At 42.2% G+C, this 112,547-nt stretch overlaps 5 protein-coding genes across 7 annotated transcripts; 4 read left to right on the top strand and 1 right to left on the bottom strand.

The window, feature by feature from the left end:
• The first annotated feature begins 8,087 nt into the window (after nt 1–8,087).
• Nucleotides 8,088–16,935, top strand: nr1d2b (nuclear receptor subfamily 1, group D, member 2b). The gene is given in 9 exon segments (XM_048229434.1): nt 8,088–8,726; nt 10,767–10,997; nt 11,145–11,233; nt 12,313–12,457; nt 12,753–13,513; nt 13,650–13,835; nt 14,195–14,405; nt 14,685–14,714; nt 14,717–16,935. Coding segments are annotated over 9 exon segments (1,836 nt in total). The 5' UTR covers nt 8,088–8,707; the 3' UTR covers nt 14,881–16,935.
• Nucleotides 16,936–18,071: 1,136 nt separating this feature from the next.
• LOC125284787 (tissue alpha-L-fucosidase-like) lies at nt 18,072–28,137 on the bottom strand. The gene is made up of 8 exons (XM_048228906.1): nt 27,656–28,137; nt 27,408–27,542; nt 27,180–27,317; nt 26,874–26,979; nt 20,864–21,064; nt 20,404–20,594; nt 18,683–18,782; nt 18,072–18,508 (listed from the first exon to the last, which is right to left on the bottom strand). Exons 1-8 carry the CDS (start codon nt 28,003–28,005, stop codon nt 18,377–18,379), a joined length of 1,353 nt encoding a protein of 450 aa, XP_048084863.1. The 5' UTR covers nt 28,006–28,137; the 3' UTR covers nt 18,072–18,376.
• Nucleotides 28,138–28,943: 806 nt separating this feature from the next.
• On the top strand, nt 28,944–57,629 carry prrc2a (proline-rich coiled-coil 2A). The gene is given in 20 exon segments (XM_048229278.1): nt 28,944–29,046; nt 29,299–29,333; nt 31,779–31,930; nt 33,259–33,436; nt 34,297–34,405; nt 36,101–36,176; nt 36,360–36,503; nt 37,117–37,361; nt 38,833–38,915; nt 39,256–39,410; nt 44,517–44,619; nt 45,945–46,140; nt 46,576–46,668; nt 46,857–47,406; nt 48,722–49,014; nt 50,090–50,399; nt 50,854–50,930; nt 50,933–51,090; nt 51,488–53,735; nt 53,737–57,629. Coding segments are annotated over 18 exon segments (5,994 nt in total). The 5' UTR covers nt 28,944–29,046; nt 29,299–29,333; nt 31,779–31,815; the 3' UTR covers nt 54,598–57,629.
• A 1,400-nt stretch (nt 57,630–59,029) lies between these two features.
• Nucleotides 59,030–64,447, top strand: csnk2b (casein kinase 2, beta polypeptide). Of its 3 annotated transcripts, none has more exons than XM_048230489.1 (7): nt 59,030–59,129; nt 59,791–59,871; nt 60,113–60,215; nt 60,542–60,657; nt 60,964–61,039; nt 61,398–61,587; nt 62,898–64,447. In XM_048230489.1, exons 2-7 carry the CDS (start codon nt 59,800–59,802, stop codon nt 62,986–62,988), a joined length of 648 nt encoding a protein of 215 aa, XP_048086446.1. In that variant the 5' UTR covers nt 59,030–59,129; nt 59,791–59,799; the 3' UTR covers nt 62,989–64,447. The 3 variants fall into 3 exon arrangements, with proteins under 3 accessions (XP_048086446.1, XP_048086444.1, XP_048086445.1); XM_048230487.1 differs by having other exon boundaries at nt 60,113–60,227; XM_048230488.1 differs by lacking the exon at nt 59,030–59,129 and adding an exon at nt 59,334–59,462 and having other exon boundaries at nt 60,113–60,227.
• A 14,493-nt stretch (nt 64,448–78,940) lies between these two features.
• spaca4l (sperm acrosome associated 4 like) lies at nt 78,941–86,312 on the top strand. Its single transcript, XM_048230490.1, has 3 exons — nt 78,941–79,085; nt 85,555–85,665; nt 86,029–86,312. Exons 1-3 carry the CDS (start codon nt 79,034–79,036, stop codon nt 86,253–86,255), a joined length of 390 nt encoding a protein of 129 aa, XP_048086447.1. The 5' UTR covers nt 78,941–79,033; the 3' UTR covers nt 86,256–86,312.
• The last annotated feature ends 26,235 nt before the right edge of the window (nt 86,313–112,547 follow it).

Raw genomic sequence — 112,547 nt, 5'->3', positions numbered from 1 at the left:
AGAACAAATTCAAGAAGGAAAGGATTCCACTTGTGCACAACTCCACAGTCCTCCAAATGAAAAAAAAGTATGGAACCAAAAAACGAATGGTGGAGCAAACATCCTATGTGGACACTACCATCGAACCTGAGGTACATTAGGCTATTTGTTTTTCTGATCTTTATTCTTTTAAAAGTGTCAGGTACCAAAGAATGTTATCTTTACTCATCCTATGTGACATGAATTACTGTCCATTTCAGCTGGCAAAAAAGGAGAGCAGAATTACTGGATTATTCAGCATCACACAGTAACTCCAGTTCCTCGCTTGAGGTATTTTTTGTTTTCCTTTTCATACTTCATTATTGTTGAGATACAAATAACAAGTGCCACACACATGCAAAAGAGTAACAATGAGTTTGTGGAGAATCAGCCACTCTACTGATTTGATTACACTTGTTTTATAAAATTGTGTTGTGTTTTCAGGTTTTAGAGCTGGAAGCAGTTGGAAGGATGACACCAGTTATCAAGAGCACCTGAATTTCATCTTAAGGGAGTTGGCCAAGAAGCAACCAAATTTGGCAGAAATTAAAATCAGGATGAGGAGGGCTATTTAAGCCGCGATTGAAGCAATGACTCTCCCAACAAAGAAAGTCATGGAGATTTTTCCATTTCTTGGCATCCCACAGCTAGTGAGTAAATTGTGCACAAGACAGTTAACACAATACCAACAGTGGGTATATTCTATTTATCATTCACTCTTAATTTGTTATCCTTAAAGATGCATCATGAGATGCAAAATGAAATTTGGGATAGACATGGACAGGAGCTTGCAAACTGCAATACACGAAGTTGGCCCCCCAAGAATCATCAGGGTGGTGAAGGAGGGCAGCCAGAAAAGGTTTTCACCCTCCCTCCTTGAGCCAACAAATGAGAGATTAGAAGGTAGGTGTCTTATGTGATCAAAAGTTTGAAAACATTCTTTTGGTTATGTAAACTAAAGCACATTGAATGACCTCTGTGTATGAAATGCGCTATATAAATAAAGTTGACTTGACCTGACTTGAGTTGACTCTCACACAAATTTAAGTTTGAAGAATCACTGAGAAAGAGAATCACAGAAGGAATGGAAAGATATTACTATGTATTATGTATTTTTCTTGCTGGAATGTTGAGGGATAATTGGTGTTTATGGTACATTTAGTTTTTTTATGATGATGACCTCTGTGAATGATAATCTAAGCATGATGATTCATTTGGGTAAATGTCTCTTAACAGATGCTGCACTGCTGTTGCTGCCGGAACTCTTCAAGGAGAAAAAAGAGTTTTTATACTCTGTTGAAGATGTAAGTGTGGTCTGTTCCAGTTCCATGATTTCAATTCATACCAAAGTTTAAAATGACCATGCCCTGATGTTTCCCCTACTTGTTTCCTCTACAGGAAGTCCACCCTGCCCAACTGTCGTTTTCCATGGCTCCCTCAATGTGCTCAAGGCAGACACCATCAGCATCAGGCTCGATGGACTAACATTAACCACTGGGAAAATGACCATAGCCGAGGCACTCGAGTACCTCTTCAGCACTTATTTCCTGTTCAATGTATCATATCCCCGCCCCTCTTGTAAAATACTTTAACATTCATTCAGATATGTTTATTCCAACTCTGTCCTAACAAGAAAAAAAATCCCCATCCCTGTTCTTAAAATGTACAACCATTTTATGTCATTTGATTAAATATCCCTTTATTCCCTCGATAAATTATATCTTTCTATCTTTCTTTCTTTTTTTCTTATACTGTAGCTTGTTACAATAAACACATTTGTTACTTTTAAAACCTTTGTCTTGTTTCATAATTTTCATGGCATTAAAGTTGCTGATAGAGCACATCAATTAAGCTATACTTTAAAATAAATATAATTTCTTAAAATATTAATTAAGTCATGGATTAACCTAACAATTAATTGATTAATTAATATTATTAAAAACATATTCAAAGAACCTCTTATCGGTTTTATATAGAACCATTTTGTTTAGGGCTTTAAAGAACCCTTAGGGGTTCCTTTGATGAAACCCTTCAAAAAGGTTCTATATAGAACCATTTAGGGGTGCCATATATGAAGCATGCAATAGAACCATTTTTGGTTCTATATAGTACCTTTTTTTCTTAGAGTATACCTGCGTTAGCCAAATAAAGGACGGGACTGCATCCTTCACAAAACTTAAAATAAAGTTTATTAGTTTTACTGTTGACTACAGTTGACAGTTCACCATCAGTCCACACAAACAATTCTGGTTTCCTTGCACTAGCCATTTTGTCATAGCCTATTCTGTCTGATTGTAAAGCACAAACTTTGGTCAATTTCTGTAAAGAAACAGTGCCACCTATAGGCCTGGGGTATGAAGTAACGTGTTGAGTCGTGTTGAGATGGATCCGTTTGGACGCAAATATTCTTGATGCGGTTTCAGGGAAGACGGAGGAAAAAAAGATCGGTTTCGTACGTGTGGACTAGCCCTAATAGAGAGTGGGGAGGCTCTCCGTAGACGGGCTCTGGTATTCTCCTGCCAGTAATCTATCTTGCTCTGTTCTAGAATCTTTGGTAAGAGTTACTATTCCTAAGCTACAAAGTAGCACCGTATCCAAGACTTTACTGCATTCTAAATAATGCCTTTGCCGTAGTGACAATAACAAGCGTGCAGCCAAAGCCTTAGAATGCACCTTGTGGAATGTCTTATGTAGGCTACTGTACCAATGGAATTAAGTCAAATATAAATGATACATATGAATTGAAATTAAACAAAAACAAATAAACAACAGGTATATTTAAACAAAAACAAATAAACAAGACATGTTTATTTACACATACCATAGCCTAAAATGTCAAATAATACACAGATATGGCCTTATTATGGCTTCTATGCAAGACCTGCTCAATAAAACAAGCGCCCTCTGTTTCATTTGTAGGTGACTATATCTAATTTAATTGTTGTTATGAACTGGATATGTGATGATTCTGTGAATACTGGATACGGCCCCGTTGTACAATGCCTGCATTCCACAAATAGTGCAATCATACAATCAATGACTAAATGTATGCATAGTAGAAGAAGAAATATTCACAAAAATCCATGACATGACCTCTCTTCTTGATAGCTGACAGGGATTGTTTTGTTTAATAATAAAATAAATAAATAAATACATTATGCTGCTACCTTCTGCTTTTCCCAAATACAATGTAGCCTACAGGTGTACCTTTCATCAATCCAGTTGGAATGGATGGACTGTGATGAACTGCCCTACTTGTGCATTGTTTAGAGATTTTAAAGGTTTTATAACAATGCTACACATTTTTTGGCAAGTGTTACAAATCTATTCACCTTTGTAGCGCCAGTAGGCTACTTTGTGTGTGGCCCGCAAACACACATTCCAAACAAGCATACACAATGGATGGAATGGATGTACAGGACTGAGCGGCGGTCATATTTTGTACCGCTATGCGGTACATCTTGTTAGATCCACAATGAGAGATATTGCTCCCAAAGTGTTGGATTTAGCCTACTCTCCCACTGCTAAACGAAGCTGTGAGGGGATTTGAATTTGCCCTGCAGTTCCGTCTGGTCATCCTCTAATTCACAATGATTTCCAAAATCACCATCAACCAATCACAACAACTTATCCAGCATGTATTTAATTTAAAAATGGTTTGATTCTGTAAAAAACAGCCCCTGCTACAAGCCATCTTGTTCTAACTTAAAGGGGAACTTGGCAACTATTTCAACGTAATAAACCCGTTTAGAAATCATTTGGATGGTTAAATGACCTGTTCCGGTGAAAATGGTGACTTTCCCCGCTGCCCCTAGCGTCCCCTAACCTGACCCTAGCCAGATGAATTTCGTTCCGCTTAGCTCCGCCTAGCTTTACTCACATCCATCTGGGACCTCTTCCATTGAGAGTGATTTCTGCAACCGATTTTATGGTACAGCCAATCAGGACGAGGGCGGAGTTTCATAGATGTGACATAGCGTAGAAGTTGACTGTGAGACTGTTATCAGCGCCACGGGTTGGCTTCGATGTGAGTGGTTGAAGTAGCACGTCAATAGATGACGGACAAGTGGCTTATTCAATCATATGCAAGCATTTTTTGATTAGGCCCAGCCTTCTGAAGCAACACTTCAATGGATCGGTTCCAGATGGATGAGTGAAGCTAAGCGGAGCGAAATTCATCTGGCTAGGGTCAGGTTAAGCGTCCCCAGGCGGAAACCCAACCTTGCAACATTGAGACTACCGTCCCGGAAAGAGAAGTGAGAAACAAGAAACCGTGTTTAAATCCTGTTTCTTACCTTGTAACATCCACATTGTCTGCCGAACTTATGCTAACCGTTTTGCTAGCTTGTAAACAAATCCATGTGCTTTATCGTTTACCTTTTTCCACAGTTAGAAATAGCATAATGCACAATTTCTCCAGCAGAGGGGGAAATCCTGCCAAGTTTCCCTTTAATCCATTTTAGAGTATTTATCTATGGTTTGTTTTAAATATTTATGTTGCAGAGAAATGAGGAGATGAGGCTTTGCAGCTGCCGCCCATGTTGATCCCCAAGTGTAGAAAGTTGGAAGGAGAGTCAGGCCTACCACCGTTGATGAGCAGCCTGTGAGTTAAGACGATTGTTACAAATAGAACGAGCACCAACTATTGGCACCCCTGGTAAAATTGAGTAAAAAGTGCTATACCAAATCAAATTGCCATATTTACTAGTAGGCCATCAGTATCAGAGGCGAAAGAAAGTGGTGACCCTACCTTTGGTGGTCATAAAGTTTGAATGTGTTTCTTGTACTTGTGTATCCAGGATATTATGCATTCTGATAAAGTTCCCTTGGCTTTTGAAATTAAAATAGCCCCACATCATCACATACCCTTCACCATACCTAGAGATTGGCATGGTTTTATTTCAGTTAGCTTAATAGCTGGTTTGATTGGCATTGAGAGATGATCTTATGGAAAGTACTCCATGCATGCATCCTTCCCAGAATGCACCGCAGACGCAGGAGGCCCTGGTGCATTGTGCAACTGTGCCGGTGGATAAGAACATCAGAATCTCTCATTTAAGACTTGGACGCATCACATATTTTCAGCTAGCAGTTTTTTTTGTTTATTTAAACCCAAACACCAGTCTGACCATCAGCAGGGAAGAACCTTGGAATGCTGGCCTTGTAGGCAGAAAAACATGTCCAAGACTGTGTTATGAGAGGGGGGAAAATGTAAATGGTTAAAAGAAGTCACACAATGATTGATGATGACTGGTAAAGATTGAAAGCATGTTAAGTGTAAGTTGATCCCACAAGATAGAGTAGTAATTAGTCCATCAAAGTTTGTAAATGCACAACTGTGCAAGGTTTGATGAACATCACACAAACACTGTATATAACATGCAGGATGTCCTTTGACCTTGACCTTTGACCCCACAACTTTGATTTCCAAAACCAGTCCATGTAGCCGTTGAAAGGATTAATGGTGCGATGTTTGAGGAAGATCCTTCAACCCCCTATAGGGTGATATCATCCATACTGTGCCATTACAGGTCATGGAACCACGCATACACGAATGCACACACAAACAAACAGCTGAAAAACAGTTTGCCTGCCAGTTCGCTATAGTGCAGGAGTAAATGTTTTATATAAAAAGGTTGTAGCTCCATTCTACCCTAACTTCCTCGCTATGCCATATACAGCACTTGACTTATAATACAGTATGGATCCAAATTATTGCTCCAAATTATGGAAGACTTTTGTGGAAAAAGCAGTATGGATGTGTTAAAAAATGTGGTGACTTTTTCTTCTGACTTCTTTTATGCATGGTTACCTTTATAAATTGTTGCATTTACTTCATGACTGAACACTTTCAGTAAGTAACAACTAGGTCAGATAGATGTCTTGGATGTCAACCAAGGATCTTGTTTTGTTGCTTCATACTTTATTTGTCAAACTTGATTGCAGATAAGGAAATCATTGATGTTGCAGACTGTGAGTCTGCATTGTGCACACATGAGCACACACGGAAGATGTTCTGATCTGGGTCAAAGAAGTGACGCAGCACTCATTTAAAAAAGAGTCCTTAAAGTCAGTCTCAGGGACCAATTGGCCTATATATCTGGATAGCCACGCAGCTTGTTTTGGCCATTCTGAAATGAGTCCAATGATGGGTGGTGCAACCCTATAAATGCCTTATGTTTCACATGACTTTTAGCTTGAGCCAAATTTGACCATGCCCAGGGATTGTTTTATATTTGTTGAAACGGTATTCTTTGTGAATTTAGTCATAGTATTTGTCTGCATGCAGCATTGTCCTGGGAAGTTAATTTGAAATACATAGTGTCTATCAAGCCTTCTCTAAGCAAACTCTATGCCAAAACTGCTTTGTGTAACTTCACCTTGGGCTCTTCTTCTATCACTGATATCTGCCATGGAGAGGGACAAAAAGACAAACAAAAAAATTATTTGGCCTTGACTCTTTTTGCATCGCTGTGGAGATGGAGATGTGGCGAGACAAAGACACCTATACATCCAGCCATTTATACAAGAAATAAAGAATGACATTGACCTTGCAGCTTGTCTTTAATGATCTAGCTTATGGTCAATTGGTCATTATAGGAAATATTTTATTTAACGTTATGATGTATCAGGTGCAGGGATGTAGTGGAGGCTAAACGTAAGTAAAAACAGTTTATCCACCTCTGAAATTTTAGAAATAGTTTATCCACCTCTTATTAGAGTTTATCCACCTCTTATTAGAGTTTATCCACCTCTCAAAAGAGTTTATTCACCACTTGCAAAAATCACAATTATCCACATTCACAATATGTACACTCATCAACACTCTAGGAACCATTTAATACCACAGTTATAAACATTGGACAATAACCTCAACCATCATCAAACATGTTCTGAATGCCTTTTTCAAAAAAATGGCACAGTCCACCTCACCGAGATCACATAATTCATAGTTTACCCACCTTTTATTTTACCACTAAATCTCTGATCAGATGGTACTGTTTTTGTGACAATACAATATGGGCTCTCTGTTCAATTTCAGTGGGGTAGGCTATAACCTTTCTCCCTTAGTGTAATAAACCATTGCCAGGGTGCACCTATTTTTTCACCAAATTCCTTCACTTGTGTTCTTATCCATAGTTTCCCTTTATTTCCTTTTATCTCCATAATAACCATTACCATAACCACCAATAATGTCCAATCACCATCCAACAGCCTTCCCTGAGGGAACTCTGCCATTTGGCTTGGAAAACAGTTTATATAACAGATCCTTGTGGATGTACTAAAGCCAATCTGTATACTGTGGTTGGTTTTGGCACCACTGCTGTCAGAGCAGTCTCTCTTCTTCAGCATTCATTTCATTTCAGCATGACTCAGAAACCCTCATACGGTTTCTCTCGACAGAGTTGTCCTTCACCTGTTGCTGGGTGTGTTGGTGAAAGCTCTTCCAAAGCCAGGATCACTGGGGCATGCCCCCCCACCCCCCACACACACACACACTATAATAAACATTTTCTTTACCAGGTCCACCCAACATGGTTCACACAGAACACGTTTTTAGACTTTTCCCTTCCACTCCCTCAAACCCCCTTTTCCACCCATCTCTCTGCTATGTCATGATGACCCTCTTAGTGAGAATGTGTCCACCTCTTTAAAATAGTCCCAGTTACAATACCTTATTATCTCCTCCACACTGCACTCTTTTGAGCACAAAATATTTTTAGCAGTGGGATTGAAATTGGAGGCCAAGCAGAATGACCACCAACCTTGGAGAATTACCGGCATGGTCAAGTGGAAGTGGGAGAGAAGAGGGTTGGTCTGTTTGAGCCCTTGGGCCATCCTGATTAAACCTGTATGGGACAATAGGCAACGAGGAGTGGGGGTCATCTTGACCCTAAGCTAAAGGCTGTCCTGACCATCACTGATTCAGTCATGCCCAAACAATTTTGTTGATGCATCATAGACTAGGCTATGAGGGGGCAATTTTGATAGCAGACCAGAGCACTAATGGGCAAATTTGCATAAACACAGTTTTCAAACGCCCTTCTCATATTGGTGATATCGTAGGGACTTTACAAGACAGGTGAAACTTTCCCTAAATTCTTAGTGCTGATGCCAAAGATGCCCTTCGAGGGTCATGAGTTAAAGTGTGTCAGTGGGTTACATTGACATACGCAAAGGTAGGTTGCGGAAGGAGGAGCCGAATGAAGTGGGTCACATGGTAGCGAGTGTGCTTTACTGTAGGCTAGTCAGTACAAGCGAGCTGTGGTCAGCGGAGTTGTCTTGCCACTCTGGGCTATAGAAAATTATTCTTCTTTCACCGTCTTTTCTTGGACAACAGCCGTTTTTAGTAGACAGTGCGAACAGCTTCAAAGAGAATAGCCTATAATTTCGTCTGTGGAAGGGCTGAATACATTAGGCTAGTATTGTAATTACCTGGCATTCATTGGGTTGCTCAGAAAACTGATAAGCTGAACTCTTCGTTGATAAATCGTTACGGGACTTCACTGTTCATATTATCGGAGACGGAACTCTGCAAATCAAATAGATGCGATTTCACGGGTTTAAGTGACAGTGGGCTATAGAGCATTTCCATTCAAAGTATCGCAGCGACTTTTTAGGTTGCTGAGAACTCAAGAAAGACGGCACTAACTACAGGTGACCAAGAAGGTATCGGTCGTTGGAGGACATGGATTCCACAAAAGCAGGTAGGTTCCTTTTAATTTGTACACATGCACAGAGTAAGCTACTGGTGGATGAAAGAGACCAAGGCTTCCCTAAATCATAGCCTTAGCTACAGGTTGATAGCCAGTGTACGGTGAGCTTGCAAACAAATATCATATTCTGGTCAACAGTTTAGTCACGGAATTTAATAGCAACCTTGCTTGGTTGGCATGTTTTCATGCGGGGCAAAATTTGGGCAGTTTTCGTTGTATCTCAGACCTTTTAAATATAACTAGGTTAAGAGTGTCAATGCCACTGTTGTCATTGCAACAGCGTTTGGCTCTAGCGGCACTGCAGATCCCTCACTCACATGGACTGGTCAACTTAGCCATGTGCATCTCTGTTTTTACGCTTGCCTTGCGTCGGCCCTGATTGGCTGAGAGGCGCTATGACGTATAAGTTGCATAAATTCTCATGACTAGCTGGTGTGGTGCCGGGGTGGTGATACACGTGAGGCGTCCATTGGCTATGCCGTGGCTGACCTAGTTTTTCATTCTGGCAGTCGAGAAAACGCACCGGGTCCACGTGGGGGCGTGTTTTAAAAAGGACTGGTAATTGATGGGGAGTGCGTCTACCAACCGCGTTTCAGTGCCTTTATAATAGGCATGTAGCTTATGTGTATTACGTGGGACTAGAAGCAACTTGAATGAAAGAAATAAGAAAAAAAATCAGTTATTTCGATATAGCAGATGTTAATTTTATTTTCATAGAAATAAGAGTAATATCCACATAATTGATTGACTTTGATGAGATAGGGTACTGTCGTTCCCTGTACCGTAGACTCGAGATGCCCTATTGAAATGCTAATTTTTAAATGCATATGTATAAGCTATCTTCTCTCAGATATGTAGGCCTACCACATATTACCCAGTACACGAATGAACCTAGTTGGATTTTTAACTATTTTAATGAAGCTTTTGATTTGGCACCTCTTTATTATAACTTTGATAGACCTGGATTTATGTTTCTTTGCACACTGCCCCAACAAAAGCCCACAATCCAGTCTTGAGATTGTTCTGAAAACAACTTTCAGTGTCACACAGACAGTACTTGAGAAGACTCACTTTATGATTATGTAATACTCAAACAACTCTGTCCAACAAACACCAGCAGACAGTGTGACGTCAGTAGCGCACACTAACCCAACTGTTGGTCTTTGTCTGAGTTTGTTGGCCATTGTTGAGGCAGTGTGCAAGCTCCTTTTAGCCATTTTTCATCTCAAGAAATTGTTTATTTCCACAGTGGCAGACATTATAGGTGTTGTTAACTTTTGGTTTTGTGAAGGTGTAATTTTAAGATCATTACATAAATCTGTATATATATCAGACTGAACATGTACACATTATACATTTTACATCAAACATCACTTACATCATTTTACATTATACATCAAACACATTTTCATTTCAAGATTGTCATTTTAATGCTCATTAAGCCACTGTTACTTATGATACTTAGAAGAACTTCAGGCACCCATGCAAATAATATGGTGACCTTTATTATATATCCTGATAAGCTTAAGTTTGACGTACCTCTTACAGTCATCAGCTTTTTGGGGTTTGTTTGTTTGTTGAGTGGCTCTCATTCAAGGCAGCCTACACCCTCTCTGAGAGGGGCATTATGTAATGGCGTTATCTAACCATTGAGAAGGGAGCGGAGGAAAATCAGGTCAGGCAGTGCTGGAAAAAAAAGAAGCAGTCTGTCTGGTCCACTTTCTCCAGCTAGGTAGTAACTGCACGGCATTGTGGGAAATCACTATTATTGGAGACATCTTGTCTTTATGGAAGTCAGAGATTTTGTCTCCACAGTGAAAATGTAGTGCATAAATGCTATTAGGCTTTTTTATTTACTTATATAGAAATAGTATAAATGTATTTGTTTTTAACCCTTGTGACTTGTATGAATAATTAGCAAACCTAGATACCTCACATATCACAGTCACCTTAGATGTCACATACCTCCACCTCCCTCCCTCTCCCTGAACTACTAACCCAGGTGACGTTCCTCTTGTTTTTCTCCAGCAGGGGGTGTGATAGCGTACATCAGCTCCTCCAGCACAGCCTCCAGCCCGGAGTCATGTCACAGCGACAGTTCCAATGGCAGCTACCAGTCCTCCTCCCCGCCTCGAGCCCCCTCGCCAGGACACCGGCAGGCCCAACAAAAACACGCCGCCACGGACACAACCACATCACGATCGGCCAATCACGGCACCGGGAAGACGCGCTCCCCTTCCACTGCAAAATGCGGCATTACTAGTGAGTGTAGAAAATTTGGTGGATGTCATTTTTCCGGTTTATTCATTTAGCAGATGCTAATCACAAAGTTGTTGTATTATTCCTGTTACTGTGTTTTTGTTCTATTGATTTAAATGGATTTTGCTGTTGTGTTTGTAACCCCTCCAGAAATCAATGGCCTGGTGCTTTTGTGTAAAGTCTGTGGAGATGTGGCCTCAGGGTTCCATTACGGGGTTCACGCCTGCGAAGGCTGCAAGGTGAGACCAGGTCTCACTAGTCTGAGACTCGAGAGGTTTTACTGCACCAACACAACAGATCGCCTGAGCAGATAGTCCGAATCGTGCTTTTGTGATGGTCTGTGATGCAAAACGCTCTCGTTTGAAATCATGTGCACCAGAAAGGGGACAATATTAGTTAAGTATAGTAAGTATATATACTCGTTTGATCCCGTGAGGGAAATTTGGTCTCTGCATTTATCCCAATCCGTGAATTAGTGAAACACACTCAGCAAACAGTGAACACGCAGTGAGGTGAAGCACACACTAATCCCGGTGCAGTGAGCTGCCTGTAACCACAGCGGCGATCGGGGAGCAGTGAGGGGTTAGGTGCCTTGCTCAAGGGCACTTCAGCCGTGCCTACTGGTCGGGGTTCGAACCGGCAACCCTCCGGTTACAAGTCCGGAACGCTAACCACTAGGCCACGGCTGCCCTTATAAACAATTATAAAGATGCATACAACAGAGCACCCTAAACAGCCCTCACTTCACTACCAACACAAGCATAGCTAGAGCTTCATAATATATTGAAGTCACAATCCAATCCATTTATGATGGTCGATCGGGTTAGTTGCTCAGTGTATTCAGAAGCTAAACTCATACTTTAAATCCCTTCTTGCATTGTGACGACGACATGTCATCATTCTAAGGAAACCATTCTGGAGCAGGTCTACTGCAGTGGCAGGATTCCTGCCCTAAGTGGGCCACTTCCACCTGGATCATGTTGCGTGTTCCCAGGGCGGTCCCCTCGGGAGCTGATCGCTTGTGTCTAAGTAGTTCAGTTTTATTTATATAATTCGGCCAACCCTGCTGCTTGCTGGCCTAGTTGGTTACTGGCACATAGCCCCCAATGAAACAGACTCTGTGGGAGTGAGACTCTTAAAGCACTCCCACCTGTTCTCTGAATTTCCCCCAAGGCACATGCTAGGGCCTGGTTATTTTCAAGTGACCATCTGCACCCTTTCAAGTGACCAACACAAACAAATAAACACACACAGACAAACACACACACGCACACACACACACTAATGTTCTAATGTTTTCCAATTGTATGTTCTCCAGGGCTTTTTCAGGAGGAGCATCCAACAGAACATCCAGTACAAGAAGTGCCTTAAAAACGAGAGCTGCCCCATCATGCGCATCAACCGCAACCGCTGTCAGCAGTGCCGCTTTAAGAAATGCCTGCTGGTGGGCATGTCCAGAGATGGTGAGTTCACATGACATCTCTCTGTCTCTCTCTCTTACCCCCACTCTCTCTCTTTTACCCCCTCTGTCTCTGTCTCTTACCCCCCCCTCACAGGAATTGGAACTTGTGTTACGTTCATTGGAAATGGAAATGGATTTTGTAGTTCAGCAAAGTGAAAGTGTAGTAGTTTAGCAAACAGCTAGTAGAGTACCAAGCATTGGTAAGCAGTGGTAAAGATCAGGCGTGCCCATTGTGATGCACAGAAATGCTGAATAACTCAAATGGTGATTTTTTTCCCCCTTCTTTTTGCCCCTAGCTGTGCGTTTCGGCCGTATCCCTAAGCGGGAGAAGCAACGGATGCTTCTGGAAATGCAGAGTGCCATGAACAACATGATGAACAATAGCCAGCTCCACGACCAGCTCCACGGCACCCAGACGCCTTCTCCGCCGCTTGGCAACCCGTCGCCCCCTTGCCCCGTGGAGGTCCCTGCCGAAGACCCGTCGCCCACTCCCATGTCCTCCTCTTCCTCCTCGCCAGGCTCCTCCCCCCGCAGCAGCCAATTGGAGTCCAGCGCCAACGCCGAGCCGTCCATGCCCATGGACACCAGCCCGAGCTCGTCCTCCTCATCCAGCGGGACGGAGAGCGGCGAGGAGGAGGTCATCGGCACGGTGACGCGCGCCCACCAGGAGACCTTCATGTACAACCAGGAGCAGGGCAGCCCGTCGTCGGCCGAGCAGCAGCGGCGGTCGCCGAGCGCGACCGAGCGCGCCCACAGCGACAGCAAGACGATGGAGGAGCGGCAGGACACCTGGAACAACTACAGGAACAACGTTGCCACGGTAACGGGCCACAGCAATAACAGACTGGCCTCCAGCTCTCAGGCCAATACCTCAGAGGGACATCCATCCATCCATGTGATGGACAACGCTCCCAGGCACTGCCCAGTGCAGATGCCCAACACTGCCCCTAGTGGCCGTTGTCCTGTCACAGGACACAGTATGCCTCATAGAGCTGTGAACAACAGGGAGAACGGCTTCAGTGGACCAGCTTGGAGAGGGGGCAACAGAATGTATCTAGTAAGTGCAGTAACTCCAGAAAAGAGTGTGTGTGTGTGTGTGTGTGTGTGTATGACTGTCTGACTTCCTGCCTGATCTCATCACTGTATTTGCTTTCCTCCGCCTCTCCTCCTGGTTCTCCTTGCGTCCACCCAAGGTGTGTCCCATGAACACCACCCCCTACGTGAACCCGCAGAAGTCAGGCCACAGCATCTGGGAGGATTTTTCCATGAGCTTCACCCCAGCGGTCCGAGAGGTGGTTGAGTTTGCCAAACGCATCCCGGGCTTCCAGGACCTCTCTCAGCACGACCAAGTCAGCCTCCTGAAAGCTGGCACATTCGAGGTAACAATAACATTTGGATATCAATAGGTGTTTTGTACTGAGCCATTCCATAAGATTGAACATGATAAATAAAACTCTTGGGATGTGGATGAAGTGCCATATGTGACAAATGGCTTTTTTTTTTTTAAATGTATCGACTTTGAACCTTAGAGTTTATAAATGTATCACGCGATGAATGGCCCATAAACCTCACATGCTCTATGGTCACATATTAAACCATCACAAGGAACAAACAAATGAGTTATGATAGTGTTTTACAACATGCCATGCCTATCAAACACATCACAAACAGTATCATCACTGTGGCCATGGCCTTGACCTAATTGATTTTTAACCATTGGCTTGTTTGTTGCGTCCAGGTGCTGGTGGTCCGCTTCGTGTCGCTGTTCGACGTGAAGGAGCGCACGGTGACCTTTCTGAGCGGTAAGAAGTACAGCGTGGAGGCCCTGCGCTCCATGGGTGCCGGAGACCTGCTCAACTCCATGTTCGACTTCAGCGAGAAGCTGCTGGCGCTCAACCTGAGCGAGGAGGAGATGAGTCTCTTCACCGCCGTGGTGCTTGTCTCCGCAGGTACACACACGCGCGCACACACACAAAACACACATACAACTTACAAAGCACACCTGGCATGAGATTGATGGGGTAGTGGTGGTCTAGTTGATAAGGATCGGGGCCTCCAAATGAAACACTCGAAGGTCGTGAGACCGATCTCAGGGGCTGTCACCATTCTGGTCCTGAGCCATAGTTAATATATGGAACGTAGAATGTCAAATCTTCATTATCATTAATATAATTTCAAAAGAAGAAAAAATAACATTTTAGGGCTTGTGTGTGTGTGTTTTTTTTTAGATCGATCTGGCATTGAGAACGTGAACTCCGTGGGAAGCTTCAGGAGACCCTGATCCGCGCGCTTCGCAGCCTTATCACCAAGAACCACCCCAACGAGGCCACCATCTTCACCAAGCTGCTGCTCAAGCTGCCTGACCTGCGTTCCCTCAACAACATACACTCAGAGCAGCTGCTCGCCTTCAAGGTCCACCCGTGAGGCCCACTGCGCCATGGAGGATGCTCGCTCCTCCGTCCTCCATCCCAAGCGGCCGCGAGAGGAGCAGGGGACCACGCCACTTTCCCCTTCCTTTGGAGATGAACCCCCTCCTGGCCTCCCTCCTCGTCTGGCCCTGAGATGATGGAGGACCCAGGGAGGTGTACTCTGTTGTTGTTATTTTAGGAGGAACGTGGTTTCGTTTCTTCCTTGATAGAAGACCTAGACTTGCCAGGGTAAATGTTAGGGTAAGGTTGAAGTGGGGGGTGGGACTTTAAAAATGAAATCTATTGTACGGTAAGGCACTGATGCCTCTTGTTGTAGTATTGTACAGATTCTTAGACATAAGCTTGAAGGTTAATGATGTATATGTTTGTAAACATTTTTGTGTATGTGTGGGAGGATGGGGTAGGGACTGCAAGTTTGCACTTGGCCTCTATAGAAACACCTTTTTAAATTGTTATGAATTTATGTTGCTGCATTGTTCGTGCAATATTTGACACACGACTTCAGAAAACTGAAAAGAAGAACACTTCTACAGTTTGTCTCACAGTTGTCTGCTGCTTTGGCAGCAGGCCTGAGCAGAAATATAAGAAAACTTAATGCGTTTATAAATTAATGCTATGAATAAATAGGTTTAACAGAGGGTTAGATGGAAAACACTATACCTTCTACTTGTGAATAACGAAGAAATGTAACAATCTGGCCATATTGAGGTGCATGGTTACAGCTCCTCTAAAATAAAAAGTAATTGAACAGTGAAGATTGTGGTTGAAAGCTGCTAAATCACGGCTTGTTTTTCAGGTATTTTGAGGTCCTAGATCTCCGTACCTGTCTAAGAAAAAGCTGAGAATGTTTATTAGATGTATTCTCTCGTTGTCGTTGACAACAGCCAAATTAATCAATCAGCAACTAAGGCACTCGCATTTCAAGCCAGAGCTCACGGTGCAACTGCATGTATGTCCTAGAATATTTGGCTACTTCATACACTCGTTCTGAAGTTTTGCATGGACAGACATACTGGCAATGACTCAAAATGTCCTGTGAACACAGAAAGTGGCGTCAAGGACGAGCCTAAAGGCCTGGCACTCTAGGACTGGACACTCGACTGACCTGTGTACTGTCCGTTACTCGCTGGTGGTACCCAATCCAAATGATTGACCACATTTGTCTTGCATTTACAACAAAATTGCTGTCCAGTTAAAACAAAGCATGAATTTGGTCACTCACCACCACCTCATTTGTATACTTTTTTCACAGAGAAGCAGAGAGAATGTTTGGTCTCCTGTATGATGGAGGGGGATATGTATTTAGGAATGTGTGAAGCTCTAATATTCTGAGAGAGGCGTGTAAACTTGTTCCCCCTTTGTTTTAGTATTGACTTCTTTAGCTTTCTTTTTTAATGTACATTTTTTTCTCCTTTTCTTTTTCTAGTTTAGAGTTTTGTCAAGTGAGAGTCGATGCAGGTTTTTAGTTAATGTTATCATACTACATTACAATTATGTTTGTCATCATGATCCAAAAGTGCAGTCAGACAGAAGGGGGTTTGTTTGTGGGACTTCCTGTGAGCCCCAGGAAAACTGATGGAATGGGGCGGGGCAATGAGGAAGTCTGAATAAAACCCATTTGAGCAAAGCATCTGAACCATACCTAGGTGGTGTCGGACTCTTGATCGAACCAGAATCAAGTCTTCTCGACTGTTGGCTCCTGTTTTGAAACCAAGCCCTAATCAGAAGAAAGAGTTGTCTTTAACTTTGTAGTTTGACTTTACTATGAAAGAACAGCATGATTGTAACATTGACAATTATGTGATTGTAGATGAGATCTGGTTTACAGAGGAGGTACGAAGAGTTGAGATGAAACCTTTTCCATTGAATATGCTCCCAATCTTTTCGGTATTCTCTCTCAAAGCTTCTGTTAATGTGAGCATTGTGTTGATATGCTGTGGTCTATCTCTGTTTTCTTCTGTGAAACCATTGCAAAATACATAGATTTCTATATGTATAAATATATATAAATAATATAAATATATCCATATAAATAAAGATATAAATGTGGGACCTTGTGATGAAGTTGTTACTTCACTTGCAAAATTTGCATATCACCTGGAACCTGTACCAAAAAGCACACATACACACACACACAAAACAAACAAATAAGAAAGAAAGCAAAAACAAACAAAAATAGTGCTTCCTTGTTCAAGTAACTCGTGCCAATACAAGTTATTAAAATATGCCATTTTCCCTTTCTGCCTGATTTCTAATACAGGTAATACTTGAATAGGACCTCTAGTTATTAGCTTAAATTGCTGGGTATGCATCTTAAGACTAATAAGTATAGGATTGTATTTGTGTGTATTGATTGTATGTATTGATTTTTTTTTTTACCTGCACTCGACAGTCTATTCACACGCAAGTGAGTAGTGTTGATGATAAACTTGATTACTATGCTTTTATATAAGGATATTAAAAAGAAGTAAACTAACTGAAACATGTTTCTAAACATAATTAACACGATCACCCATACAAATTCCTCCTACAAGTCAGGTTATGGAGTACATTTCAATTGAAGAAATTATGAAAATACTGAATAGAAATCAGTCAGTGTAATGGAATTCAACTACAAAAGCAGGAGGAAGGCATTTTCACTCGCTCCTCACCCAAATAGATAGACAGACAGACAGATAGATCAATATAGAGAAACTTTAATAATCAGAAAGGGAAATTCAGACTTCTAGTCGCTTGGTACCACTATGGTACATATAACAGTAGGAAAGCACACGAGAAGATAGAGGTTAAAAAGTATAAAATCCGTACCACATCTTCCCCATGTTTCCATTGGTCCAGGAGCCCTGAACCCTGATTAACAAGTGTTAGCCTCTTACTGATAGCAGCCCACTAATAGTTCTCTAGTTTTAACTAGTTCTCTATTCCACTACTGGCCCATAGGGGATTTAAATGTACAACTGCTTGGAGCTCTGAGACAACTACTTGTTAAACACGCCTCTTGCCGCTGTTCACATACACACCTACCTGATTCCTCCAGCTGTTGTTCACACACTCACATCTTTCCAAAAAGTCCTATTACTAACAATGACCAGTCTTACCTGTACTATGTGTATAGGTATTGTGCTTTACATCCTAAACAAACAAAACACACACACACACACACACACAAATGCATATGAAACCACATAAGAATGGCAAATTGTGTTTATTACAAAAAGGGATAAAATCAAATGTGCAGTGCAAAAACATCCTGTACAAACAGAATATCATATATTTGTTGTATAGAGAGACAGAGAGAGAGAAAGAGAGTAAAAACAGCTGATTTAATTGAGGCTGGACGAGGTCGGATCATAACGAGTCATCAGCAGCAGCCTGCCCTTAACCATCATTAAGAGCAGATGATTTTAGAAAACTCCCGTCATATAAAATTCCCTTGGAGTCCACATTCAATTCCACAGAATTGACGGCCACCTTCACCGCTTGTGTGGACCTCATGAAGCCCCCTGCAGCTTCAGGGTCCAGGCTCGGCCGGGTGAGTCAGGGATTTCAGGTAGGAGTACGGTCAGTCCGGTGGGGTGCGAAGGACTCCACCGAAGCACAGCAGAGACACCCAACATAGTCACCTGAACAACACCAGAGAACTACTTAGAAAATGTCAGAGAGCTAAGGTATCATGAATACAAAATAAAATGAGATTTGAACTTTACAGAAAGGTACACTCTGAAAATACACATTGCACCACTTTGAAATAAGTCAAAAAGTCAGTTTTGCTATTAAATTAGAAATACTGAACTTACCACCATTTTGTCTGTAGTCTTTGGTGTAGTGAGTTGGAACATGTACTCTGTGGGTTTCCCAATAATGATGGCATACACACTGGAGTCTTTAGAAGTGTACCTGCAAACAGAAAAATAACTGACAATGGCTGCTAGACATCCTGCATCCTGATATTATGAACAACTAGATACTGTTCAGGTCAGAATAGCAGAGTATGAACTAACACGACCAGTGGGCACGGCTGAAGTGGCACCTAACCCCTCACTGCTCCCCTAGCGCCGCTGTTGTTGCAGGCAGCTCACTGCGCCGGGATTAGTGTGTGCTTCACCTCACTGTGTGTTCACTGTGTGCTGAGTGTGTTTCACTAATTCACGGATTGGGATAAATGCAGAGACCAAATTTCCTTCACAGGATCAAAAGAGTATATATACTTACTTATCCGCATAAACAAGAGTTAAAATGGCCTCTAAAAGCACTGTTTCCATGCTGGGCCTAGGGCTGGGCTAGGCCCAGCAGTGAGTACAGGTCAGTTATTATTAATCCTTTCCTAGAAATGGAGACTAACAGGCCTGGTGCTCACGTCCAGTTTCTGTAGTGCTGAGTGGATGAGAGGTATAGACCAAAGTCTTTACAGGCAGGTCCCCCCTCTCGGTACTACACATTGGGGAGTTATCAGGCAGCTATGTTCCTATTCAAGTGAATGGAAGGCAATGGAATGGATGATTCTTTGAGTGCTATGTCTCCTCATTAAAAAGTCTCTGTGTAGACTCCCAGGATGGGAAGCTAGTCCATGGTAGGTAATCCCCATTTGAAGCCAGTACCCATTTTACATAACTGGGTACCAATTCTGGTAATTCTGCTTGGAGAATCAACAGCATAAACCAGACTACAATTTTCCACGTACTTTCTTCAAAGCACCTCACATAGCTTGCAGTATAGGTAAAGGGTCATTCCATGTCAATTCAACCAGGGCCCACGCACTTAGGTCTCAAAACAAAATTCTGAAAAAATTACCAGGTGTACCTATGTTACCCAGGAGGCACACTGTAAAATTAATTTTATGTAAGATCAATACTTTCCAAGACACAGCCAGTTTTACAGGGGGAGGGGGGTGTCGATTTTGTTTAGTTGTTTAGTTACCACAGGTTACTCTACACAACCACAGGTGGCACTGTGGTAACTCTATATAAAACATATTGACCTCAATGGTACATTTTGCCCATGTTCAGGGTGAAAAATAAAAAAGAAAGATTTGCATAAGACAAGTCAAATTGGTGTTTTTAAAAAGAAGGGATCATGGAGAATAAAGAAAAAAATATGTTAAAAAATCTTTGTATATTCCCACAAGGTGTTTGGGTGCTCTGAAAATGAGAACCAAAATGATTTTTCAGACTAAAACATGTTTTCTCTGAATGTGTGCTAAGTGTAAACTGAACCCATAACCATGTTGTTCTTAAAACCTAATCAACAGGTGCATGCTAAAAGGTATGTTTTCCCACACATAAAGATTATGATTATGCTATTATTATGTTAGTACAGTGCCATTGCTCTCGAAAGTGTATAGAAAGTGCATATTTTGGCTCTCAAACAGCCTACTTGCACACTTCAAATACTTAGTTTAAGTATATAGTGCAGATAACACAAAAACTGCAGTAAAAATACCTGGATGATGCCCTTATAACAGTCAAAAAGGAAGTATGTGGTTTGAGATACAGCCATTTTTACTTATTGCGATGCTCACCACACAGGTAGGGTGGCAGTCTCGTTCTGTACCCGCCAGGGTTTGCTGGCGTAAATGGCCTCCCCGTTGACCTTCAGCCATTCCCCCATGCCCGTGAGCCTGTCCTGGAACACTGCAGGGATCATGCCATCGGGAGTGGGGCCCACATTTAGCAGGTAGTTCCCTCCTAGAGCCACAGTCTCAACCAGGTCCTTCATTATCAACACAAACAGCAAGACAGGGCGGGACAGGGCAGGACAGGGCAGTGGGAAACACTGGTTAAAAAGTTGGACTGGATTGTTGTTAGTGTTTGTGTGTGCGTGTTGCTCTCTAAGCATTTGTTTTTTTTGTGTGATTTAAAATTGTGTGATTACAATCCAAGGCCAAATAACTGTTGTTAAAACATCTCTGTTACAGCAGCCTAAAAGCAGTATGTGAAGACACTACACTTTTAGGACGCACTGCATTTTTCCAAGGTCACCTGAATGATAGCTGGCAGGTTCATGAGCTCATGCAGCCTCATGTTCCGTCTGTAGCCCCAGGAGTGAGTGTCCACCGACTGGCACTTCTCCCATTTGTGCGTTGGTAACGTTCCGGGGGTGAATTTGTCGGCGCAGTTGAAGTAACCTCCATGCTTGCATGCGCACCCTGCGCCCCATCGGTCATTAGTTACCACAACATCCTATGACAGGAATATAATAGAAATGTATGGGGTTAGTTCGTAACACAAACATGGCAGTCGTCTACACATATTCCGCCCATTCCACAGCCAAAAGTTGACAGGTGAATACATCGTGCCAATCATGTGGTATGTTGTGAATCCATCGTGCCAATCAGGGGCGGAGCTATTGGTTCACTATAGAGGGGGCGACGACCTGTAGTGGGCCCTATATACTGTCGGCTTTTATCCCAATATCATGTTTTTATTTAGTCCACTTCATATTGTGCTTATTCGAGGCTGATGCATTTTGTTTTCTTGCTTTTTTTTTTTTATTTGCAAACATCATTGACATTACAGAAAATGCAACACTACGACATGCACATGAATACTACATACGACAAACAGACGTACATTACATAAACACATACTGTAACTTAACAAGACATCACATTGACTTGGCTTCCACAAACATAACACAACATAACATTAATAACAGAAAGGCTAAGGATGATTTGGCCCAGGATGATTACAGATATGATTATCAGGGATGAAATTGATGACCGGAATGAAAAGAAGGGGGATGGGATGGTAGCTCTACGAGTGTGAATGAGGTGGTGTTGGGATGGGGGGGGGATGGGGGTGAGGGGTAGTGAGTATGTGAGGATGTATGTGTGTGTGTGTGTGTGCGATATGTATAAGGCTGGCTTGCTGTTGGGCCAGGAGGAGAGAAGCTGGAACATAGAGAGGGAGGGTTTCAGAGGAGAGGAGTTATAAGTATAATAATAGGAATAACTGATTGCCTGGTTGATTGCCTGACTGATTGCCAACCTGGGCACCCTCTAATGGCCACAGTTCCACCCCCCTGCAGTTATACTGCGACGAAGCTGACAGACAGGGGGAGGACCTGTGTGCCACGGACCCCCAGGCCCCCAGCATATGCACACATCCCCCACCACTACCACCAACCACACCTCTCGCCCCCAGACCTTCACCCAACACGCCACTCTTGACCTAAATATGTACAGTATGTGAATGGCTAGGTTGAGGGGTCTATCTAGAGTGTAGCATTAAAAGAAGTGGGCATGCATGGTGAATATCTGTCAGGATTTCCCCATGCACACCACACTTACCCTGTGTAAGATGTATGCCTCCTCAATGTGTGCATTAAAATAAGTGAGGCATGCAGATAGACACCTGATGAGGCATCTACCTGCACTCCACTCTTACCTAGCCTGTTTTGTAGTTTTTTTGTTTATGTATGTCACCTAACATGTAGTGCGATTAAAGAGAGTAAAAGCGTGCTGTGTGCTTCCAGGACAAGGCGTGTGCATGAGCGTATGAGGAGGGTGCACACCGGGGGCCCAGGGCCAATAGATAACCCACAGGACCCAACCAATGCCAAAACCACACAGCGACCCGCCAGGACCGAAGTCTCCCAAGCCATCCAATGGGGCCTCGCAGAATAACGATGGGAGAGGCAGAGAAAGAGTGAAATTAGTAAAGTTATCAGAGAATGTAAATAAAAGGGGAGGGAAGAAGGGGATGCTATTTATATTACTAATAATAATAATAATAATAATAATAATAATAATAATAACAACAACAATAATAGTTCCAGCTACCCTCCCCTGCCTAGTGTTCATGATATGTGTATCTGTTGATGAAGTGTGTTATGATCGTGTGGAGATGGAACTCAGGCAAAGAGGGTCAGGACTGTAAGTAGGTGATAAAGGGGTACCAAGGAGAGGTTGTATCCTGAGTATTGATTAAGTTTGTAGTTGATAGGTTTTCTAATGATATATAGTCTGTTAACAAGTTTTTCCAATGAGTGATGTGAGCTTTTTCTTAGATTTCCAGTTCATGAGGATTGTTTTCTTGGCGATAGTCAGCTACCAGCAGTGTTTTATTGCAGGAGTTGCTTAAATTGACTGTGGATGTATCACCAAGTATGCATAAGGAAGGGATGCTGGGATGTGACAGCCAAAGATGGAAGAGAGAGATTTTGTGACACTCACCCAGAAGTGGTTGATTGGAGTGCAATGCCAAACCGCATGAATGTATGTATCTGGGTTATTTTTTGTGCAGTGAGTGCAAAGATCCGAGCCAAACCTCATTTTAGCCAATTTATGTGCAGTGAAGTGGAATCTGTGAAGACCCTTGTATTGTATTAGTTGTAGATTACTATTCTTTGTCATGAGGCAGATGTTTTGCACATTTTGGTCCAGAAGTCGGCACCGGGAGTAATTGATAAGTCTGATTCCCATTTGTGATATGGCAGGCCAATTGTTTTTTTCTGAACGAGATATAATTTTGTAAATTTGGGAGAGTATTTTTTTGGGAGAGGGAATATTAAGCAGCTCTGAGATTGGTGGGGAATGTCAAGGTTAGCTGTCTGGATGTTAATTTTTCCTAGGATAGATGATTTAATTTGCAGGTATTGTAAGAAGTGTTTACTCTCGATGCCGTGCTTCTGGACCAAACAGGAAAACATTTTGTTTTCTTTATCTGGGTTGAAAGAAGACTGTCCATGCATGCTAGACTTTCTTTTATTTATTTTTTACAAGATTTGGCAACACACTGAGGCAGCAACTCCGCTGACACTAACAGTGTTCGTACTAGGCAATGTCCTGTCGACCTAGCCTATCTTCTTGTCTCTTGAAGTTGTGTTTCGCGTGTTGTGTTTGGATAAGGTAGAGGCTTTTTTACCGTTTAGTCTGTGCATCGGGGCAGCCAAGGTCTGCGACGATGCAAACTTTATTGATCAGGCGCGCCTGCAGGTGTAGGGCATACGAACTGTGCATACCATCAGGCAACTCAACAACGAGAGAGAAGAGAGAGAATTTCCCCTGTGTATTCAGACCAAGTTAGCCCACCATAACTTCCCAACTGCGCAGTATCCCATTAACTGCTCAACAATAGGCTATTTACAATTTTCTGTAAAGTTTGTAAACACATTATCAAAATCTCCTTAATGCACACACCTTTTGTTTGAGCAGGAGAGAGAATAATAGCCCAACAAACTGCTGATAGTGATTGCTGTTGTTGCGGTAAGCTTATGCTCCTGTCTCGGCAGAGTGTAGACCAGTGTTTCTCAAAGTGTGGTCCGGGGACCACTGGTGGTCCTCAAGCTATCCCAAGTGGTCCGCGAGCAGACGTGGTAAAATATAATATAGAAGAGTTGTTTGCAATATTGAACCAACTTGTATGTAAATCCAAACAGTTCTGCAACACTGTCTATGTAAGATATGCCAGTTTAAATCATATGAATCCTCTGACACAATAAGCAAAGTGCAAAGACAATAAGCAAGGTGGTTCAGTGAGTAGAAGTTTAGGCCTATTGTGTAGGCTAATATACTGTTGAAGTAGGTCTAATCTTTTTTTTAGCTAGGTGGTCCGTGCGTTTCTTTTTATTGGTTAAGTGGTCCTTCGTCTGAAAAAGTTTGAGAAACACTGTAGACCTACTTGCTATGTTGCTTGATTTTCTGTATTAAAGAAACCATATGTAAAATTGTGGCCAAAACTACATTTCTTACATATGGTTCCTTTAAATGCAGCCTGTAGCCTAGGCTACTTCGGCAAACCCAGACCAGTTGTGGCATCAGTTTCGCTTTTAAAACGCAACAGTGTAGCGAGAGGGAGAGTGCGGGCTATTTAATTTGCAGCATGACAGTCGAACTCCCATTGTGAGCGCACTCTACATTACGGACCAGTGGCATCTTTAGAAGCATTTTGTTATTATTATTTTCCCCAGCAATCAGTACAAATAAGAATCGTAAATACAAAAAAATAATCAAAATGAATTGGCCAAAAGTGGGCCCCCTTTGCGGTCGTGGGCCCGGCGCGACTGCCCCCCCTGCCCTCCCGCTCCCTCCGCTTATGGTGCCAATCATGTGTTGTGATCTCGCAGCTGGAGCGAGGTTGGTGTCGTGAAACCTTGTGCATGCGCAGTTCTACCTGATGATAAGTGCCAAAAATGTGTTGAAGTACGGCCGCCGAGTGGAGGGACTTGCCTAAAAGGACTATACTTCCTCTTCTCCCATAGTTCTTTGTTATTGGGTCATTCCACGTCAATTCAACCAGGGCCCACGCACTTAGGTCTCAAAAAATTCTGAAAAAATTACCAGGTGTACCTATGTTACCCAGGAGACACACTGTAAAATTACTCTTATGTAAGATCAATACTTTCCAAGATACAGCCAGTTTTACAGGGGGAGGGGTGTCGATTTTGTTAGGCCTCTTTTTTTTTGTCAAAGTTCACAAGCCCACAGCGCAAGAACTAAACCATGTAGGAGGCTCAAATTTTGCATGCTGGTACATAAATAGGAATAGTATGTAGCAAAATAGTCACGTTTGGTCTGGATAATCCTGCATGGTCATAGCTGTCCCTCAAAGTTGATAAAAATGTGAGTTGATGCAAAGTGAGTTTTTGGCTGGGCTCTGTTTAAGCCTTCAGAAGACATATTTGTACTCAACATAGGCTCTTGATTTATTTTCCTTACTGAGATAAGTAGAAACACTCTCACAAAAGCAATGGACAGAAAACAAATCCCTTCAGGGGTCTGAACAGCAGAACTCACAAGTCTGAAAAATCATTTTGGTTATCATTTTCCAGAGCACCCAAACACCTTGTGGGAATATACAAAGATTTTTTAAATATGTTTTTCTTTATTCTCCATGATCCCTTCTTTTTGAAAAAAACTTGTCTTATGCAAATCTTTCTTTTTATTTTCCACCCTGAACATGGGCAAAATGCCCCATTGACATCAATATGTTTTTATAGAGTCACCACACTGCCACCTGTGGTTGTATAGAGTAACCTGTGGTAGCTCTATACAAAACATATTGATGTCAATGGTGCATTTTGCCCATGTTCAGGGTGGAAAGTGAAAAGAAAGATTTGCATAAGACAAGTCAAATTGGTGTCTTTGAAAAGAAAAGATCATGGAGAATAAAGAAAAAATATTTAAAAATCTTTTGTATATTCCCACAAGGTGTGTTGGGTGCTCTGAAAATGAGAACAAAATGATTTTTTTAGACTTGTAAAGTCTGATGTTCAGACCCTGAAGGAATTATTTTCTGTTCATTGTTTTTGTGAGAGTGTTTCTACTTATCTCAGTAAGGAAAATAAATCAAGAGCCTATGTTGAGTACAAATATGTCTTCTGAAGGCTTTAAACAGAGCCCAGCCAAAAACTCCAATAAAATTTGTATCAACTTTGAGGGACAGCTATGACCATGCAGGATTATCCAGACCAAACGTGACGCATTTTGCTACATACTATTCCTATTTATGTACCAGCATGCAAAATTTGAGCCATCTACATGGTTTAGTTCTTATGCTGTGGGCTTGTGAACTTTGAAAAAAAAAAGAGGCCTAACAAAATCGACACCCTCCCCCTGTAAAACTGTCTGTATCTTGGAAAGTATTGATCTTACATAAGAGTAATTTTACAGTGTGTCTCCTGGGTAACATAGGTACACCTGGTAATTTTTTCAGAATTTTTTGAGACCTAAGTGCGTGGGCCCTGGTTGAATTGACGTGGAATGACCCTATTGTGTTATCAAAGCTACACATAAATAAGAGAGGGAATGATATTCTGTGTGATATTTGTCCTGTGTAAAGATGTGCCTCCTGATGCATATCAATTCTAGATTGTAGATAGGACTTAAGTGCTATACTAGCCAGTGCCAACCAATGAAACTGACACATAGCATGACACTTTTATTTTACTTTTATCCTCATCAGCTACTACTTGTGTCCTAATCTACTGTTTTACATGTGCTCTATTGATAGCATTGACTAGACATTGAAATGACAGTACTGCGTTCACCTTGACTGGGCTTTCATTGTAGAGCCAGGCCAAGAATTCAGTGGAGTTCCAGTAAGTGTCTGGAGCCTCCCAATCTCCATCTGACCAAATCAAGTCAGGTTTATACCTGATTTGCACACATAAGCAAAACATGAACTTCGAGAAGTACCAGATAGACAACAACAAAACCTTTACTTTACAATGAGTATGATAAAAGTTCATAAGAATTATATGAGCAATGTGTTATGTCTATAACTCACATTGCACTTTATTTTCATATTTTCTGGACAATAAGCCCACATAATGATCAACCTCACGTAGCCTTACCTTACAACAAGGTTGTAGAGCTCTGGCAGAAGTTTGTTGTGGGGAAACTCCTGAGTTTTAAAGCCATTCTTCTTGTCACTTAAGTACATGGGATTGAACCACTCATACAAGGAGTTGTAGACACCATAGTGAAGAGACCTGTGAGGAAGTAATCACATGATCGATCTTGCACCAAACAGGCAAACTCTGAAACAGTAAAAGCGTAGGTGTGTTCAGCTTTAGACTAACTTGTTCCGAATTGCATCCATCAATTCCCCAGTAAGGTCCATGTGTGGCCCTGTGTCAACAGAATTCCAATTCCAAGAGAACGGGGATCCCCAGTTTGTGAAGCCCTCATGATGTTTTGTGGTCAGCACAACATATCTGGGGAGGGGGCATAAGATGGTAGAACATTATGGAAATCAAACAGAATTGAGAAGACACATCACTTATTCCAACCTACATTGGGAATTAAAAGAACATGACCAATCACTCACTTTGCACCTGCGGACTCAAAGAGGGCAGCCCATTCGTTTGGGTCGAAGAATGTTGCACGAAAGTCGGGAGCGAAATCCGGATATGTGAATCCAGGAGGATAGTTCTTCTCCATGAAAGACACAAGAGCAGGGTCTTTCCCACCTTGCCAATTCCACCAAAACCACTCGCTGCCGAACCCTGGAACTGAAAATACGCCCCAGTGCACGAAAATCCCGACTTTCGCCTCATCGTACCACTTAGGAAGTGGTCTTGAGTCGAGACTCTTCCAGTCCGGAGTGTACTGGGCTGTAGTTTCTGACATGCACAGCCATGAACTCAAAATGCTCAGTATCCAAATACAACGACTCATCTTTTCGAAAAAGGTCGAAGATGAACGACAGAATGATGGAGCTGCAAGGTGGTGTTAGTGCCAGTTACCAGACCTTCCTTGACATAACATGACTGAATCAATCATATGACTGGGGACAGGTCATGAAAACAGGTTTTGTTTTCTTCTTCTACTAGTAGTAGTAGCCTATAGCAGATTATACACCATTTAGCGCAATACCGCCACCCACAGTAATAGAATCCTGCAGTCTATGGAAAAAAGGAGAATGTGTATACCGCCATCTTCTGGACATTTTGGGGTAGACTGGTTTGGATGGACAGACCAAAGTTACAGATCCTTCTATGAAGGAAGGAAGATATTTCAGTATCAAAAAGCAATATCTAATGGTTTTAGTTTTCTGATGATAGAATTAGATTTTCAGATTAAGATTTTCTCTAATTTGTAATTAAAAAGCTACAGAAACAGGGATTGTTTGTTCTTACTTATTTGAGATGTGTCATAATCAATGACAGCAAGGTGATTATTAATATAGTTAAGAATGATTAAGTAGACTTGGCAAACTGGGGGTGGAGGTCACAAAGCCAAAATTTCACATGGCTAATGCAGCAGGTAGGCTACAGAATACAGATATGGCAAAAGTACAGAAAATGACTACTAAGAAAATGTTGCCTATTTTAGTTCATGGGGAGGGGGAGAACCACCTATCAGGTCAAGATTAGGCAAAAATATTGTATTTAAACAATTTTGTATTTCATTAGTTTATCAGAAATCTCAGTCAAAAACATTTTAACGGATAAATGACATGAAATCTTAGTTTACTGTGGGGCGTGATTTAAATCCATGCTAATAAAACATTTTTTTTTTGCCCTCTGATAGGCCAAGACTGGGTTTTGGAATTTATTATGTTAAATTGACCCCGCCCCCAAAATCTGTAGCCCACCCCCTTCTGCGCTACCGTCTCTAGTAGCCGTTGACGGCTCTTGTAGTGACGGATCAACCCCGCTCTGTAACATTTTCTTTTTCTTTTTCATTTGTTTTGTGGAAAAAGAAAAAGGAGTACAAGTAAGCGCATCACAAACATCCGTCTAAAGCCCTTTTTTTTTATAATTTAATCAAAAATAGATTTTCTGTCTTAATTTGGGGTTTCCTTAGCTACGGCTATTGAGTCGATAACTGTTCAGAATTGGGAACGTTAGCTTGCTAGCATAGCTAACGTCAAATAGCTAGCTAGCTCGAGGTTTATGCTAACGTGTGTCATTGCTGTTTGATTACGTTAGGTAGCCGGCCAGCTAACGCTAACTGTTTTTTATTCAGCGATACAACCTCGAGACAAGTCGGGACAAGACCAGGTTAGTAACCATAATTTATCATTCGGTTTCTTGCGTGGGATATTGTAGCTTCCTGTTGAGTAACATTAATGGTTAAGTGTATCCAATGTAGAAATAGGCTAAAATATCGTTACCGTTTACAGACTTAGCAAGTCTACAAGAGTTAATTAGCAGTGGGCCAGCATCCACTGCCTGCTCAAATTACTTGATTTCGATGCTATCTGTTTGCATAACTAAACACTATATTGTTAGCAGTTGTTATTTGATAAGGCCTATTTGGCAAGTGTGCATGCTAACGTTAAGTTTATTGCTGGATAACTGTTGTAAGAGGCTGTCGTTGGTTTGCTAGCTAATGTTGCCAAGCTTGTTGGGTGAAATGTAGCTAACGTTACGCATTGGGTGGAGTGACCCAAATACAATTGTCAGAGATATATTTGAAACACTTTTGCGTAATATGGTGATCAGATAATTACATGCATGTTGTATTTGTTAGTTATTTCGTGCAATTTGCAATCATCTGATACCTCCTAGGCATTGGGTTAACATTAGGTCAGTAAACCAACTGCTGAACCGGTTTGTTGTTACAAACACCGTTTCGGCCTAGCTAACGTTGCCATATAACGTTAATGCCGCCATTTTGTTTTGTTCTCTCTAATAAAAACGATTTGGTCTATGATCAAAATATGGTGTTGAATATTTTGATAACCCTAATTGTAACTCACATTTTAGCGATGTAACGAATATCTAGATGATTACATATTGTTTATAATCTGTGAACACCAAATATGCTTGATATGTATTATGAAACGTATCGCAGCCCCCGTCCTCCACACGAAATATGGAGGCCATAGACGAGTAGAGCTATTTAGCAGCGTTGCTAAATTGTTATAGTGGATCCCAACATTAGCTAACGTATGATTGGTTTACGTTCACAGTCACGCAGTTGATGTAACGTTAACCTACCTTTAGAACTAAACGATACATGTTAACTTAAATGTTATGGTTTATAAATGGCAATATATAAAATTACTAATTATTGTAGAAGTATGATTGAATTCATGATAACTTAGCTAATGTTAACCCTTGTCAGTTAGGCTTACATTGGAGCTAGCTAGTTGTATGGCTAAACTAGAACCATTAGCCAATTTACCTCGCTAGCTGTTTCATATACAACATTTTTGCCATAAAGGAATAGACGCGTTTGAATTCGTGCTTAGATTAATTATTTTATGTATTTTGATTTCGAGTAATACATATCACTAAGGCAGTGTAACTTAATGTTCGGGAACATGTGGGCCTTCGGAAAGGTGATGGCTTGCTAATGTTAGTTAGCTAATCTCTACGTAATATGTAACGTTAGCGCTGCTTGCCGGCCATCCCACGACCTAATTTCCTAATCTCTTTGGTTAGCCCATGTTCTCTAAGAATAAGGCGTGAGGACATTTTAATTGATTGTACCGTCGTTTATATTGTTCACAAGTATTTGTGCTGGTAGGCGACAATTTTCAACAAGGCGTTTTGGTAATCTGTAAACCTAGCAGGTCTTTGAGTATTTTTCACACATCTAGAGACCGAATCGCACATCTCACTCAGAACAAATGTAGATTTTGTACCATCGGATAATCTGTGCCATGCAGTCAGGTACTTGCATAATGCAGTATCTTTGGACTAATTATAGTCTATAACATGATTTTGTTTTGATTCACTTATGGCAGTTCTACTTATGGGGTAGCTGTAATATACAAGTCAGACTCTTTTATTCGTAATATGGTCATACAAGGCACCCCATCAGACTCTATTCAACCACGAAAGATTGCAAATTGATTGTCAAAAATTACTTAATTGCATTGCCATTATGATGCATCTGAAATATATATTAAACTAAAAATATTATAGGGAGAAAGCACAACATTCAACTTGCAAACATATTTTCCACTGGGAATGTATTTACCGGCAATACTTGTTTATTGTCTTGTGATTTGATTAATGTTAGCATCTTGCTCAGTTCATTGGATAAAACTGATTCACTTGAAATAATCATAACCATAGGTTAATGCTCCCTGTAACAAATTCCTGTGTCACTTGACTCAGGAAAAAGACTCTGTTGTTGTAAATCTGCAAGATGTCGGGTCCATTGATTTTTATTGGCAAGCAGTAAAACATACTTAGTCCTGTTGTTGCCATGGAGGCAACTCAGCTGAAGGCAGGCACAGAGGAACATCATTTATAATGCATTGCCATGGCAACACCACTTGTACCATTTCCCTTGAACTGTTAGCCTTAAACATTGCATAATTCTGTATATATATATTTTATTAGGACTCCAAATAATGAAATGGAGGTAGTTCTTAGCATTTTTAGTTGTACTGTTGTCAGGGTATCATTAAAGTGTTGTTTGTTATACTCCTGGGTTATATCAGAATGCCTCTGTTGTGTTATCACTGCTCCCTTCCGCTCTCATTTCAGTCTCAAGGCTCACCATACTCAATGAGCGGACAGCGCAATGTCAGAGCGCTCTGGGCAAACGGCAAAGGGGAAGGATGGCAAAACCAAGTATGCATCTCTCAACCTGTTTGAAACCTACAAAGGAAAGAGCCTTGAAACACAGAAGCCAGTTGGTGAGTCCTTAGGAGTCCACATGAGAACTTTTAGCTGGTCTGCCATGGCCACTCCATTGTTTTTAAGTTAAAAGGAAATGACAAGGGAAGTAGACGCCAGCTTCCTCCTTCCACATTTTTTTCCCTCCATTTCTCTTCCTTTCTTTCCATTTATGTACCCACTATACTTCAGCACTGGACCAAAGGTTACAGTTGGACAACATGGTAATTTAGTCATATTGTATTACGTCATGGCATAGGTCCATGTGTGAAAGTGACGGCGCAACTGTCAGTTTTGCTATAGGTTTACTGAGGTCCTCAGGCCTTTAGTATAATCTCTTGAGGGGAAGTAGCTGTGGGGTAGGCCTATGCCTTGATTTTCAGCATTGTGGCTTCCTGGTAATGCAGAATTAAGAGATACAAGATGATTGTTTTGTAATAATGTAACATTGTTCTTGTAAATACTAGACTATGTCATATCTAGGATAATATTTGTTTAATGATGTGTAGTTTACTGTGTTTCTTGTAGTATGTGTTGTGAGGATTTTTTAAGCTAGAACATTATGTACCACTGTAAAATGCACAACACTGCCTCCCATTTACATGACGTGTTCTACATCCTTAGGTCCTTGTATCACAGTTGTACTCAACAGGATTCCTCTACTGCATACCTGATACTGTGGTTTCAATTTTAGGCTATGTAACAAAAGGCAGTACAAGGCAGTGTAATTGAGCAGAACAAGCTTTTTTAGGGGGTGGGTTTGTTTTCTCCAGGAGGCCAGACATTATCCTGAGTAGGATTTCATGTACTTCACTGGGCTGTCAGCTGAACCCTCTTATTGCGCTTATGATAATGACTGATTTAATCGGCTGGTGCAGTGTGCATGCGAAAAGATGAATTCTGATACGGTAGGCAGACTTAATAAAGCGCAGACTCAATTACACTTCATAGGAGAAGAAGACTCTGGTAACAGAGGATGGGTCAGCAGCAGAATTGATCATTTGAAGTCATTAAGTCAGACTGGGAAAAGATGGGGTTGTAAATGAGCAATCTTGCTTCAACTGTGCCCTCAATGTTCAATGTTTATACATAAGCCATAGTGAGCCATGTTAAAAAATCCAAACAGTTGGCGACTACAGAAGCGAATGTACCAAAATATCCATGTCTACTCCTGCTATTTTGTCCTGTGCCTCTCTTGGTTTCCTGCTCCCTCCTTGGTCTTGTACACGCTTGCTCCTCCTTGCCTAGCAGTATCATATTACAGCACTCTCTGTGCTATTGGGACTCTCTCTTTCTTGTCCTCTCTCTAATGCTCTCCATCTCTTTATCTTTCCCTCTCTGCCATTAGTTGCCCCTCGTCATGGCTTGCAGTCTCTTGGTAAAGTGTCCTCTGCGCGGCGCATGCCCCCCCCTGCCAACCTGCCCAGTCTGAAGGCGGAGAACAAAGGCAACGACCCCAACGTCACGCTCGTTCCCAAAGACGGCACAGGATGGGCAAGCAAGCAGGAACAAGCAGACCCAAAGAGGTGAGCATTCTCTCTGCCCACTCTACAACATAACAGGGCTTCAGGTTCCCAGGCACTGAGCCTGATTGTTGGTGTGGGGTTGGCAAGGCAGTGCAAGACTTGATAATAGATAATTATGTTTAATGACTTTTGAAAGTTCCTGGTAATTGCAGGCACAAAAAAATGTTTCTTACTTTATGCCCTGAGACACGGTTTTGGATTCCCTGTCCTCAATACAGTATGGTTGCTGGCATTAAAATGTACATAAAACTGCTTATGCTTTATGACGGGCAGAGCTTCATGAGTTCTGTTCACTGATAACCCCCCTGCCCTGTCTTGTTATGCTCTGCCCAGCGTGAGTGATCTGCTCCATCACAGTAAACTGCTTATACTTTTCCCTGTGGGGAGTGCATTTTACAGTAATGCAGTTGGTTCTGCCCCATAGGCATAGCTTTATGTGCTGATGCAGTAAAGTGAGACCGATGGTGTATTTCAAGCCCTTAAATCTGTATCTTTAGAACGGGGCTTTGTGAATGATGTTGGTATTGATCACAAGGATGCCAAATATCTCCCCATTTGTTGCTATAGCAACCGCCTTAAATCTCTCTGATCAATGGTTCCTTAATTAGTGCTGAATCATCTGAAAAGAGAGAGAGAGAGAGAGAGGGCTTGCAGGTGTTCTGAGGCAACTCACTGATCTGTGGTGTATTGCCTGCCAGGGTCCAACGATAATAGCTTTCATTTGGAACTGTGGTGTTGAACGTGAAGGCCTTCAATGGGCTTGTTTGTTAGGGCTTGCCTGGTATCTGTGTTCGTATTTCCTGTGTCTGATAGGAACACTGCTCTCTCTCTCTCCCTCCCCCCTCCGTCTCTCTCCTCAGTACCGATGCATTGTCAGCACCGCAGCCGGAGTTGCAGCAGCCTGTGGCTTCACAGACGCCTGCACCGACCCAGTCGAGAACCCCGCCAGCTCAACCGGTAGTGCAAGAGGTCACTATCTTTATTTCTATCTATCACCTTTTAACCACTGTAAAAATATATATAATAAATAGCCAATGAAGATGTCTTGTGCATTTCATTTTGCAATTTGCTTAGACTTCGGTATCATTGCTTACACTTAATATTCAATTTTGAATAAGGCTGTCACTTTACGTTCGAAAATCGATTGCACAATCGATTGGACCAACCAACACAAGTTTCGAAAACTAAAATAGGGAATCGATTTTAACCAAATATGTATACTATTCATTTTAAACGAATTAAACAAATAAAAATCTAAATGTAACAAAACTCACAAACAAGCAGAAAAATAACAAAGAATTCCGAAGTGCAGTAAGCATTGCGAAAGCTAAAAAGAAAATTCCCACCAATTTTACGCACCGGAAACAGCTGTTTCAATCGGCTGCTGTGCTGCTGGTGTTTTGCCAAAAAATTGAGGACCACGTGATCAACCTGTGCGACATGAGAGAGACGAGTGATGGGCCCTAATAACTTGAGGAGTTCGATATGGAAGCACTTCGGGGTTTGGGTATATCAAACTATGGAGAAGGACAAAGTGGTATGCAAACTGTGCAGTCGTGAGTTCTATGTAGGCGAAATTTGTTTGACATTTCTAATTGTAAACGCAGCCACGTTGAAGCCTGCAGTAATGTTTTTCACTGATGTTACGGTAGTCCACTCATGTTTTTCGAGAATTTTGCACTCCTGTTTGTCATTGTGCACGAAACTTCACGCCAAGAAATCATCAGAAATATTGCTGGCTTGTGCGTCTTCAAGCGCCCCCTCCGTGGATTGGCCTATATTTGGCGTTAAAAATTAAAAACGTCTTTAGACATGAAAAATCGATTTTACAATCGATTCAATGAATTATTATGTCTCAAGAATCGAACAGGATTTTTTCACAAAAGTGACAGCCCTAATTTTGAATAGTGATTGTTAATAGAATGTTTTTAACTAGAGAACTCTTGACTAGATAAATCAATCAGTTACTGAATGGATGTTCAGAATGGATGTAACTGGTGGGTCGGGACCCAAAAGTGGGTCGCGGACCCGTTCTGGGTGGGTCGTGGGGCTTGTTTTAAAAAAGAAGAAATCACTCATTTGAAATGCTACCTTATTAGGTCTAATATTGGACCTTTATTTTGATAGACTTTCTTATTCTTATGTCAGTCATTGCCATGGACATGTTTATAGGCAATGTTTATGTGACAGGTCATGTTAGACATCTTTTTAGCGGTAAACACAATTAGGCTACGGCCCTGAATATTTGAAGTAGGATATGGATTCACTTAAATTGAGGACAAAATGGGACAGTGTGTGGTGTGCAGTGAATTGCTGGCACATGTGAGCATGCAACCATCAAAACTAAAATGCCACATGGAAACAAAGCACCCCTGTCAAAGACAAACCTGTCGAGTAGAGTACTTTGAAAGGTGACATCAGGAGTTGAAGACTTCACAATTGTGATGCCAAACATCAGCATGTTCTAAACAAACAGGCCTACAGGCACTTTGCGTGTAGCTCACCTTATCCGTTGTCTTCTCATAAAATATATGGGTAGCAACTTGATGAACATGGGAAATTTTGGGTCCCAAAGCCAGACCAGTTAAGATCCACTGGATTACAGAGCTGCAGAGCTTGGACTGGTTGTGACTGTGTGTGTGTGTGTGTGTGTGTGTGTTCCAGGCCCCAGTTACAGCTTCGGCCGCAGGGGCAAGGTCCTGGGCTCAGGCCAGTGTTACACATGGAGCACAAGGGGATGGTGAGTCACTGTCGTAGTCACAATTCAAGCGTGCACGTGTGTGTCCTGTGTGTGTGTAAACTTTCTATGCACATAATATGAATTCATACATTAATTTCTACATCTGAACACTGTCCAGGCCAGCGTTCATTGTTTTCCACTGAGGCACCACTGAGTGACCCCTGTGTCTTGTGCCTTGTGCAGGTGGAAAGGGATCAAACCAACTGTCGCCATTCTCTCGCGAGGAATTTCCCACCCTGCAAGCGGCTGGCGACCAGGACAGAGTTGGCAGAGAACAGGCCACTGCCGATCAGTGGTATGGGCCCGGACCAAGCCTCCGCCCCCAGAGTGAGTGACCACAACACACACACACACGCTCTGAGTGTCACACACATTCACTGTCAGACTCAGAAACACGCATATACACTGTCACAACAACTGCCAATTCTGAATTTCTTGTGTGTATAAATACATTTGGCCATTAAAGCATGAATATGATTCTGATTTAGTCACACACATACACCCCTTCTCACTCATTTTCTCTGTGCATACAAACACACACACACACTGGCATGCTCTTTCACAGACACAGCATTGACACCTTCTGAAGTGGGCCCAGGAAGGCATAGTCATCTGTTTAAAAGAGCTGTTTGTGGTGATGTTCATGTGAGAATTTATTAAAATCTCATAATGAGCTAAAGCGGTGTATATTTAGACCCCTTCCTCTGGCCTATGATTCAGCTGCTGCCTAGAGTGGTAGGGGGTTGGCGCAAAGGATGCTGGGAATAGGATAGTCATTAGTGTTTAAATAAATAAATAAATAAATAAATAAGGATTAACCACTGAGATTCTATAAGGTTGCCACTTATTGTGAAGAGTATAGAGACCATAAAATGGATGCTGAGTTGGTCACTCAATGACACTGCTGCTCACTGTACCTGTGTGTCTCTGTGTCCTGCAGACGTGACGAGTTGGCGGGACGGTGGGGGCCGAGGACTGGCGCCCACCCCGGCTGGGGAGGGGGTGGCGGAGGCTGGTGCTGGGGGAGCCCTGGTGATGGAGGGGGCCGCCGGGGCCCCTCCCCTTCAGCAGCCGAACCCCTCGTCCCACGGGCCGCCTAGGAACCCCCCGGCCGGCAGCCCCGCCCTGCCACAGCCTCCTGTCGGACCCCAGTTCCCTGCCTACCGTGGAATCATGCCTCCCTTCGTAAGTGGCACACGCTTACCTCAACACTGTTTAAATCACATCTTAACTGGTTTAAAGAAGCACTACAGAGTTTTGTTCTAAAAATAGTGAGCTGCCAACATAAAAATCATGCAAAGACATTCAAATGCCACCAATAGTCCAATGGGCACTGATAAACAGGGTTCCCACGGTTCATGGAATTTTTGAATATCATGGAAATTTTAGGAAGTCTATTCCAGACATGGAAAGTCAGGGAATTGTATCATTTGTGGGGCAAAGTCATGAAATATCAGGGAATTTTGTTAGCAGTTTAAAATGTACTTGCCAAAATGCATTAATGCAAATATATGTCCAGGCAGAATTTGTATATCTGATAATTAGATTTACTGCTGGTTTAAGTGGTTGTGGTTGGCCCAACGTTGTTTATTCAAAGCCCATATATTAATTTCTCATTCTAAAAAAAAGTCAAAGATTCTTGAATGTTACGCAGCTACTCTGAAATCTTTGGTCGCTATATTGTATGATTCGTTCTATAGTAGGTAATGGAAATTCAGGTTTTTGTCAGGGAAAAGTCATGGAATTTTACATCTGACTTGGGGAACCTTGGATAAAGCCTTGTTCATGTGTACTGGTGAGAGGTGAAATTCCTTCGCCTCTGATTTGCCATTTATATGAATGTTCCAGTGTTTCCCACAGAATTGAATTGTATTTGTGGTGGTAGGTGAGGGGTAGGGGGGTTCTGTGTCGGAGTCAATAAAATGAATAGCCTATAGTTATGCTTGCTTTGCATGAGAAGTCGATATTGACAAGTAGCTGTGACGTTATAGTGTGCTAACCTCAACAACCCAACAGTGTTCTATTCTACATGACTTCATCCCATCTCAATAGTATAACATGGAAAATCATTGTGTGGTGGTCAGTTTTGATATTGTGGTGGGCCGCCACAAATTAGTCAATGTATGGGAAACACTGTGTTCACAATTTGCATGTGCTGTGCACAGAGACAAGATTAGGTACGTAGTACATGATACCGACTGGTAGTGTTGACATGGTCAGTGACATTTTTTTTAATGTGATGTCATGACTGAAGGATGTTGCATTGACTAAATGTTGTGTCTCAGACAGCTCTTGGCTGACGGACTTTCAGCTGGCTAAGATATTTGCCATTTTCATTAGGCCACCTTAGCCAGTCAATGTCATCCTGTCCTGTTGGAAATAAGCCCTGCAGATGGTTGAAGCATCTGTCTGCAGTATCAACAGTGATATGTCCGTCAGCTGTGCTTTCGAGCGAGTTACGATTGCTCCTAACATTTCTGCCTCTATTCGTCCTGTATTATCTAAATGACTTTCTAAGACTGAATCCGCTTACTATGCTTAGAACATATAACATTGCAACAATAAAATGTTGCTAGTGACATGTGTAGAACACAATGTTTCAGATGTTGATGCATGCGTGCACCCTTGTTGATGAGGAGATCTTTGGTGTTTACAGATGTATCCGCCGTACCTGCCCTTCCCACCACCGTACGGCCCCCAGGGGCCCTACAGATACCCACCGCCCAACGAGGCGCCCAGGTATGCCACGTCTCAAGAGTTAAACACAATAAATCTTCAGCACCAATAAACTGCAATTGAAAACACTCAGAGCTTCAAGTTGCAGATGCTACTAGAAAATCAATCTGTGCCATGGATGATTTACCAGCTTAGCATCAGTGACCTTATTTCAAATGTTTTTTATAGTGAAGCCTACAGATGAGGTGTTTGTAACTACATACTGATGCTAAAGATTTTGTGGATTGTGCTACAAAACTGTCAAAAACCTCTGTACAGAAAAACACAGTTAACATACAGCCCTGCCAATCACCAACCATTCTTTCTCTGTGCTCACTGGGACTGCTGTGTTTTTCCCCCACAGATTCGCTCGTGGTCAGGGTGGGCCAGGCCCTGATGGGCGGCCCCCTGGAGGTCCCCGGGGCAGTGGGGAAGTGGTGAAGCGGCCCTCCATCCTCAAGCAGGACGACCTGAAGGAGCTGGACGAGTTGGACCATGATGGAGACGAGGGCTGGGCAGGTGAGCACAACGCCCTTCTGGTGTGTGGTTGATGGGGCTGTAGCAATAACTATTCATCCTAAACCACCACGGCACGGAACTCAAGGCTCAGTATACTTTTATATACAGTCATTCGTGTGGTGCATCGGCTGTGCACGTCCTCAAACATAAACGTGAAGCGTGTACGCCAACGGATGTGACTGGTTGGTCAAAAAGCCTATCCCTAGCCCGTACATCCCTGGCATATTTTGCTATTTGTAGCATTATGCTATTGCACTCAGTGATGCTTATTGCTATGGATGCCATTTTGCGCTTTGAATCCATACTAGGCACACAGGGATCAAATTCAGCAAACAAAACAAGTGTCTCTCACAAGAGGTCCACATGAGTTGTCTTCCGTGTTTAGCACAGAACTTTCTGTCCAGAAATGTGTTGTGTGTTTTCTATTTCTAGGCTCTAGACTCCTCAGTCTAAACATGGTTCTTGGAATACCTCAGGAAGCTGCAGCTATTTTGTACAGACCAGTTGTGTATCTTGTTTTTCCTCCCAACCCCTATAAGCTCAGCTTTCCACATGGTGGAGGCTTTCTGAGGCGTTTTTTTGTTGTTGTTGTTGTTGTAGCAAGCGAGGGGAAATCAAGTGGTTTGATGAATTAGCGGAAAAATGCCTGCAAGCCTGGCTGCCTAACTCCCTGAGGTGATCATCTATGCAGAGAGTGGAAGGGAGGCCAACTAAAAGAGTGCAGTGCACACTGTATTAGAGAACACACTGTGAGAATGGTAGGGGGTTGGGTTGAAAGAGTCATTGTGTTGAAATCACAACAAATTGCAACGGCTGATAATTAATTGTGCTGCTAGCGACTCTGAACCAGTGGTCAATAATGTTTAATAATATGTTTTTTAGTCATGTAGTCATTTTTTAGTCATGTTGTCCTTGTGTGAAAGTCATACTCATCAGTCAGAGGTACGGTGCTCCGCACGCTAACAAATCACATATGGCATCTTATAGCAATATTTGGAGGTAGTTGGTATATGTAATGCGTGTGCATTGTTTTTGTCCTTGGATTAGTAGATAGAGCAGTTTATGTTTTGATATCTTAATGGGTTTGTAAACTAAGTTTGTAATCCTGACTTGAAAGCCTGAAATCCCAACATCTGTCAGACAAATTGAAATTAGATATTATTTCCTAATCGTTCAGCCCTAGTAGGGGGAGAGTAGAGGGCAGTGGCTCAATCCCTAAGTGAGCCCTAAGGACAAAAGACTGATCTCAGGAGCTAAGTGAGTGAGTGTGTGAGGCCACATGGGCTCAGATAGATATAAATTGGATTGGGACAGCACTTCACAAGATCATTTGTTACCTTGGCAACGTTTAATAACAAAGATGTTGATGACACTTGCCGGTTCCATTCCATGGTCGTGTGCCCTGCTGTTAATTTCCGGATTTCCCTATGGTCTCCGTGGTAAACGCTATAATGCTTTGATCTGTAGGTAAGTGAAGTCTGCACTGATGCAGACTCACAAAAGGGCTCGGTAAGTGTGTACTCAAACCCTCAAGCCCTTTGAAATGCAGCATTGGGATAGCCGTAAGCCCTTACAAGTTTTACGAGAACGCGCAGCAAAGTCCGTGAGTCTGAGTCCGGACTTTGGGATTGAGCCAGAGCGTCTCAATGAGCCCAAGGATTAAAGTTCTCCATCGTACGACGGATTTCCGTCAATTTGATTTTAGAAATGTCATATTTGAGATTGATGCAGATCCAATGAGAAAAAAATAATAGGAGGGGGGGGGCTATCACCTTTTTTCTTTTCCTTTTTTTATTGCAACTACAAATATTAGGTCCTATGAATTAATGTGTGTGATGGTAAATGTTTAAAGACCTAATAGTGTTCTTGAGAACTTTCTGTGTCTCAATCAGTGACCTCTCAAGAAGATACGTCAGCCATGAGTTTCGCTTTGTTTATGTTGTAGCTGCACGCTTGTCTCATTGCCCTGGGGCGTTTGCTTAAAAAAAAGAACACGTCTGGAGGACTAACGGTCTAAAAGTTGGATTATAGTGACACGATGGAGACAGCTGATGAGGTTGCCCAATCTGTTTAACGTTTTTGGATATGATATTGTGAGCTCTATGTGCGAATTCAGAGAAGCGTAGGCTCTTTCCGTGCATCAATGTAGACAATTTCTTACTATCGCGAACTCTTGTCAGGGGAGGTCATTCATTTTGGGTGTCACCTATGACTTGAACAGATAGCCTGCTATGTCACCCGATGTAGGCCTACTATTATTGTTACAGTTTTTAATCAATGCAACCAACATTATGTGTAAAGCTACGCAATATAAAACGTAGCCTATGCAATTTATTATCCCGTCTGTTATGAAATGTACAACAATGTTTATCACAATTTGCGACGGAAGGTATATATAATATTGTCATCATCGCGAACTGTTGAGTAAGGGGGTCAGTAGTGTTTGTGACGCACAGACAGCCTTGTAGCCTATTTTGCTTAGGCCTCACTTTTAACAACAGCAGGTTGTGAGTGTATGTTGACAAAAAATAACCATGCAATTAAAATAGTCAACTTAAAAAACTTTGCTATTATTAATCTATAGCACAAAACCATAACCAGTAGGCCTACCAGAACCTCGCATATTAGCGTCATGATTTGTGTCGTCTATTTGGCAAGGCCACTAGCTGTCATTGATGCGTTGTTGATAAAGGAAGGCAGGTGCCAAAAGTTAAAAAAAAATTAATGAGATGATAGGCTGTTGGAAACAGGGAGAACTAAGCCATGGTGTAAAGAAATTAAAGTGCCAGGGGGTTTGCTTTTGCGCGGTTTGCTGCAAGAAAATTGTTTATGGATGCAATAGGAAAGCGTTTTATGCACGTAAACAATCAGAAGACCGCCAAAAGGTAAACGCTCAGTGCACTTCAGGACATCTCACCTACCTGGTGCAACTATAGCCACCACGACAGAGGTAGGCTACGTTTATCTTAGGCTGACCGTTTTTTGCGCTCAGAAAGTAGGCTACGATGTTCTTTCATAGCCAACACAACCTGTCCCCTCACCATATCGCAACCAATTGTCAACCTTATACAATCTGTTGCTGAAGACAAAAGCGCCAGACCTCCTGCATGAGCACACACAGTATTGCTGCTCATTGGAAAACTGAGTTGTCTGTAAATGAGGCAACAAATGGAAATATAAACAATATCTAGAATGTTCTGATTCGTTACTTTGATGAGGAAATGGGAAGTCTTGCAAACTTGATTTTATAGATTTTACTTGGTGATGAATTGCATATTAACAAGAAAAAAAATCTCCCCTTTAAACACTTTTGGCCTGAATTAATTAAATAAGAGTGTAAGTTTCTACAATATTGCTGCAGTAGAAAACAACAGCAATGGTTAATCAGCAATGGTCAGGGACAGGGTAGGCCATGGCCGTCGGAGCCCCTTGCATTGGCCGGGAGGCCCCTTTGAAAATCAGAGGTTTACAGGCCACGGTGGCCTTGGTGCCCCGTGCTTTCAATATTCTGCTTTGGCGTCCGACTAATAGCGATTTTTATTTAGCCTATGGCCTGTCAAAATAATAATTAATTCACAGCAAATTAATTTAGTCTTTTACGCCAGTGGAGAAAGTGACAGCGCAAGAAAGAAAGTGCGTTCAAATTCACCCATTCTTCTCAGTTGAACAACTCGCTTAAGTAGCCTATTCATCACACAGACATCACAAGTATCACATGAAAGAGCTTTTCTCAGATTTTAAAACGATGTTAGCTGATAATTGCTGTGTTGAACGGTTCTTGAGAAAAAAGTAAATAATATAATTCAATTTAATCATACATTCTACTGAAGGTTTTAAGGCCCCATGATCTCCCTACCCATTCATCTCGTGGAATACTTCCACCTAACCCTTCTTTTTAACACATGACAAACCATATATCAGAATAAACAGCAGACCTTACCGAACACAAAAGTGTAAAGCAGTCCCCTGTACAGTTAGCCATTCCAGAGTAATCTAGTTTTGAATTTGCAGTACATTTTCGACATGCATGGATGTCTCCAAATTTGGGCTTTAAGTTTTACAATGTGTTTAAATTGTTCCACATGATTTCATAACGGGCCAAATACAAAATAAATGTTACAAATATCGCCTATATTGGTAAATCATAGGACAGCTGACTAAGAGTTTGTGAAAGTAGCCTTAATGATCACAAAATGCTAAGCATGCATCTAGGCTATTCGAGTTTCTTAAAGCTGAGCTGTGCTTAAATTGTTCAATACATGATTTCATAACAGGCCAAATATAAAATAAATGTTATAGTATATAGCCTAGATATCTGCAAATATTAGATGATCAGATGATTTACAGTTCTATGTAATATGTCATGTTTCATGTTTTTGTAATGTTTCATACAGTGATGCAGGTCTACTGCAGTGAATAGGCTAAATACAACTTTGATCCTTTTTATAGCCTACTACTGTATAGTTAACTTTTGGCCTTGGTGCCCTGACATGTGGCCTTTGTGCCCCCCACCAAATATGCCCAACTGAAGGCCAAGTGGCCTTGCCCCCAGAATGGTGAAATTCCAAGCCTGGTCAGGGATGGTACTGAAATATTGTTTTGTTCATCAGGAAAACTCAATCTCAATTCGCCTTATTCACATGGCGGCTAAAATGAGGCTACAGGGTACACAAACCATAGGATTGTTATGTTCTATGCATTCAACTGTAGGTGGCATTAGTAAGTGTACCCTGTAGCCTCGTTTTGGTTTAAACAATGGCCGCCGTGTGAATAAGGCGAATACTCCCTTTACTTTGCTGTTTGCATCTTTTTGTACATTATAAACCAATAGGTCGCGACCGCAAAAGGGGTGCTATCTCTATAGGTAGGTATAAACAACGGATGACTAATGGCCTAAAAAAGTTCAGTCAAACGATTTCTTTTCACTTTAATCCCTGTGAGCCGGAGATAGACTAGCCAAATATCCGCAGACAGATGATCAGATAAGGGTTGTTCTGGGATGTGGTTGAGAAGCAGTGTGTCTGTCAGCCCAGTTTCAGCGTTTGCTCATTTTTTTTTTTTTTTTTTTACTTTCTCCTGAACGCCTGCGTGTGCTTCTGTCCGTAGGGGCTCATGAGGAGATTGACTACTCCGCCAAGCTGAAGTTCAGCGATGACGAAGGAGAGGAGGATGGTGAAGAGGAGAGAAGCGAGAGCAGGAATGGCACTCGGTAAGAAGACTGCAGTGTGTTTCTGTGCTTCAGCTGGTGGAACAATATGGTGACCATGACATTCCCATTTTCAATTCCCATGACTACACATGGGCCTGGCGATTAAATATTTACCCATACTGGTTACCCGCTAGCATAAATATTTACTTTACCCAAATGATTACCTGCTGGTATAAATAATTACCTTACCCATACTGATTACCTGCTGGTATAAATAACTACCTTACCCATACTGATTTATCCGCTAGCATAAATATTTACCTTACCCATACTGATTATCCGCTAGCATAAATATTTACATTACCCATACTGGTTACCCGCTAGCATAAATATTTACCTTACCCATACTGATTATCCGCTAGCATAAATATTTACCTTACCCAACTGATTACCTGCTGGTATAAATAATTACCTTACCCATACTGATTACCTGCTGGTATAAATATTTACCTTACCCATACTGATTACCCGCTGCTATAAATATTTACCTTACCCATACTGATTACCCGCTGGTATAAAACTCTGTTTGTAATTGTAAACGGAAATATTGTAATGTAGCTCTCGAGCTTAGTCAGTCTATGTCAGTCAAAAAGCTTTGACAAACTTGTAATTTACAGTAACATGGACTAAATGTAACCTGGATTAAATGATTTTGACATGCTGCATTCTGTAATGATATTGCAATGGTAGTGCTGTCACTTTCATATTAAAGCTAAAATGAACTCTGTGATCATGCAAAAGTAAGACAAATTTCTACCATGACCAGATGGGCCTGATGGTCTTAATCAGTCTTAATCAGTGCCATCCCAACTAAACCTCTTCAAGACCAAACTGCTGGTCTTCCCAGCCAAATAAGCTATACATCACATCATCATAATCATCATCAAATTTGACTCATCTCTTGCTCCTATGAGATTTGCGAGAAAGTTGGGTGTCATGATGGCGACCACGTTGCCGGTCTTCCAGTCGTGCTGCATCGTACTATTCAGTAAAAAAAAAACCGAGTGTACCGAACCTAACAGGCCACCCAGCTCTTGGTACAGACCATGGTCATCTCTCGCCTCGACTACTGTAACGCCCTTCTAACAGGCCTCCTGGATTGTGTGTTGAAACCACTACAGGTGGTCCAGAACATGACTGTGTGAAAGTGTCATGGCACATTTGTTTTTTTAATCAACCAAAAACGGCATGTTACCTTGCTGTTCATTGAGCTCCACTGGCTACTCGTAGCCGCCTGCATCAAATTCAAGTCACTAATGCTTTGAAAGCATCTGCTAAATGAATACATAGAAACGTAATGGCCTCCGTTTGTCCACTCCCCACAGAGAGCCACAGCAGCAGCGTGCTCAGGACGGCTCTGCCCCGACCTCACGCTCCCGAGCGTCCGACAGTGGAGGGGACTCCCACCGCACACCCCCAGCCTCTGCTGCAGACAGCCCCACACCCCCCTCCAGCAAGCCAGCCTGGGCCGAGGAGGGAGGTGGCAGCTGGGCCGGACAGGGCAACACCGGACCCTACCAGGTACACCATGTGTGTGTGTGTGTGTGTGTGTGTGTGTGTGTGCGCGTGCGCGCATGGGAGTTTGTATCTGTGTGTGTGAGCACTTTTGTGTGTGTCTGTGTACGTAAAGACTTCCTTCTCTTGAAGCTTAACACGTTTGAAAGGCAGTTGAACTGTACTGACTGGTCTTGGTGTGTTTACTCACGTTGTGCAGTGCTATAAAGACTGATGCAATGCTATAAAGACTGGTGGAGGCCTTCACCGTTCAGTCACCTCCTTCCCTCCAGTACCGCCTCTGCAGATATATATATATATCAGTGGTCTAGGTGGTTGGGTAGTGCATGAGGTCCATGCAGGCAGGACTCCAGGTGTTCTCTACTGGTACAACAGCAGAGCAGCGCAGCAGAGCAGAGCGCCCCCTGACTGCGGCTGACGGTACTGTGTACCTGTGTGCAGGGCCGTAGGTCTGGACTGGGTGGCCCTCGGGAGCAGCCCTCCCCCCCACCAGGGCCTCTCCTCGGACAGGGGCCTTACTCCTACTACCGACAGGTACATGGGGGAACTTGGCGCCCAGACTCGCACGGCATTGGCTCCCATTGACTCATTTGACTCAAAGCATGCCCCATCTTATCCAGCCACTCTTCCCATCCAGCATGACCGCCAGAACAAAATGCTGTTTGACTTTGGTTGTCATGGAGAGAATGTTACCCTGACTGTGTCCTCTTTGTCACACGCAGGACCGCTCGTCCAATCAGACAGGCCCTCCAGGTCCTGTCCCCCTGGTGGCCCAGAAGTCCCCAGGTGCTCATCAAGGCAGCGGTAGTAGCGGCGGTGGCCCCACTCCTCCGCCCCCCTCTGGCGGGCTCCTGCCCCAGCCGGGGGCGGGTGAAGACGAGGACGAGACGTGGCGCCAGCGGCGGAAACAGTCCTCCTCGGAGATCTCAGCCGCCGTGGAGCGCGCCCGTCGCCGCCGCGAGGAAGAGGAGAGGCGCATGGAGGAAGAGCGCCGGGCGGCGTGCGCCGAGAAGCTCAAGCGGCTCGACCAGAAGCAGCAGCAGCAACAGCAGCAGACTGTCAAGCCGGACGGCTCAGTTGCGGCCCCCGCTGCCCCTGCCAGTAGCCCCAGCCCCAGCCCCTCACTCTCTGCCTCCTCGCCCAATGTCAGTCAGCCCCCCTCGCCCTGCGTGGACCCCGAGGAGCCCCCGCTGTCCTCTGTACAGGCCGGCTCCACTGCCGGCAGTAACCGACAGAGGGCCGGCAGCAGCAGCAGCTACGACTCCAACACAGGTTAGGCGACACACCACAGCACAGTAAAATGCTATCAGATCAGCTGTAAACCGAATGCTTTTAGAGTGTATACCTACCTGATTTTAGAGTTGATTTTGCTCTTCAGCTGGTGGAACAATATGGTTATCGCTCAAAACAGGGCTTAAAATTCATTTTTCAAAATGGGGGGGAATTCTCCCCTTAGGTTATTCATGTAGGGGGGATTTACACAATTTGGGGGGGGGTCGATTCTGGGGTCGATTCACGGTGTTTGATTTTGGGGCCCCCACCACCCTGACGTCATCAGTAATATATACTGTAGTGGGATCATTCACAACAGTGGACATCCTAGATTCTGCTTGACTCTCTCCACACACACAAACACACACTGAAAATGATAGCTTATGTGATATGTTTCTATCATATATTTTTTAATTCATATAGAGTGTATTTATTTAATAATGCATTTTTTTAAAGTATAGCATTTTACTAGTAATTACTATAGTAGCTAAACATATTTAGTAATTTGAATGCCTCATATTGACGCGTTTAACCTATAACACTTAGGCATATCTTTAATGTGGGTGTGTAGGTCCAATTGAGTGCACATTGGTGATGAGTAGGTGTAATTCAGTGCCTGTCACTTTAAGAAAATACCTGAGAGTAATTCTATGGAGTAATTAGCCCCTTCAACCTGACGGTTTTAGGCTGTATTCGCTAGTGAATAAAAGTTGTGCATAGTGCGGTATGTGTATGCAAATCATTATGTTTTCTATGTCATTAGATACAATAAAATGTTCAAAAACTAACATGTCGAAGACAATCTTTCTGGGATCAAGTGTTGACGGACCTGAGCTAGCAGGATAGTTACCAAGGAGCTCTTTCCAGATGAAAAAGTTTGCCATGGTAGCAGAGCCTATTTGCGTAAAGCATAAAGTGGTTCTCTCTCTCTCTCTCTGTCTGTCTGTGTGTGTGCTGCGTCTGCATGAGGCTATGTTCAATTCAACTCGGTAGTTGATCAGTCCGGTCAATAGCACGCATTCACGCCAATTTAATGATTAGGCTATATTAACGCCATCAGACAGGCTGTAAAAGTGTATGGAATTTCTCGCATTATGATGGCTAGAGTTGCGGGACTTGAACAAATTATCGCCAATACCGCCAATCCAAGAGTGAAATTTAAGCCCTGCAAAAGTAGTGGACATAAGACGTAAGAACATAAACTATTTGTCTATAAATATATGTTTTTTGAAAGGAAGGAGTTTATATAAAGAATATATGGTTATAATATTTCAATGCCTCAATATCATAATGATGCCACTTGTGTCTTCTCCAGAGAGCCAGCCGGGTCCTCCACCACCAGTGTCCCAGCAGCAGCAACAACCGCAGCAACAACCACAGCTGCCTCCACAGAAGCTTCTGGAGGTCGCTGGGCCTGTGGACAGCAAAGAGGACTCCCAGGGTGTACCTCACGTCCGCAGTGGAAGAAGTGGAGGAGGAGGAGGAGAGGATTCTGGGAAGGTGGAAAGCATGGGGGGTGGTGCAGGTCGGCAGCCCAGCGGTCCGCCTGGTCAGGGCTACTCTAAATACCAGAAGTCGCTGCCACCTCGCTTCCAGAGGCAGCAGCAGGTACGTCCACGGCACAATTGCAGCAGCACTTCTGCTTTTTATCCTTTATTCAGACAGGACAATAAAGGCAGATGAGGGGGTTAGACACCAAGTTCTGGAATGGTTTGGGTTTAAATTTGGGTGCCCAAATCTCCCTGTAGGCCACATGTGTTTATTAATATTAATAATAATAATAATCATAATAATAATAGGCCCCAGCCGTGGCGCAACTGGCTGGGGCACCTGCACTGTACGCCAGCGACCCGGGTTCGATTCCCGCCCCGTGGTCCTTTCCGGATCCCACCCCAACTCTCTCTCCCTCTCACTTCCTGTCATTCTCAACTGTCCTATCAAATTAAAGGCATAAAAAGCCCAAAAAATATATACTTAAAAAAAAAATACAAAAAATAATAAGCTTTATTTGTATAGCACCTTTCATACATAAATTGTTATAATACAAAAAAATAATAATAAATAAAACAAAAGAATGGCAACATAAGGATGCCAACTGTACCGTTTGCATCAGGGCTACCTACACTCTTTTTCTTGCTTTGGTCTTTTTTAATATTTATGCAACAGTACAGTGGAGTAAAAGATGTTAAGAGAAACGATGAACAATCTTGTCCAAGGGCATCTGCTGTTTTCAAAAAGCATTATAATGCTGGTGATTTGTTGCTCCAAAATGGTAACATATTTCACAACAAAAACAGTTTAGTCTCACTCTAATGGAGGCATTTTGGAAATGGATTTGTACAGAGATCAGATGAAGACATCTAATAGCTTAATGGAGATGGGAATCATCCCTCTAAGCTCTGTTCCAGTGTTTCTGCTGCATTGCAGATGGCTTAGGCAACAGTGTGCTTTAATCTTCTGACATTACCCAGGGAGTTACGTAACCTTGTTGGCAAACAGACAAGAGAACCATGTAAGAGATGAAGAGAGTTACCGAGGCCCGTTTAAATTATGCATGATGGACACGCTGCCAGATATTGTTTCTACCCCCAAAACCCGGGCGATGGGAGACAAAAGCAGAGTGTGTGTGTGTGTGTGTGTGTGTGTTTTCACTCTTCCTTTCTTCTCTCCTGGCCGCTCCCAGGAGCAGCTCATGAAACAGCAGCAGCAGTGGCAGCAGCAGCAGCAGCACAGCCAGGCTTCCCAGGGCCAGCTGCAGTCTCAGCAGCAGGCTCCGCCACAGGGCCCCGGGGCCCAAGGGAACGCGCCACAGGGCGGCCCCAAGCAGACCGGCCCGCCGCTCTACCAGCCCGGCTCCATGGGCCGACCCCACGCGCCGCCCCTGCCCATGAACTTTGACCCCCGCTGGATGATGATGCCCTACATGGACCCCAGGATGATGCAGGGCCGCCCCCCGCCCATGGACTACTACCCGCCCAACATGCACCCTTCTGGTGGGTGCACATAACTGTTGTCCCATCGCGTGCAAAACTGACCTACATATCGCCACACAATACATGCAAATCTGTGCACACAATGCTAGCATTTGTTGGATGTAGAGTCTGCACTCTTGACTTTCATGAGATGTTAACATGGCTTTCATGCATCAGTTGAAATTAATATTTTGTGGAATGCTTGAACATAATCCTATTTGTAATGCCTGCCATTGCAAAAATAGATGCTGTGGTGGCAAGAAAACTCTCTTGAATCATTGTGATTTCTGACTTGTGATTTCTGATCAGCATAACAAATCATTGACCCTCTGAATAGATGCATCCTTGGCTTCCAGTTGTCTTGATGTGAGGGTGTCCCACAGTGATGAATGACTGTTTACCTTTGTTGTCTCTTCTAAAAAGTTAGCTGGAGATGATATGTGTTCTAACATTTGAATTGGGTTCCTTGTCACAGGGCTCATGGGGCGAGAGCGTTCCGACTCCGGAGGTTCTGGGTCGGACCAGTTTGACCAGCAGCAGCAGCAGCAGCATGGGGACCCCCTCATCCCCACCGCGGGACACCCCCCATGGATCCGAAGCTGGCCTGGGGGCCCGAGGTGTTCCCCGTTGGAGGAGAAGGCCGAGGACTCAGCTCCCCGCTGAGGCAGAAGCAGGCCCTGGATGAGGAGGACAACATGGGCAAGGGGCCAAGGTAAGAGCCACTCCAGTCAGGATGTCCTCTCATGCATACCTGATGAAGCCTGTGAAAGGGGCTTGACAAAGTGCCGGCTCTGCCATCTGAATGTATTACATTACAGCCTTTTAATCCTGGACTAGATTAGATGGATTTTGTTGCATGATATCCATCGTGTTGTGGTTATGTTTTAAAAGGATTTAAATCAGTTGGAAACCACAGAACATTATGACAATGTAGCCAAGATATTATTATGCTTCAGGACTTATTATAAGATATGATCCACTTGTCCCTGATTGTTTTGCATGGATAAACAACAAGGCAAGGCCAGGTTATATAGCACATCATACACACAGAGGCACTCTGTGGAAACGCAGTAGTGAAAATGTGTTGTCCTCCTTACCTTCTCTTGCAGGAGTGACACTCCTCCCGTCCGAGGCAGGGATGGCGGATCTGGCCCGATACAGCAGCCTGGCATCTCCCCCAACTCTCCCTCTGGCTCGTCCAATCAGACGCCGCCACCCGTGGGCTCCCAGGTTGGCGGACCCCACCATCAGCCCTTCATGGGGGGCCGAGGAAACTACAGCGGCTTCCCCGACGGTGGATCCCGAATGGCTGCGCACCAGCAGCAGCAGCAGAGGGGTAACAGTGGAGGGTCCCTCCACGGCTTCGGTCACCAGGACGAGGGGCCCCCTCGTGGGGGTCAGCAGCAGGGTCAGATCTGGGGCGCTCCGCACCCCCACTACGACCGCAACGGCCGCACAGACCTCTCCCCTCTGGAGAACAGTGGCCACCTCCAGCAGCAGCAGCAGCAGCACCATCACCACCACCCCGGGCATCACCCGCACTTCTCCCTGTACCCCCACAAGCAGGAGAACGGGCGCGGTGAGCGCGAGCGTGTAGGGGAGCCCAAGAAGAGCAACCCCTCACCCCCGCTCCACCAGCCGTCCCTCTCCTCCTCCTGCTCCTCCTCATCCTCGTCATCCTCTGCCAGGGAGGACGGCAGTGGGAAGCAGCAGCAGCAGCCCCAACAGCAACCCCAGCATCAGCAACCGCAGGCCCCACAACCAGAGCATGACGCCACGGTTGGGCATGGCAGCAGCGGCGGTGGTGGTGGAGGTGGCGGTGGCCGGAAAGGGGATAAGATGCCCCCCAACGCCCACTTCTCTCAGTCCCAGCATGCTCAGCAACCGCAGCAGCACCCCAAAGGCGGCCAGCGTGGCCGCGACCACAAGACTGAGACGCAGTGGGGCCCGCGACCAGGAAGCAGCGCACCGGGCGGAGGAGGTTCCCAGCACGGCAGAAAGGGAAACGCTGGACCGGGCGCCAACGTGGGAGGGGAGCACTCGGCAAACGCTTCCGCCGACAGCAAGTCATCTGCGCAGGGAGGGGGCGCCAACTTTAACAAGAGGGCAGGCCCGATCAAGAGGCCAGTGCTAAAGGAGATGAAGAGGGAGGGCGGAGAAGGAGAAGGCGGGGAGAAGACCGCTGTAGGATCGGGGAAAGAGAAGGAGCAAGATGGCGGCCCGTTAGCAAACAAGCAGGATCCAGCCACCAACTCTCAGACGTCATCCACCAACTCCGGCAAGGATGAATCTGGCCCAGGCGGCAAGCCCAGGAACGGTGGCGGCAAGGAGCGAGCACCTGGAGGCAAGGGCCCCAAAGATGGCGACGGCTCGGCCCCCGGCCAGGGCGGCTCCGCTCCGCCCTCCAGGAGGGACCGCGAGCGCTCACATGAGGGAGTCGGCGGGCCCGCCACGTTCCACCCCTCCGCCTCCAGGGGCAGTCGGGCGACCCGTGCCCGTGGTGAATTCTATGGACGCGGACGTGGGTACCGGGGCTCCTACGCAGGCGGCGGTGGCGGTGGCGGCGGCAGCAGGGGCCGAGCAGGCGGCAGGAGCAGCCGGGACTTCCGGGCGTCGGCCAACAGCGGCTACCACCAGGAATATAACAAAAACGATGGGCCGCGCGGCGGCGGCAGACATGGGCAGCTGAGCTCTCAGCACAACCCGGCGCGCGCCCGCAACCGCAGCGAGACGCGCAGCGAAGGCTCCGAGTACGAGGAGATCCCCAAACGCAGGAGGCAGCGCGGGTCCGAGACGGGCAGCGAGAGTGGCGCCAGCGAGCACTCGGAGAAGGATGAGCAGCAGCAGCGCAAGCCCAGCGCCAAGAACGGCACCGGCCCCGAGAATGCAGTGTCCAGCGGCGGGCAGTCAGCCCCACCCAGGGGCTCACAGGCACGGGTGTTCACCCCGCGAGGAGTGCCCTCCCGTAGGGGCCGGGGAGGAGGAGGCGCCGGAGGAGGCATCTACCGCAGCGGTGGTGGAGGAGGGGGAGGCATGGCCGGAGGTCACCGCTCGGCCTCTGGGTCGGCATCCTCTCACAGCTGGTCTGCCAAGTCCTCGGCGACCGTCCGCAAGCAGCAGGCCCCTGCCAACCCCTCACCCCCTAAAGACTCAGGTCGCACCAGTGGGGGAGACAAGAAGGAGAAAGCCGGTGGTGGTGGAGGTGAGAACCAGTCTCAGAGCCAGGCCGCTAACCCGGCTCAGTCAGGGCAGGCTGCCACCGCGGTGCCCCCTCCGCAGAGCTCCACCGAGAACGGAGGTGTCGTGGGACAACCTCCGTCGGCCAACCCCGCCACCAACTCCACAGGGACCCCTGCCGCAGTCGCTCCCGGGTCAGGACGGCCGTGGAACGTTCCCACCGCGGAACTTTGAGCGCCCACCCCGACGCCGTCGCCACGGTCGCTCGCAGCATCAGCAGGACAAGCCACCCCGTTTCCGCCGGCTCAAGCAGGAGAGGGAGAACGCCGCACGCATCAACGGCAGCACGGGACAACACCGCTCCTCCTCGCCTGCTGAGACAGATGGCCCCGGCAACCCCAATGCCGCCGTTCCCAATGCTAACCACAACTCCACAACCACCAACGCCACCACCAACAACAGCGGCAGTGGCCATGTTGGGGGTAGTGGTGGTGGCAGCGGCAGCAATCTGAACTTAAACAGCCACCACCACCATCACTACAACCAGAGCAACGCGTCCCAGAATCACCCACAGCACCGACACAACCACAACCCGGCCGGGGGCGCCAAGTCCCCCGACGTCTCCAACCAGAACTCGGACCACGCCAACGAGGAGTGGGAGACCGCCTCGGAGAGCAGTGACTTCACAGAGTTCCGCGAGCGAGAGGCAGGAGGCGGCGGCGGCAAGTCATACCCCTCCCACCACCACCAGCACCACCACCAGCACCACCCTCCAGGGCGCGGTGGAGGAGGTGGCGGTGGCGAGCGAGACCTGTCCTCCAAAGAGGCGGCCGGAAACAAGAGGAGCTTCTCCAGCCAGCGGCCCGGCATGGATCGGCAGAACCGGCGTGTTGGCGCCGGCGGTGGCGGTGGAGGAAGAGGCCCCCGGGGGCCGCCCGGCGGTGGTGGTGGAGGAGGCGGAGGCATGGGTGGGGCGGGCAACGGAGGAGCCAGTCGCGGCGAGAGGCGCGGCAACTGGCCCTCCCCTAAAAACAGGAAGTAATTTTCTTTTCTTTTTGTTACTTTTGTTTTGTTTTGGAGAATTTTTGGAAACATTTCAAATGCATCCTGTGTCTCTTCCCCTTTCCTACCCTGAAATCTTTCTGCCCCTTTTTCGTTTCCATCAACTCACTGTTGTTTTCTTTCCTCAACCCTAACATGCTAGCACATTATTGTACAATACATAGTGACGGAGACCGTGTACTTACTCATTCTTGAACCCTACCTGCCCCTTCTCTGTGTTGCTTTCTCTCTCACTGCTGTCTCCCCCCAACCCTTTTGTAGATCCATGCTCTGCTCCCCCTCTCCCCCACCCCCTACAGCAATCACCCCACCCCAGCCTACCCCTCTCTGGCCTGGCTCTTGATTAGATTTTACAGACACTTCATTTTAAAACTCGAGCATCTGTTGACTGAAGCTACAAACGTTCAAACGAGATCCACAACAGTCGCACGTTTGCATTTAACAAGCACAAGATTGCATTGAACCCAGTCCAGTGAGGTGCCGAGCCCGTGTCGGAGGGAGGTGGCTGGACAAGGCTCAGTTCAGATACACGAAGACGGGGTCAAAGGCCACAATGAACTTTTGTATTGTTACCACAGGGTGGATGGACTGAGGTCATCAAACTAGCAGGGGAGTGGGTGGGGGGTGCAGACCTGCCGATTTCTTTCTCTACAAGAGTGGTTGGGAAATGGAGGTTACCGTTTTATCGTGAACAATTGTACCATAGGCCTGTTTTGTTTGTCTCCCCTCATGTTGTGGGGAATTCTTTAATATTTTTTTCTTCCTACCCTCCTGTGTTCATTGTTCTTTTTCTTTCCACCCTTAGAAGAGTTAGGGCTGTGTACTTATTTCTCTTCTTTTCTGCAAGGCAGATCATTTATTAAAAAACACCTTTTTATACAAACCCAGCCCTTTCTCGCCGTTATTTTTCTTTTTGTTTTGGGTCTTTCAACAAGTACATCATTACTTACTGTGACTACCAACCCCACAAAGAACTACTGCTCACTTCCCCACTCACACTGATTCTGTCTCTAACATCAACGTCCTTGCTGCTCTGTCCTACAAATATACGGTGTGATTTCCTCTTTTTAGGGTTTGGGGGAGACTCCTCCGGTGTTATCTGTTTTGACTGATGAAGCCTGTTTTTGTTTATTTTTGTTTTGTTTTTGTTTGCCAGCCTCAGCGTAGCACTCTAGTTTTCTTGACACAAACATTTGAGTACACTTTCATTCAACGAGGAAATGTCTTGTCCTCGAGCAATGGCATGCAAAAAAAGGTGACTGAATTGATGGCTTAAAAAGGCTTTAAGAGGTTTTTTTTTTCCCTCTCTCAAAACTCATTTCCGTTTTTTTTTTTTTTCAGTCTCTTGAAATCTCCATCTCTTTTTTTTTTTTCTTTTTTTTTTTTTTTTTTTGTCTTCGGAGAATGGGTCTTGAGTATTCCTGTCAATATTGTTATGATTAGATACATGCACAGTAATTTGTTATCCATAACAGCTTAATAGTAAGCACTCCTAGAATAAAGCAAACTGTTATGGTGTTTCTTTGGGGGGGATGGGGTCCTCCCTGCCCCTCTAACCCTCTCTCTCTCTCTCCCCCTGCCCCTCTCCCCCTTAATGCATGCCCTCACAATGTTGGATAGTGCAGCAGGTGTCATAACCCCTCTCTGCAGGGGCCAGAGAACTGCTGGCCACTGTTGCTGTTGTTGAGTGTTTTTGGCTCTGCCGTTGTGTACATATAATACGGGAGGAGGAGGAGGTGGCGGCTCTCTGCTTGGGTGGTGCGGCTCCTGCCATAAGTGTCTACAGGGTGAACAAAACAGCTCTGTTTAAAAAAAACAAACAAAAAACTTTCCACTAAGTGTTTCATATTCCATAGTCTTCAACTTCATGGGCCTGCTGTGGAAGTCCAGCAGATGTGAAAGTTCTATATATATATATTATATATCCTCAAAACTGACCCTTTCTGTTCTTTTCCTTTATTGATGAAATTTGCTTACTTTCCTGTGAGTGTTACGGAGCTGTTCAAGGGACGTTGATGAAACCCAAATGTTGACAAAAAACACTGACAAACTTCTACACGGTAACTCCGCCTTAGGGCTCAGCTCAGAGGATTTCCAAAGTCTAAAAGGGCATCATAAACAATTGAGAATACATTTTTTTTTCTTTGTTCCTCAAAATTGTATCAATATCACACTGCTGTAAGTTGGGGTTTGTCTGTGTACTGGAGCTTCTGTGACGTCGAGTAGGGTTTACGAATGAGTGTGCGCATGGGCAGTTTTCTCAACTCGTGTGACGTTCCCCCCCTCGTCAAGGCAGAGGTCGTATGCGACACGTTTAAAAATGTTCTTTTGTTTCTGCCATATTAGGATACAATTGTACCACTCACCTTTGCATACATTCACGTATATACATTGAAGTGTGTGTATATGTTTATCCAAATGAAGTACTTGCAGTGGGGTAACTTAGCCAATTGTTTGGTCATCAAGGATTCCCCCCTCATTTTATACATTACGGATAAAATACAAAATGGGGTGGGTATCTATTTTCCTTTTTAACACTGTTTTACCCATGCATGAACACATCTATGGATGCAGCAGCTTAAGGAGCCTGTCATACATTGGTAGCCATATTACTCGGGGTGGGGTGGGGGGCTCTTAACTGATTCCTTCATCCCTCGTTAACTTTTATCTATTGACGTGGTCATATTGTATGTACCCATGTTTAAATAAAAAAGTAAAATAAAATAAAAATGTATTCCTTGAAATACTCCAAGATTGTACTATATTTCCAGCATTACCAAGGTACCCTGGAGTGGTTGAAGCTGTTAGGCTATAACTGGTTTATTATTGGAACCGTAATATACACACATGTATGTATATTGGTATGTATCGAAGTTTGTCTACCCCAACTTACATTCCCACAAACAAATGTTGCCATTTTAAGTTCAAGGGAGCAATGTACAAGCAGAGAAGTGTCTTATTATAATAAAAGTATACAAAGAAAAAAGTTAATAAATTTTTGTTTTACTGGAAGAACTGGTGTGGTTTGTTTCATTGGGCTATGGGGTGTGGTCAGATTAAAGTTGATAATCATTATTATCAACTTTACGAAACACCGGGGCACATGAAATTTGGTGGGTATGTAGCCCCACTAGACTTTTATGGAAAAATTTTGTTTGGTCCCCGGGGGCCACTCCCCCCGCGCTGGGCCCCCCGAAACCCAAAAAATGCAGTTTTTCCTAAATACAGTAACTACCTGAACCGTGGCCCTGAGGATGACTTGGCCCGTTAAAATGTATGAGTCTAGCGACGCATTTCATGAAGGCCCATTAAGACATGTCAGTTATTTGCACCACTGGTTAGATGTAAAACTAGCCTGGCGAGCCAGACCCACATTAAATTGTAGGGTCTGGGCACTCACCGTTCGCAGTGCTCAGTCCGAGGGGCGGGATAATCAGTTGTCTTTCAAATTCCCTCTGCACGCAATAGGACGCAATAGGATATTTGTTTTCAAGTAGCAGGGAATTCAAGCCAAACCGTTGCAACTCTGCCATCAATCATTATGTTAAGCCCAAGATTTCAATGTCTTGATTAAGTTTCGATTTCTGGAGCTCACAAGCCAACGGAGAGTTGCTAGACTAGCTAGGGGCGCGTCTACATTTCTAGGCTAATGTAAAACTGCATTTCGTTTCAGACTACTGGTACTTAATCTGTGCATTGACAATAAAGTATCACATGTACTAAAGATGACTTCTCTTATGTAGAAGAAGAAACATTCACAAAAAATCCATCCATCCAAAAATGACCTTTCTTTTTGATAGCTGTTGAAAACTGCATGCACTGACAGAGATGTTTTTGTTTATTCATAATAAATAAATAATAATAAATAATACACATTATGCTGATACCTTCTGCTTTCCCCAAATACAATGTAGCCTACAGGTGTAAGTGACCTTTCATCAATCCAGTTGCAATGGATGAACTGTGATGAACTGCCCTACTTGTGATTGTTTAGAGAAGGTTTTATACCAATGCTACAACTTTTTTGGCTATTCTACAATCTATTCACCTTTGCAGCGCCAGTAGGCTACTTTCTGTGCAGCCGCACACACACACACAGGCATGCCAAACAAGCATACACAAAAGTTTCAAGAGTGGGGGATGGAGTAAAAGATGGAGACAAATTGATTAGTGTGATTTATTTTCGCGGAACGGATGTACAGGACTGAGCGGCGGTCATATTTTGTACCGCTATGCGGTACATCTAGCTATTAAAGTGCAATAATTAGGGTTCTTATAAAGAAATATGTTTAATGTGTTACTGTAACCTATATATTGCTACATCCACAAAAAGTAGTGGTCATATAATACATCAAGCCACGTTAAACCTTTTTTTTTTTAAACTACAAGTCCCATAGACCTAAAAAGGAGTGTCGTGGCTCATCTTTTGTGCGTCATCTTGTGCTAAAGGCGAAAATCGCCAATCACTTTTACTAGCCTGTAACAGCAAACGGATACCGGGAGAACCGGGAGGTACGAATTGGATTCATTTATTAAATTGTATTAGTTTGTATAGTATATTTAACTGTTCTTATAAATGTTAACCAAACGTTGAATTTGTCAACGTGTTGTAAAATTGAGGAGCCTGGTGGAGAAATATTTTGCGGCCTACTTCACCGTGCGCCATATTGGATATTTAGCTATCCAGCTAACTCTGTAGAGCAGTTTAGGGCGTATAAATTGAACATCCTATCGTAAAGTGCTAATTTTGTAGCCTCTAGTTAGTAGTTTGCATTTTGTTGTTGGGGTTAATATAGTAAATTGTGGTTATTTAATGGCTATCACATCTACCTGACTTGATGAAAGGTAGCTAACGTTATTGCTTAAGCTTTTCGGAAGCGAGGCTAATTTAGCTAGATAAGCTATGATGGCTAGCTACTTGCTTAAATGTTCAATCAACAACGATGTCTAACTCTTAGTCGAAAATGTATGTTTTAACGATGATCTTATTTCATGTTCTTCTTCTTGGTTTTATTTTTTAGTAATTGAACGGCTATTTGATGAGTAACAGATAATCTCATTTCGTAGGGAATGTTAGTGGTCATGGTAGTAGGCTACCAACAGCATTTGTGTGACTAGGCTTGGTGTCTGTTTAGGTTTATTCACAATATACGGTATGTTTTCGCCCCCTCAGTTTTCCAAAATGAGCAGTTCAGAGGAAGTGTCATGGATCTCCTGGTTCTGTGGACTACGGGGAAACGAATTCTTCTGCGAGGTAAATGTCACCCATAGCATAACGTTACCTGCCCAGTGCCTGTGGATATACTACTGCCACTGTCAAGACCGCAACATTTCTAATTTCTAACCGTGCCTGACGTTACCGTTAAATGCAGTAATTTTCCTGACTAGCTTCATTCCACTGTGCACAGCGAATATATTCTGTGTGTTTTTACATTCGTAAGAATCATCAGAGAATAAGGAAGTTGTCTCACATTTGCTCTCTCTCCTTCATGCAGGTTGATGAAGACTACATTCAGGATAAATTCAACTTGACAGGACTCAATGAACAGGTTCCACATTACAGGCAGGCTCTCGATATGATTTTGGACCTGGAGCCAGGTAAGGGCAGAGGTCTGATGTAGTACTTTGCTTCTTCTTCTTCTTGTGTGTATGTCAAATGAGGCCAGGCCTATGTGTTTGTGCATTCAGTTTGCTTTGTAAGATTTGTATCTCTCATCCCACTGTGTATGTGTTCGGTGTATGTACTAGATACACAAATAAACTTTACACCGATCAGTACTGGGGTATTTAACAACTCTCATTCTGAATTCTTGTTTTCTCGATTGTTTTCTTTAGTTGCAGAAATATTGCAGGCTATTGTTTAGTGTACAATAGCCCTAAAATGGATTGTGTGCAAACTTTTTTTCTCCTCGTTCTTGTTGCAGATGAGGAGCTGGAGGACAACCCTAACCAGAGTGACCTGATCGAGCAGGCAGCTGAGATGCTGTACGGTCTGATCCATGCGCGCTACATCCTCACCAACCGTGGCATCGCCCAAATGGTGGGTCTTTCTTTCTGTCTTTCCCTCCCTTCCACTCTTCCTTCTACTTTTTCTTTCTTTTCCTTCCTATCTTTCTTTCTGTCTGTCTGTCTGTCTCTCATTCATTCTTTTGGTTTCCCTTTCTGTCTGTCACTTTCTTTTTCAACCCCCTCTCTTTCCCTCCCTCTCTTTCTTCCTTTCTTCATTTCTTTCTTTCTTCCTCAGTACCTCAGTCATTCTCATTGTGCCTCAGCAGCACACATACAGATGCCACATTTATAAAATGGCTTAACCTTTTGTCCATAATGATTTCCTTTGTGCTTGCAGCTGGAAAAGTACCAGCAGGGAGACTTTGGCTACTGCCCCAGAGTCTACTGTGAGAATCAGCCCATGCTGCCCATAGGTGAGTGCCCACCACCCACAGTCTGTTTACAGTTTTTTTTGTGATGTATACATGGTAAAACCTTAACTTCTTTAATGTTACCCACCTCTTTCAGTTAAAAAAAAAAAATGATTCATTCCTGAGAACTAATATGCAAACTTCCCTCAATATTAGCTTTGTAATGGCACTGCACCTTATTTGCTTTATAATGCATAGGAATTCTAGTTGGCACATTTTCAGGCAACAGGTTTTAACCTTTGTGTATGTGCAGGTTGTGTGTGTGAGCGTTCTTTGTGTGTGTGTGAGCATTCTGCGTGTGTGTGTGTGTAAATGCTTCGTTGTGTGCATTGATTGATCTCTTCCCCCTTTCACACCCCAGGCCTTTCTGACATCCCTGGAGAGGCCATGGTGAAGCTCTACTGTCCCAAGTGCATGGATGTGTACACGCCCAAGTCCTCCCGGCACCACCACACGGACGGGGCCTACTTTGGCACAGGCTTCCCCCACATGCTCTTCATGGTGCACCCCGAGTACCGGCCCAAGAGACCTGCCAACCAGTTTGTGCCCAGGTTCGTTTTCGTATTGACAGACAATAATTCTGGGCCCCCTGAAAATGTATAGTATTATTGGGTGGGCTCTCTGTGTGTGTGTGTGTGTGTGTGTGTGTGTGCGCGTGTGTGCATTTATACCTACGTGTGTTAGAAATGTGTATATTTTGTTTTTGGTGCTTTCCAGAGGATCTGGTGCTATATCTCCTCAGAGTCGCAGTCTAATGTCCTTTGCAGTCTATTTCTACACCAAAGCTGCTATGCTTTTTAGCAGAATCTCAGCTAGTCAATAATTGCTCTTAGGCCCTCATGGGCCAGTTTCCCGTACATGGATTAAGCCATGCCCTGGACAGAAACACTTTTTTCCATGGAGATTCTATTGACGTTTCCGATTTTGGTCTCGGACTGGGCTTAATAAACTGTGTATGGGGAAACTTGCCCCAAGTGTGCCACCTGCCTTCTAACTATTGGAGAGCATGAATAGTGTGATCGTTTATGCCTGTGAAGTAGGGTGATTAATCAATAGCGATAGTTTATTGCTGTGAAATGGGGTGATTAATCAATATCTAATTGCAATTATGGCTTGTAATGATTAGGAAAACAACATAGGTGAGACACCGATTTGCTTGTTTTAATGTTATAAATCCAGCGCCCCCTTTCGATTTACAGTGGTAACTGTTGTATAGATTATATTTTACACACACACACATACTATTGCATGAATAATATTTCTAAAGTTTGTTTTGATAATGAATGGTGTTTCTACAATCAATAACTAATCTAATCCTGTTAACTAATCCTGATCTCAATATTTAAAAATAATGGACCTTATGCAGTCTTTAGTCAGCAAATTACGATGTAGAAGGATTTATGTGTTAATTGTTATACTTGGGCAAACAAGATATTCAGTGTCGGAGTGAACATAGGAGCATAGAAACATAGGTGCACACAGAATATAACCGAAAATGCTAACATATGCTAACAAATGCTAACGCTCCACCATAAATGAATGCGCTGGCTAAAGAGCCTTCTGTGCATAAGGTCCATTGTAATAATGGCACACAGCAGCTCTAGTGTGGAGAAGTGGACAGCAAATAAAATCGGCAAGTGTTAGGACTGTTCTAACACCTGTTGTATGCATACTGTAGTTCCATGACTGCTTGCCCTTGGTTTTTTTATCTGCTGTGTGAGAATCCACATAGCTCAGTTTACTTCAGCTAATAATTAGTTTTTAAGACTTCATGCTCACATATTTCAGCCTGTCTTGTACAGTCAGATACGATCACTCTATTAAACTGACTGGTATCTCTTGTACTCTTTTCCTCTCCCAGGCTCTATGGCTTTAAGATCCATCCAATGGCTTACCAGTTGCAGCTGCAAGCCGCCTCCAGCTTCAAGAGTCCAGTCAAAGCCATCCGCTAGGACCCCATCCCAGGGGAATGGATGGAGGAGAAGGAGAGGGCGAGGGGGGGGTAATTATCAATGATGGAGAGGAGGGGGTGGTGTACCTCAGTTACCACACAACACACACACACACACACACCCACCCACCACTGCGAGGGCAGAAAATAAATGTTTTGTTTTAGACTTAGTGACCTTGAGAGAAGACATTAAAGTATCAAGAGTGTGTGTTCTATATATAAAAACTGGATGGATGGCTTAAAAAAGAAAAATCAAGTTCTCTTCTCTTGTCACATGCACACATGCTCATACACCTCGTGTACACACACACACACACACACACACACACACACACACATAGTGTGAGAAGGGGAGAGGATATCCCACTGTTTTGAATATTTGCTCTCCTGTCCGTGGTCATGGCAAACCCTTTTTTGTTTTAAACCAGGATGTTACATTTGAAGTGCAGACTTCAGCTTCAGTAGTGTTTCAGTATTGTCTCCCATTCTAGTGAGCAACCCCCTTACCCACGACTCGTTTTCATACTATGGCGTAGAAAGGTCCCTCGGGTTTGTGTCCCGAGCCTCTTGCGCAGCTGTTCCCCAGCACTTTGCGGTTGAAACAAGCGGAGCCCACAGGTGACCGGTGAAGGCACCAGGCCTGACACGGGGCAGTCTTGTGCCTCTCTCTGTCGCTCGTCACTGTTTTCATAGCAGGAAAACAGATGGCTTTTTGGGTCGACTCTTAAATGGTCATTTGCATGGCATCCTTTGACGTTTCACAGTTGCGCTGCTCAAACCACCCAGTCTTAAATTGCCTTAAGTGCAGTCAGTGGAAGCCCTCGGGTGCATAGAAGGGTCACAGTGTGTGTGTTAGGACTGGAAGGCAGAGGCTGTGTGTGTGTTGGTTCTTGGCTCTGTTGCAGCGACTCTGCAGGGCTGAACTGTTGGCCCTTGTATTGTACTGCTAATGTCTCTTGTGACGGCTGGAAGTGTTTGGGGGACATCTGGAATGGCGACGTGTTCACACAACCCCCCTCCCCCTTTCTCTTTCTCACAAGCAAACATACACACAAACAAACAAACACACACACTCATGTTTATCAGGCACGCACAAGCACTGATTCATGTTGGTGGTTCCTCTGCCTCCAGTAGAACAATTTATGTGAGATGCGCAACGACATGCCTCCATGGTGACATTTTGTGTTCCTCTTCTCTGTGTGTGTGTTTTTCTGACTTCCTACTCAGAGTGCATCAGATGTTATTTGTGTGGTAGGCCAGATGTACCCAGCTTTCTAAGTTTTTGAAAGAAATTACACATACGACGGACGGATGGAGTGGACTGTAATTATTGTTAGTTTTAAAATTGTTTTTTTTTTTTTTTTTTTTTTTTTTTTTCTGGGTTCTTTTTTTGCTGCTGTTAAAAAGAGGAACCAGGGTTCAAATTTCACAATAAACATTTTTTTTCCTAACAAGTCTGACATCGGAATATCATGTTTGCATCTGTACTGTACTGTTGTAATAGAATCTTGCTTCAAAGTAAAAAAAAAACATGGGTGTATTGGTGGGCTTACGTTTCTCTTAAAATAAGGGCTTCAAGCTCATGTTGATATACTGATTTGGAGTGCTTTACATTGCATTTGCATCTAAGTATTAGACGGGGGAAAAAAAGAAAATTATAATAAATATATATCAAAATAAACCACTTCAGAAAGCTGAAGTATTTTCACACAAGAAGCTACTCAAACTTTAGCAATGCTTTCGAGTTTCACCATTCCCCTTCCCGGAAACTGAATACATGTGCCCTCTTAAACTACGCTTCTTGACATCCACACGACCCTGCACCTGCTGGCTGATGCAAGGCACAGGCAGTTTGGCACGTAATGCAATCGCACACACCGGAATGTTCATTTGTCACTTTGTCACACGTGTGCTGTAGGAATGTCTGCGAGTGAGTGAGAACGGAGGTTAGTGCCTGGTGGGTTGATCTCAGCCATGATATTTGTGTTCTTGTACGCCGCATGTGTTAGTGTAGCGCTGGGTCTGCAGCTGCAGTTTGGCAGTATGAGTTTATGAAAACGTGACCTGGGATGTATTTGGAGCAGTGGCAGTAATGACGTTTTGTGATAGAAACAGATAGAATGGCAGTTCAGTCACATCAAAGAATGTAGAAAAGAGGTCAACAGAGAAGAAGGTTATGGTAAGTGCAAGTGAAGTGGGTTAGGTTGTTAGCAGCGTGAGACAGCCTTTGAGTGAATAATAGAATTACAACTTTTCTGGCCCCTAGTTCCGGTCTTTCCTTTACTTCCACTGCATTCCTACTCAACTTCACCCACTCAAGACATCTGCTGCTGCTGCTACACCTGGACATTTCAAACATTTGAAACATTGGAGACCTGCGGTGACATTTCCTCATCATCTGTCCTCAAACCTACACCTTATGCTCCACCCACTCAAATTAATTGTTGCTCTCTCTGAGGATCTCTGTTCAGTTTAAACACTAAGGAAGTCTTCATCACTGTCTCCATTTGTTACACATTTCATAGGTGTAAAGTGTGTGTGTGTGTGTGTGTGTAACTGTTGCAGAATAATGTTCTTGTTATAGGTTTTGCCACTGACACAAACAGCATACCACATGGTCAAATGTTGATAGTTTGGAGTTTGGACTATATGGACACAAATATTGGGACTCTTATACACCCATTGCCACAGGTGTATAAAATCAAGCAGTGTGCATTTACACACATTTGTGAAAGAATGGATTGTTCTAAAAGCTCAGTAAATTCAAGTGTAGTATAGGGTGCACAACGCAAGGTCCAAAAAGACACAGCTGGGTGAGTTTGGTGTGGAAGAACTTGACTGGCCTTGGCTTGAGGCCTGACCTCAACACCACTGAGCACCTTTGGGATGAAGAGATTGCAAGCCAGGTCTTCTTGTCCAACATCAGTCCCTGACCTCACAAATACTCTTCTGGATGGCAAAAGATCACAGACACACTCCAAACCCTTATGGAGAGCTTTCCAAAAGAGTTGAAGCTGTTATAGGCTATACCAATTGCCTATAGATTTTGAATGGGATATCATTAAAGTTCCTGTGTAATGGCAAGTTTGCCAACGTCTTTAAAGTTACACTTGGTACTTCATGATAATAATAATACTCAATTTAAATAATACTACATTTTTTAATAAAAAAAGTAATGCTCTGATACTTCAGAGCATTCATGAAGCTAATAGCTTAAGATAGCCCCAGCTAGTATTGCCCAGAGGACACCACACATTCCAATATATCCGGCCAACAGTGGTCCTTTTTTGTGGCCAAATTTGATTTGCCGATAGATATTACATGGACATGACTGGCATTTTACAAAGGAATCATCAAAACATTTCAATTCCAGGATGCTGACTTTATTTAGCCACCAGGTGGCAGAGGTGAGACAAAGTCAGGCAGAAAAGTAACGGTCTTCCATGTTTGACACTTACCACCATAGACATAATATACATAGACGCCGCATCGACCGCTCTCCTTACTAGCGCTGACGAGATTTGGAGCCGCCATCTTGGACCGGTCATCCACTCCACTCAGTGTAATCTGTTTGGCCGGTGAGATGAGCTGTCAGCGCACTTAATTAATCATATCTCACTGAATACCGAACAGATTCTCACGCGGTTTTTTTTGCTGCAAAGGTCATACATGTAGCTATGATACAGGAAACATGATTTAGCGTATTTTAATATTCATAGTGGGTTTAACAGTAATAGAATATTCTGATATATGATATAAAGTGACCTGACGTCCGATATCAAAACTGGGAACATAATCCATGTTTGACAGCATAGACAAAACTAGTTTGATACAAATTTAATGAGTTAAATATAGTTCACAGTTGACAGAAAAGTTCCATCAACAGCATTATTAACAGTCCACAGAAAGGTTCCATAAACATTTAAGTGAGATCAGTGCCATTCAGACATCCGAGGGGTATTCCAAGTAGGCCTATGTGGTTTAGTGACAAACTTGGGTAAATTGACTCAGAATAAGTTGTAAACCTCCCAGTAGAAAAGCTGTATGATACAGGAAACATGGTTGTGTGTATTTTAATATTCATAGTGGGCTTAACAGTAATAGAATATTCTGATATATGATATATTATAAAGTGATGACATCCAATATAAAAACTGGGAACATAACTAATCCACGTTTGACAGCATAGAAAAAAACTGGTTTGATACAAGTTTTAATGAGTTAAATTTACAGAAAAAAAATCCATTAACATTTTCAGTTCAGTGCCATCAAAAAATAAAGTGATGAACAGACATTGGTGTGGCATAAAGGAAATGGAGTAACTGGGTTCAATATCAACAGCATTTGTTAGACAAGTTCCATAAATATTGTAAAGTGCAAGTTTGTAGCTTTGTTTCTGATCCTTAAAAACAGACATTGGTTTGGCATAGTAAGTGTAACAGTTCATCAATTCAAGACAAAAGGTGACTTGTCACTTGTACAGTGTCAATGGGTTCATCAACAGCATCTGTTATTTACAGTTCACAGAAAGGTTCCAGCCCCAATGAAGAGATTAAATAAAAAGGAATTAAGAAACATTTTAGAAACTGCTAAGATCAACCCGTTCATTGCAATCAGTAAAGAATCAGGGAGTGTGTCTTCACAGGCTCAGTAAGACAGAGTTACCGTCATGCAGTTGGTTCTATGATTTCGACAACTGGTGCATGTCATTTTTGTATGTTCCCACCTTGCTAAAATTGCTTGGGTACACTTTGGCTGAGAACAAAAGTGCTTCAGACAGCAGGTGGGCAAATAAGATGGCATAGTAAACTGGGTAAACTCCATAAAAGAGGACTGAGTCAACCAGACGATGGGAAAATAGGACACAGAGTGGCTAATGCAGGTGATGAAGGTGGAGCTCATAAATCAAACATTCAGTCACAGTGTAGCAGATGCCCTGCAGTACTGCAATGAAGAGCACCTTCCTCAGTTCCAGGGGGTGTGAGGAGACCGTTCAGTTCATTCACAGTCTTCTTGAACAAGGCAGTTGTTCTGGAGAGATACAAAATAATAAATAAATGAATGAAAAGGAATTTGAGAGGCATCTTATTCTTGTTAGGGTAAATGACATGTGAATAATACAGTGTTGGGCAAGCTACTTGAAATTTTAGTGAGCTAAACTATCAGTTACTCTGCCATGAATAAAACACTACACAAAACTACAACCCAGTCAAATGTATTAGTAGCCTAACACAAACACAGCAGTAGGCTAGTTCACTACATAGGAAGCTACTTTAAATTGTGCTAATTTCACATGACAAGAAAAGTGTAGCTTGTCTGGCTAAGCTACTTGATAAATAAAGAAGTTGAGCTATTGAAAAGTTACTTTATTCAGGAAATAGTGAGGCTACACACTACACAGCAGGCTACACACCAACACACTTAGCTGTGCTTAGCTAGCGATTGCCCAATAGGTTAGTCTATGTCACTTGTGTAAAATTCGCCGGCCAAATCTAGTATGATTTATTTCTACAATAGCCTTCTTGTGTCAGTTGTAATCTAAGTCAGTGTTATGGAATATGACTTATCAAGTCTCAGTTCATAGCCGGGTGAACACCGAGTAAACATAGCCTAGCTATCGATAGATGGCTACGATTTTCATACAGTAATATCACAGATTGCTCCTTCTCAGCTCTCTGGTAATATTCTATTCACAAAATACAACCAATAGTACGGTTATGTTAAATCTTACTTGTGAAAAGTAAATCCCCCTAGTATGGTCCGCCGATTTGAGAAGGAACATGCTGCACAGTGCTGTCATCTTGTGTCTTCTGCTGCAACGCAACGAGGAGTATGACCGGTCCAAGATGGCGGCCGCATTTCTTGTTTCCAGCAGCCAATGCGGCGTCTATGTATATTATGTCTATGCTTACCACCATGTGCTTGGACTGTAACGAAATCAGTGGGTGTTGTGTGTTCATATTGAGGAAGGTGTGACTAATCATATCGTGCCTCCTTCAGGAACGCTGACTACAGTGGTTGTTTTCAGGCTTGTTTAATGACAGACTGTGCGTGTCACATGCTCACGCTGACACACGAAAGGATTTCTTTCTCCTCAGAACACAGAGGTTTCCTGTTATTTTCCTCAGCCTCATTGTGAAGATTTCCTCGGCTTCCCTCATTTCTGCTGTTTCTGCTGTTTTTCAAAGGTTCTGCTGTGTTGGGCCCAGTCTACTTTATCCTGTCCTGTGATCCTTTGACAATAATAAAAAAGCCTTATTCCTCAATTCTCTTCCCTCCCTCTGCACTGCTTTCTACTCTCTTGCGCAATTATACTGTAGATTCACATTCTCACTCATTCACTCACTCACCCACTCACTTATTTACTCACTCACAAGCAATCAATCAATCTATTACTTGCTCTTTCAGTTATTCACTCACTCACTCTCTTAAATTCTTTCTTTCTTTCTCTCTCTCTCTCTCTCTCTCTCACACACACACACACACACTCCCATTTCTGGCTCTTTGTTGTCAGTGTGTCGGTCTCCTGGTTCAAATGACCTAATTTGATCTTTTCCACTGGCTTTGAGCAGCACACAGGGAAGGTCCAGGACAAAGGCACTCCTACTCCTCCATGAACAATATTACCCCGTATCGGCGTCCTGTCCTATCTGAGGGGATAGAATGACAACAGTGTTTGGGGTGAAAAAGAAGTGAAAAGGGTTTGTGTCGTCAGTGGGTGTGAAAAGGGAAAAGGGAGGGAAAAATACTACAATAGAATGTGTTTGTGTGTGTGTGAGAGATAAAATGTGTGTGTTTGTGTAAGAGAGGGACGTTCCATATTTGAAGCACATAGTGATTTAGTGTTATAGTGCATCATCACCTTGTCCTTGTCAGTCACACTGTTAGTACAGCAGTTAAGCCCTAAAATCAAGGGGAACTGTGCACTTTTTGAAAGAAACATGAAACTTCTACCATAGTTAGGTTATACCATAAGGTTTATTTTCAGATTGGGAGGGAAGTCAAATTTGACCTCTGAGGCCCGGGAGAGGTCAAATCCAAGATGGCCGCCAACAATATTCAAAAGTGCCTCACGTTGGAACCAAACACCGTAGAAAAACACTTAAGGTGTCATTTCCCACTAACCTTTGGGTGCCCATTCTGTATCTGATAACTTTGAAACCACCAGAGTTCAAGAAAATGCATTTATGTAAAGGTCAAGGTAAACAAAACATCAAAATATTCATTTTTTATGTACCCTATGTACCCCAATTCATTTCTTTGTTGTCGCTGTATTATTCAGTTATTAGTTGTTATTTCATGAGATGTGTGGCTAATTTAATTTCTTCACAGCACAGAATTATCCACAGGTGACCCCCCTAGACCATTTTCACAGACCACCTGCCATACCACCGCTGGTTAAAAAAACCCTGCTTTAGAGAGTTGCTACAGGCCACAGTACGCACAATGTAGAGAGCACTTCAATCAACATATTCTAACAGGTAAACATATTGACTATGAACAAACAATATTATTACATAATATTATTCATGTTGCAAATTAATTTAACCATAGCCAGGAAGGAGTTTTCCTTGGTAGTTAGCTTTTGAGGTAAACATCATGGACATTCATCAAAATAATTAGCTAAACTAGAAGACAGTCTGGAACATTTATGTGAGCTGAAGCTAGTTTAATGATTGAACAGAGTATATTGTAGATATGTGAGCTTGGTAATGTGAAATTTGTTATGGCTGAAATAGGTAATGTTAACAGAGTAGCCTAGTTAAAAAGCCGGTCATCCGGGCTTAACCTGTTGAGGAGTGAATTCTTTAAGACAATGCCGTTCCCCAGAGTGAATTATTTTCCTGGCTCCTTCTAGAATTCTACGCGAACGTTCTATAGTTTCAGTGTTCTTAAAATTGTTTAATGCCAGAAAAGTCCCTGAGGGTAATTGTTGCGTCATGTTATAGAACCTTTTGCGAAAACGTTCTAATCACATATTTGTGATCGTACTCCCAGGGGCCCAGCTGCATCTGATCACATATTTGTGACCGTACTCCTCAACAGGTTAAACACATTTGTAGCTAGCATGTTAATATAAGGCTGTCTTTAATTACTACTAATTAATTACTTCTTACTGTTAAGACTATCAATTGGGAGATTGTTAGGGCAGGTTTTGTGGTGGACTGATGTTCAATGTTTGTACCATCAACTACCATGTTGATGAAAGCCAAGAGAGATGGTGGCACAGCCCTCTGCTGGCAGTTTTCTTTGAATGACCCGTCAAAAGAGAAAGATGAATTAAGGATCTCTTTGCGCACTACTTGTGCTGCTCGCATTAAGTGCATGGCATCACTGTCAGTTTGACAGGCTATCATGAGAGCTGGTCCAATGTCCTTCTCATGAATTGGGATACATAAAAAATGAATATTTTGATGTTTTTTTTACCTTGACCTTTACATAAATGCATTTTCTTGAACTCTGGTGGTTTCAAAGTTATCAGATACAGAATGGGCACCCAAAAGTTAGTGGGAAATGACACCTTGTTTTTCTACTGTGTTTGGTTCCAATGTGAGGCACTTTTGAAAATTATTGGCGGCCATCTTGGATTTGACCTCTCCCGGGCCTCAGAGGTCAAATTTGACTTCCCTCCCAATCTGAAAATAAACCTCATGGTATAACCTAACTATGGTAGAAGTTTCATGTTTCTTTCAAAAAGTGCACAATTTTCATGGTTACCCGCTGTACTATGTGACAGTTGTGTCAGAAGGAGGAATCACCAGACTTTTCATGTGACCGACTCCCCTGTCTCGATGTATTCCTCTGACATCATCCAAACTATTCTCCATAGCCCTCATTCTGAATCAGCAGCATGTGAGTTCCTCTCAGCGTGAGCAGAACACGATATGCGAGATAATGAGACACTGAGGTGGGATAATGGAATTAAGGTCAGATAGCATTCGTGATAGAAAGATCGGCACACAGACAGATGGATTGTGACAGAGAGAGAGAGAGAGAGGCTTAAAAAGGTATGCATACTGTATGACTCAAAATAACCTTAGGCAGAATATGGAAGGTTTTGGGTTGGGTTGGCAAATGTGAAGACGTGTACATATAGATTGCTCTTAGGCTAATACCACCTGTAGGCTAATACCACCCGTATTGTATTTTCTTGTCATACAACACTTATGATCAATTATGATTTATTTTTAGAAACCAGTGTGATCCAAAGGAGATCAGACTTACCTCTGTCCTAAGATTGACAATGAACATGTCTGTCATAGCAGGTGAACTGTCTATAGTAACACCCCCGATTATCACCACTTTTGTTCAGAAATTCTAAAACAACAATGTTTTGTAGCCATAGATGTGTAGATTTGAACAAAATCTGGTTTCGTTCTTAATGGGAGCATTTACTGCCTGAAATATCCGATTTTGTTTACCACGCTCGGAGTTATAGTGCTGGCCTGATGGGTCGCCTATTTACACCGTTTCAACGGCACATGAACGGTTAGACCGAGAATTCTCGTCATGAAATTGAAATTCCACTGGAGCTCCAAGCGGTTGTGTACACGCAGCCTTACAACACTGTTTACAGCTCTTCGAGTCACGGTAAAATGTCATTTTTGGTACATAGCTAATTTAGATACACCTATGGTGTGGGTGGTTGCGTTTCTTTAGGAGTCCGCTGTCTTGGTTTGTATAGAAATGGATATTAAGTGACACATACACGCAAGACGGTGGAAATACGGGACCGACGGTAATAGGGGGAGTTCCGATAACTATTTAGAAGACATGAGCACTATAAAATCATCTATGTCAATAGAATTAAATTGTAAAGAAATTTTATGATGGTATGGCCACGGGCATAATGTTTTACATGACATTGTTATGTAAGGCTTTCCCACATGTAGTCAAGTCAAGTCAAGTCAAGTCAAGTTTATTTATATAGCACATTTCATACACGGAGGTCATTCAATGTGCTTTACATAAACAAAACCAAACGATAATAACAAATAAAAGCATAGAAGGGCAATATAGTCAAAGAGTAGTTAAAAGGTAAAGATCATAATAAAAAAGAAAACATAAAACACAAGGTAAAATCATTTAAAAATAAAGAATAATTAGTAAAAAAAACAAAGGCAAAAGTAGTAAAAAAAAGTAATAAAAGACAAAGTAGAATAATTATCGAGGCAGATTCAGAATTTGTAACTTCGGCACAGTTAGCAGAAAGCGCCTGAGAACAGTTTGGTCTTAAGTCTAGATTTAAAACTGGCTACAGTTGGGGCCTTTTTAATGTCATCCGAAAGTTGGTTCCACAGCTGAGCAGCATAGCAGCTAAAAGCTGCTTCACCATGTTTAGTTCTAACTGTAGGTTTTACTAGCAGGTTTTCACCTGGGACCTGAGAGGGGAGAAGGTGTGTACTGCTGAAGCATGTCTGACAAGTATTTAGGTCCTGCTCCATTTACTGATTTATAAACAAGCAATAGTGCTTTAAAGTCAATTCTGTGACTTACTGGAAGCCAGTGCAAGGACTTAAGAATTGGAGTAATGTGGTCAGTTCTTTTTAGTTTTGTTAGAGTCCTAGCTGCTGCATTTTGTATCACCTGAAGCTGTTTAATAGTCTTTTTAGGAAGGCCTGTGAACAGTCCATTGCAGTAATCAACCCTGCTGGAGATAAATGCATGAATGAGTTTTTCTAAGTCATGTTTTGACATCAGCCCTCTGAGTTTGACAATATTTTTTGAGGTGGTAAAAGCTGATTTAGTTATCGCTTTCATGTGGCTGTTGAAATTTAGATCACTGTCAATTAATACACCAAGATTTTTAACAGTATCCTTTGCCTTCAACCCTTTTGTGTCAAGGAGAGTGGCAACCCTAAGTCTTTCCTCATTTTTTACCAAATATAATTACTTCAGTTTTTTCTTTGTTCAGCTGAAGAAAATTTTGAGACATCCAGGTGTTGATTTGTTCTATACACTGACACATAGATTCAAGAGGACCATAGTTGTTTGGTGATAGAGCTAAGTAAATTTGTGTGTCATCTGCATAGCTATGATATGAAATCAAATTATTTTGAATGATTTGTCCAAGTGGGAGCATATAGAGGTTGAATAATAGTGGCCCCAAGATCGACCCCTGGGGAACACCACAGGTCAAGGACGTTGGTGTTGAGGTACAGTTTCCGATGGCAACAAAGAAGCTCCTTTCTTGTAGATATGATTTTAGCCAGCTGATAACTATGCCTGTATGATGTTTTCTGTGTGAGACCCCACTCTGTCTCATCATCCAGTTCACATTAAACACACATTAATTGGTCCGAGCACCTTCTCATCAAGTTTGTGCTCGTCAGTGCACACCAGACTGCACCAGACTGTGATTGACAGTCAGATCTCACACAGCCCTTCTCTGATTGGACCAGAAGAACAGGGAGCTGTGGATTTTTGCAAAATAAATAACAGGCTCTAGGTGGAGGTAGAAGTGCGGGCTTTTTTCTAAAACCGGCTGATTTATGTTGTTCTGTCGGAGCATAGTGTCGGTTTCAGTAAATATGACCAAAACAATGCTGCCAACTGCAGCTTTAATGTATTTATTTCAAGACAGGGACAGCACATAATAAGTCATTAACCTTGTACAACAAGAGAATATGCATTGTGCCAGGTTTTAGCAGATTGCTATTTTCCACCTGTAGTCCCTGGGCAGGTTGATGGAATAGTACCTTAAAAATTAGTATAAGTGAAGAAAGTTAAGCTAGATAAAAGCACAGATCAAAGAGGCAATATATATAAAGCAAATAAATAGAAAACATGAAAGCAGATTCAACAGGACATGACAGACCCTATCGCGCTTGCGCACGCACACATAAGGTGCGTTGCTCAAGGGCACTTCAGCTGTTCCTACTGGTTGGGGTTCAAGTCCGAAGCCCTAGCCAGTAGGCCATGGCTGCCAGTAGTCCCCCCCCCCCCATTAGATATGACAAAAGCTATTACAAAATACTAATGTATCGTTGAGATGTATTTTGTAATTGTGTAATACTAATATTACACAATTACAAAATACATCTCAACGATACATAGTTATTCACCATCATTTGCAAATTGGTAATGATGCATAAAAGTGATTATAAAGAGGCGAGAGGCAAATATGAAGCACAGCTGAAGACGCACTGTCACGAGATGTAAGCAACTCCTCTGCAGGATAAACATTTTTTATTCAGTCATTCGAACATTATTGGGGTAAGTGTTGCTTTTTCCAGGCTATGTTTTCGATGGTAACCCCACTGTCAGTCAATAGTGAAAGTAATTAACTGTGTATACTGTTTTGTCTTGACTGACACCACAGTGAAGTTAGTTTCACTTTAATGAGTTCAAATAATAGACTAGTGCAAATGCGTGCTATACTAGGCTTTAGTAAAGCATGGTTTAGTGGAATAACTGTTCCGGTCTTGCATGCAAGCAGATTCCTTCAAATGCGCTGCTGACTATCAAAATACTGATGTGCTATTTAAAGTTGCGCTGCTCACTGTTAAAGGGAATGACAGATGTTGCACCATCTGCTCTACGTTTGACAACGAAAATAATCCCAATGGACTGGACATCCTACTAAATTCAGATTTTTTTTCAGGTTTTGACTAGTGACCATGCATTTTAGACCACGATAATAGGACCCAGAATGTTGCAGTAAATCTTCATTCATCATGAAGATATTCATTGAAGATAACTCAGTAGACTCTGTTTGAACAATCAGAAGTATCAGTATTCCTGCTGAATGCTTCCACTTCCAGACATAAAAACTTTTTCAACACTGTCCTCTGTAGGTAAAATGTTTTACAAGACTGCTAAAGGAAAGAGTTTTGGTTAGAAAAATTGGAGAATGTCCACAGAGCCAAGGTAATGAGTCAAAAGATGGATCCATTAAACATCCACTTGGACATCTCTGCGGTGAGGTCTTTCACAAATTAATTTAGTCTTTGTGCTTATTACTTAAGACTGTTGCAGAAAGTAATGTTTAGAAATAAATTCCTGAGGTTTGCTGGTGACTCACTTACTTTTAACTCGGTGTGACCACAATCCTTGTGTTCCTCATGCAAACAATTATGCATGACTGCTGCCTCTTTCTCTCTCCTGCCTCTCCCTCTGCATCAATTTTTCCAAAGACAGAGAGAGAGAGAAGAAAGATAGTGGGAAAGATACGCGCCTCTATGATTCAGACTTTAGTTGAATGGTCCACTCAAGCTAAAGACTATTATTCCCAAGTCCAGGTCTTTCATGTCTGCATGACATAGTGTGATTCTTAGCAGAACAATGCCATGCCTAATGCATTTCATTGACTGTGTACCACTACAAGTTTAATCAAATCTAATCTAAATAGATTACATTGTAATGGATCGATTAGAGTGTGTTTGTTCTGTGGGTGTTTTGACAGAGCTGCAGGATCTACATACTTGCTCTTAAAAAAAAAAAAAAAAAACAGTCATATGACAGTTTCGGGCATGTTGGAGCTGGCATAAAAACGTATCGAGGCTCTCTCACTGTCATGTGAAATGTCTACCCAGCCAACGCCTAAGGCCTGCCTCTTCTCCCCCTCCTTACTCTGTTTTTTCAGCTTTCTTTTCCATTTTCGCAGTTTGTTCCGATATTATTTCCCTGTTCTGTGCTGTTTTCCCATAGTCAAGCTGACCACCGTCAGCCACACTAAATGAGGGTTTCTGGTAACCAAGCGACAGACAGAGTTGACTTTAAACACTGTTTACCTCCCAAACACCGACTTAGGCAATGGACTTTTCTCGTGTGTTTGTTTTGACTGATACCTAAGTCCTTCATGCAAGGTCCCTTACATGTTTTTCTTTCTTTCTCCTACCCCTCTCTCTCTCTCTCTCTCTCTCTCTGCCCCCTCTGTCTCCCCCCCTGACTGAGAGGCATTAGAGAGACACTGTTTACCCCTTAACGCCTCTCAACAGACAACAGTGGTTGGGAAATGTGTTGGGCAGTGTGGATATTAAGGGACCAAACAAAGAGGCCATTTTGTAGGGCAGAAACAGCCTCCTCCTTATTTTGGGATTTTGGGCTGTGTGTGACTAAGGCATTTCATAACTGTTTCTCTCTCTCTTCCCATCCCTCCCTCTCACCCCTCCTCTCTCTCTCTCTCTCTCTCCCACCCTCTCTGTCTGTCTCTGCCTTTTGCTCTCCCTCCCTTCCTCCCTTCTCTCACTCTGTCTGTCTCTCTCAGCCTTTTGCCTCCCCCCTCTTTCTCTCTCACTGCCTTTCTCTGTACCCTGGATGCAGTGACACGACTAGAGAGACACACTCCCCTGCATAAAACATTGTTGTAACTTGCACTTGTTCAGTTGGGTAATCACAAGCCTACACCCAATGTGCTCTAACAGTCAATGGGGTTTTTTTTTTTGGGGCGTCTATATTCATCTATATGCTTCTATCATATAGATGAAGTCTGGAAAGTAAACACTTTGATTGTCTCACCTCTGCTTGGGTTTATTAGAAATAGTTCCTCTATTTATTAAGCATGCTGTCTTTAATGGATGATGTTTTGTTTAGGCAATTATAGAATAAAATAGACACAAACAAACCATGTCTATCTCCTAATGGCATGCTTTTGGATGAACTGCAAGACAGAGTTTGCCCATTGTGGCCATAATGGACTGGGGACAGCCCTTTGTTTTCTGAGCCCAAACTCATTTGTATTGCAGGCTATTAATGTTTGTCTAGTCAATGATTATCTCATTCTTGTGAATGCAATCTGTCAAAATAGGAGATTCAGCTCTGGGAGAAGTCAGCTGCTCAAATATATCACACTGTTTAACAGACTCTCAAACTACCCAACCAAGCCATACTCAGGTTATTATCCACTTGATGTGGAAGAATTCTGCACCAAGGCCATTTTTGTAGTTTTTAAAGCTCTGTTAGTTGGACCAACAAAATAACTTCACCTTCAACTTCACTTCACCTTCACCAAGTCCAAGTGCCCTTTTTGGGCATAATGCATACACTGTCCTCATGTCTTCTGTGAAAATACTCTTCAGGTGAGTTCATTCATTCAACCATCATTTATTCTCGACCATTGAGGGTAGTCCTCATTTTCAGATATGCCGAGATTACAACCACAAAGAAACAACAACAAAAGAATACACTCTTAAAACGAATGTGTTGAAAACAACACAACAAGCGTTTTTAACACATCTCTGTGTCCAGATAGGGACTTCACATTAATTTGAAGAGTGTAGTGGGCATACACAATAGCTGAAGTGAAATGTACAAATAAACCAAAACAGAAAAGGCAATAAAAAGACATACCATTTTAGACAGGAAAGGGAAAAGACATGGATGTAAGGTGAATTGACCATGAGACAGTATAAGAGTTAATTTATAGTATAGTTAAAAGACTGAGTAGGTTTTGGCTATGAGTTATGTGAAGTGATTGGAAAAATAGTTTCTTCCATTAAATTAATAATTAGGCTATAGATAGATGCAGTTAACAACAAAACACAACATAGGCTATTATGTGTATGATGTGAAGGCTTTAAAATAGGCCACTCTTTAGTTGAACAGGTAATTTCAGACACAGCAACCATCAATTTTCAGGTTATTCGCTGTAGAGTTGCATTCGGGTTATTCGCTGTAGAATTGAGTGTCTACGTCAGGCTATCGAAAATGACTAAATTGATAGATCTAATGTCAAACTGCTTTTTCCATGTTGATCAAACTCTTCAAGTTTCAGTTAATCTGCCCGATTATTCTGTAACGTGACCAGTGCATCACTGTCTTCTATAAATAGCGTATTCTTACAAGAAACCTCCACTGGGTGCCTATGATTCATCAAAGTGGATTATATTGAGTAGACCTATGTTTTTGGAAAAGAATGAAGATTAGAATGACTTCCTGCTTGTTTGTCTGTTGTAACGGTAGCCTATACCGCTAAGTGACGTTTGTGAAGTCTGGGGAGGGTGCCTATAAACAAGTGGGAAGCTGTGAGTCTGGGTAGTTCGATTACAGTAGCCAACGACAAAGGACACTTACCTCTAGTGAGAAACCCCAATCAGCTAAAGAAGATGAACAGACTATTGTTAAGCATATTTGCGGTTACTGCCTGTTTTGCCATTGGTAAGCAACTGATTTTTTAACATTTTTGTTTGTTTGTGTGTTATTGATTCTACCAAATATTTGTTGGATTTTCTATGATCGTATAGTCTACATATAATAACGTAGACTACTGTTGCCTTTCATAAAGATGAAATAATTAGGTTAGCCTATAATAAGCAGTTATTGACAGTTACATTTGTGCGTAGCCTAATATGTTTTTTAGTGCAATTTTTGTCCATTAAATGAATAATGCTACAAGAACATTTTTGTGTAGACTATTCCTTAGAGTAATTGTAAATAGCCTATTGATATTAAAAATGATGCGGGTCTTCGCAGTCAAAACGCTAAAACTACGCCCAGTATGACAATCCTGACAAGCAGGTTCCATGCAGTCAACGGTAAATGCCAGCCGCTTATTTCATATAGCCTACCAAAACCTGTATTCATAATAGGCTCACTTAGATACGTTATTGAGAATGACATAGCCAATGTTGTTCAAATCGATGGTGTAGCCTATGCATATATGTTTGCCCTCTAAGCGATCAAATTTTACACCATGGTCCCACCCAAATCGTGTTGGGACAAGCTGAAACATTTTGCATATTGCCTTTAGCCTGCGCTCTCTCTCTTAATTAGATGTTCTCCAACCTCAAAGCATTCGTGAGAAAACGACCTCAAATCTAGGCAATGCTCAGCGTATATTGTAAATTGCACATCAATTGCAGTAGCCTACTGTAGTTTTCCATGCTATAGACCAACGTTACTCTTTTTACTTGGCAGTGGCTTAAGAAAGTGTTTTACACAGCCCTTGTTTATTATAAGGCGATTATCATAATCATCATCATTTATTTTCTTATATATGTTATATGTTTGACCTAATGTCAAGTTATGCAGTCTTATGATTGGTGTGTTTCAGTGAAAAAAAGAGTGCTGCAGGCATTAAGTAAATTTGCCTTTCCAATCTCAAACAGATTTATGGGCGCTGTTTGGTTTTGGGGCTTGGGCTTGAGGTTTCTGTTAAAGTGTTGCTGGACAGACTTTTGAGTGTCTTTTTTTTTAAGTGGTTGAGACTGAAGCCTAACCACACATGTATGACTTTGTGGCACAGGCTTTACATAACAAAGATAGCAGTTATGATCGCACTTGTAACCGGAGGGTTGCTGGTTCGAACCCTGACCAGTAGGAATGGCTGAAGTGCCCTTGAGCAAGGCACCTAACCCCTCACTGCTCCCCGAGCTGCCGCTGTAGCAGGCAGCTCACTGCGTTGGGATTAGTGTGCTGAGTGTGAGTTCACCTCACTGTGTGTTGAGTGTGTTTCACTGATTCACGGATTGGGATAAATGCAGAGACCAAATTTCCCTCACAGGATCAAAAGAGTATACTTATACTAAATCACTGTAAGGCAACTCATTGATTTATCTGAGATTGTGCTTTTCACACAGCTATTGACTGAGTAATTTGGTATAGGTTATTTCCTGTTCCTTCTATAGCTAACTCTCTGGTTTTGGGATAATGTGGTGCTCACCCTGAAGTTACTGGTCATGCCCATATAGCCTATAGGGGTTCTCAGTGCCAATGTGGGCAGCATCTGGCCAGTGTGTAATTTCCATTTATCCTCCTTCTCCATACCTGACTAACTTACCTTAGAAGTCACAATCACAAGGCTCAGTGTTACAGTGTGGTGCTGAGGTGAGGAAATCAAACAGCAGCTCTCATCACTTGTTGCCTGATGTTTGTGTTGTTCAATAAGAGTGTAGGTACCAAAAACAAACAGCAGAGGGCGGCAAATGGCAAATGTTTTTTTTTTTTTTTTTTGGCGACACCCCTGGCTTAGTGATGAACAGTGTTCTTGTGTTTCCTTTGGCTTCTGTAGCGTTTGCAATGGGAGACAACTGATTTGTAACGGAAATAACTTCAAGATAGAGATATCTTTTTGGTAATTTTACCTAATGGGAGAAGTTGTCAAATTCAGCATGTAATTCCTTAGTTTCTTATCATTAAGTTCTTCAGGTTGTTAATGGAGCTGTGCCCGGTACACACTGCCAAGTTTTCCAAGTCATGCAAAACATATACAGTACATTTATTATCATTTCAGCACATTCAAAGGTAAACATGTTTATTCTGCTGAACTGATTTTCAGTGGCACACTCCAGTTGAATTCACTTATGTTATCATTAGATAACAAATGTACATAAACCTTACTCCAGTCAAGAAAGGAGCTATTATGCTATTATGTTTTTTAAGTTTTGAAAGTCAAGTCAAGTCAAGTTTATTTATAGGCAAAAGTAGTAAAGAAAATTAATAAAAGTAATAAAAGACTACATGTAGGTAGAATAATTATCAAGGCAGATTCTGAATTTGTAACTCGGCACAGATAGCAGAAAGCATCTGAGAACAGTTTGGTCTTAAGTCTAGATTTAAAACTGGCTACAGTTGGGGCCTTTTTGATATACATGAACATGTTCATGAACATGCCCCAAGAGTGTACCACCTTTAATAAGCTATAGCAGAGGTCACAGCAAGACAAACCTTTGCTGAAGTCCAAATCTCCTATGTCTCTTAGTCTACCTAACTATATTCAGTAGAGGAGATTTGCCTTAGTCTACTTAACTGTATTCCGTGGAGCGAATTTTGTTACTGTGATTTTGTCCTCACTGACACTGACTGAACACAGTGGAAAAAAATAAAAGAAATAGTTCCACGAGTGAGTCCCCATAGTTGTGACAGGTTGGCAGGGAGACTGAGGTTGGCTGTCACGCAGGCGACAAATCATAACCTTAGCCAATCATGCGACTGTTGTTGACTGCATCAGGATATTTCTATTTCTGTGGCAGACTGTGAATTTGTTGCGGTGAATCACCACCAGTGCTCTGTAATTACAGCTAACTGTCCTCACATTCCTCTGCCATGAGATATACAGATTGAATGTTGTGCTCCTTCTGTAGACAAAATGGAAGACATTAGAAGTTGTTCAGATAATTATGTGTTTACTTGATGGTATGTATTCCAGAATGGATTTCCTCAACTGAGCCACATAAAACAGTTGGTTCAGCACGCCAATCTACAGAGCCCACAAGGGGTTCACATGAGACTACGCATGTTTTGCCTTAAAACCGAGGACTGTGTCTGACTAAAGACAGTCAGACACAATGGGACTGCATTCAGTTTTTCAGTTATGCCCTTTTTCGTGACATTTCTCATTTTACGTTTGGAGACATGATATGTCACCAGTGTAAACTTTATTTTACAGTGACAAGATTATTTAGCAGCCAAATTGTTTTTTAAATGTGGCAGAGACAGTATGGATTCTATTCGACACGTCAGTTTGTATGGGGATTTTCTAGAGAGTATTGGGTAACACAAACAGGTTTAGCTGGATTAGGTGAAGGACAAAGGTATGGGTGGGAAATATGACAAACACCAACAAAGCCTCTGCTTTGAAATGGGGGAAAGGTGATAAGGGATGTGTCAGCTCTCACTTAGGTTCTACAGAGCATCATCAGGTGCAAATGTGTCGGATCCTCCCACTGAACTCGGGTGTCCATGCCATGGGTGGAGATATTCCTATTTGGGTAGTCATCTACTCAGTAACCCACTGAGCATGTCTGGGGATGACAGACAGTCAGGCTGACAAACATATTTTGCAAGACATTTTTGTGGTCTAGAGATCCAGGGTTCCCACGGGTCATGGAATTTCTGGAATATCATGGAATTTTAGAAAGTCTATTCCAGACATGGAAAGTCAGGGAATTTAATCATTCTTGGGGCAAAGTCATAGCCTGGCAGGCCATCCTATATCATTGAAATGTATAGTCTGGAATCGAACCATTCACCTCATTTAATCCAAGGGGCGGGCAGAGAATTGTCTTTCAAACTGCCTAGGCATGCAATAGGCCAGCGCTACGACCAATCAGAACAAAGAGCAGGATGGCGTGGCCAGAGCAATGAAAACAGTGAACGGGGAAGTAAACTTTTACCAAAGATCCTTGATTACTAGCAAGATAGAGCAACGTAATTCGTTACTATGGGAGCAAAACGGGACAGTTCCGGTCTGCATAAGTGGGAGTGTCACCTCACGTCACTAAATAAACTTTCTCTCTTAATAAGCAATAAGAACAGATAAACCTTATTGTGTTCACAGTATTATTGTCTATAATCATGTATGATACCAATGAATCATTCTTTAGGACATGATATGAATAATTTAATTAGTCGAATTAGTCGCAAACGTTCGGAAATTGTCGAACGTTTGCGCCTCTCGCTCCGCTTGAACCCTCTCTGCTTTTACCGTATCCGGTTGGCAAAACGCCAAATACATCATTCTTCGAAAGGAATGACTTAAGTGCATTGTGTTGCTCAACTTTCAAAGAAAAGCACAAGTCCAACTCCTCCAAAGTTGACGCCAACGCCGATTCAAACAACCGCTCTTTGTTCGCCATAGCCACCTTCCTTGTTGCTACCATCGCAGGACTGTCGTCTTTCTGTTAAGCCCGCCTTAAGACTCTCTAACAAAATAGAGCGCTGTGATTGGATGACGTCCACGGCGTCAGCCAATAGAAATCCCTATGGTTTGATACTAGACGTACAGGCTGAGCAAATTAATTTGCCGCTGCTAGGGTGCGTCTAGATTTCTAGGCTAGCAAAGTCATGGAATATCAGGGAATTGTTGTTTTTTTGAACTTGCCAAAATACATTAACACAGATATTTCCCCGCAGAACTGGTATCTTGTTATTAGCTTTACTGCTTGTTTGAGTAGTTGTGGTTAGCCCAACTTTGTTTATTCAATGCACATTTATTCATCTCCCACTCTTAAAGTAAAAGATTCTTGAACGTTCTGCGGCTGCTCTGAAATCTTTGGTCGGTAATTGTACCATTCATTATAAAGTAGGTCATGGAATTTCAGATTTTTTGTCAGGTAAAGTCAGGGAAAAGTCATGGAATTTTACGTTTGACTTAGAGTGGGAACCCTGGACATCCGAAGGATCATAAGTGTAAATATGCTAGACTAGGGTTTCTCAACGGGGGGCGTTCGTACAACCTAGGGGGGCACTGGGAACGTGTTTTTTTTTTTTTTTTTATTTTAAACTTTCATGGTCTTCACATATTTTTGGGGAAAAAATAATAGGCTACCTGAAATAAATAGGCCAGAGGATCAAAGTAAGGTCAGGGGGGCGTTTGCTCAAAAAAGGTTGAGAACCACTGTGCTAGACCAGACCACAACTGGTGTCTGCACATCTACTTCGCAATCTAAGTGCTTGATTAATGTTGATGTTGGTTAACCCTGCTCTGACTAGCAGCACTCTTAAAAACTCACTTAGTAGATGCTGATGGCTGCAAAACAGTTATAGCGTTTAAAGCCTTTGGTACGTCAATAAGAGGCTGTCTTTTCCTGGTGCCGGCTACTTGAGTACTTAAGCTTTCGGGGTGTGTGTTGGTTTTGTGTTTTGGGTGTGGTGCCAAAACTCACAGAAACACCACACACAAATACACATCTAATGGGTGTGTCTGAAACTGCTTTTTGAGTGACTGTGTGTGTGTGTGTGTGTGTGTGTGTGTGTGTGTGTGTGTCTGTGTGTGTTCCCACTCCCCTTTCCATTTATTTGTGTTCAAACAAAACCAGGAGGTGGAAAGGGATAGAACTGCTCAAAACTCCCACTCCCCAGTGACACAGCAGTTGGGTGTGTGGGCACGGAGATGGAAAATACTATCTAGTGTGTGCAGTCTAGTGTGTTTGTGCGACTATTCTTGTGTGAGTTGAGATTGTGTAGACTGTGATATGATTTGGGCATGAAACACCTGACCAGGTGTGATAGATTCTGTCTTAACCCTTGTCACCATAAGGAATGTTAGTGTATTTGAATCTCCTCAGTTTAACATTTTTGACCCTCAGGGATACTAAACAAGTTTGGTTTGACCTGAAATGGCAGTTGCACTACAGAGCATGTTGTACTATGGCATGATTCTTGAGAAGTCTGTTCAGTGTGTGTGTGTGTGTGTGTGCGCTCGTGTGTGCATGTGTGTGTGATACATGCTACAAAAGTCTTGCCATTGCCCAACACTTTATATTGTTAAGTATAAGTATATATACTCTTTTGATCCCGTGAGGGAAATTTGGTCTCTGCATTTATCCCAATCCGTGAATTAGTGAAACACACACAGCACACAGTGTACACACAGTGAGGTGAAGCACACACTAATCCTGGCGCAGTGAGCTGCCTGCATCAACAGCGGCGCTCGGGGAGCAGTGAGGGGTTAGGTGCCTTGCTCAAGGGCACTTCAGCCGTGCCTACTGGTCGGGGTTCAAACCGGCAACCCTCCGGTTACAGGTCTGAAGTGCTAACCAGTTCATTTTTCATTGTTCAAAATTCATTGTTTACTGTTTAGCTGATAATAAAGATAATATAAACATACAATAGGAAAGTGTCTCTCTCTTTCCGTTACTCTCTCTTCCAACCTTTGTCCATATATGTTCTCTGTTTCTCCTCACAGCCCATGGCCTACAGTGCTACAAATGTAATATTGGTTTCTGGGACCTGTGCATCACCACCAAGATTACATGTAGTGCTGGGGAGTCGTGCTTCAGTGGTGAGGGAGAGGCAGGTAAGTGATCCATCCCCACCACCCACCCAACCCTAACTAATGCTCTCTAGAGTCCATACCATGAGTTCACCTACAATGTCACATGAATCTCTCCACAAACTGTAAAGCGTTGTCACAAGACAAAAGTGATTTCAAAAAGTTCATTTTTAGATGTAACTTAGTTTTGACCAGGTAGTATGCGAGTGTGTGTTTGTGTGTGTGTGTGCGTGTTTCGTGTGTGTGTGTGTGTGTGTGTGTGTGTGTGTGTCTGTGTGTGCGTGCGTGTGTGCTTGTGTGTGTGTGTGTGTGTTTATATGTGTGTGATGGAAGTTGAATGGATGAGTTCTCAGTAATAGACATCTCCCTGCCTTGTTCTCCCATTAGCTAAAGTTATGAAGATTAAGAAGAAGGGCTGCTTGGAGAATGCCAAGTGCAACACGACATCCGAAGTCAACTTCCCGTCCGACAGCAACACCACCGTCTACAAAATGAAGAGCACCTGTTGCGGGTCGGACCTGTGCAACGCCGCACCTGGTCTGCCCCATATTAGCATCCTGCCTCTGGCCCTTGCCACCCTCCTCACGGTCATCACTGCCAAGGCCCTGGTGTGAGACGCCACACACACACACACACACACACACACACACACACACACACACACACACACAGAGACATCACACATATACACAGCAACTCATATGTGCACTTGCCTTGAGCCAGATCCACCTCCACACACACACGCACACACTTGCTAATACACAGATCCCTTTATCTGCTCAAATAATACGGCGCTCATATTCACACACATAACTTTGTGAAGTACACACTCACACACACACACACACACACACACACACACACACACACACACACACACACACACACACACACACACACACACACACACACACACACACACACACACACACACACACACACACACACACACACACAGACACACACACACACACTGACTCACAGACACACATACACACACACTGACTCACAGACACACATAAAACACACTCATATGCGCACACACAAACAGACTCACACGGACACACACACACACACACACACACACACAGACAAACACACACACACACACACACACACACACACACACACACACACACACACACACACACACAGATTGATTGAGAAAGAAGCGCATACAACTGTTTCTCCGTCACAATCAGAGCATGATATCTGTCTGCAGATGTATAGAGCCTCCTAATACTGAATAGTTAATGAATTAGCACTCATTAGTTTTGTGGCTGTTAATATTTCTTTCCTACTGCTTCTGTTGGGTTGACCCACTGGAAGGGCTTTGAACCTTTAGGTTCTGTCTCAGATATCAATATACATGTTTTTTCCCGTTTGTTTTTTTCTAATGCCCTGATTGTTTTGTCTCCTGTCAAATAAGCCTTATATTGGAATTCAAACGTTGACTGCAGATCACATTAAGTCAGTTTACTGATAATTATCATAGATATAGATAGAGTATAGTATAGAGCACTACAGTGATTTGTTAGTCATCCATTTAGTCCAAACGTTCTGATAACCAAAATATCTGCTCAGATAAACTTAAATACGACATTAATGTTTTAGCCACTCCAAGGCTATATCTTAAGCGTCTCCTCATAACTTGTTTTCATTCAGCCATCTTGATGTCCTTTCATTTAGGGTTTGTCTCTAAAATAAACAGTCCTGTTTTTGGTTACTTTATTTAGATTTATGTACCATTGAGTGGTGACTTAAAATGGTTTCAATTGAAAGCATTTCAAATGCAACATTTGTATCAATGTAATAATACCAAATGCTATTAAACCTTTGTGTCCACTGAAATGTCAAAGTCCTAATTCCAACAGACATCTGTAGTGCCAACTATGTATATAACTTACCTAAATTCAACAGGACTTTAAAATGTTACATTTAAACGTCTATCAATCAGCTTCTCAACCTGAATGCATTTCTTGTATGTGCACTGAATAGTCTTATTCTATTGGCTGTGGTTTTTATATTCCAGACTAATTAGCCATGGTCTGGCCTCCAGTCGACCGATGATATTTCATATTACTGTGTCACGTCATATCAAATGTTATAGATTGTTAACAATATTAATAAAAGCATGATAGAAATCCTAGATTTCCTCTGCTTTTGAAGTGCCATTTGTTGAATGGCCATGCAAAAAAAGCTCATTCTGATGTGCTGGAGAATGTCTTCTATAAATGTATTTACCTTACCTCACCTTTCCATTGAATTGAACTGAAAAGAATTTGATAATCCATCACAGGAGTGTTGATCATAGGATTTGTTTTAGAGACCATTAGTTGTGGCTAAGCACCAGCTAAAACAATAAGTCCCTGTCCAACAACCTATATACAGCTGGTCAGTCTCTCAGTCTTACGGTAGAGACAAACCTGGACTCATTCATTTGTTCACAGGAGTTTGCTGTTTTTTCAGGGGCACTTTGTAATGATTGATTGAATTGGGGAAGGGAGTTGCTGAGCTTTAATTGATGTCGGCTATGTCTTAACAGCTTGACTGATGTAAGCACAACTCACCATGTTTTACCCTTTATTATGTTTTAATTTTTATTTGTTGATTATTGACAACTTTTTAATTATTGACATAAGTTTGGGTATGTGATTGTAAGATGTGTTTTTACAAGGTGTCTCAAACTGAATAAAGTTATAAAGACAACTTTTGTCTTTTGTCTTTTTACAGTATTGTGTTTTCACCATATTCCTTTGTCTCTCAGCTCACTCCTGTTATGAACCTTTACGGAAATACAAAGGCCTACAGTAATGAACAAATTCCTATGAAGATATTCTGGTTGAGGCTATACAATAGAATGCTATTTGCTGTCAGTAGACCAAGAGATTGTCCTAGTTTTGGTCAATGGGGCCATTTATGTTTATGCTAATGTTTACTTAAGATACTTTAATCCAAAGCAATTGACAACAATAACAATTGCATTATTCAAATGAATTGTTTCAAGTGATGACAAATGACAATATAATTCCTCATAACAAGAAGTAGGCTGTGGGATAATGGACAACATGGTGTTTGGGTATCAGTTTAGTTCAGTTAATGCACGTTGGAGGTGGTAATGCAGTTATGACGCACAGCGACACATTACGGGCCCTATCATGATAGTCTCAAGCTCGGCGCAAAGCGTATGATCATCACGACGCAAAGCTTATTCCTATCGTACACTCGAGTTTTTCGCCATGCCCGTCTCTTTTATTAAGCAATGCGCCAAGGGGTGTGGCAATTAACGACCTAAGGAGGGTCCCTGGTCAGAAATCCATGGCGAATTGTTTATCGGTATATGTTAGCGCATTATCATCCACAGGGCTTCTCTCATCCACAGGAATTGTAATGCATAATTGGAATTGGTAAACACATGACAGCTGCCTTATTACAATGGGAAACATAATTGTAATAAAGATATTAAAAAATACATCTCACAATGATTTGCAAATTGTAATGACATAATTGGAATTATGACCTTCCCTGACCTGAAACCTGCTGAGTGACATTGAGGATAATGTAACTCCACCGACAGTCACCCCAGGCTCTTGCCAAAAAAGAAAAGAAAAATGTGAGTCAGTTAAGAGTACATTCCAATTCTTTATTTGGCCAACAACCCAGATAACTCAAATAACTCATACACCTGGCTGTCAAAAACACAGGTTGGGTGAGATTGAATGGTAGAGAATGGGGTTGCTTATCAACAACTCTACAACCTTTTGCTATTACAAACAGGTGACAAAGAATTCTGGACAAATCAGGGAAAACACATTTTTTTGTGTTGTGCATTCTGTGAAACTTAGGTCATGAAATTCCTTTGGGCATAGTAGTGTGTGTGTGTGTGTGTGTGTGTGTGTGTGTGTGTGTGTGTGTGTGTGTGTGTGTGTGTGTGTGTATGTGCTGAAAGAGGGCCTCACAGGCCTCAAGACATCAGAGAAACACGAGGCCAGATCAGGGCCAGATCTGAGCCAAAGCGATTCCTTAACTGGATCTGGTCTTAATCGGATGGGACAAATTATTATTGAATATGTGATATATTATTGATACACTGCAGGAGTTATTACATTATGAAGTAAAAATGTATTACATCATCATACATGATGTAGTGCAAACATGAGCTTGTTGCTTTATTAGCATATTGTGTAGGGGAAACGTTACCTAGGAACACCAGGAGTATTTTCCATATTTTCTTACGATGAATTGCATAATCACTATAACATAATATAAGCATTTTCTTGTGCAACACATTGTGACAGTATTGTATTTTCCGCTCAGGGCAATCTAAACTTTTCTCATCTGTTATTCCCCATTGCTAGAATGCAGTACCAGTTCCTACAAGAGCAGGAGTGTCCCTCTCTACCTTCACAAATCTCCTGAAGACCCAGCTCTTCTGAGAGTATCTGTCACAGCCAGGCCAGGTTCCCAAACGAGCAATCAGTCCAACTTAACCACACCTGCCCGTTCACTCTCCCCTGCTTATTAGTTACTCACCCCAACCAATCAGTCTCCACTGCTCATTCTCTTCCCTCCTGATTGGTGATCACTTTCACCTGCACTTCATTGAACCACAGACTACTTAATCTCCATTCACCCAGCACTCTGTCTCTGGCCTCATCATCGGATGCTACAGAACTCCAGGTCACGCTGTTCCTTGAAATCTGTTCTGAACATTTGTTCTGAACTATTGAAGCTGAATCTCCTAAGTTTGCCTTTTGGATCTCCTGTGTTCTCAGCAAGTGGTATGACACTTCTGAACTTTTGCCAGTAGGCCATGTTTTCGTGAAAACCCTGGATTCTGCCTGTGATGTTCTGATGCCTATGATGCCTGTAAATAAATCTCACTCTGCTTGACTTCTTGTCTTGTCTGTCTCTGGGTCCTGACAGTATCTCTACTACTAGACTTGCTAATTCTAGCACTTACTGTACTTGACTGTATGGAAGTAGCACTCACTGCTGCACTTGACCTTTTGCACTGTACCTTGATTGTTTCCCTTATTGGAAGTTGCATGTTATAAAACATTCTCCAAATGTAATGTATTGTAATGTAATAAGTTACTCTGTGATCAGGGTCGGACTGGGAACAAAATTCAGCCCTGGCAATTTTCTCCTGGACCGGCCCACTACTGGACCGACGAACCCCACACACACACACACACACACACACAAGCCCACCGATACCAAAATCCCCCCCTGATTCCCCCCCCATAAATAACAAACACACAGTATCATGCTGTAGCAACACTTCATAAACTGAACCCAAACATTTAGATTTGGACCTATAGGTTGTTATATAATTAGTATTGTAATTTCTGTCAACTATGACGATCTCCATGCATGTTCAGTAGCCTATATTTTTCATTTAGTCAAGCAGTGACATGTGGTTTAATCAGTGTTGGGCAAGTTACTTCAAAATCGTAATATATTATGTATTACTTATTACGGTCATTTCAAAGTAATTCATTACATTATAATATTACTGTCTCTGAATTGTAAGGCATTACACTACTATTGTATTACTTTTAAGTTACTTTTACTAAAATATCTGGAAATATGGATTTGGAATTCTAAATGCAGTTTATTATGCTCAATGCAGCTCATTGCACTTCTAGGGTGATATGGTACAACATAATGACTGAGCTAGGCTTAAGGCTAATAACAGTAGAATGCAATAGGTGCAGTGATGGCTCATGATGCAATACAAGGAACAATCATAGCCAGAATTTTGTTTAAAGAAGACAAAAGGTCAAAGTCTGGTCAATTGTGATAGAAATGCTGTAACGTTAGGCTTAGGCCTACTCATTAAAATCAACAGAGAGCCCACTACCTGTATATTGTAACCCAAATCTTAAAGACATGTCAAGATGGGCTACACAGTGCAGCTACTGGCCAACAGTATGTCATTATATGGCCAACTATAAAGATGTAATCTGCCTGTTCCCAGGGATGTGTAGTATTTCTGAAACATGTAATATGTGTCAAATGCAAAATAGTAATTTAGTAAGTTACTTCTATACTCTTTGATATTGAGCCTATGAATGAGCGACACCTTTCTATTGTTGCCAGGAATGGAACAGTTCCTTGGGTGCTCCTAGATTAGAATTAGGGCCCGTCCACACGGAGACGCTTTTTAGGTTAAACGCAGAGGTTTTGCTTCGTCTTGGCCGAGCGTCCAAACGAATCCTGTAAACGCACTACCCAAAACCGCACTTTTCTGAAACCTGGTCCCAGAGTGGAGAAATCTGAAACCGTGAGCCTGTTTGAATTCGTTTAGACAGCTTAAACCAAGACATCCTGCTTGGCGATCGATGATGTCATCGCCACACCTCAGCTGCCCTGGACTTGCACTTATAGTATTGCCTAACAATACTAGTTTTCATACATGACATTACCTACGATTACACTCCGTGAAGATAAATATCACAACTGGAAAGCGCGAGCCAATAGCTTATGACTTGGTGGACTGAACACTGTTTTTCCCCGGTGTTTTTTAATGCATTCTAGCTACTGTCAGTGACGCGAGAGAACTTAAGTTATTAGGAAAGTGCGGTGTAAGTTTAGGCTACATTAATTTGTGCGTAGTGCCAGTGTCATTAATTTATTTTACATGCCTTACAACATATATACATGCATTCACAGTCGAGTGAAATCAGATATAAGCATACAAAGACGCTTAGAACTCACGTTAAGCTGGTAGCACACTGAATGCAAATGCGCGATTTGATTTGACGCAGGCAAACGTATTGACTGTTACTAACGAAGGTTTTATAGCAATATTATAAATGTGGCGACAGAATACCCTAGAACTTGGGTAATCCTTGCGTTTAGTAGCCTAATTGCGGTGATAGCCAAAACTAATGTGAATCACGGACTACAACCAAAGAAAGTAAAGGTGATTAGTAGGCCTACTATAAGGGAAACAATCAAGGTAGAGCCAAATCAAACCAACATGGAGCCAGGCTACTCTCTGACAACATAGCGTCCACACTGAGGCATTGACATTCTGTAGAAAATATTACAGATTCACGCCCCCCAGGTATTGATTCGAATGGCATTATACATGTGGATGGGTCTGAGAATGTTTTCTGCAGGGTAACATACAATACTACTACCATAGATCAAGCTGCTTCATGCAATAGCATGACTTATGCTTATAGTTCTATTCCAACGTTGATTTCTACCCAACGTATAGTAAAAAGAAAAGACAAATTTAAAACTAGAAACCTAACAAATATTCTTTTCATACCTCAGCATATTCCTCAAAAGCCAGAGGCATTTTCAGCTAACATGGGTTTATTAAATATAGGTGCACTTACTACCAAAACCTTTGCAATCAATGATTTTATTAGTGAAAAAAAATTGGATTTTCTGTTTCTTGTTGAAACCTGGCTGACTTCAGACAGCGAAGCTGTTCTTGTTGAAACTTGTCCCCCAAATTATAATTTCTTCCACTCAATTAGACAAGGCAAACGAGGTGGTGGAATTGCCTCCATTCTCTCAAACAAATATAGTTGCACTAGAGTCAACTTTGGCGAATTTGCTTCCTTTGAGTATACTGCCCTCACTCTGAAGGCTGACCCAGCTGTACTTCTATTAACCTTATACCGCCCTCCTAAACTATGGACTGGCTTTCTGACCAGTTTTCTGAACTTATGTCGCCTCATCATCACTAGCTATGATCGGATAATTGTAAATGCCGACTTCAATATTCATGTCAATAAGACAACTGATGCTAAAGCCAGTAAGTTCCTTAATGTGTTGGACAGTTTAGAGCTAAAGCAGCATGTTACAGGACCCACCCACAACCTTGGCAACACCCTCGATCTAGTCATTTCTAGAGGGATAGAAGTCACAGACTTATCAGTAAATGATATAAATATGTCTGATCATCATTGTGTATCTTTTAATATAGTACTACATACTCCAAAAAATTCATCCTGAAATTGCAAATCGCGAATTTGGACATTAGAGCAGAACAGCAGTTCATAGCTCTTATAGACTCCACAAATTTAGATATTTTACATCATCCCATTGATCAAATGGTAGAGGCTCTCAATCGTGAATTAGGCTTCTGCTTGACAGAGTGGCACCCTTAAAGACTAAAAAAAAGGCCCTGTAGCAAACTGACACCTTGGATGAACGAAAATATCCATGATCTAAAAAAGATCATGTAGAAAAGCTGAGAGAACATGGAGAAAAAAACTAAGTTACAGGTTCACCGTGCCATTCTAAAAGAAAAATAGCAAATTATAATAGAGCTATTCGAATGAGAGGAGGAACCACTTCTCTAAGGTAATTGCTGAAAACAGTGGAAACTCTAGGGTGTTGTTCTCTACCATTGATAGGCTATTGCATCAAACACCTTTTGATACACTCAGTCAGGCATCCTCTCTAAGATGCGAAGAATTTGCAGACTTCTTCAAAAACAAAGTCATTTCTATAAGGGAGGCTATTGGTAACCCAAACACCCAAAACAGCCCCCAAAATTAAGATCCTTTAGCACTATTACTCAATCTGAGCTTGGTAAAATTATAACTCAAACCGGCTCCTCAACATGTGTTTTAGATCCAATCCCTACTAGATTCCTCAAAAAAGTATATGATAGCTTAGCTCCCTTTATTCTCAAGGTAATTAATACCTCATTAGAAACAGGTATATTTCCAACTGCTTTTAAAACCGCTGTTGTGAAACCTTTACTTAAAAAGTCAAATCTTGACCATACCAATCTGAGCAACTACAGGCCTATATCAAATCTACCGTTCTTGAGCAAAGTACTTGAAAAAGTTGTTTGTAATCAGTTAAATACCTTCCTCAACGAAAACAGTATCCTTGAAAAATTCCAATCATGTTTTAGATCAAATCACAGCACAGAAACGGCTCTAGTAAAAATAGTCAATGATCTCAGACTGGCTACTGACTCAAACAAAGTCTCAATCCTTATTCTTCTGGATTTGAGTGTGGCATTTGACACCATTGATCATAGCATCCTAATTCCCCTCCTTGCGAAGTGGCTGAAAAACATGACTTGCCTTTTGGTGTGGCCCAGGGGAGCTGCCTTGGTCCCCTGCTATTTTCTCTATATATGCTTCCATTGGGAAACGTCATAAGTCAGCATAATGTAAACTTCCACAGCTACGCAGATGATACCCAATTGTATATTTCTGTGGAGCCAACTAACCCAGATGGCCTTTGCTCCCTCACTGCATGCCTAACCTCCATTAATCAGTGGATGAGCAAAAATGTTTTGAAACTAAATGATGACAAAACAGAGGTACTTCTGGTTGGACCAAAACTAAAGCGAGATATTATTCTTAGTAATCTGGGGAACTTGGCGCACCAGGTCAAACCAAAAGTAACAAGCCTCGGTGTCATCTTAGATGCAGAGTTAAGTTTAAGCCCCATATCAGTAAAGTTACTCAGACAGCCTATTTCCACTTGAGAAACATTGCCAAAGTGCTGGCCCTTTTTAACTCAACGATGCAGAAAAACTAATTCACGCCTTTTATCACTAGCAGGTTAGACTACTGCAATGCACTTTTCACTGGTCTTCCCAAAAACATCTAAAGAAATTGGCACTATACAGAACTCTGCGGGCTAGACTTTTAACTAAGACTAAGAAGAGAGAACACATCACCCCTGTGTTGGCTGAACTGCACTGGCTCCCTATTTCCTATAGAATTGATTTTAAGGTTATGTTAATTACTTACAAAGCTCTGAATGGCATAGCACCTTCACATATCTTTTAATCGTACCCAAAGTGCTCCACAAACAAAGTGGGAGAAGCTGCTTTTATCCATTATGCCCCCTAAACTATGGAACACCCTGCCTCTGTACATCAAGCAGGCGAAGTTCAGTAAATATTTTAAAAAAAGATCTGAAAACATACCTGTACAGGAAAGCTTTTTAGTTAACTCATCTTATCCTGTAGACTACTTTTTCAGATTATTCTACATCTGCTGCTATTGGAGGGCGAGCCAGCCAGAAGCAGATGGGCTCCCTATTAAGTCAGGTTCTGCTCAAGGTTTCTTCCTGGAATATGGGAGTTTTTCCTTGCCACAGTTGCCATATGGCGTGCTTGTGGGGGTAAGAGGGTTAAGGCTGCCAGTCTTATGACGTCATTTTCTATATTTTTGATATGTTGCTGAGTGGATCATAAACGGCCCCAGCAATGAAGAAAAATTAAGAAAAGTGCATCCACGTTAGAGCTGGCCTAGCACGCTATTCTATTCAGCGCATGAGCGCAGGCCAGGGCAACGCAGCCCATCAAGTTGCTACATACTGTACATATAGTGTATCATACACCGATAACACTTCAAATCCCAAAATGCGTTGCATCGTTAATGCCGCCTTTTCTGTTCATAAACAAAACACATATCCATGCAACCAGACAAACTATCAACTAAAATGGCGGTTTAAAGATTGATAATCGGAGCTTTCAAGATAGGTGGGAAAACGATTATATGTTCATATTATTCAAGGACAAATCCGTTTGCTTGGTATGTGGATTCACCGTAGCTGTCACTAAAGAGTACAACATAAAACGGCACTACGAAACTAAACATGAAGACAAATACAAAGATCTGGATGCGAAGCTTAAGCTACAGAAAGTGGGAGAATTGAAAGCAAGTCTGCTTTCAAGGCAGACAAGCCAGTCACAAAGTAATGCTGCTGTAAAAGCGAGTTTTACTGTTGCACAGGATATCGCGCACGGCCATTCTCAGAGGGAGAGTTTGTTAACTGTTAATAGTTACAATTACAATTTTGATAATTGTTAAATGTTTTAATTCAATTTTTAATTCAATAAAAACATCGGTTATTCAATAAATGTTGAGCTTGGCCCGCGACATACTCCCAGTTCTTAATTTTGGCCCCCTGTGAATTTGAGTTTGACACCCCTGGAATAGGCTATGACGAAATGGCTAGTGTAAGGAAACCAGAATTGTTTGTGTGGACTGATGGTGAACTGTCAACTGTAGTCAACTGTAAAACTAATAAACTTTATTTTAAGGTTTGTGAAGGGTGCAGTCCCGTCCTTTATTTGGCTAACGCAGGTAGGCCTACTAATCACCTTAACTTTCTTTGGTTGTAGGATAGTCCGCAATTAGGCTACTAAACGCAAGGCTTACCCAAGTTCTAGGCTATTCTGTCGCCACAATTATAATATTGCTATAAAATCTTTGTTAGTAACAGTCAATACGTTTGCCTGCATCAAATCGCGCATTTGCATTCAGTGTGCTACCATCGGCTTAACGTGAGTTCTAAGCGTCTTTGTATGCTTATATCTGATTTCACTCGACTGAATTGACACAAATTAATGTAGCCTAAACTTACACCGCACTTTCCTAATAAAGTTCTCTCGCGTCACTGACAGTAGCTAGAAAGCATTAAAAAACACCGGGAAAAAACAGTGTTCAGTCCACCAAGTCATAAGCTATCGGCGCTGCGCAGTTGTGATATTTATCTTATGGAGTGTAATCATGACATTGAACTAGTATTGTTAGGCAATACTATAAGTGCAAGTCCAGGGCAGCTGAGGTGTGGCGATGACATCATCGATGCCAACGCAAGCAGGATGTGCGGTTTAAGCTGTCTAAACGAATTCAAGCGGGCTATCACGGTTTCAGATTTCTCCACTCTGGGACCAGGTTTCAGAAAAGTGCGGTTTCGGGCAGTGCGTTTACAGGATTCGTTTGGACGCTCGGGCAAGACGAAGCAAAACTTCTGCGTTTAACCTAAAAAGTGTCTCCGTGTGGACGGGCCCTTAAGTATCTGTGAAGTCATGAAGTCAAGTAGTCAAATGATAATAGCAGGTGACAATGACTGATGGCTCACTGCACCGATACCTGTTTTCAACTCACCCCACCCACATCCGTCTGACAACCCCCCGCTCTGCTTGTCCTTATATTGGGGTTGTTGAGACTAGGCTTTCCAGTCTCCAGCTCCTTGGCTTATATTCTCTTCAGACCTGCCAGTGATTCATCAGAGGAACAGCAGCTGCAACTTCGGCCTCTCTGTTTTATCACTTCTTGATCGCCAGAAAACCCAAGCGAGAAGATGAAGACCCTGCTGTTTGGACTTCTTGGACTGGTTGCCTCCATCTACTTGGGTATGTACTCTTGGTTTAAATCACTCACATGACAACTGAGGCCTTTTTTTTGAAGCTTTCTGCACACAACAGATTTTAGTTTTAAGCATTTATTGTTATAAATTACTAAGTACAACTACATACCATTCAAAACCAGTTAATTGATGGCAAAAGTGGTAACAAAAATGTTCTTCAATGGATTTGTGGGCTATGTAGTTGGAGTCAGTGCTGTGGTTCTACACCTGCGCTGGCCATTCATCTTTCAGTGAGGGCAGCAATGGAAAGTTCAACTGAAAAATTCATTTTCTTAAAATTTCTTTGTCAGATTTAGTGAAATTTTACATCTTAATTTTTATTTCTGTCAACCACTTTCTCTAATTTACTTGGTTATAATTTTGGTTGCACATTTCTTGGGGTGGAGGTAGTGTAGTGGTAGACAATGGCCCTTGTAATATAATTAGGGCTGTCAATCCATTAAAAAAAATAATCTAATTAATTACATACTCTGTGATTAATTCATCTAAATGAATCGCATATATGATTTTTGCTGTGAAAGTATTTGAAATATTTAAATTCAAATGAATCATTGAATAATCAGCATTAGTGACATTAAAGTTCAAAAACTCTTTTATTATTATTTTAATAATGGCCATAATAATCTATGATATGACCTAATATGCTGAGGAAATAAATTCAAAAGTGTTTCGGGAAGAAGTTTTTTTCTATCACATACATTGCAGAGGACTTTATTTTAATCAACACTTTATTTTTATCAACACCATCAAGCCGTTTTTGAAAAGTAAATGTTCCAATCAATGATCTAGGCAGCACATTTTCTTCTCTATCCTTCATTTTACAGTCTAATGGTTACTGACTACAACGGCTCGGGGTCAAAGGTCATACAGAATCGATTAATCTGCGTTATTTTTTTTAATCAGTTATTTTTTATTCTCAAATTAATTAATCAAAATTAATCAGTTATTTTGACAGCCCTAAATATAATTGTAAGTTGCTTTGGATAGCAGTGTCTGCTAAATGTAAAGGTTTTCATTTTGTGTGCTTCAGCGGAGTCCCTCACCTGTAACAAGTGCAGCATTGGCTTGGTGGGAGTTTGCATCTCCTCTTCTCAGGAGACGTGCTCTGGAAACAATACAAGCTGTTACACCGGACGTGCCAGTAAGTTTTCCCAAAGTGAACTGCAGTTTAATTAAAAAAAGGGTTATAAACTCTTACCTTCTACTTGTGTGTTTTTGACTGTTTGTCTGTTGTCTTTCACTGACCGCCATCTTCCCTCCTCCAGCTTTCCCCTCCATCACCGGCTTCAGCGGCTTCAACACCCAGGGGTGCCTCGCCAATTCCGACTGCAACGTCACCTCCAACGGCACCATCCTGGGCGCCACCTACCAGGTATCCAAAACCTGCTGTGGCAGCAACAAATGCAACCCTGTGGTAATCAGCGGCGCCCCGTCCACCTACATCTCCACCACCATGGCCATCGCTGCTGCGCTAACAGCTTCTGTCTGGGGTTCTGCCATTTTCTAAGGAGAGGGGAAACAAACACACCAAGAATGTTAGGGCATTGTGCCAGTAAACTGTAAACTACAATAACTAGTCTCTGTCTTTAGAAACCAGCTTGACTTCTCTTTGGTCATTGTCTTTTGAGAAACCCACTTGGATTGGTACCAGTCTGGTTTGACTTGTTTTTTTTTCCACATTTCTCACTGAATGCATGTAGTTATCTGGAACACAAAGGTGTCTGATGAGGTAAATTCACACATATGAAGTGTCCAAGACACTCCATGAATCCCTTTAAACAATGTATGTAACTTGTGGTCTTTTTTGTGCAAAAAATGATTTTCAGAATTTTTATATATTTCATGGGGTAAGCCGGTGTACACTAGCCATGCCTTATGTCTTTTGTATGAGACTCTGCTCCAGGGGATAACATACTCTTCCAGTGATTCATCGATGAAAACAGATCTGAGCAACTGATCAATATTCTGGCGAGATTTTGCTATCCATTTTGGCGTTATGAAGCAATATTTAAGATACCTCACTGCAACTGTCATATGTTAATCACAGATCAAACTTGGACACTTCTGATTGTTAGGAAAAGGTTCAGATCTGTTTGAATGTAACTGTGTTAATATGTCTTACATCTGAGTTAATTTATATTTAGTGACTGTGACTTTAATTGTATTTGTCTTTTAAGTTTTTTAAACAGTTCTCAATAAAATATTTGGTAACACTTTATAAAAACTACACACAATTCATCATTTATTAAGCCTTTGTTACTTATTAGTTAATAGTTTGTTCATCATTAGTAATTTCTTGTTCATACATAATTTATCATCAGTAAAGCATTTGTTCACACAATTATAAATGGTTTGTTCATTAAGCAATATAGCACGAGAGTGGGGTTGGTCATGGATATTCCTAATGGTGTTGTTCGCCAGAATAATGACAAGTGGCGCAACAGTTAGTTCGTTAGTAAAAAGACACTGAAAACTCCTTATAAAAAATATTTTAATCACCACATGTGACGTTTCGGGCTGAATGCCCTTCTTCAGACATGAAGACAGCAAGAAATCTATCAAGAAGAATATCCATGACCAATGCCACGATCACGGGTGCTATTTTGCTTTTATGCAACAATTCTACCACAAACTAAATAATCTGAAAGCACCCCATTATTGTTTAAACATGTTAATTTCGACATCGTTTTACGCATCAAAAATAGTTCCCTTTTCAATAGACAGCGTCTTGGTTGCTAGGTAACCAACATTCCTGATCCCTCGTTACGGGTCTTTGTGGTTTACGTGTCTTCCTGAAAGAAATGTTGAAAGTCGGGCTGAAATCACATTCATATCTAGCTTCGCTAAGGGACATGGTACTGCAAAAAAACGGAAACATAGCCTACATTGCAGAACCACTCAACTTTATTAATTTATGGTGAATAAATGTTACACTACTGTGCACAGCCCCATATGTTTTTCTGACACGATGCTAGCACGTTAGCAGCGGTTAGCTAACTAGGCTAACGTTAGTTATCAACAAGTCTCCTCCAAGTGACAATCATATCATAGGCCCTACACAATGCTGGCAATGCTGAGAACAATTACAAGGATACAAGGATACAAGGAAGTTTATTGTCACATGCATATAGTTACTGGAAGTAAGAAATGCAGTGAAATTATGTCTGGTGTCAGCCTATTTGTGCAAAGTGGGGTAAAAAAGTGCAGTAGAAGAGGGGTTTAGTAGATTAAGTGGCAAGGGCTGCATAAGAAAGGTGGGGGAGGATTGGAATTAGGGGGGGGGCACCAACAAGGAGCACCCAAGAGCAACAGGGGCAAGGAAAAACTCCCTTACCAAGGAAGAAACCTTGGGCAGATCCACGGCTCAAGGGGCTAACCTTGTACCTAGGAACACCAGGAGTATTTTCCATATTTTCTTACGATGAATCGCATAATCACTATACCATAATATAAGCATTTTCTTGTGCAACACATTGTGACAGTATTGTATTTTCCGCTCAGGGCAATCTAAACTTTTCGCATCTGTTATTCCCCATTGCTAGAATGCAGTACCAGTTCCTACAAGAGCAGGAGTGTCCCTCTCTACCTTCACAAATCTCCTGAAGACCCAGCTCTTCTGAGAGTATCTCTACTACTAGACTTGCTAATTCTAGCACTTACTGTACTTGACTGTATGGAAGTTGCACTCACTGCTGCACTTGACCTTATTGCACTCTACCTTGATTGTTTCCCTTATTGGAAGTCGCATGTTGTTATAAAACGTTCTCCGAATGTAATGTATTGTAATGTAATGTAATAAGTTACTCTGTGATCAGGGTCGGACTGGGAACAAAATTCGGCCCTGGCAATTTTCTCCTGGACCGGCCCACTACTGGACCGACGAACACCCACACACACACACACACAAGCCCACCACCGATACCAAAATCTCCCCTGATTCCCCCCCATAAATAACAAACACACAGTATCATGCTGTAGCAACACTTCATAAACTGAACCCAAACATTTAGATTTGGACCTATAGGTTATTATATAATTAGTATCGTAATTTCTGTCTACAACTATGACGATCTCCATGCATGTTCAGTAGCCTATATTTTTCATTTAGTCAAGCAGTGACATGTGGTTTAATCAGTGTTGGGCAAGTTACTTCAAAATCGTAATATATTATGTATTACTTATTACTGTCATTTCAAAGTAATTCATTACATTATAATATTACTGTCTCTGAATTGTAAGGCATTACACTACTATTGTATTACTTTTAAGTTACTTTTACTAAAATATCTGGAAATATGGATTTGGAATTCTAAATGCAGTTTATTATGCTCAATGCAGCTCATTGCACTTCTAATGGAGGGTGATGTGGTACAACATAATGACTGAGCTAGGCTTAAGGCTAACAACAGTAGAATGCAATAGGTGCAGTGATGGCTCATGATGCAATACAAGGAACAATCATAGCCAGAATTTTGTTTAAAGAAGACAAAAGGTCAAAGTCTGGTCAATTGTGATAGAAATGCTGTAACTTTAGGCTTAGGCCTACTCATTAAAATCAACAGAGAGCCCACTACCTGTATATTGTAACCCAAAACTTAAAGACATGTCAAGATAGGCTACACAGTGCAGCTACTGGCCATGTTTGTGCCTTAACTGGTGAAATACAGTATTAACCTAAGTATGTCATTATATGACCAACTATAAAGATGTAATCTGCCTGTTCCCAGGGATGGGTAGTATTTCTGAAACATGTAATATGTGTTTCAAATGCAAAATAGTAATTTAGTAAGTTACTTCTATACTCTTTGATATTGAGCCTATGAATGAGCGACACCTTTCTATTGTTGCCAGGAATGGAACAGTTCCTTGAGTGCTCCTAGATTAGAGTTAAGTATCTGTGAAGTCATGAAGTCAAGTAGTCAAATGATAATAGCAGGTGACAATGACTGATGGCTCACTGCACTGATACCTGTTTTCAACTCACCCCACCCACATCCGTCTGACAACCCCCCCACCCCCCCGCCCCCGTTGCTTGTCCTTATATTGGGGTTGTTGAGACTAGGCTTTCCAGTCTCCAGCTCCTTGGCTTACATTCTCTTCAGACCTGCCAGTGATTCATCAGAGGAACAGCAGCTGCAACTTCGCCTCTCTTTTATCACTTCTTGATCGCCAGAAAACCCTTGAGAAGATGAAGACCCTGCTGTTTGGACTTCTTGGACTGGTTGCCTCCATCTACTTGGGTATGTACTCTTGGTTTAAATCACTCACATGACAACTGAGGCCTTTTTTTGAAGCTTTCTGCACACAACAGATTTTTGTTTTAAGTATTTATTGTTATAAATTACTAAGTACAACTACATACCATTCAAAACCAGTTAATTGATGGCAAAAGTGGTAACAAAAATGTTCTTCAATGGATTTGTGGGCTATGTAGTTGGAGTCAGTGCTGTGGTTCTACACCTGCGCTGGCCATTCATCTTTCAGTGAGGGCAGCAATGGAAAGTTCAACTGAAAAATTCATTTTCTTAACATTTCTTTGTCAGATTTAGTGAAATTTTACATCTTAATTTTATTTCTGTCAACCACTTTCTCTAATTTACTTGGTTATAATTTTGGTTGCAAATTTCTTGGGGTGGAGGTAGTGTAGTGGTAGACAATGGCCCTTGTAATATAATTAGGGCTGTCAATCAATTAAAATAAATCTAATTAATTACATACTCTGTGATTAATTCATCTAAATTAATCGCATATATGATTTTTGCTGTGAAAGTATTTGAAATATTTAAATTCAAACGAATCATTGAATAATCAGCATTAGTGACATTAAAGTTCAAAAACTCTTTTATTATTATTTTAATAATGGCCATAATAATCTATGATATGACCTAATATGCTGAGGAAATAAATTCAAGTGTTTCGGGAAGAAGTTTTTTTCTATCACATACATTGCAGAGGACTTTATTTTAATCAACACTTTATTTTTATCAACACCATCAAGCCGTTTTTGAAAAGTAAATGTTCCAATCAATGATCTAGGCAGCACATTTTCTTCTCTATCCTTCATTTTACAGTCTAATGGTTACTGACTACAACGGCTCGGGGTCAAAGGTCATACAGAATCGATTAATCTGCGTTATTTTTTATAATCAGTTATTTTTTATTCTCAAATTAATTAATCAAAATTAATCAGTTATTTTGACAGCCCTAAATATAATTGTAAGTTGCTTTGGATAGCAGTGTCTGCTAAATGTAAAGGTTTTCATTTTGTGTGCTTCAGCGGAGTCCCTCACCTGTAACAAGTGCAGCATTGGCTTGGTGGGATTTTGCATCTCCTCTTCTCAGGAGACGTGCTCTGGAAACAATACAAGCTGTTACACCGGACGTGCCAGTAAGTTTTCCCAAAGTGAACTGCAGTTTAATTTAAAAAAGGGTTATAAACTCTTACCTTCTACTTGTGTGTTTTTGGGCTGTTTGTCTGTTGTCTTTCACTGACCGCCATCTTCCCTCCTCCAGCTTTCCCCTCCATCACCGGCTTCAGCGGCTTCAACACCCAGGGGTGCCTCGCCAATTCCGACTGCAACGTCACCTCCAACGGCACCATCCTGGGCGCCACCTACCAGGTATCCAAAACCTGCTGTGGCAGCAACAAATGCAACCCTGTGGTAATCAGCGGCGCCCCGTCCACCTACATCTCCACCACCATGGCCATCGCTGCTGCGCTAACAGCTTCTGTCTGGGGTTCTGCCATTTTCTAAGGAGAGGGGAAACAAACACACCAAGAATGTTAGGGCATTGTGCCAGTAAACTGTAAACTACAATAACTAGTCTCTGTCTTTAGAAACCAGCTTGACTTCTCTTTGGTCTTCATTGTCTTTTGAGAAACCCACTTGGATTGGTACCAGTCTGGTTTGACTTGTTTTTTTTTCCACATTTCTCACTGAATGCATGTAGTTATCTGGAACACAAAGGTGTCTGATAAGGTAAATTCACACATATGAAGTGTCCAAGACACTCCATGAATCCCTTAAACAATGTTTGTAACTTGTGGTCTTTTGTGCAAAAATGATTTTCAGAATTCTTATATATTTCATGGGGTAAGCCGGTGTACACTAGCCATGCCTTATGTCTTTTGTATGAGACTCTGCTCCAGGGGATAACATACTCTTCCAGTGATTCATCGATGAAAACAGATCTGAGCAACTGATCAATATTCTGAGCGCAGGTTTTGCTATCCATTTTGCGTTATGAAGCAATATTTAAGATACCTCACTGCAACTGTCATATGTTAATCACAGATCAAACTTGGACACTTCTGATTGTTAGGAAAAGGTTCAGATCTGTTTGAATGTAACTGTGTTAATATGTCTTACATCTGAGTTAATTTATATTTAGTGACTGTGACTTTAATTGTATTTGTCTTTTAAGTTTTTTAAACAGTTCTCAATAAAATATTTGGTAACACTTTATAAAAACTACACACAATTCATCATTTATTAAGCCTTTGTTACTTATTAGTTAATAGTTTGTTCATCATTAGTAATTTCTTGTTCATACATAATTTATCATCAGTAAAGCATTTGTTCACACAATTATAAATGGTTTGTTCATTAAGCAATATAGCACGAGAGTGGGGTTGGTCATGGATATTCCCACGGGTGTTGTTCGGCCGTAGCCACGAGTGGCGCAGGCAACAACAGCCGTGGGAATATCCATGACCAATAAAAAATTACGTTAGTCCGCACACTGAAAACTCCTTATAAAAAATATTTTAATCACCACATGTGACGTTTCGGGCTGAATGCCCTTCTTCAGACATGAAGACAGCAAGAAATCTATCAAGAAGAATATCCATGACCAATGCCACGATCACGGGTGCTATATTGCTTTTATGCAACAATTCTACCACAAACTAAATAATCTGAAAGCACCCCATTATTGTTTAAACATGTTAATTTCGACATCGTTCTTACGCATCAAAAATAGTTCCCTTTTCAATAGACAGCGTCTTGGTTGCTAGGTAACCAACATTCCTGATCCCTCGTTACGGGTCTTTGTGGTTTACGTGTCTTCCTGAAAGAAATGTTGAAAGTCGGGCTGAAATCACATTCATATCTAGCTTCGCTAAGGGACATGGTACTGCAAAAAAACGGAAACATAGCCTACATTGCAGAACCACTCAACTTTATTAATTTATGGTGAATAAATGTTACACTACTGTGCACAGCCCCATATGTTTTTCTGACACGATGCTAGCACGTTAGCAGCGGTTAGCTAACTAGGCTAACGTTAGTTATCAACAAGTCTCCTCCAAGTGACAATCATATCATAGGCCCTACACAATGCTGGCAATGCTGAGAACAATTACAAGGATACAAGGATACAAGGAAGTTTATTGTCACATGCATATAGTTACTGGAAGTAAGAAATGCAGTGAAATTATGTCTGGTGTCAGCCTATTTTGCAAAGTGGGGCAAAGTGCAGTAGAAGAGGGGTTTAGTAGATTGTGGCAAGGGCTGCATAAGAAAGGTGGGGAGGATTGAATTGGGGGCACCAACAGGGAGCACCACAGGGCAAGGAAAAATACCAAGGAAGAAACCTTGGGCAGATTTTAACCTTGTACCTAGGAACACCAGGAGTATTTTCCATATTTTGATGAACATAACATAATTGTATTTTTTTGCAACACATTGTGACAGTATTGTATTTTCAGGGCAATCTAAACTTTTTGCATCTGTTATTCCCCATTGCTAGAATGCAGTACCAGTTCCTACAAGAGCAGGAGTGTCCCTCTCTACCTTCACAAATCTCCTGAAGACCCAGCTCTTCTGAGAGTATCTCTACTACTAGACTTGCTAATTCTAGCACTTACTGTACTTGACTGTATGGAAGTAGCACTCACTGCTGCACTTGACCTTATTGCACTCTACCTTGATTGTTTCCCTTATTGGAAGTCGCATGTTGTTATAAAACGTTCTCCAAATGTAATGTATTGTAATGTAATGTAATAAGTTACTCTGTGATCAGGGTCGGACTGGGAACAAAATTCGCCCTGGCAATTTTCTCCTGGACCGCCCACTACTGGACCTAACACCCCCCACACACACACACACACACACACACACACAAGCCCACCGATACCAAAATCTCCCCCTGATTCCCCCCCATAAATAACAAACACACAGTATCATGCTGTAGCAACACTTCATAAACTGAACCCAAACATTTAGATTTGGACCTATAGGTTATTATATAATTAGTATCGTAATTTCTGTCTACAACTATGACGATCTCCATGCATGTTCAGTAGCCTATATTTTTCATTTAGTCAAGCAGTGACATGTGGTTTAATCAGTGTTGGGCAAGTTACTTCAAAATCGTAATATATTATGTATTACTTATTACTGTCATTTCAAAGTAATTCATTACATTATAATATTACTGTCTCTGAATTGTAAGGCATTACACTACTATTGTATTACTTTTAAGTTACTTTTACTAAAATATCTGGAAATATGGATTTGGAATTCTAAATGCAGTTTATTATGCTCAATGCAGCTCATTGCACTTCTAATGGAGGGTGATGTGGTACAACATAATGACTGAGCTAGGCTTAAGGCTAACAACAGTAGAATGCAATAGGTGCAGTGATGGCTCATGATGCAATACAAGGAACAATCATAGCCAGAATTTTGTTTAAAGAAGACAAAAGGTCAAAGTCTGGTCAATTGTGATAGAAATGCTGTAACTTTAGGCTTAGGCCTACTCATTAAAAATCAACAGAGAGCCCACTACCTGTATATTGTAACCCAAAACTTAAAGACATGTCAAGATAGGCTACACAGTGCAGCTACTGGCCATGTTTGTGCCTTAACTGGTGAAATACAGTATTAACCTAAGTATGTCATTATATGACCAACTATAAAGATGTAATCTGCCTGTTCCCAGGGATGGGTAGTATTTCTGAAACATGTAATATGTGTTTCAAATGCAAAATAGTAATTTAGTAAGTTACTTCTATACTCTTTGATATTGAGCCTATGAATGAGCGACACCTTTCTATTGTTGCCAGGAATGGAACAGTTCCTTGAGTGCTCCTAGATTAGAGTTAAGTATCTGTGAAGTCATGAAGTCAAGTAGTCAAATGATAATAGCAGGTGACAATGACTGATGGCTCACTGCACTGATACCTGTTTTCAACTCACCCCACCCACATCCATCTGACAACCCCCACCCCCCCCCCCGCCCCCGTTGCTTGTCCTTATATTGGGGTTGTTGAGACTAGGCTTTCCAGTCTCCAGCTCCTTGGCTTATATTCTCTTCAGACCTGCCAGTGATTCATCAGAGGAACAGCAGCTGCAACTTCGGCCTCTCTGTTTTATCACTTCTTGATCGCCAGAAAACCCAAGCGAGAAGATGAAGACCCTGCTGTTTGGACTTCTTGGACTGGTTGCCTCCATCTACTTGGGTATGTACTCTTGGTTTAAATCACTCACATGACAACTGAGGCCTTTTTTTGAAGCTTTCTGCACACAACAGATTTTTGTTTTAAGCATTTATTGTTATAAATTACTAAGTACAACTACATACCATTCAAAACCAGTTAATTGATGGCAAAAGTGGTAACAAAAATGTTCTTCAATGGATTTGTGGGCTATGTAGTTGGAGTCAGTGCTGTGGTTCTACACCTGCGCTGGCCATTCATCTTTCAGTGAGGGCAGCAATGGAAAGTTCAACTGAAAAATTCATTTTCTTAAAATTTCTTTGTCAGATTTAGTGAAATTTTACATCTTAATTTTATTTCTGTCAACCACTTTCTCTAATTTACTTGGTTATAATTTTGGTTGCAAATTTCTTGGGGTGGAGGTAGTGTAGTGGTAGACAATGGCCCTTGTAATATAATTAGGGCTGTCAATCAATTAAAAAAAATCTAATTAATTACATACTCTGTGATTAATTCATCTAAATTAATCGCATATATGATTTTTGCTGTGAAAGTATTTGAAATATTTACATTCAAATGAATCATTGAATAATCAGCATTAGTGACATTAAAGTTCAAAAACTCTTTTATTATTATTTTAATAATGGCCATAATAATCTATGATATGACCTAATATGCTGAGGAAATAAATTCAAAAGTGTTTCGGGAAGAAGTTTTTTTCTATCACATACATTGCAGAGGACTTTATTTTAATCAACACTTTATTTTTATCAACACCATCAAGCCGTTTTTGAAAAGTAAATGTTCCAATCAATGATCTAGGCAGCACATTTTCTTCTCTATCCTTCATTTTACAGTCTAATGGTTACTGACTACAACGGCTCGGGGTCAAAGGTCATACAGAATCGATTAATCTGCGTTATTTTTTTTAATCAGTTATTTTTTTATTCTCAAATTAATTAATCAAAATTAATCAGTTATTTTGACAGCCCTAAATATAATTGTAAGTTGCTTTGGATAGCAGTGTCTGCTAAATGTAAAGGTTTTCATTTTGTGTGCTTCAGCGGAGTCCCTCACCTGTAACAAGTGCAGCATTGGCTTGGTGGGATTTTGCATCTCCTCTTCTCAGGAGACGTGCTCTGGAAACAATACAAGCTGTTACACCGGACGTGCCAGTAAGTTTTCCCAAAGTGAACTGCAGTTTAATTTAAAAAAGGGTTATAAACTCTTACCTTCTACTTGTGTGTTTTTGGGCTGTTTGTCTGTTGTCTTTCACTGACCGCCATCTTCCCTCCTCCAGCTTTCCCCTCCATCACCGGCTTCAGCGGCTTCAACACCCAGGGGTGCCTCGCCAATTCCGACTGCAACGTCACCTCCAACGGCACCATCCTGGGCGCCACCTACCAGGTATCCAAAACCTGCTGTGGCAGCAACAAATGCAACCCTGTGGTAATCAGCGGCGCCCCGTCCACCTACATCTCCACCACCATGGCCATCGCTGCTGCGCTAACAGCTTCTGTCTGGGGTTCTGCCATTTTTTTCTAAGGAGAGGGAAACAAACACACCAAGAATGTTAGGGCATTGTGCCAGTAAACTGTAAACTACAATAACTAGTCTCTGTCTTTAGAAACCAGCTTGACTTCTTTGGTGGTCATTGTCTTTTGAGAAACCCACTTGGATTGGTACCAGTCTGGTTTGACTTGTTTTTTTTTTCCACATTTCTCACTGAATGCATGTAGTTATCTGGAACACAAAGGTGTCTGATGAGGTAAATTCACACATATGAAGTGTCCAAGACACTCCATGAATCCCTTAAACAATGTTCTTTTGTGCAAAAATGATTTTCAGAATTCTTATATATTTCATGGGGTAAGCCAGTGTACACTAGCCATGCCTTATGTCTTTTGTATGAGACTCTGCTCCAGGGGATAACATACTCTTCCAGTGATTCATAGATGAAAACAGATCTGAGCAACTGGTCACTATTCTGAGCGCAGATTTTGCTATCCATTTTGCGTTATGAAGCAATATTTAAGATACCTCACTGCAACTGTCATATGTTGATCACAGATCAAACTTGGACACTTCTGATTGTTAGGAAAAGGTTCAGATCTGTTTGAATGTAACTGTGTTAATATGTCTTACATCTGAGTTAATTTATATTTAGTGACTGTGACTTTAATTGTAATTGTCTTTTAAGTTTTTTAAACAGTTCTCAATAAAATATTTGGTAACACTTTATAATAACTACACACAATTCATCATTTATTAAGCCTTTGTTACTTATTAGTTAATAGTTTGTTCATCATTAGTAATTTCTTGTTCATACATAATTTATCATCAGTAAAGCATTTGTTCACACAATTATAAATGGTTTGTTCATTAAGCAATATAGCACGAGAGTGGGGTTGGTCATGGATATTCCCACGGGGTTGGTGTTCGCCATAGCCACGAAAAGTGGCAGGCAACAATAAAAGTGGGGTAAAAGTGCAGTAGAAGAGGGGTTTAGTAGATTAAGTGGCAAGGGCTGCATAAAAAAGGTGGGGAGGATTGGGATTGGGTGGGGGCACCAACAAGGAGCACCCAAGAGCAACAGGGGCAAGGGAAAACTCCCTTACCAAGGAAGAAACCTTGGGCAGATCCACGGCTCAGGGGCTAACCCAACTGCCAGGGTCTTGGTGTGTGTGTTGGGGGATGACAGGGGAGATGGGATAGTGTGCTGTGTATGTGGGGAGAGGGCAATGTGCAATATGTGTGTTGGAGAACAATTCCTCATGAGACAATGTGCTGTGTATTGGGGCAGAGTGTGTATGCTGTATGTATGTTGGGGATGTGTGTTGGAGAAGCTTCCTGATGAAATAATGTGTGTGTGTGTGTGGGGGCAGGGACTTACTATGGGGCAAGCAGAGTACTGTATGTAATGTGTGTGGAGAAGATGACAGTGAAGACAATGTGCTGTGCGGGATGGTGGGGGACTGTGTGTGTGTGCAGCAAGTATGTAGAGGAGGCTTACTGTAGCAAGCAGTGTGCTGTATGTATGTGAAGTGATGACAGTGATGATGTAAGTGTGTGTGTTGTTGGGGTCAGGGACTTACTATTGCAAGCAGAGTACTGTATGTAATGTATGTGAGTGATGACAGTGAAGATGTGTGTGTGGGGGGAGTGGAGCAGTGACTGTGTGTGTGTGTGTGTAGTGTGTGTGTGTGTGTAGGTGGGGGCAGTGTGCTGTAAGTATGTAGAGGATGTGTGTTGGAGAAGATCCTGAAGACAATGTGCTGTGTATGTGGGGGGTGGGGGCAGTGTGCAGCAAGTATGTAGAGGAGTGCTGTATGTATGTGAAGTGATGACAGTGATGATGTAAGTGTGTGTGTTGGGGATGGGGGTGGGGTGGGGGGTGGGGGGGCAGAAAGGCTAGGCAATCAAGGACATGGGTAGATGGAGGAGAAATCAAAAATAATAAATAAAAAGTGTGCAAAAGTTGGAGAAAGTCAGGTGTGTGTGTGTGTGTGTGTGTGTGTGTGTGTGTGTGTGTGTGTGTTTTGACGTGTGATGAAATAAGAAAATAAATAAAAGGTCTGTAGCATAGGGAGAGGGATGTAAAAGTGCTAAAAGTCTTGTAGGTGTGTGTGGGTGTGTGTGTGTGTGTGTGGGGGGTCATGAGTGCTGAGGAGTGAATGAGTGCAAAGTCAGTATAGTGTGAGTTCAGAGTTGGGAAATGTTTGAGAGTGCTGAGGAGTGAATGTGTGCAAAGTCAGTATAGTGTGAGTTCAGAGTTCGGATGGCCTGGGGATAAAAACTTCTCCTGAGTCTCTCAGTTCTGGCTTTGTGACTACATAGGCGTCTTCTGGATTTCAGCGGTAGGAATAATCCATTGTTAGGATGAGAAGAGTCCTTCAGAATATTTTGGGCTCTTAGGAGTACTCTTCTGGAATAGATATCTTGTAGAGCAGGGAGTTGAGTTCTTATAGTACGTTCAGCTGAGCGCACTACTCTCTGCAGAGTACTACAATCTCTAACTGTGGAGTTCCCATACCAGGTGATGATGCTACCAGTTAGAACACTCTCAACCGCTGAAGTGTAGAAGGCCTTCATGATGGATGTAGAAACTTTGAATTTCCTTAGCTGACGAAGGAAGTAGAGTTGTTGTCTGGACTTCTTCAGAACATATTGAGTGTTAACAGTCCATGTTAGGTCTTCAGTAATGTGGACACCAAGGTATTTAAAACTTGTGACTCTCTCTACAGGTTGCCCGCTGATCATTAGTGGGGTGTAACTGTAGTTCTGCTGCTGCCTTCTGTAATCCACT

This window comes from Alosa alosa, chromosome 20 (assembly GCF_017589495.1).
Source record: "Alosa alosa isolate M-15738 ecotype Scorff River chromosome 20, AALO_Geno_1.1, whole genome shotgun sequence".
NCBI lineage: Eukaryota > Metazoa > Chordata > Actinopteri > Clupeiformes > Clupeidae > Alosa > Alosa alosa.
Note: the sequence above shows the minus strand (reverse complement) of the source record. Positions and strands in the feature narration are given on the sequence as shown.

Coding starts and splice junctions, on each gene's coding strand:
- LOC125284787 (XM_048228906.1), bottom strand. CDS start 28,005: ATGAGTCGTTGTATTTGGATACTGAGCATTTTGAGTTCATGGCTGTGC. Junction 26,980..27,179: donor CTCTACAACCTTGTTGTAAG/GTAAGGCTACGT, acceptor TGTGCAAATCAG/GTATAAACCTGACTTGATTT. Junction 18,783..20,403: donor ACTGCCACCCTACCTGTGTG/GTGAGCATCGCA, acceptor TTCTGTTTGCAG/GTACACTTCTAAAGACTCCA.
- csnk2b (XM_048230487.1), top strand. CDS start 59,800: ATGAGCAGTTCAGAGGAAGTGTCATGGATCTCCTGGTTCTGTGGACTA. Junction 59,872..60,112: donor GAAACGAATTCTTCTGCGAG/GTAAATGTCACC, acceptor TCCTTCATGCAG/GTTGATGAAGACTACATTCA. Junction 60,228..60,541: donor GGAGCCAGGTAAGGGCAGAG/GTCTGATGTAGT, acceptor TTCTTGTTGCAG/ATGAGGAGCTGGAGGACAAC.
- spaca4l (XM_048230490.1), top strand. CDS start 79,034: ATGAACAGACTATTGTTAAGCATATTTGCGGTTACTGCCTGTTTTGCC. Junction 79,086..85,554: donor TACTGCCTGTTTTGCCATTG/GTAAGCAACTGA, acceptor TTCTCCTCACAG/CCCATGGCCTACAGTGCTAC. Junction 85,666..86,028: donor CAGTGGTGAGGGAGAGGCAG/GTAAGTGATCCA, acceptor TTCTCCCATTAG/CTAAAGTTATGAAGATTAAG.